General features: G+C 41.6%; 2 protein-coding genes across 7 annotated transcripts; both read right to left on the bottom strand.

Annotated features, from left to right (window-relative positions):
- Positions 1–5,226: 5,226 nt before the first annotated feature.
- On the bottom strand, positions 5,227–99,745 carry LOC115131585 (collagen alpha-1(XIV) chain-like). Of its 6 annotated transcripts, none has more exons than XR_003863974.2 (48): positions 99,627–99,745; positions 96,811–96,936; positions 93,114–93,230; positions 89,257–89,397; positions 88,991–89,083; positions 73,925–74,077; positions 73,481–73,600; positions 73,039–73,203; positions 72,555–72,716; positions 71,669–71,956; positions 69,857–70,002; positions 67,827–67,956; positions 62,247–62,386; positions 61,803–61,929; positions 61,282–61,421; positions 60,659–60,791; positions 60,238–60,306; positions 58,433–58,575; positions 55,935–56,064; positions 54,419–54,541; positions 52,685–52,834; positions 50,029–50,145; positions 41,867–42,013; positions 38,030–38,104; positions 36,378–36,517; positions 35,780–35,903; positions 34,576–34,719; positions 34,247–34,411; positions 34,103–34,141; positions 33,562–33,700; positions 32,809–32,951; positions 32,394–32,503; positions 30,686–30,844; positions 29,876–29,953; positions 29,517–29,603; positions 29,213–29,266; positions 27,799–27,894; positions 26,751–26,804; positions 25,853–25,906; positions 24,121–24,174; positions 23,753–23,824; positions 22,717–22,752; positions 20,875–20,941; positions 20,473–20,661; positions 19,233–19,310; positions 17,871–18,026; positions 8,703–8,811; positions 6,442–6,530 (listed from the first exon to the last, which is right to left on the bottom strand). XR_003863974.2 is itself a non-coding variant. In XM_029663401.2 (47 exons), the coding sequence occupies exons 2-47, from the start codon at positions 96,899–96,901 to the stop codon at positions 6,265–6,267; spliced, it is 5,652 nt and encodes a 1,883-aa protein (XP_029519261.1). In that variant the 5' UTR covers positions 96,902–96,936; positions 99,627–99,742; the 3' UTR covers positions 5,227–6,264. The 6 variants fall into 6 exon arrangements, 4 of the variants coding, with proteins under 4 accessions (XP_029519261.1, XP_029519262.1, XP_029519264.1 ...); XR_003863975.2 differs by having other exon boundaries at positions 6,492–6,578; XM_029663401.2 differs by lacking the exon at positions 8,703–8,811 and having other exon boundaries at positions 5,227–6,578; positions 99,627–99,742.
- Positions 99,746–102,399: 2,654 nt separating this feature from the next.
- LOC115132739 (DEP domain-containing mTOR-interacting protein-like) lies at positions 102,400–105,545 on the bottom strand. Its single transcript, XM_029665467.2, has 5 exons — positions 105,358–105,545; positions 104,498–104,629; positions 104,301–104,371; positions 104,045–104,149; positions 102,400–103,864 (listed from the first exon to the last, which is right to left on the bottom strand). The coding sequence occupies exons 1-5, from the start codon at positions 105,374–105,376 to the stop codon at positions 103,736–103,738; spliced, it is 456 nt and encodes a 151-aa protein (XP_029521327.1). The 5' UTR covers positions 105,377–105,545; the 3' UTR covers positions 102,400–103,735.
- Between the last annotated feature and the right edge of the window lie 7,214 nt (positions 105,546–112,759).

Genomic DNA, 112,759 nt, shown 5'->3' with positions numbered 1-112,759 from the left:
ACGTTCTCTCACAGTGAAAGTAGAACAATAACATTTACATTTACAAGATACTTCTCTACAAACGGACAACACAAGTTAAAAATATTGGTGTAAAACATGGTAATTGTGGCATCTTTATGTAACGCTGTGACTCAATATGTCATCAGAATGTACCTGTAAATTACCTGGTTGTTTGCTTTGACAGCTCGCTCAGTAGAGAGCGAAACATCTGCCACTCTGTATTCTTCCCCCGGATGATACTTCTCTTCCTTCACTTGACCTAAATACTTAGTAACCTAGAGGTGATCGTGACATGACTTGTCTGAAATCAGATAAAACATTCCTTATAGGGTGTTTATGTTTTTTGCGTGTTTGAGTTTGTGAAAGTGAAAGAGGAAGAGGGGGAGAAGAGAAGGGGGAAAGACCAGGAGAAAGTGATTTGTAACTTTGCCTTTAGGGGATCCTTTTTTGAGTGTGGAGGCAGTTATGTAGGCAGGCTCCTCTTCACATTATCGCTGTTTCTATTACGTTTCAAACGCCCTTATATCCCACAAGTAACTGAATGAAGTCTAAGGTCAGACATTAGTCAGGCATTCTGTCTTGAGATGAAGTTCAAAGGTACACTTTGACAATGATGTTATTTTATGCCTTCATTATGCAATGATAGACCAACTTTGAGCTGTCTGAATTTCTATTTAAACTATTACAGCCTGTAAATAGCACATTGCAGTAGTCTACACTTGTATTCAAACTCCAAAACTGTAATTGCACTTACATCCACCAAAAGGAAGATGATTGATCTACCATCTACAGTTGAAGTCGGAAGTTAACATACACTTCAGTTGGAGTCATTAAATCTCGGTTTTCAACCACTCCGCAAATTTCTTGTTAACAAACTATTGTTTTGGCAAGTCGGTTAGGGCTTCTACTTTGTGCATGACACAAGTCATTTTTCCAACAATTGTTTACAGACAGACTTTTTTCACTTATAATTCACTGTAACACAATTCCAGTGGGTCAGAAGTTTACATACACTATGTTGACTGTGCCTTTAAACAGCTTGGGAAATTCCAGAAAATGATGTCATGGCTTTAGAAGCTTCTGATAGGCTAATTGACATAATTTGAGTCTATTGGAGGTGTACCTGTGGATGTATTTCAAGGCCTACCTTCAAACTCGGTGCCTATTTGCTTGACATCATGGGAAAATCAAAAGAAATCCGCCAAGACCTCAGAAAAAATAATCATATCACCTCCACCTTACCGGCCACCCTAGACCTACTTCAGTTTGCATACCGCCAGGTCCAGAGACGACGCAATTGCTATCACACTGCCCTATCCCATCTGGACCAAAAGAATACCTATGTAAGAATGCTGTTCATTGACCTCCGTTCAGCATTCAACACCATAGTACCCTCCAAGGTGATCATCAAGCAGGAGGCCCTGGGTCTCATCCCCGCCCTGTGCAATTGGGAAACAGCAGAGTGAGCACCCCCTATACACATTGAAGGGACAGCAGTGGAGAAGGTGGAAAGTTTTAAGTTCCTCAGCATACACATCACAGACCAACTGAAATGGTCCACCCACACAGACAGTGTAGTGAAGAAGGCTCAACAGCGCCTCTTCAACCTCAGGAGGCTGAAGAAATTTGGCTTGTCACCCAAAACCCTGACAACCTTTTACAGATGCACAATCGAGAGCATCCTGTCGGGCTGTATCACAGCCTGGTACGACAACTGCACAACCCTCAACCTCAAGGCTCTCCAGAGGGTGGTACGGTCTGCACAACGCATCACCGGGGGCAAACTACATGCCCTCCATGACACCTACAGCACCCGATGTCACAGGAATGCCAAAAAGATCATCAACGACATCAACCACCTGAGCCACTACCTGTTCACACCGCTACCATCCAGAAGGCGAGGTCAGTACAGGTGCATCAAAGCTGGGACCCTGAGACTGAAAAACAGCTTCTATCTCAAGGCCATCAGACTGCTAAACAGCAATCACTAACTCAGAGAGGCTGCTGTCTACATGGAGACCCAATCACTAGCCACTTTAATAAATGGATCGCTACTCACTTTATACAATGCCACTCTAAATAATGACACATTAATAATGTTTATATATTTTACATTACTCTTATCACATGTACAGTTGAAGCCGGAAGTGTACATGCACTTACGTTGTAGTCATTAAAACTTGTTTTTCAGACACTCCACAAATTTCTTGTTAACAAACTATAGTTTTGGCAAGTCGGTTAGGACATCTACTTTGTGCATGACACAAGTCATTTTTCCAACAATTGTTTACAAACAGATTATTTCACTTATAACTAACTGTATCACAATTCCAGTGGGTCAGAAGTTTACATACACTAAGTTGACTGTGCCTTTAAACAGCTTGGGAAATGATAGGCTAATTGACAACATTTGAAGGTGTACCTGTGGATGTATTTCAAGGCCTACCTTTAAACTCAGTGCCTCTTTGCTTGACATCATGGGAAAATCAAAAGAAATCAGCCAAAACCTTAGAAAAAAATTGTAGACCTCCACAAGTCTGGTTCATCCTTGGGAGCAATTTCCAAACGCCTGAAGGTACAATGTTTATCTGTACAAACAATTGTACGCAAATATAAACACCATGGCACTACGCAGCCGTCATACCACTCAGGAAGGAGTGGTGCGAAAAGTGCAAATCAATCCCAGAACAACAGCAAAGGACCTTGTGAAAATGTTGGAGGAAACGGGTACAAAAGTATCTATATCCACAGTAAAACGAGTCCTATATCGACATAACCTGAAAGGCCGCTCAGCAAGGAAGAAGCCACTGCTCCAAAACCGCCATAAAAAGTCAGACTACAGTTTGCAACTGCACATGGGGACAAAGATCGTACTTTTTCTAGAAATGTCCGCTGGTCTTTTGAAACAAAAATAGAACTGTTTGGCCATAATGACCATCGTTATGTTTGGAGGAAAAAGGGGGAGGCTTGCAAGCCGAAGAACACCAACCCAACCGTGAAGCACGGGGATGGTAGCATCATGTTGTGGGGGTGCTTTGCTGCAGGAGGGACTGGTGCACTTCACAAAATAGATGGCATCATGAGGTAGTAAAATGATGTGGATATATTGAAGCAACGTCTCAAGACATCAGTCAGGAAGTTAAAGCTTGGTCGCAAATGGGTCTTCCAAATGGACAATGACCCCAAGCATACTTCCAAATGGCTTAAGGACAACAAAGTCAAGGTATTGGAGTGGCCATCACAAAGCCCTGACCTCAATCCTACAGAAAATTTGTGGTCAGAACTGAAAAAGTGTGTGCGAGCAAGGAGGCCTACAAACCTGACTCAGTTACACCAGCTCTGTCAGGAGGAATGGGCCAAAATTCACCCAACTTATTGTGGGAAGGTTGTGAAAGGCTACCCAAAATGTTTGACCCAAGTTAAACAATTTCAAGCCAATGCTACCAAATACTAATTGAGTGTGTGTAAACTTCTGACCCACTGGGAATGTGATGAAAGAAATAAAAGCGGAAATAAATCATTCTCTCTACTATTATTCTTGACATTTCACATTCTTAAAATAAAGTGGTGATCCTAACTGACCTAAGACAGGGAATTTTTACTCTGATTAAATGTCAGGAATTGTGAAAAACTGAGTTTAAATGTATTTGGCTAAGGTGTATGTAAACTTCCGACTTCAACTGTACCTGCCACATGGTTTATAAGGGGGCTGTTTGCTTGTTACTGGGATGGTGGAGCCCTGTTTGTTATTGGGATGGTGGAGGCCTGTTTGTTATTGGGATGGCGGAGGCCTGTTTGTTATTGGTATAGTGGAGGCCTGTTTGTTATTGGGATGGTGGAGGCCTGTTTGTTATTGGGATGGTGGAGGCCTCTGTATGTTATTGGGATGGTGGAGGCCTGTTTGTTATTGGGATGGTGGAGGCCTCTGTTTGTTATTTGAATGGTGGAGGCCTGTATGTTATTGGGATGGTGGAGGCCTCTGTATGTTATTGGGATGATGGAGGCCTGTATGTTATTGGGATGGTGGAGGCCTCTGTTTGTTATTGGGATGATGTAGGCCTGTATGTTATTGGGATGGTGGAGGCCTCCAGAGAAGATAAGTACTTCCGCCTTTGTTTATGAAGCAGCCGCAGAGATTCTCACACCAAGGGACAACAGAACACCCATGAGCGTGACACCCGCTTCTTGATGCCATCTCTGTGATTGTGTTTTTCTTTTGATGGCCTCAAAGCTCCACTGTAAAGCCAAGTGTTATCACCTACTGTAGTTTTCCTTAAGGCATGGTAGTGGTTTCCCTATGGCTATGAAGCACTTGAATGGAGGTAAATGTAGTAAATGCCTGGGCTGGGCTAATCATCTGGAAATTAAGCTTTTCCCCAAGGTGGGTTTGAGGGCAAGTTGCTCAATCTGGGCTCTGGCTGGCTGTTGGGATTTTATCAGATACTACTTAACAAAAGCCTTGCACACTTAATTGCACATATTTCGGTGTGTATCTTTCATGACTGTGGCAATTACATTCAGTCCATGGTGTTCACAGCAACGATCTTGCATCACCTGGAGAAAAAAGGCAGACCAATGTACAGGGCTACCTGTCTGTCTGTCTGTCACTAGGCCCCACTTAGCAGGGTGATTCCAGGGGATCTAACATCTGGCCTGGAGACTTCCTGGGTGCAGATCATGTAATTACACCTCCCCTCGGGAGGCGGCAGAAATAATAGCGAGGCAGACTCTACTCTCACTCTGCAATTAGACAGAGGGAGAACGTTTCTGGTGTCACACCGTTTCGGTGTGTGTCAGTTCCATCAGTTAATTTGGTTGTAAGTCCTATGTAGAGTGCAAGATGCTGATGACGAAGGTAGAAAAGGGAAAAAGGCAATGTACTGAAAAGGCTGTGATAGTGTATAGCTTAGTGATTAAAAATAAGAAAGTATTGCCCACTGCTTGCTTGCAAAGTTTCAATGCATCCCTTTTCAAGTGCCGATTGCTAAGAAAACCACGACAAGTATTAAGGATTTCATCTAGAAGACTCTCAGCTATAGCAAGTACACATTGCTTTGGAGTTGCCATCTATGCGGGTCCTCTAGTAATGAAAAGTATTTTAACTGAAAATGTAATTTAAGTTCTACCATTGGTTCAATTGAAGTGCATGCTATTAGGCCTGCTAGTCGGAGAAAACAAACACATCCATATGAACAAAGAAGCAGTGTTGAGAGTACCCACTGTGACTAATGGTTATACTTCAATTTTATTGTTTGAAAAATCAATACCAAGTAAAAAATAAATTACTTTCTTGATAGAACCATATTCTGATGAGAGGGGCCACAGTGGCCTGTTCCACATAGTTTATCTCTTGAGCTCTGCAAGGCTAATAGACCACAGGCCTAACAACTCATCACAATACATTAGGGGTTCTGGAGACCATATTCCGAGACACTTGCAATAAAACAAACATTTATTAAAAAATAATTTAACTAATAATCTTGTTATATTACATGATATGGAATGATTAGATGATAAACAAACACACATGCAAATATTACAATATGGGACATTTCCTCAAAATAAATAATAATAATTGGAGAATAACTTGTCATATTGAGTCTGTTTATAATGTTAGTTGGGTAGTTATCAATATAGGTAGTTATATTCACTACTAATATGACCAAGTAGTAGATCGTTAATATTCCATTTTATTTTCAAAATGTTCAAATAGCACTTGCAATCCATTCTTGAGTAATATCCTAGCCAGAAAAGCTCCCATTGAACTACTATAGTATATTACTACTATACTATAACATACTAAACTATATCATATTATACTACACTACACTGTAGGCCTTCCAGTATTTACTAAGATCATAAACGAGCACTTGAAGTAAACCGCAACCAGGATATTGATGAATTGCATTAAATGAGAAAAGGTGGTACGCTGAAAACGAAAAGAAAACAATACAAATGTATCTCTTGATGTAACTAATTTACACACACAAAAATCTGACCACACTGGAACCAACAGTACATAACCCCTATCTACACCACCAACCACAACACTTCCAGAGAGAAGAAAAGGAGAAGATGGTCCCTCCCACTCTCTCCTCCAACCTCCACCACCCTTCCCCTCCTATATGTCCCTTTGACATTGACATCAGGCACTTTATGATAGTCCTTGGACCCCCCTTTGGATATTTCTCCCTCCAACTGAACAGTCCCACCTCCTGTCGTGTATCCCCGACTTCCGCAAGGCTCTCCTTAGCTTGTTCTCCCTCATGGGACAACCATCTTCCTCTCCCCCGGCCCCTCTTCTTCTTTCTTATCATTCTTGTCAGCCAGGCTCCTGTAGGAGCGGTGGATCCCAGGGGACCTCAGCACCTCGTCGCCCTGGGTGAGGCCTGGGTCCTCGGGCACGACCGGTCGAGGCGCCGGGTAGTTGGGCTGATAGTACTCGGAGGGGTAGCCCCCCTCGCCATACCTATAGGGGTCCTCCTCCTCCACCTCGTCATAGTTCTGGTAGGTGTTGGGGGGCAATTGGACTAAGGGAAGATTGTGGCGGTCAGATGTGTCACCACCGATGCCACCCTCTATAGCCACCGTGGCCACCCCCAAAGCGTGCATGTGTTTGTTTGTTTTTGATTGGGTTAGCGGGACAGGACAGGAAGGAGGCAGAGACACACAGGAAGAACAGTGTTAGCGTCGACATCAAAGCGGCCAGAAGAGTTAAAGAGGAGTAGGGAGGAGCAACACTGACAAGGTAAGGAGATCTAAGTGGTTCTCTTACTAAATATATGAGAAAGCTCAACTGAATAACGCATCAAATGACAATCAGTATTAGTCAACCACTGGCTCCTTTTGGAATATAAGAACTGTACACATTCACTGCAGAAGCATAGAGAAGCCTTGGATAAAATATATACTAAACTCAGCAAAAAAAGAAACATCCCTTTGTCATGACCCTGTCTTTCAAAGATAATTCGTAAAAATGACTTCTCAGATCTTCATTGTAAAGGGTTTAAACACAGTTTCCCATGCTTGTTCAATGAACCATAAACAATTAATGAACACGCACCTGTGGAACGGTCGTTAAAACACTAACAGCTTTCAGACGGTAGGCAATTAAGATCACAGTTATATAAACTACTGACTCTGAAAAACACCAAAAGAAAGATGCCAGGGTCCCTGCTCATCTGCGTGAACGTGCCTTAGGCATGCTGTAAGGAGGCATGAGGACCGCAGATGTGGCAAGGGCAAAAAATTGCAATGTCCGTACTGTGAGACGTCTAAGACAGTGCTACAGGGAGACTGGACAGACAGCTGACCATCCTCGCAGTGGCAGACCACGTGTAACAACACCTGCACAGGATCTGTACATCCAAACATCACACCTGCCGGACAAGTACAGGATGGCAACAACAACAGCCCGAGTTACACCATTAACGCACAATGCCTCCATCAGTGCTCAGACTGTCCACAATAGGCTGAGAGAGGCTGGACTGAGGGCTTGTAGGCCTGTTGTAAGGCAGGTCCTCACCAGACATCACCGGCAACAACGTCGCCTATGGGCACAAACCCACCGTCACTGGACCAGACAGGACTGGCAAAAAGTGCTCTTCACAGACGAGTCGCGGTTTTGTCTCACCAGGGGTGATGGTCGGATTCGCATTTACAGTCGAAGGAATGAGTGTTACACCGAGGCCTGTACTCTGGAGCGGGATCGATCTGGAGGTGGAGGGTCCATCATAGTCTGGGGCGGTGTGTCACAGCATCATCGGACTGAGCTTGTTGTCATTGCAGGCAATCTCAACGCTGTGCGTTACAGGGAAGACATCCTCCTCCTTCATGTGGTATCCTTCATGCAAGCTCATCCTGACATGACCCTCCAGCATGACAATGCCACCAGCCATACTGCTTGTTCTGTGCGTGATTTTCTGCAAGACAGGAGTGTCAGTGTTCTGCCATGGCCAGCGAAGAGCCCGGATCTCAATCCAATTGAGCACGCCTGGGACCTGTTGGATTGGAGGTTGAGGGCTAGGGCTATTCCCCCCAGAAATGTCCAGGTGCCTTGGTGGAAATAGTGGGGTAACATCTCACAGCAAGAACTGGCAAATCTGGTGCAGTCCATGAGGAGGAGATGCACTGCAGTACTTAATGCAGCTGGTGGCCACACCAGATACTGACCGTTACTTTTGATTTTGACCCCTCCTTTGTTCAGGGACACATTATTCAATTTCTGTGAGTCATATCTGTGGAACGTGTTCAGTTTATGTCTCAGTTGTTGAATCTTGTTATGTTCATACAAATATTTACACATGTTAAGTTTTCTGAAAATAAACACAGTTGACAGTTTCTTTTTTTGCTGAGTTTAGCTTGTATGCGCTGAAACATAAAAATGCATTTATGGCTAAATGAGTTATTGTCTCAGGCTCAGGTAGAATGTTTTTCTACAAAGAGAAGGACTTTGAACATCTTTATAGGAAACAAAGCAGTAGTTGTTGTTGACCGAAAAAAAACAGGGGATATTGGAAGGGGGTAGAATGAAGCGACAAGCCTGTCTAGCCTCACACCTCCACTACAACCCTTTTTGAATGCTGCTCGCTACCAATACTTTTGTTGGACTTCAGTAAGAGAAAGTAGAAGGAGAAAGAGGGAGACACACACATACCACAGGTCAGACAGACGAGACAAAATCACATGCTGGTATTACTCACACTGAGGAGTACATGGAGAACACCGCCGGCCTTTCTAGCCGTACAGTGTGCTCACCGTACCGTCTTTTCCTCAGAGAAAAGGGTGATAGAGACAGACATCATCGATGGTCTAGGTGTCCATGCACACATGCATTTACAGTTAGGGCGCTACAGATTGTATCCACACTCACAATATCCAGTATATTAGATGATGAACCATCTAAGAAATAAGGCTGAGGGGTTGTGGTATATGGCCAATACACCACAGCTAAGGGCTGTTCTTTTGTACGACAAACGCGGAGTGCCTGGATACAGCCCTTAGCCGTGGTATATTGGCCATATACCACAAACCCCCAAGGTGCCTTATTGCTATTATAAACGGGTTATCAACGTAATTAGAGCAGTAAAAATAAATGTTTTGTCATACCCGTGCTCTACGGTCTGATATACCACGGCTGTCAACCAATCAGCATTCAGGGCTCGAACCACCCAGTTTATAATGTTGAATTAATCATGATCACATGACTGTAAAGATGCAGAATTGTCTTTTTGAAACTTGGTAAAATATGGCCATACTTGACGCAATAGTGTGGTATGTACATGAACATACTGAAATATGACTTATCGTGATAAGGCTTTAAAAGTTTAGATATTTTGTCGGAATAACTATATTTGACATAAATACATGATGTCACAAGCATTCACAAATATCTATTAGGTCTATAGAACTTTAAACAAGCAAGATTGTTTGAATTCAATTCCACAACCTAAGATACTGGGATAAAGACATGGCGGCAAAACATTTTTTTTTCTCACATACCATTCATTGTATGAATTCAACACATTGTAAGTCATTGTTTCCAAGCTAAATTCTGGGTGCATTTTGTATTTCAAGGTGCTTAAATGACAACAGGAACTATTGGATTCATAAATAAACCATATGCTCAAAGACATCTTACTGTAAAACCATCAGATAATAGAATGGGCAAATATTTTTCCTGAGCTGTCAAAAACAGAGAATAAAGGACATCCACTCATTTATTTTAATGAGGTTCAGTCCTGAGGTTAATCAAGTGAGCCTCAATTGATTTGAATTCGAAGTCTATTAAGTATAAAGTAAATCAGAAAATAAATGGCAATTACTTAAATATATCTCAGTATAGGCATCCAAATTAAATTTGGGTAACTGGTAAGTTAGTACTACAATAGAGTAGATGATTCTGAGAACTTTCTTTTCAAGATAGGTCATGTTTAGGGTTTAATATTTTCCCGGTATTTTACAAATGTTCCATCGCGAGAATAAATCAATTTTCTCCTGGGTAAACCCGGAATTTCCCACCAAAACCTTAAGTGTCATTCTAAAGCATTATAAAGCATATACATATGTCTGAATTTGATTAGAGGGTTGATCAGCATGAACATTCAAGCCTGATGCTACCTGAGCCTGGTGGGCCAAACATTAAATACATGATATGGTACCCAAGCCCCAAAAAGTCCAAATGACAGTCCCATTATCAAATCAAATTGTATTTGTCACATAAGAATGGTTAGCAGATGTTAATGCGAGGGTAGCGAAATGCTTGTGCTTCTAGTTCCGACAGTGCAGTAATATCTAACAAGTAATCTAACAATTCCCACACAACTACCTAATATACACAAATCTAAAGGGGTGAATGAGAATATGTACATGTCAGTATATGGATGAGCGATGGCTGAGCGGCATAGGTGCAATAGATGGAAAAAAATACAGTATATACAGTTGAAGTCAGAAGTTTACATACACCTTAGCCAAATACATTTAAACTCAGCTTTTCACAATTCCTGACATTTCATCAGAGTAAAAAAAGTCCCTGTCTTAGGTCAGTTAGGATCACCACTTTATTTTAAGAATGTGAAATGTCAGACTAATATCAGAGAGAATTATTTATTTCAGCTTTTATTTCTTTCCTCACATTCCCAGTGGGTCAGAAGTTTACATACACTCAATTAGTATTTGGTAGCATTGCCTTGAAATTGTTTAACTTGGGTCAAACGTTTTGGGTAGCCTTCCACAACCTTCCCACAATAAGTTGGGGGAATTTTGGCCCATTCCTCCTGACAGTGCTGGTGTAACTGATTCAGGTTTGTAGGCCTCCTTGCTCGCACACTCTTTTTCAGTTCTGACCACAAATTGTCTGTGGGACTGAGGTCAGGGCTTTGTGATGGCCACTCCAATCCCTTGACTTTGTTGTCCTTTAGCCATTTTGCCACAACTTTGGAAGTATGCTTGGGGTCATTGTCCATTTGGAAGACCCATTTGCGACCAAGCTTTAACTTCCTGACTGATGTCTTGAGACGTTGCTTCAATATATCCACATCATTTTACTACCTCATGATGCCATCTATTTTGTGAAGTGCACCAGTCCCTCCTGCAGCAAAGCACCCCCACAACATGAGGCTACCATCCCCGTGCTTCACGGTTGGGTTGGTGTTCTTCGGCTTGCAAGCCTCCCCCTTTTTCCTCCAAACATAACGATGGTCATTATGGCCAAACAGTTCTATTTTTGTTTCAAAAGACCAGCGGACATTTCTAGAAAAAGTACGATCTTTGTCCCCATGTGCAGTTGCAAACTGTAGTCTGACTTTTTTATGGCGGTTTTGGAGCAGTGGCTTCTTCCTTGCTGAGCGGCCTTTCAGGTTATGTCGATATAGGACTCGTTTTACTGTGGATATAGATACTTTTGTACCCGTTTCCTCCAACATTTTCACAAGGTCCTTTGCTGTTGTTCTGGGATTGATTTGCACTTTTCGCACCACTCCTTCCTGAGTGGTATGACGGCTGCGTAGTGCCATGGTGTTTATATTTGCGTACAATTGTTTGTACAGATAAACATTGTACCTTCAGGCGTTTGGAAATTGCTCCCAAGGATGAACCAGACTTGTGGAGGTCTACAATTTTTTTCTAAGGTTTTGGCTGATTTCTTTTGATTTTCCCATGATGTCAAGCAAAGAGGCACTGAGTTTAAAGGTAGGCCTTGAAATACATCCACAGGTACACCTTCAAATGTTGTCAATTAGCCTATCATTTCCCAAGCTGTTTAAAGGCACAGTCAACTTAGTGTATGTAAACTTCTGACCCACTGGAATTGTGATACAGTTAGTTATAAGTGAAATAATCTGTTTGTAAACAATTGTTGGAAAAATGACTTGTGTCATGCACAAAGTAGATGTCCTAACCGACTTGCCAAAACTATAGTTTGTTAACAAGAAATTTGTGGAGTGTCTGAAAAACAAGTTTTAATGACTACAACGTAAGTGCATGTACACTTCCGGCTTCAACTGTACATGTGATAAGAGTAATGTAAAATATATAAACATTATTAATGTGTCATTATTTAGAGTGGCATTGTATAAAGTGAGTAGCGATCCATTTATTAAAGTGGCTAGTGATTGGGTCTCCATGTAGACAGCAGCCTCTCTGAGTTAGTGATTGCTGTTTAGCAGTCTGATGGCCTTGAGATAGAAGCTGTTTTTCAGTCTCAGGGTCCCAGCTTTGATGCACCTGTACTGACCTCGCCTTCTGGATGGTAGCGGTGTGAACAGGTAGTGGCTCAGGTGGTTGATGTCGTTGATGATCTTTTTGGCATTCCTGTGACATCGGGTGCTGTAGGTGTCATGGAGGGCAGGTAGTTTGCCCCCGGTGATGCGTTGTGCAGACCGTACCACCCTCTGGAGAGCCTTGAGGTTGAGGGTTGTGCAGTTGTCGTACCAGGCTGTGATACAGCCCGACAGGATGCTCTCGATTGTCCATCTGTAAAAGTTTGTCAGGGTTTTGGGTGACAAGCCAAATTTCTTCAGCCTCCTGAGGTTGAAGAGGCGCTGTTGAGCCTTCTTCACTACACTGTCTGTGTGGGTGGACCATTTCAGTTGGTCTGTGATGTGTATGCTGAGGAACTTAAACCTTTCCATCTTCTGCACTGCTGTCCCTTCAATGTGGATAGGGGGGTGCTCCCTCTGCTGTTTCCTGAAGTCCACGATCATCTCATTTGGTTTGTTGACGTTGAGTGAGATGTTGTTTTCCTGACACCGCACTCCGAATGCCCTCACCTCCTCCCTGTAGGCTGTCTTGTCGTTGTTGGCAATCAAGCCCACTACAGTTGTGTTGTCTGCAAATTTGATGATTGAGTTGGAGGCCTGAGGGCGGGCCGTCAGAAAGTCCAGGACCCAATTGCACAGGGCGAGGTTGAGACCCAGGGCCTCCAGCTTGATGATCACCTTGGAGGGCACTATGGTGTTGAATGCTGAGCTGAGGTCAATGAACAGCATTCTTACATAGGTATTCATTTGGTCCAGATGGGATAGGGCAGTGTGATGGCAATTGCGTCATCTCTGGACCTGGCGGTATGCAAACTGAAGTAGGTCTAGGATGGCCGGTAAGGTGGAGGTGATATGATCCTTGACTAGTCTCCCAAAGCAAATCAAATCAAATCAAATCAAATCATGCAGTTTTTTCATCACTTCATGATGACAGTAGTGAGTGCTACAGGGCAGTAGTCATTTAGTTCAGTTATCTTTGCCTTCTTGAGTACAGGAACAATGGTAGCCATCTTGAAGCATGTGGGGACAACAGACTGGGATAGGGAACGATTGAATATGTCTGTAAACACACCAGCAAGCTGGTCTGCCCATGCTCTGAGGACGCGGCTAGGGATGCCGTCTGGGCCAGCAGCCTTGCGAGTGTTAACACGTTTAAATATTTTACTCACATCAGCCACAGAGGAGAGGGGGAGGCGTAGTCCTTGGCACTGTATTATCCTAAAAATAATTATATTATAATATAACTCAAAATAAATGAGTTTGCATTTTGGCGCAGTCCAGGCAGTGCTGAGAGGGATATTTTGGCCTGCTCTTTGTTCGGGGAGACGCAACGGTGGCACTATATTATCCTTAAAGCAGGCAAAGAAGGTGTTTAGTTTGTCTGGAAGTGTGACGTCGGTGTTTGTGACGTGGCAGGTTTTCTTTTTGCAGTCCCTGATTTCCTGTAGACATATGCCATATATGTCTCGTGTCTGAGCCGTTGAATTGCGACTCTACCTTGTCCCTGTACTTGCATTTCGCTTGTTGATTGTCTTGCGGAGGGAATAACTACACTATTTATATTCAGTCATATTCCCATTATCCAATACATACAGTGCATTCGGAAAGTATTCAGACCCCTTCCCTATTTCCACATTTTGTTATGTTACAGCCTTTTTCCTCTTCAATCTACACACAATAACAGGTTTTTAGAAATCTTTGCAACAAGAAAAAAACGTATTTACATATGTATTCAGACCCTTTGCTATAAGACTAAGATTGAAGGGCCTTGGTCAGGGAGGTGACCAAGAACCCAATGGTCCCTCTGACAGAGCTCCAGAGTTCCTCTGTGGAGAACCTTCCAGAAGGACAACCATTTCTGCAGAACCCCATCAATCAGACCTTTATGGTAGTGGCCAGATGGAAGCCACTCCTCAGGAAAAGGCACATGACAGCTCACTTGAAGTTTGCCAAAAGGCATCTAAAGGTCTCTCAGACCATGAGAAGCAAGATTCTCTGGTCTGATGAAACCAAGATTGAACTTTTTGGCCTGAATGCCAAGCGTCATGTCTGGAGGAAACCTGGCACCATTCCTTCGGTGAAGCATGGTGGTGGCAGCATCATGCTGTGGGGATGTTTTTCAGCGGCAGGGGCTGGGAGACTAGTCAGGATCGAGAGAAAGCTGACCGGAGCAAAGTACAGAGAGATCATTGATGAAAACCTGCTCCAGAGTGCTCAGAACCTCAGACTGGAGCAAAGGTTCACCTTCCAACAGGACAACGAGCCTAAGCACACAGCCAAGTCCCAGCCAAAGCGCAGACTTGAACCCAATCAAACATCTCTGGAGAGACCTGAAAATAGATGCTCCCTATCCAACCTGAAAGAGCTTGAGAGGCTCTGCGAAGAAGAATGGAAGAAACTCCCCAAATAACACAACTGACTAGGTTTCCCAGTGCCAACCTTGTAGCGTCATACCCAAGAAGACTTGAGGCTGCCAAAGGTGCTTCAACAAAGTACTGAGTAAAGTGTCTGAATACTTATGTAAATGTGATACTTAATAATCTTTTTGCAAAAAAATAAAAATAAATGGTTTTTGCTTCGTCATATTGGGTTATTGTGTGTAGATTTATGAGGGGGGAAAAAACGATTTAATCCATTTTAGAATAAGACTGTAACGTAACAAAAAAAGTCAAGGGGTCTGAATCCTTTCCAAATGCACTGATATATTTTATTTAACCTTTATTTAACTAGGCAAGTCAATTAAGAACAAATTCTTATTTACAATGACAGCCTACCCCGGCCATATCCGGCTATGATATACAGTAGACTACTGCACATTATGCACGGCAGAAAAATATAAAAGCCCATAGTTGTACCTAGCTATAGGCTATGCTCTCTTGGGGAAATCAATTTAACTAGCTCCAGTAGGCTAATCGTTTTGAGTGTGTATTGTATTGCAATATACTGAATTACACAAATCGTTCAAACCATGGTAAAGCAGAAGAGAACATGCAATTCTGGTGGCTAAAAAGTTACAAGTATACGCTAGCAAATTTGATTTTAATTTTGAAATATAAAGTGCTTGTAAGTAAGCATTTCCGTGTAAGGTCTACTACGCCAAGTCTTGGACCTAAAGGTTCCTTAACAGCTTCTACCCCCAAGCCATAAGACTGATGAACAATTAATCAAATGGCCACCCAGACTATTTACATTGAACCCCCTTTGTTTTTACACTGCTGTTTATTACCTCTGCTGTTTATTACCTCTGCAGTCACTTTACCCTTACCTACATGTACAAATTACCTCGACTAACCTTTACCCCTGGCGCACATTGTCTCGGTACTGGTACCCCTTGTATATAGCCTTGTTATTGTTATTTTATTGTGTTACTTTTTATTTAATTAGTAATTTTATTTATTTAGTAAATATTATCTTAACTCTATTTCTTGAACTGCATTGTTGGTTAAGGGCTTGTAAGTAAGCATTTCACGATAAGGTCTACACTTGTTGTATGTGCATGTGACACATAACATTTGATTTGATATATCTTTCATAATATTTCCCCTAATGTTATTAGCCAACATACTCTTTCTCACTCTATTTTTGCTTTATTCCTTCCTCGCTTTCAACAGTTAAATGGAAAACGTTTCGTGGTCATAATCTTCCTCATTCTAATGTTATCCTTGAATAATATAGGACTAGAATTAGATAAATAACTGCTATAGCCTACCACCATCGCACATTCCCTATTCTTTCAAACTACCCGCGAGTTCTATCGGCTGGAGGTATTTATCAATCAGCAAAAAAGAGCTTGCGCCCCGCTTCGAATAGTCTATTGGTATAAGAAATGCAAAAAAAGTTATGTCCAGGAAGCTATTTAGTCTAGCTTTTCCTGCATGGGACTCCAAGAGCTAAGGAGCGTTTATTAAGGAGAGGTCTGCGGAGCACAGGTGCTTGCATACTGCGCAAGAGACAGAGGCATTAAGTTAGAAGATTATTATACATAACCCATCACTAATTAGCTAAATATAAGGCTAATACTGCATTGAATTTATTACCTGAAAGAGGTAGGCTAGAACATATACTGTATATAGGGCTTTATATCAAATATAGAAGAGGATTATCTATTTTTTTAATCTATTTTTTTTTTATTTGACCCCTTTTTCTCCCCAATTTCATGGTATCCAATTGTTGTAGTAGCTACTATCTTGTCTCATCGCTACAACTCCCGTACGGGCTCGGGACAAAGGTTGAAAGTCATGCATCCTCCGATACACAACCCAACCAAGCCGCACTGCTTCTTAACACAGTGCGCATCCAACCCGGAAGCCAGCCGCACCAATGCCCCGGAGGAAACACCATCCACCTGGCCACCTTGGTTAGCGCACACTGCGCCCAGCCCGCCACAGGAGTCGCTGGTGCACGATGAGACAAGGACACCCCTACCGACCAAGCCCTCCCTAACCCGGGCGACGCTAGGCCAATTGTGCGTCGCCCCACGGACCTCCCGGTCGCGGCCGGTTACAACAGGGCCTGGGCGCAAACCCAGGCACTCTGATGGCACAGCTGGCGCTGCAGTACAGCACCCTTAACCACTGCGCCACCCAGGAGGCCCTGAGGATTATCTATTTTGTATGCAATTTGAATGGAATTGATGGAGAGAGAGAAAGACTGCGAGAGACTGCTTGCACGTGTTCTGATTTAAAGCAAAGATATTCGAGTGATATGCTTTTTTCCCCTGCAGCTGCAAATAATAAATAAAAATCTTTAGAATTATAAAACAAGGTGACACCCGAAAGTCAGATGGATATGAGTAAATTAGAGGCGCATTCGGTCTTTATATTACTGTAGCATAGGCTATGCTGCAGCAAATGTAGGCCTACCTGTCTCACGAAAAAAAGTGACCATGATGAGATGATACAGTAGGTCTACATGCACTGTGAATTGCGCTCCATACAGACATGGGATGTCTGTCCCCACCCTGAGCGTTAATTCATCATGCAGATGCTGAAGAGAGGCCAGATTTAGACATCGCATACCCTTTAACAGTTCCATTTCACGCCATGCTGTTCAGACAAATAATTTATAATAATTGACAGTTCTCACAGTTATTTATCCCGGGAAAAGGGAGTGATTTTGGGAGGTAACCGGGTTACCGCCATTCAACCCTAGTCATGTTGTCTTAGCTTCACCTTGAAATACAGTGAGTGTGGATAAAGGTGTGATTCGGGTCAACCCTCTGGCGGATTTAACCCAATGAGAGCTCTTTGCTCAGGTCTCCCTGTCAAAGAGCTTCTGATGGATTAAATTTGTTAGTGATTGATTGACAGGGTATGATACAATACATCAGATATAAAGACATTAAAAAAAGGCCAGATTCAGTCCGAACCCTTTGACATATTCTCTGATTACAAACCCTCAGCCTTACTCAAGAATTTAGGGTTTTTAAAGCATTCTCAGAGAGTGTATCCCCAGGTAAGTGTTATCTACCCAACAACATGATGGGAATGACAATGGAATTCTCTATACATGGCAAAAACAATTAGATCTAATGTATTGGACTTTGTATTTTATATCATTTTATGTTGCCTTGTTGTGTTTACAGTGGTAAGGGATGACGATTGTCATAATTACCTCCTACGTTGTAGCCCACACAGGAGTTCTGGTCACAGTATCCAGGAGGTCCAGCCGACCCCACTGGTCCAGGGATACCCGGCCGCCCAGGGGTTCCAGGGTTCCCCGGCCGACCAGATGGACCCTGGCTACCTGTCCGGCCCTGACCCGTTGGTCCTGGAGGAGAGGTAAGGAATGGTAAGGAAAAGACGGAGAAAGGGAGGAAGTGTGTTTTAATACAACAAATACATTTTCAATTAACAATGAAGGTTTTAACTTTGAGCTACATTCCGAAGTGAAATCATCATGTGAAATGTTAAGACAAACCTTTGAAACATGAAGGCATTATTATTGTCTTCATTTTGACTAAGAACACTGCATATAGAGGTAGAATTCACCAAGTTAAAGGGGTAGTTCACCCAAATTACACATTGGTTTCCTTACCCATTTGTGGCGCAAATCCCAAACAAGTTACGGGACCGATATTAGCATCATGTCCAAATAATACGAAAGTATCTAAAATGTATTATAAAGCTCAACAAAGTCATTTATAGATGTTTTGAAGATAATGTGTGAATAATGCTAATATCAGTCCCATGACTTGAATGCGATTTGTGCCGCAAATGATAAAACATTAGCATGTGGAAGCAGTGGCAGAGAAATTAAACCAAAGTATGGATTGCTGTCATATCTTATCCATAGACTGCTTACAGGGTTAGGGAACCAATAAATAATTGTATAATTTGGGTGAACTATCCCTTTAAATCTAGTAGTGTGCTTTGAAACAGAATCCATGATTAGGCCACACTTCCGCACATTTACCATTACCCAGCGGTCAGTACCAATAAGCATAAGCTTTTGTGTCTTTTCATCAGACCCAAAATGCTATTATTACTGAGCTGTCTCCATCAGGAAATGCTATGAATATCCTTTTTCAAATATCCTTGGGGGTACTCATCTCCCGCATGCCAGATTCCTGAAGTGTTCTCTCCTGTGGCCCAACCTGGCAACTGCTTCAGGATTTCAATCAACACACTGTATCAGCTAGACCACAATCAATACAGGAGTCAATAGCTATGCCCTCTAATAAGGTTTCATTAAACCAGTAAGGGCAGCTTAATGAATAACAACCAAAGTAAATTAAATCAAACTCAAGCTACCCTCTCCATTTCATATTTTACCCTTGAATCAAGACGGAGTGCTTAATCAAAAACAGATCGGATGACTTCCTATTTTCTAATCCACCTGCTCAACAGATGTTGATTTCCTCTGCAGAGGCTCGGTAGCAAAGGAAGTCCCTGGAGGAAAATTGAAGTTGGAACTGTGCAGTTTTTTTTTTTGGGGGGGGGGGGGGTGGGTTTCAGCGGGCATTGTTTTGGTTACCTGGGGGCCCGACAGGGCCTCTGGGACCCTGGACTCCTGCGCCTGGGCTTCCCTTGTCACCCTTCTCTCCAGACAAACCTGGACCAGACAGAGACCAACGGGACACACACTTTGACAAAATGCAGAGAAGTGGGCATGCTTATCTCCTTTCCGTATTATATCACCATCAGCACTAAAAGTGGCATGAACAATATTGTAGATCTACCTGTGTAATCATTTTATTCTGATTATATTAGTGTGTCACACCCTTATCTGTTTCACCTGTCTTTGTGCTTGTCTCTACCCCCTCCAGGTGTCACCCATCTTCCCCATTATCCCCAGTGTATTTATACCTGTGTTATCTGTTTGTTTGTTGCCAGTTAATTTTGTTTCATGAAACCTACCAGCGTTTGTTCCCCTGCTCCTGTCTGTGCTTGCTCCTGTTTTCTAGTCCTTCACAGTTTTGACCGTTCTGCCTGCCCTGACCCTGCCTGCCATTCTATACCTTGCCCCACCTCACTGGATAAATGTTTTTTGTTATTTAAAAAAATATGTTCTCTTTTTCGTGGTTTCTAATTGGCAGTTACAGTCTTGTCCCATTGCTGCAACTCCCATATGGACTCAGGAGAGGTGAAAGCCGAGAGCCGTGCGTCCTCCCAAACACAACCCAATTGAGCCGCACTGCTTCTTGACACAATTCCTGCTTAACCCGTGAGCCAGCCGCACCAATGTGACAACTGTATCAGTGTGCATTGCGCCTGGCCCGCCACAGGAGTCGCTAGAGCTGCGACAGAGCCTGTCCTTGAACCAGGATCTCTAGTGTCACAGCTAGCACTGTGGTGCAGTGCCTTAGACCAATGTGCCACTCGGGAGGCCCTGCCTCACTGGATTATTGACCCCTGCCTGCCCTGACCCTGCCTGCCGTTCTATACCTTGGCCCAATTCACTGGATTATTGACCCCTGCATGCCCTGACCCTGAGACTGCCTGCCGTTCTGGACCTTTTGTACCTTCTTTGGATTACTGACATCTGCCTGCCTTTGACCTTTCATTTGCCTGCCCCTGTACTAGAAATACATTTTTGTTTCTTCGACACTGTCTGCATCTGGGTCATACCTGAAACCTGATAAATGATGTTTTAATACGTTACCTGGCAGTATCATTTACTGTAATATCGTATCCCACAAGCTTATGGCATAGGTTACATGACTATATCTTCACTTGAAAGCTTAAGTTAAATCGGAGCCTTCTCTATACAGTACCTCTGGCTCCTGCTTGTCCATTTTCTCCGTTGGACCCGGGGAACCCTGGTCTGCCCGGGGGCCCCTGCTCTCCCTGTGGTCCTGGGCCGCCCTGCCGCCCAGGCTCTCCTGGGGGACCTGGAACGGTGCGGACGGAGACGGGTGCGCTGGGGATGTGGTTAAGGATGGAGCTGTAACGAGCCATGTGACCTGTGGGACAGACGTCAGGCAGAGGTCAGTGGCGCATGAACGGATGACAATGGCAAAATACCCTTACACTTCCATAGACAACACTCACATTTTCATGTACTGTATACCCCTTCCACAGAATACACTTACACTCAAAGACACAAGACCTATGCAATCACACATCCACACACACACAGGAAGAGAGCCAGATGGAGGATACAAAAAATGACTCACTCTGTATCAGTTGCTCACAGACCTGCCGGGCGATTGCTTGGACCGATGCCTGGGATTGCAGGTCACCCTGGAGAGGAAAAAACACATGGTGACACCAGTCCACGGCTACACTCCAACCTGTTTTATCGTCCCCACAGGTAAAATATCCTCCACCATTACTTAGGTAGAAAGCCTGCCAGCCATGAATTTGACATCAACTCTTTTAATTGGAAAACATAGCTGTTGTGGCCAAGCCTAGATGTTGCCTTTTGAGCCTTGTCTAAAAACCTTATTAGCCATTCAATGCTGTTACGGGCGACACCAATCCGTAAAGTACTTAAAACAAACCGCCCTTGCTGTCTCTGCCTGGCCGGTTCCCCTCTCAACACTGGGATTCTCTGCCTCTAACCCTATTACAGGGGCTGAGTCACTGGCTTACTGGTGCTCTTTCATGCCGTCCCTAGGAGAGGTGCGTCACTTGAGTGGGTTGAGTCAATGACGTGATCTTCCTGTCTGGGTTGGCGCCCCCCTTTGGTTGTTCCATGGCGGAGATCTTTGTGGGCCATACTCGGCCTTGTCTCAGGATGGTAAGTTGGTGGTTGAAGATATCCCTCTAGTGGTGTGGGGGCTGTGCTTTGGCAAAGTGGGTGGGGTTATATACTTCCTGTTTGGCCCTGTCCGGGGGTATCATCGGATGGGGCCACAGTGTCTCCTGACCCCTCCTGTCTCAGCCTCCAGTATTTATGCTGCAGTAGTTTATGTGTCGGGGGGCTAGGTTCAGTTTGTTATATCTGGAGTACTTCTCCGGTCTTATCTGGTGTCCTGTGTGAATATAAGTATGCTCTCTCTAATTCTCTCTTTCTCTCTCGGAGGACCTGAGCCCTAGAACCATGCCTCAGGACTACCTGGCATGATGACTCCTTGTTGTCCCCAGTCCACCTGGCCGTGCTGCTGCTCCAGTTTCAACTGTTCTGCCTGCGGCTATGGAACACTGACCTGTTCACCGGACGTGCTACCTGTCCCAGACCTGCTGTTTTCAACTCTCTAGAGACAGCAGGAGCGGTAAAGATACTCCTAATGATTGGCTATGAAAAGCCAACTGACATTTACTCCTGAGGTGCTGACTTGCTGCATAGACAACACTCACATTTTCAACTACTGTGATTATTATTATTTGACCATGCTGGTCATTTATGAATATTTGAACATCTTGGCCATGTTCTGTTATAATCTCCACCCGGCACAGCCAGAAGAGGACTGGCCACCCCTCATAGCCTGGTTCCTCTCTAGGTTTCTTCCTAGGTTTTGGCCTTTCTAGGGAGTTTTTCCTAGCCACCGTGCTTCTACACCTGCACTGCTTGCTGTTTGGGGTTTTAGGCTGGGTTTCTGTACAGAACTTTGAGATATCAACTGATGTAAGGGCTATGTAAATAAATTTGATTTGAACACTAGAACAATAGCTCTTTAAAATATAACTGCTGTGAAGTAGAAACCCTTTTTCTACAGCTGAGTAACACGGCTCTAAAGCTTTACCTTATAAGGTATGCAAAATGGGTTCTGGTTGCAGGACAACGTGTGATATTTCTCTTCAGAAAACTTGTTGTAATGGTAATTGTTTACTGTCAGACTGTCAGAGAACCCCTATAACCCCAAGCTGAGGAGCAGCAATTACTTGAAAGGAGGGCATTACTTGTTTTGAAAATTTATGTTAAGAGCAGTACTTACGCCACATAATTATATTATACAGAACAAGGTAAGTATCATAAGATACAGTATCTCAATTAAATTGAATAAATGCTGTTTTGGCATGAATGGGTGGTTGCCACTGCTGCCAAAGCAATATGTTTGTTATCTATGACTTACTCTTTCTCCCTTCTCTCCTTTGTTTCCGGCGGGACCCTGCAACAGAACAAGAGGTAGAATGACAATGGACAGAAAATAATGAAGTAAAACTGTACAAATTGTTTGAGTTGTCAATTGCTGTTGTCATCTTTTTCCTTTTTTGCTAAGGTCATTACTTGAACCCTGGCATAACCATTTCTCTGCAAAGGTCATATAATAACTATGCAGTACCAGTTATTACATAGAGGCACTACTATGTAATAACTGCTAACCTTCTCTGGCTCTTGGTCTTTGGTTGGATGATAAGATGTCCTAAAAAATTCATGTAGATAATCTTGTGAGGAAGTTTAACTGAAATTGTGATTCTATTCTCGTAACAAGGCTTGCTTCCTATTTGAGGCTAGAAAGATGCTTGTTCAAACCACTTTTCTTTCTGAAATTGATTATGGTGACTTAATATACAGTGCATTTGGAAAGTATTCAGACCCCTTGACTTTTTCCACCAATTTTTTTAATGTTACAGCCTTATTCTAAAATGGATTAAATTGTGTTTTCCTCCTCAATCTACACATCTACACACAATACCCCATTATGACAAAGGGAAGACAGGTTTTAACTTCACTGTGTAGTTCCTTAAATAATTTCCCCTGTCTCTGAACTGTTACCCTCTCTCCCAGATCCTTACACATACACATAGAAATATGGTATATTCCTGACCATGTGACCTGCCCTAGAATAATGCCTTGTGTTCGTTAGTGTGTAACTTTCGTTGGTCAAGTCATGCAGTCAGGAAAAACTCTGGGTCTAATTATGATAGATACACTGTACTGTAGGACTAGGTACAATATATTTACATACTATATGGCTTTGCTGTCTCCCAAGACCTCCCTCCCTAATCCTACACAAAGCGAACAAAGCTGATTGAAATGACATCATACTGACGTATCTTGTTGTAATGATGCAATTTCAATCAGTTCCGCTTGCTGGGTATTTCCTCAGCTAGTGGGTCAGCTCTGCTTCAGTAGTAGTAATGGACATAGAGGTTCAGATAACTCACAGGAGGTCCCTGGTTTCCCAGTGAACCTGGAGGTCCACTTGACCCTGGTGACCCAGGAGCTCCTGGAGTGCCCTGTGGGTGAAACACAAACAAACAAATTGTCATCTCACTGATTGAGCAATCACTCAAACGTACAATGTGTAACTTTAGTTTTTCCAGTGGTAACTTGAGGTACTACAAAACATTTGGCCAAGAAGCAAAGAAGAAAACAGTCACATTCGCCAAGGAGCACAAACAATTAACCTACAGGGACAGTACCTTTGACAAGAAAGTATTGTAAATTGCAGATAAAATTTTACAATTCATTGACATTAAATCAAATTAATTCATCAGTTCCTGATGCTAAATCCACAAACAATCATACTCACTATAGTCCCTGGAGGTCCTGTTCGCCCCTGGGGTCCATCTTTACCAGGAAGTCCCTGTGGAAAGGTGTTACAAGTACATATTAATGCCTATGAGACTGTGCTATTATGGCAGCTCATATACCACAACTTCATATTCACATAAATCTATTCCTTTTGATTACAATGCTTTCAGAAAGTATTCAAACCCCTCGACTTTATCCACATTTTGTTACATTACAGTCTTATTCTAAAATGGATTCAAGTTTTTTTCCCTTCGTCAATCTTCACACAATACCCTATCATGACAAAGCAAAAACAGTTTTTTATACATTTTTGCAAATTTATGAAAAATATGAAACTGAAATATCACAAGTATTCAGACCCTTTACTCAGTACTTTGTTGAAGCCCTTTTGCCAGTTTTGCCTTGAGTCTTCTTGGGTATGACGCTACAAGCTTGACACCTGTATTTGATGAGTTTCTCCCATTCTTCTCTATAGATCCTCTCAAGCTCTGTCAGGTTGGATGGGGAGCGTCGCTGCACAGCTATTTTCAGGTCTTTCTAGAGATGTTAGATCGGGTTCAAGTCCGGGCTATGGCTGAACCACTCAAGGGTATTCAGAGACTTGTCCCAAAGCCAAGCATGGACATGGCTGTGTGCTTAGGCTTGTTGTCCTCTTGGAAGGTAAACCTTTGCCCCAGTCTGGGGTCCTGAATTTGTATTTTTTATTTTATTTTACTAGGCAAGTCAGTTAAGAACAAATTCTTATTTTCAATGACGGCCTAGGAACTGTGGGTTAACTGCCTTTTCAGGGGCAGAACGACAGATTTGTACCTTGTCAGCTCGGGGATTTGAACTTGCAACCTTCCGGTTACTAGTCCAACGCTCTAACCACTAGGCTACCCTGCCCTGGAGCAGGTTATCGAGGATCTCTCTGTACTTTGCCCGTTTATCTTTCCCTCGATCCTGACTAGTCTCTCAGTCTCTGCCGCTGAAAAACATCCCCACAGAATGATGCTACCAGAATGATGCTTGGCATTCAGGCCAAAGAGTTCAACCTTGGTTTCATCAAACTAGAGATTTAGGTGGCTTTTGGCAAACTCCAAGCGGGCTGTCATGAGCCTTTTACTGAGGAGTGGCTTCCGTCTGGCCACTTTACCATAAAGGCCTGATTAGTGGAGTGCTGTAGAGATGGTTGTCCTTCTGAAAGGTTCTCTCACCTCTACAGAGGAACTCTAGAGCTCTGTCAGAGTGACCATTGGGTTCTTGGTCACCTCCCTGACCAAGGCCCTTCTCTCCGATTGCTCAGTTTGGCCGGACGGCCAGCTATAGGAATAGTCTTGGTGGTTCCAAACTTATTCTCTTTAAGAATGATGGAGGCCACTGTGTTCTTGGGGACCTTCAATGCTGCAGATATTTTTTTTATACCTTTCCCCAGATCTGTGCCTCAACACAAGCCTGTCTCAGAGCTCTACGGACAATTCCTTTGACTCATGACTTGGTTTTTGCTCTGACATGCACCGTCAACTGTTGAACCTTATATGTCCAATCAATTAAATCTACCACAGGTGGACTCCAATCAAGTTGTAGAAACATCTCAAGAATGATCAATGGAAACAGGATGCACCTGAGCTCAATTTCGAGTCTCATAACAAAGGGTCTGAAAATGTATGTAAATAATAACAAAATGTGGAAAAAAGGGAAGAGGTCTGAAGAGGTCCGAATGCACTGTAAACAGACCGACAAGACCTTACCCTTGTTCCTGTTTGTCCCACTCGACCTGATGACCCAGGAGATCCAGGAATGCCCTGCAGCCATAGAGAGAGAAAACAAAATGGTGACAACAAAAAGGCCAGTTAAGGGTGTCAGCATGAATACATTTGTATTGACAGGCTCGGATGGTTGGACCACTATCCTAACTCATTACAGATAATTAATGTTGTGAAGCTGGAGCTGTTTGTAATACAGTCTCTTGTATGACCTTCACAGCCGTCAAAGTCAAATTCCCTCACTCAGACACAACGAGTACTGAATGCCAATGGCATGGCTCAAATCCTATTACAAACAAAAGTATACATCTCCCAACCTCTACAGTTATTGACAGGATCCATCTTAATTTGCTCAGAGATTGATTATAATGAAAGTGTATTGCATCTTAGGCATGAGTCATTACAACAGAGGGGAAATAGCTATTGTTTTGTAAAAACTGCCGTGATGTCTTGTTACGGTCCAGGCAGGCGCTGCCCATAACCACAGATCTAGGATCAGATTACCCAACCGCCAATGCTCAAATTTACCATTAGGAGGATGGAAAATATCTGACCCTGTATCAGTGGTTAAGACCAACTTCTTCCTTCTCCTCTTATTTATTACCTGTGTAAATCCTTTAATGCATTGAAATAAAACTGACATCACATCAACCAAACGGTAGCAGAAGCTCTTTCACTCAAATTATGCAGCAACTCTCTTGCCAGAATTCAGAATGACATGTTCCCATTACAGTTACCTTACAGAGATAGATATCCAATATGCCATTCAAAAGATCTCCCTTTGGTGCAATGGTGTCATTTGAATGTCATTTGAAGACTGAATGCCATTTTGTGATGAGGGAAAGTGTGTCTGAAAGGGCAGGAAGTAAATGGTGGTCTTTACCTGTATTCCTGGAGCGCCAGCTGCACCCTTCTCACCTCTTTCTCCTGGACCACCCTGAAGTTGGAAAAAACAACAATAAATATCAACAGCAAATATCAAGCTTATTTGGAGGCTATTTCATAAGTTGGGGTCGTCACTATCTGGTCACAGTGTGCTTTCTAACTACAAATGCCATTTGTTCCCAAACTCTTCCAGTAGCTGTACCTTTACTTATCCCCTACCTGTCACCATAATTGTCATGCCCTGACCGTAGAGAGCCCTTGGTTCTCTAAGGAGTTGTAGGTCAGGGTGTGACTAGGAGGTGTTCTAGTTCATTATTTTTATGTTGGTGTTTTGTATGGTTCCCAATTAGAGGCAGCTGGTAATCGTTGCCTCTAATTGGGGATCATATTTAGGTAGCCATTTTTCCCACCTGTCTTTGTGGGATATTGTTTTGTGTATGTACATGTGGCACCACTACTTTCACATTTCGTTGTTGGTTTATTGTTTTTGTTTGTAGTTTCGCCGTAATAAAGATATGGAACTCAACACACGCTGTGCCTTGGTCCGTCTCTTATCACAATCATGACAATAATGACAATCATGACAATAATCCTGAATTAACAACAAATAGATAATGTCTTCAATATAGCACTTCTGTATGTTATACCATCAAATACCTTACCATAGGCTGGCTTCAACATGGCCTTAGTAAAGTTAAGACATCTGGGCGTATCCTTTAATGTTTTACCTGTCATTCATTAGTCATTGATCTGTTAATACCAATGCAGGTGTAACCCAGTACTTCATATTTGACTGTTCTGTTTACAGTCTATTAGGTTACGATACATCCTCCCTCCTTTACGGCTTACGTTTAACAACATCCCTTGGGCAAGAAAGAATCAACATCTGAGTATTACAACACCTTTTAAAAGGCAGTCTTTATAGCATGCCTAGGTAAATCGGGTACTGTAGCTACTATATGTTATGTGTGTTGGGATACTAGACTCCTCTAATATGTGCAGTATTAGATGGTGTGTGTCTCAATTAATGTGTCTGTGTGGCTTACCGGAGGGCCCATGATGGTACGTCCGCTGGGCCCCTGGGGTCCAGGAGGCCCCTGCAGCCCAGGAGAACCAGCGTCCCCAACTGGACCTATCGGTCCCTGTCACAGAGACAGAAGAACACATTGATAAAGTAGATTAGAATATAGTTAACATTTTACTATAGTTCTAGTTAAATTCCCTGCTTTCTACAGTTATTACAACAATATAGTATCACTGGAACAAACAGAGGAAATACACACCAAATTACAAAGTAAAATCTAACTGAACACTAGTACTGTAAAAAAAAAATATTTACATATAGGCCAATAATAAGATAAGATCGTCACCAGACAACATTTTAATCAACCATCTCCCTGACCACCTTCCTCTGATCAAGCCATAAACTGTCCCTCTCCAGCTTTGGAGAACGCATGTACTCACATGATCTGGCCACTATTGGCAAACCTAACCAGGGGTGTAAAAAGTACCCAATTATCATACTTGAGGAAAAGTAAAGATACCTTAATAGAAAATGACTCAAGTAAAAGTGAAAGTCACCCAGTAAAATACTACTTGAGTAAAAGTCTAAAAGTATTTGGTTTTAAATATACTTAAGTATCAAAAGTAAATGTAATTACTAAAATATACTTAAGTATCAGTAAAAGTATAAATCATTTCAAATTGCTTATATTAAGCAAACTAGACGGCATTATTATTATTATTTATGGATAGCCAGGGGTACACTCCAACACTCAGACATAATTTTATACACCTGTCAGCAACGGATGTGGCTGAAATAGCCGAATCCACTAAATTGTATATATTTTATTCTATACAACTGTCTTCATCCTTTATACATTACCTGACCTAGGTCTGGGTGTCTGAGAGGGGGCTTTAGGCTAACTCAGTGATTTAACTGCAAATCAGAGACCCGCGAGGCTGCTCTCTGTCTGTCTTGTCATGAGCCTACCAGTCGCAGGTCATTGACTTTCATGGGGGCACGTTGCATCTCCAATGAATATGAAATTCATGAGAGTAGAAAGACAGCATGGGTGCACTGCGAGGACGGCGGCATTACAAGGACCTTTACATGCTATAATAACACCCCATTCAAACACCAGTACAATTTTCTGGGACTTTCAAGACCCGTGCAATCCAAGTCTAATAGCATGAGAGAGTGAGAAATGAATAAAAGATTAGAACTTTGCAAATGGCATTTATAGAAAGAGTGGGTTTTCAGCTTAGCAGTACACAAGGGATATTTTATGGAAGAGGTATCCAAGAGGGTATGTGTCTGGTATCCATCAATGAGGGTATGTGTCTGTCCCCCACCCACCCACCCACCCACTGAGTGCTTGTGGAATTGTTACAAGCTGCATTGACTTTCATTGTGTTTTTATTTACATGAGTGTGTGTGTGTGTGTGTATACACTGTACCACAGCTCCTGGTTCTCCACGGTCCCCTCTCCCTCCTCTGATCCCAGGTCCTCCCTGTTGATAACACAAACACCCACACACCCTCTGTCACACTCCATCAAGATAAGGACCACAGACCTTAAAGACACACACTATCAACACATCCTAAACACACTATCACACACCGGGTGTATGTACTCTCCATCCCCATATGTCACACTGTGTTATGTTCAGCCACTGAATGCAATGAATGAATGAAATCCTAGCTCAACAACAGCTGTAAGTAACACATGATGCTGATTAAGGAGAGAAGGAGGGTCCTCACAGGGGGTCCAGTGGGGCCAGGGGGACCTTTGCTTTCCTGGCTGCAGGTGCAGGCCCTCGGCATGGCACTACAGTCCTCCTCCTTCCTCTTAGAGATGAGACAAATACCACCATAACATTACTGTATGACAATACATGCAACACAAGAGTACAATGACCTAATGATTATGATAATGACCAAAGCATAATGATAATGACGATAATGCTAAAACAAATAATAGGATAATGACCTTATGATAACACAAACACAATATGACATCTATGACACTATCCTACAACATCCTACGACACATTACAACAAAGGTTAAGGTCATCCCACGTCAGTCAGTAGATGAGATCAGTAGCGAGGCATGAACTCACCAAACCAGGAAGCTCACAGCACTTGTCTCGGCTGGCCCAGGACGTGCTGCAGACGATGTCAAACGACTGCAGTTGGAACTGAGGACAAAAAGAGCAACAAACACACACACATCTTTTCTTACATTCACTACAAACATGTTGTTACTTGACTAATTGTCTCTTGATAGAACTAGCAGCAAGCTGTGAATCTCCTAAATAAGACCTGAGAGAAAGTATGATAATTATTCAGTATTACGTGAGGAGGAAGAATCTATCAATAATTGGTCTCTCCAAACAGATTGCTCTGTTTTCTCCTGTCCTGAAAGGGGTCAATTTGAAAGAGAAGTGTGAAGAGTTTTTGTCAAATAAAGAAAATGATCAAGCCTATCAGAGAGTACATCTCACTGCTATTCCTGTATGAGGATATCTGGGCAATTTATGGAACTGGGAGATTGGATATGAAAAGTACAGTTGTTTCTATGACTTGTTTATATTTAGTGGAAAATAGATCTTGACGTGCTGATGTGATTATACTTTATTCAAACTCTCTGTCTTAATGATGTTATAAGAATTCATAACCTAGGTAGTTTATCACCACTCTATTGAATTCTCCATGACACTAAACACCATAGTGTATGTTAGAATTCAGCCCGACTGCACATAAAATAAGAAGAATCATGGGGTTAAAAATGCATAGAAATCTAATTACGGAATATTGACATAGATATTGAATGGGGGATGTCCTTAGAACTACAGTATATTCTAGTAATTCTACATCGATGTCAAAACGTCTTCTTGTATACCCTCTCTGATCTATCTGTCACAGCTTACCGGTGCAGAGCTGTCCTTCTTCCCCCTGGAGCGCACCAATCGTCCCAGCACCTCCAGGCCATCCGTGGTGATGTTGCCCGCCGCGTTGATGGCCTTCTCCCCTACTAGCTTACAGTCAATGACAGCCTTGGCACTGGTCTTGCTAATAGCCATGTGCAGCTACAGGGAAAATGAAGAACCAGACCTGGGTACAAATACTATTTTAAATCTTTCAAATACTTTGAGCATTTGCCAAAGCCTGCCTGGAGTGCCAGTTTGGCAGGGTTTACACTTTTGCGGCTATTCTATTGGTTCCATGGCGCCAGGCAAGCTCAATTCTAAACACAGATAAATTATCCTAAATGATTTGAAATAGTATTTGAACCCAGGTCTGTTTGGAACACAGACGCAGTGCGATTGAAACATCTTATATGCGCGTCTCAATAAATCACTGGGGAGCATTAAAGAGTTACGGTTTCAGAAAACAGAAAGAGGTTCAAAGAGACACAGGCTGTAAAAGAAGGACAGATGTCTGCGCAAGCATTCCACTAGTCACCCGAAACAAGAGTCGGTTTTGAAGTCGGTGGATTTCAGACGTTTTTCTCCCTTTGACACGTCAAGTTTCTCCTGTATGCTTGGTTGGAAATGGGATGTTCTCGTGGGGAAATATATGGGGGAATTTCAAGACATTACTCGAGCAAATAGCACTTTCAGCTTTGTTTGACATTGGTGCATTACTATGTTAAAGCGCTGATGAGGATGGAACTGTAGCATTTCCTTTGTATTTACCTCTTTTTTGTGTGACAAAAACAGATTCCCGATGAATCATTTGAATTAGGCGTCTTAAAAAAACACCTACTGCAATGCAAGGAGTCAGAGAAGTATCTGATTCTAGCCGTTAGTCAAGTCTTCTTGAGAGGTCATCTAATATGTTACCACATTATCACCAAGCCTGATGGGCGAAGTGCTGACAAGATGACACATGAGAATACTTATGGATTGGCAGGGGAAAGAATTGCAGTAATCACTGGTGATAATTTGCTGAGGAAAAAGGCAACAGTGGTTTACATGAATCCAGGCCATAGTCACTTTCAGTCACATCAATTTCCTCCTCCCTGCATAGTTTAGTTTGTTTAGCTTGTTTGAAAGTGGCTATGATTCAAATTTGCATACGTGCAAACATGCAAACATAAGTGATTTAAGAACTGCATCAAAAAAGGTAGGTGTTTGTTTCAGGTGCTACATCTCACTCATGGATGATAATGTAAGTTGCCAAGTAAAGTTTTGGCATCAATAGAAAGAGGATGATTATGACATTGGCAAGTGGGTGACTTGAATACACTATCAGATAACTGTGCCAGTGAAGAGAAAAAGCATATCATCATTCACTTAAGCAGCAGGCCATGGATCTGGGCAAAGGTATTGTTAGAACATAGGAGTCTACAGGCAGGTCTCAGGCCTAAGGTATTGTTAGCCCTGATAACATAGGAGTCTACAGGCATGTCTCAGGCCTAAGGTATTGTTAGCCCTGATAACATAGGAGTCTACAGACATGTCTCAGGGCAAAGGTATTGTAAGCCCCACTGAAAGCCAGACAAGAGTGACTTAACATCACTCAACAAGCTGGCTTATAGCCAGGAAGCAGGACATTCCCTGAGGTGTTAGGGTGATGTTGCAGCAGCGTTGCACTAAGGAAGTGAGATAACAAAGAGTGTTTTTGAACATTGACCTTGTGGAAACTGCCGTAGAAAAGCTTCTTGATCTCAGGTCCCTCGAAGGTCACAGTCTGAAACTGTCCTTTGTAGTCATGGTTGAAGAAGGTGAGGGTCTTGCCACCGTCTAACGTTGGAAAGAGAATGTTTGCCTAACTTTCTGCAGTTTCATAACATATTCAGTACAAACTCGAAAATAGTGAGGAATGTTCTTGTTTCAAATAGAGGAGGCATAGATGGTTTACTAGACCTGTAGCCTACTATACATTGAGAAAATGTTTCAACATACGAATGATTTACACACAAATCATTGTGCTGCTCACAATTGATATATGAGCAAAGACACCTGGCAAAATGACAGCAACCAAACAATGGGAACTTGACACACGGTCCCAGCTAAGACCCAGTCCCGTCCCCAGGCATCCTACTCACTGTCCAGGATGACGCCCACCAGGGGCTCGTTGTCCTTGTTGAGGATCTCCCACAATGCAAAGGGCTCCTTGGGCGTTTCAGGCAGCAGGCGGAACAGCATAGTGATGGTGTAATCAGAGGGCAAACCCTCGGGGTGGATAAACCTGGGGTGGAAAGTTCCCAGAACAATAGGCTCTAGTCTGAACATACAGTGGCTTTTGTTGTAGCACCTTTACAGAGCTCAACTGCTATCAAACACCATTTCAAAAGCTGTTTCAACTTGCCAATTCAATTCCTTCAATAGTGTCATTCAATTCTTAAAAGAGGCTAAGAGCAGGAAGCTATTGTTTCTTCATACTGTATATGTACCACATTTGCTGCATTATAATTTGAGAATGAGACACAAAATGACTATGTTTTCTGTGATGTGGGATTGTTGCAGATGAAGGAGATGAAATACACCAGGTGAGGCCAGCTGTCTGTCATTATCACCACCTCTTCATTGTAATAACAGCATTTTCAGGCCAAGTGTCAGGAAAAGAGGATTCAATTCAGGGGAGTAGAGTAAGTTGTATGTTGTAAGGTGTTGTTTATGTTATCATTGGGTAAGTGGTGCCAATACTTACCGCTGTCATAGAGTAGCTTTACCTGTATCATGCTCATTGTACTCACTGACGTTTTGTCGCTTTGGACAAGAGTGTCTACTAAATTCTACATGATTGATAGAAGGCAATGTACTGTTATGCCTTTTAGTTAAGATGCTAGTGTCCATACTTGGTGGGCTGGGCAAGGAGGGAGTTGTTGTGCAGGCGGAAGCAGGAGAAGCTGTTGAAGGTGCCAGGCTCCATGGACACTCCTGATACATGTCCATACAGACCCTCCACCAGACCAAACATCTCCATCATCCTGAAACCTGCAGCCACAACATAAACAACCATGAGTTGGTTTAAAAGCAGACATGTCCATGCACAGTACTACTGACAAGTAAAAATAATATTTTTTTTAAATTGTGACTGGCTCTGTTTTCATCATGATTTCTCAATTCTGAGCTTCTACTTCTTATCGTTAAGACATTCTGACTTACATGTGCACTCGGAAAGAGGCCATTTTACGTAGTCTTAAGTCCAGAGTTTTCACTTATCTGATGTGCACTTAGCAGAAGTCAACTGTACTGTACCTGTCCAGTTTACAGTGATTTTGTGCATAACAGTTATACTGGGGTCATAACTAGTCAACGGGTATGAGAATAGAGAGGTCTTGACTGTGCGCTGTGTGCCAGGACACATGAATAAGTAAGTATGCTTCAGTCTCTAACCTGGCAAGGTACTGCCACTCATCGCCACCGAAGGACAAGCTGAAAGACAAAACATTTATGTCATTGCATGGATAAAATGCACACAATAATATGCCCCCTGTGCTTTTATATGACAGATTTAGATTGTGCTCCTGTAGGACTCACTGGCAGTGGCAGCCTCACAAACAAAAGTGACCAGCTTTTCCTCAATTTTCTTGAAGGCGTCTAAATCATCCACAAAGAAAACGTGTCTCTCGCTAGGCTTGCTGGCGATGCTCACCAGCTCCCCGTAGTCCGCATCCGCAAAACCAATGGCAAAAACAATGTACCCTGTGAAGAAGGTAAGCATACAGTATTGCCAATAGTGTGTTATGTACATACCTAACTAAAAAAAATTGTTGGATTAACATATACAGATACTTTTTTTCTGTTGTAGAATGTTCTTTTCATGTACCACAATCTATTCAATGAAATTATTGCATCATGTGCCTCACCTTCCATCTGCATCTCTTTGGAGACCTTGTTGACATCATCCTGAGAGCGCCCGTCAGTCAACACCACCAGTACTTTGGGGATGCCCCTCCGGATACCTCCTCCCACTGTGAAGATGGTGTCTTTCACATGCCGGATGGCTAGCCCTACAGTAAGAGAATTAGAGGGAGGGATGGAGGGAGAGAAAGAGAGAGGGAGGATAGGAGGGGAAGATAAAGAAAGGAGTTACACTCAAAGCGATATCGACAGCAGGATATAGCCAGGCTCCTTGGTAGAGGATCGTGGTGTTGGGTTATCAGTATCACTGCAAAAATATTCAGCAACAACACATTTTCTTTGTTATTATTCCCACCCCACCTGCAGCAATACACATTACACACAAATACAGCATATTCAAAGGAGAACACAATGCAACAATTAGCATTACCAAGTGGACTTCTTCGTTGCACCCGTTTGAAAAACAAAAAACATTGTTAGATGAATGCATTATCGCTTCCCTTGGGGATCCACTGATTAATGACAGCATCTCACTGTTCTTCGGAAGCTGGGCTTGATTACTCAGGCCTGCTTGATTACAATGACTGATTATTTTTCAGCAGGTTACAAAAGGAAAGTCAATAAAGGGTATTTCTGTTCATCTGGCATCTACAGCTGTCTCAATGGGATTCAGTCATCCTGTTAATTTACTGTTATGGTAGTCCATTTAGACATTAAAAAAAGGAACTTAAAGGGAAACTCCAAAATATTTCTACTTCATATTCATCATTTCCAGCACCACCCCAACATCAACATATGTCAAAATGGTGCGTTTCTATGTTTTGTCGTAAACAGGAAGATAAGTGTTTCCAATGACTTCATCGGTGTGCATCGTGTGATTTTGACCAATTGTGAGTAAGTATGTACTACTAATTACCTACTAATTGTCTACTAATTGGTTGATGATGTCATTGGAAACACTTATCTTCCTCTATTTTTTTTACTACAAAACATAGAAACGTGCCATTTTCACATATGTTGATGTTGGGGTGGTGCTGGAGATGTTGAATATGAAGTCGATTTTTTTTTTAAATTTCCCGTTAAAGTATGCGTCAGAGTAATAGTATGAAACTCTACATTGGTAGAGAGTGAATAAGGTTTGACAAAGGTTTGCCTTGATGGTCAAAACATTGTTTTTAATATAGTGAATAAGGCCCGATGTTCACTTGCCTGTCTTGGTGTTCCCTCCCTTATAGGAGATGTGGTTAATGGCCTCTAGCAGCCTCTCCTTATTGTCGTACGAGTTAAGTTTGAACTCTGTTCTGGCATCGTCACTGAACTGGACAATGGCCACCTGATGGGAGAAAGATATTTGGGGGGTAGTAAATGAGTGGACTAATAATGGACAGCATAAATGTATTGTTCATAAAAGCACACGTGACACATAGTCAAACATAGGTGTTCCAAGACCATTTATGACAATTTATTTGAGCATATCACTTCCAAGATGAAGTAAAATACTGTACAGATGTAGGATCGTAATTTGAGCTAGTTTGGTACAGCAGGAAAATAATCCTGCAGCAACAGGAAATAGGAAGTATTATGCGGACTATAATTAATGGACATTTTTGTAGAGATTGATACAATTTACAAGGGAAAATAAAATCTGAAATGTCAAACTTCAGAAGCCTTTTTAAACCTCAAATAGACCATAAGTTTTATATTTCCTGGATTGCAGGAAAGTTCTCCTGCAACAGGGTGATCCAATTAAGATCCTACATCTGTAAGTGCTAGCTGGCCACAGGATCATTGGTTAGTCAATATTTACCTGAGTACCATCTGGTCCAATGATGTCGAGGGCTCCTGTGGTGCTGTACAGGAAGCGGATGATTTTCAGGAAGTTGTCATCCCCGATGCTCCAGGAGCCGTCCACTAGAAATGCCAGGTCTGCCTTGGCCGCCTTGCAAACTGTCAGGTGAGAAAAAGGGAGAGGAGAGAGAAAGAGCTCTTATCAAGAGCAATTTAAATTCAGTGCATACAAAAAGAGTTCTGACAGACAGCATATATAGAGGTAATACAAAAGGATACTAGCCTCAGCAAGCAGCAGTGGAAGAATCCCAATGGAGAGTGAAGAGAGCGTTCTCTTTCTCCACAGTTTACGAGAGGAGCTGTGATGATTGGCAATTATCTCAACAACTTCCCTCTCTAATACCAGGGCCAGCCAGGGTCAGATTGACCAGTATAACACCTAAGTTCCTGTTGTTTGCTTTCGTTTTTTGTTCTGTTCTGCTCTGTGATTTTCAAAGGAAACAAAGATAATAACCAAGTTGCTAGTATGTGGGATGCAAAGTAAACTAAAAGTTGCATTTGTTGATATTTCCTATGCCAACAATAACAATAATAAAAAAATGATTTACAGGCTTTAAAATGGACTTGGTCTGAGTTCCAACAGAGAGGGGAGTGAGTTTTCAATTAACTTTTACAAAACTCATCCCAGAAAACTGCTAAAATGATTGTTCTCAAAAACGGCAAATAAAGGTAAACATTTACTTATTTTCTACACGTTATATCTTCAGATAATATTATGTTGCATGTGTTTGTTGGAGAATTGTAAACTCTGAAATATTCTAACTTGATACAAGACTGTAACACAAGTTCCGGCTTACAGTATTATCTCAGACTCAAAAGCTCATAATGGGACCATTTTTGGGAGTCTGAAAAGATTTCTGATTATTCCAAAAGCACATTAAACAGCTTTACTATCGTTTAAGATGTCTGTAGTCATGACTGTAATAGACACTGCGTATATGAACTTATATTAGATTCACAAATTTGTGTCAGGAGTCATTTGACGTTTGAATGTCAGTCAGGGACCGGTTGAAAATTGACCCAGCAACTTGACAGAGTGATTTCCATGGTAACTGCCTGTTCTGAGGCCTCTCTGATTTACCTTCAATATCTTTAGTCCTGACTGCGCTAGTGCTAGTTATTCCATTGGGGGCATTGCCTGGAAGCCAAAGCCCTTTGAATTTCCTTGAGCACCAGACACAATTATGTTAAGGTTAATGCCACTCAAAGTGAGTTGCACACAAATACATGTGTAGATCATCTACCATAGGGGATATCTCTACAGTATATGTTCGCCAATGCCTGGTGACTTGTGAGCATTCGGGTGCAAAATGGCTACGATACACCACCCAGGTAGATGTTTACAGTGGTGGTGGACAGTATGAGTTCCCTTTACCCCATTTAGGTACATGAAGTGCTTTGAGACCAAGCCAAAAGCACCATAGCTTACTAAATAAAATACAGACCTAAAGTATTTCTCTCCAGCAGCCCACCCAAGATATTACTAAGGAAAACACTGATGACATAAGTGCTGGTCACCATATAGGAATGGAGTGGAAATACCCTCTTATTAGAAGAGTGCACCACAATAGGGCCCACAGGTATTTGTTAACAACAGGCCTTTTGTCTTACCTTCCTTGACTGAGGGTATACTGGGAGGAGCGGTCGTGGTGGGTGGTCTGGTGGGTGCCGGGGTGGGAACAGGGACTGCATGAAAGCAATGACATAAGACACACACAAATCATTATAACATCCTTATTACATGTCTATGTCACCTCACCTGACAAACATGCTTGGTGAGGCTTTCATTTACAGTAAAAAAGAAAATCCTCACAGAAGATCCCTCATTGATACTACCATCAAACATAATATATATAATCAGTCGGATGGTAGAAGAATCAGAAGGAATTAAGAGAGTAAATCTGAGATGGTAGCTTATGCTTAGAAGCATGCTGAGTTTATGATTAAGTTACCCATGTAATTTTCTAGCTTGATCACTACCAGCAGCGGTAGTCAAATTGAAATGAATTGTACTGTTTTTTTCTAGCTCAGAAACCCTGCTGAAAACCACATAGACTTTATCGCCATAGTAATTCAGCTACCTCAAACTGGGAATTACTTTTGATGGCAGCCTGGGGAAACACAGGGCAATTTAAAAAGGCCTTTAAGCTGTAATCTGTATCAAAACAAAGCTATAAAATGGTGTCTAAACTCAACGTAAATCAACTCAATGCAAACAAATGCCTGGTCGGTTGGACAGAGTGCCTTGATTACTGTTGTGAGTTGGCCACAGACCCAATCACAATTCACTCCTAATCAAATCAAATATTATTGGTCATATACACATGGTTAGCAGATGTTAATGCGAGTGTAGCGAAATGCTTGTGCTTCTAGTTCCGACAGTGCAGGGAGGAATTAAAGTGCCTCACAGGAGACTAATAATGTTGTGAAAATGTTGTGATTGTCTGTAAATCATGCAGCTGTATGTTTGGTTTGGAAAATCTTCTAAGAATGTTGCTACAGTCTAGAGGGAATCATTTTTAGTACAAGTATGTTCTCAGTGTTTTGTCCATGTTGAGGAATGTGTCAATTGTTCTTAGGCTTCTTATCAGCTTCCTGTGGACTGATGTTGTAACTAATGTTGTCACAACATTGTGACAATGTTGTAACTATGCTGTGAGAATAGTATGTAGCAAGTTGGTTGTAGTAGTACTGTATGTCGCATGTAGAGTAAAGAATACTAAGCATCTATACCAGGGGTAGGCAACTAGATTCAGACACTGGTCGTTCTTTGTCGGAAAGAATGGTCGGAGGGCCGGAACATAATTCTAATAATTTGTACACTGCAAATTGACCACAACTAAGCCCAAAAAGAGATTGTATTTCAAAATAACTATTATTTCATACCGAGATTACATTGAGACACAATCATATACGTCTATTTTTTGATAGGAGCTGCACCAAATGATTGATATATTATAATAAATGACTATGCTTATGTTGTATTAATAGAAGGGGAAGGGCTATAAGACCCCCTCCCCCCCACTACATTTATAGGGTCCGTGACCACATATTAGCAATACAGTGGGGCAAAAAAGTATTTAGTCAGCCAGCCAATTGTGCAAGTTCTCCCACTTAAAAAGATGAGAGAGGCCTGTAATTTTCATCATAGGTACACTTCAACTATGACAGACAAAATGAGGGAAAAAAATCCAGAAAATCACATTGTAGGATTTTTAATAAATTTATTTGCAAATTATGGTGGAAAATAAGTATTTGGTCAATACTTTGTTATATACCCTTTGTTGGCAATGACAGAGGTCAAACGTTTTCTGTAAGTCTTCACAAGGTTTTCACACACTGTTGCTGGTATTTTGGCCCATTCCTCCATGCAGATCTCCTCTAGAGCAGTGATGTTTTGGGGCTGTTGCTGGGCAACACGGACTTTCAACTCCCTCCAAAGATTTTCTATGGGGTTGAGATCTGGAGACTGGCTAGGCCACTCCAGGACCTTGAAATGCTTCTTACGAAGCCACTCCTTCGTTGCCCAGGCGGTGTGTTTGGGATCATTGTCATGCTGAAAGACCCAGCCACATTTCATCTTCAATGCCCTTGCTGATGGAAGGAGGTTTTCACTCAAAATCTCACGATACATGGCCCCATTCATTCATTCCTTTACACGGATCAGTCGTCCTGGTCCCTTTGCAGAAAAACAGCCCCAAAGCATGATGTTTCCACCCCCATGCTTCACAGTAGGTATGGTGTTCTTTGGATGCAACTCCAAACACGACGAGTTGAGTTTTTACCAAAAAGTTCTATTTTGGTTTCATCTGACCATGGCATTCTCCCAATCTTCTTCTGGATCATCCAAATGCTCTCTAGTAAACTTCAGACGGGCCTGGACATGTACTGGCCTGGCACTGCAAGATTTTTGTCCCTGGTGGCGTAGTGTGTTACTGATGGTAGGCTTTGTTACTTTGGTCCCAGCTCTCTGCAGGTCATTCACTAGGTCCCCCCGTGTGGTTCTGGGATTTTTGCTCACCGTTCTTGTGATCATTTTGACCCCACGAGGTGAGATCTTGCGTGGTCTTGTATGTCTTCCATTTCCTAATAATTGCTCCCACAGTTGATTTCTTCAAACCAAGCTGCTTACCTATTGCAGATTCAGTCTTCCCAGCCTGGTGCAGGTCTACAATTTTGTTTCTGGTGTCCTTTGACAGCTATTTGGTCTTGGCCATAGTGGAGTTTGGAGTGTAACTGTTTGAGGTTGTGGACAGGTGTCTTTTATACTGATAACAAGTTCAAACAGGTGCCATTAATACAGGTAACGAGTGGAGGACAGAGGAGCCTCTTAAAGAAGAAGTTACAGGTCTGTGAGAGCCAGAAATCTTGCTTGTTTGTTGGTGACCAAATACTTATTTTCCACCATAATTTGCAAATAAATTCATAAAAAATCCTACAATGTGATTTTCTGGATTTTTTTCTCATTTTGTCTGTCATAGTTGAAGTGTACCTATGATGACAATTACAGGCCTCTCTCATCTTTTTAAGTGGGAGAACTTGCACAATTGGTGGCTGACTAAATACTTTTTTGCCCCACTGTATATCCATTATAAGGTTTAATACTGTTCCACAGTTCTTTTCTAGTCTCTGCCTCTTATAGAAACGGTCTGAGCAGATGTGTGAGCCATTGCGGTCAAAACTGGGTGTCTGTGAGAAAGCGCATCAAGTCTAAAAGAGATAGACACAGACCCCTGCAGGGGAGTAAATAGATAAGAGACTAGTCAGACATACCACTGTAAGCCATACGTGAATCGAAAATTACTGCCGAGCCCTTAGAAAACACTGGACTATTGTTTTCCCCTGCAAGTTTGTATAACTGTATATGCATGGGCTTGGTCTCATGAGTAGAAGGTGTTGATGTAGGCAGTTACATCACTAGGGGTTGACTGCAAGTATATTAAAGCAACTTTGACATGTTTTATTTTGCAGAACTTACTCTGAAACATACGTGCTGTGTGTCCGTTGTCAACTTCTGTCTGCAATTGCATTAATAAAGGTTTGATTGATTTACTTAAAGAAGATATTGTCTGGCTGCTGATTTCACCAATAAGCCAATGATGGACAAGAAACAAGGAACCTACCCAGACAGCGGGGATACTTAGGAATAGATTTCGTAAATTAAACAAATTTTTAGCTGGTGATTTTACAGTCTTACATTTTTTTTACTAAACACTTTGGGGGGCCAAAATACATTTTGAGTGCCAGTTACGAGCTGCCTGTTGCCAACCCCTAAGCTAGAATGTTGAGGCCGGGCGATAGCGACAGGTCTTTACAGTGGTGATGTTGGAACATATGTTGTCACAATATTGTCACAATATCGTAAGAAACCTTTCTGAGCATAGTAGCAAGTCGGTTGTAGGGCTATCGTAGAGTGTACACTAAGCAGCTGTTGAAGAGAACACCTACAGGTCTTCTCTGTGGTGGAGACTGCAGGTCCCTCTGTATCCTGGAGTTGGGCGTACACACTGATCTTGTACTGCGTGTTAGCTGTCAGGTCATTGAAGCAGTGCCGGGTGGTTCCTCCTCCCAGTCTTGCCTCCTGCTTATATCCATCTAAAATGAAGACAGAATTACCATCACATACTGTACATAGTTTACCACTAGTTACCATCACAGTCAATGCTGTTGTCATTAGCAGGAGCATGTTCACCATAGAAATGTATGTAATGAATTCCAATTCTTAGAATTCCAATTCAAAGATGTCCACATTCTATTGTACAACCTCTCTTCCAGGGTTTGGGTCTACCATATTTCTTTAAAGGGATACGCCGTGATTTTGGCAGAGGCCCTTTATCTATTTCCCCAGAGTCAGATGAACTTGTGGATAAAAAATGTATGTCTCTGTGTCCAGTATGAAGGAAGTTAGACATAGTTTCGCGAGCCAATGCTAACTAGCGTTAACAAAATTAGTGGAAGTCTATGGGTCTCTAGCAAAGCAAGCTGGTAGATACACATAGACATTTCAGTTATTGAACTAACGCTAGCTAGCATTGGCTTGGAAAACTACCTCTAACTTCCTTCATACTGGACACAGAGACATAACATCTGACAGTGCATTCGGAAAGTAGTCAGACCCCTTGACCTTTTTCAAAATTTTGTTACATTACAGCCTTATTCTAAAACGGATTAAATTGTAGTTTTTTTTCTCATCGATCTACACACATTACCCCATAATGACAAAGCAAATAAAGGTTTTTAGAATAGTTTGCAAATTAAAAATTTGGCAGCGATTACAGCCTCGAGTCTTCTTGGGTATCTAAGATGGCACCGACAGAGAGGGCTGCCTCGCTTCTTGCTCTTAGGAAACTGTTAGTTGAGAATTATCTGTCAATTGAATGATTAGAATATTCCGCCCTGAAACATATAATTGTATGGAAATAATTAGAACGTATAAAATCATAGTCAATAAATGTGTAGTCCTAGTCAGAATTAGGGTAAAACAATATGTCTTTATGGTATTTTAAAACACAGACTGTCTGAGCTCGGTGCTGACCTGACTAGAGATTTGGGAGAGAACGGGGAGTACGTCTCAAGGACAAGGTCACTAATCTCTGTCGGCTGGGTAGTGAGACAGACAGTGTGTGCGTAGCAGGACAGTGTGTGCGTAGCAGGACATTGTGTGCGTCTGTTTGTGTGTATGTGTGTGCGTCTGTTTGTGTGTATGTGTGTGCGTGCGTATGAAGTCAGTATAAAATGAATTGCTTTGTACTGTGCACGCCAGAACGTTCCCGTGAATAAACCTTTTTGACTATTTTAGCTGGGCCTCCGTCTGTTTCATTCGACCAGGATCTTACAAATTCTGGTTTGCAGACTGAGAGTAATATAATTAAATTGGGTTATGTACCTGGAGAACATAATTATCTTATCAGAAACTTTACAGTATTTAGTTTTTTTATGTATTATTTCTTACATTTTTAGCCAGGAAAATATTTTGTGTTATTTCATACAGCCGGGAAGAACTATTGGATATCAGAGCGGTGGTAACTCACCAGCACTACCAGCATTACGACCAGGAATATGACTTTCCCAAAGCAGATCCTTTGTTCGCACCCCCCAGGGCAATTTAACTGATTCCAGAAACTGACCAAAAACGATGCCGGCGGAGGAGAGGTACTCGAAGTGGTCTTCTAGTCCGATTTAGGAGGCGCACACACCACCCATCGCTTCCGAGTATATTACTCGCTAATGTTTAGTCTCTGGATAATAAAGTTGACGGGCTCAGGGCGAGGGTCTCTTTCATTACATTTACATTTAAGTCTTTTAGCAGACGCTCTTATCCAGAGCGACTTACAAATTGGTGCTTTCACCTTATGACATCCAGTGGAACAGCCACTGGGGGGGGGGGTGAGAAGGATTACTTTATCCTATCCTAGGTATTCCTTAAAGAGGTGGGGTTTCAGGTGTCTCCGGAAGGTGGTGATTGACTCCGCTGTCCTGGCGTCGTGAGGGAGTTTGTTCCACCATTGGGGGGCCAGAGCAGCGAACAGTTTTGACTGGGCTGAGCGGGAACTGTACTTCCTCAGTGGTAGGGAGGCGAGCAGGCCAGAGGTGGATGAACGCAGTGCCCTTGTTTGGGTGTAGGGCCTGATCAGAGTCTTTCCAGAGAGACATCAGGGATTGTAACATACTCTGTTTCATGGAAACATGGCTCTTTCGGGATATACTGTATGAAGGGCGGGGGTGTATGTTTCATGATTAACAATGGTGTAATTGTGATTACATACCTCTCAAGCAAATGCGGACCGTATTATCACCGTATTATCTTTGGTTATAGTCACGGCCGTGTATATCACCCCTCAAGCTGATACCATGACGGCCCTCAAAGAACTCCACTGGACTTTATGCAAACTGGAAACCACATAACCTGAGGCTGCATTTATTGTAGCTGGGGATTTTAACAAAGCAAATTTGAGAAAAAGGCTGCGGAAGTTCTATCAACATATCGACTGTAGTACTCGCGCTGCTGCAACACTCGACCACTGTTACTCCAACTTCTGACATGCCTACAAGGCCCCCCCCGAACTCCTTTCGGCAAATCAGTTTTACCCACTGTGACTATTAAAACCTACCCTAACCAGAAACCGTGGATAGATGGAAGCATTCGTGCAAAACTAAAAGTGCGAACCACCGCATTTAACCTCTCTGACCAAGGTCCTTCTCCCCTGATCGCTCAGTTTGGCCAGGCGGTCAGCTCTAGGAAGAGTCTTGGTGGTTCCAAACTTCTTCCATTTAAGAATGATCCAATCAAGTTGTATAAACATCTCAATGATGGAAACAGGATGCACCTGAGCTCAATTTCGAGTCTCATAGCAAATGGTCTGAATAAATATGTAAATAATTTCAGTAAACATTTTTTAAAATATATTTACATAAAAAAATTAAAGCCTGTTTGCCCTTTGTTTATTATGGGATAATGTGTGTAGATTGATGAGATTTTGTATTTTATTTAATCCAGTTTAGAATAAGACTGCAATGTAAACAACATTTGGAAAAAAGTGAAGGGGTGTCACGCCCTGACCTGAGATGTCTCTGTTTTCCTTATATTTTGTTTAGGTCAGGGTGTGACTAGGGTGGGTACGTTAGTTTTGTATTGTCTAGGGTTTTTGTATTGTCTAGGGTTTTTGTATGTCTAGGGTTTTGTAATTCTATGTTGGCCTGATATGGTTCCCAATCAGAGTTGTCTCTGATTGGGGATCATATTTAGGTAGCCATTTCCCTTTGGTGTTTGTGGGATCTTGTCTATGTGTAGTTGCCTGTCAGCACTCGTTTGTATAGCTTCACGTTTCGTTTTGTTATTTTGTTAGTTTGTTCAGTGTTTCATTCTTTAAATAATAAGAATGTACGCATACCACGCTGCGCCTTGGTCCGATCCTTATAACGAATGTGACAAGGGGTCTGAATACTTTCAGAATGCACTGTAGATAAAGGGCCTCATTGCAAAAATCCCGAAGTATCCCTTTAAGCAGCAAGTAAATATCAATATCTGAGCGTGACACAAGTGAAGCATCTTCTGAATTAGAGGACTAGTATTATTACAGCCATAATGACAGATGATACCAGGGTACAGTTGGCATATTTTGTCATCACTGACAATGTAGACGAGTAATACATAGAATTTAAAGGTGGGGAGATTCTGACAAAGTAACAGCCTCATTACAAACACATCCTATTCAGTAATTTCCAATGACTACTGTGTCTAACACTGTTCTAAGTCATCAAAAAGCACAGAGCTGAATATGCACACAGTATTAGCACCTATTGAACATACTAAAGCTGTGTCTTAAACATGTATCAAGACCTGTGCCTCTTACACAAACTGTGGGGGTTATTCAAAAATCTGGCAACCCAAGCGGTGGCCTTAATCTGAATAGAATCTCATTATTAGGTCTCCTGTATAGGTGGCGGGCTCATTTCTCACCCCATAATCTTTTATTTCGGAACGTTCCCCTTAAGGCCTCAATTCAAGCCATTTTCCAACATACACCGAGGTGGTATTTTCTCTGGGTAATTATATATTTATCTAGCCATCATAAATCCTAATTTGGGCCTAATGCCGGCTGATAGATGTAATATTTCAGGAGCTCCCAAAGGTAATGCTGCAAAATTGCAATGTGTGAAACGCTACATGATAATAATGAAGTTTTGGTCTCAGTGTTAAACTTGATGAATTGCTTGCATTATTTCCCTATCTGACAGATTATACTCATATTTGGATCGACACAGCATTGATGTGACATAGACATTTTAAATGTTCTATAACTGAAATACTGTCACTCCCTGACCTGAGTATTCTTTGTTTTCTTTATATATTTTGGTTAGGTCAGGTTGTGACGAGGGTGGTATGTGTGTTTTTGTCTCATCTAGGGTTTTCACTGTCTAGGGGTTTTGTAGATTTATGGGGTTGTGTCCATCTAGGTGTTTATGTAGTTCTATGGTTGCCTAGATTGGTTCTCAATTAGAGGTAGGTGTTTATCGTTGTCTCTGATTGGGAACCATATTTAGGCAGCCATCTTCTTTGGGTATTTTGTGGGTTATTGTCTATGTTATGTTGCATGTTAGCACATTGTTCATTAGCAGTCACGGCCGGTTGTTGTTTTGTTCAGTGTACTTCGTGTTTTTTTGTCATCCATTAAACTATGCATTCACACCACGCTGCGCTTTGGTCTACTCCATACAACGATCGTGACATATTCCACCTGTTGCATAAGTCCCACTAAATGTTAACTGTATATTAGGAGAAATTGTTAATTGGATGTCATTAATTGGCTAGAATTAGATGAATGCCAGGTTATCTCATTAATTCAGGACTTATTTCGCATAATCCTATGGAAGGGCATACAATATGGAATTTAGACCAATTTGAGGGCATTAAAACTTCTCATAAACTTTAAATATCTATATAGGACTATGGCACTGACTGAGTAGCAAACTCTCACTTTGACATCAGGTTTAATTTCACTTCCAGACACCCACCCACACTGACAGTTGGTTGGAAGTCTCACGTCTGTGAAGTGATAATTATTACTTAGAAGGTAAAAGGCTCCTAGAATCTTTTCCTGAATATAATTGTTTTGCCTAATAATGTGCTGCTTCGATGCAAATTCAGAATCTAGTTAACTACAATCTGGAACAAAAGTGTCTGGAACTCCCTGTCAGAGCACGTTGAACAAGAAACCCAATTGTTTTTCTTTCTCATCCTAACATTTTCAAAAATGAGGTGCAATTACGGTCACCCGCATAACAAGTACAGTGCCTTGGGAAAGTATTCAGACCCCTTGACATTTTCCACACTTGTTACATAACAGCCTTATTTTAAAATTGATTACATTTAAACAAATCCTCAGCAATCTACACACAACACCCTATAATGACAAAGTGAAAACAGGTTTTAGACATTTTTGGCATATGTATTAAACCTAAAAAACAAAAATACCGTATTTACATACGTATTCAGACCCTTTGCTATGAGACTCGAAATTGAGCTCAGGTGCATCCTGTTTCCATTGATCATCCTTGAGATGTTTCTACAACATGATTGAAGTCCACCTGTGGTAAATTCAATTAATGGGACATGATTTAGAAAGGCACATACCTGTCTATATAAGGTCCCACAGTTAACAGTGCATGTCAGAGCAAAAACAAAGTCATGAGTCAAAGGAATTGTCCGTAGAGCTCTGAGACAGGATTGTGTCGAGGCACAGATCTGGGGAAGGGTACAAAAAAATGTTTGCAGCATTGAAGGTCCTCAAGAACACAGTGGCCTCCATCATTCTTAAATGGAAGAAGTTTAGAACCATCAAGACTCTTCCTAGAGCTTGCCACCCGGCTAAACTGAGCAATCGGGGGAGAAGGGCCTTGGTCAGGAAGGTGACCAAGAACCCGATGGTCACTCTGACAGAGCTCTAGAGTTCCTCTGTGGAGAAGGGAGAACCTTCCAGAAGGACAACCATCTCTCCAGCACTCCACCAATCAGACCTTTATCGTAGAGTGGCCAGACAAAAGCCACTCCTCAGTAAAAGGCACATGACAGCCCGCTTGGAGCTTGCCAAAAGCCACCTAAAGACTCTCAGACCATGAGAAACAAGAATCTCTGGTCTGATGAAACCAAGATTGAACTCTTTGGCCTGAATGCCAAGCGTCATGTCTGGAGGAAACCTGGCACCTTCCCTACGGTGAAGCATGGTGGTGGTAGCATCATGCTGTGGGGATGTAAGCACACTGCCAAGACAACGCAATCTCTGAATGTCCTTGAGTGGCCCAGATAAAAAAGCCTGTACTTGAACCCGATCTAACATCTCTCGAGAGACCTGAAAATAGCTGTGCAGCAATGCTCAGCATCCAATCTGACAGAGCTTGAGAGGATCTACAGAGAAGAATGGGAAAAACTCCCCAAATAGAGGTGTGCCAAGCTTGTAGTGTCATACCCAAGAAGACTCGAGGCTGTAACCACTGCCAAAGGTGCTTCAACAAAGTACTGTGTAAAGAGTCTGAATACTTATGTAAATGTGATTGCAGTTTTTTATGTTTTTGCTTCGTCATTATGGGGTATCGTGTGTAGATTAATGAGGTAAACAAACTATTTAAACTATTTTCGAAATAGGCTTTAACCATACAAAAAATCAAAGGGTATGAATAGTTTTGAATGTACTGTATATCTTGTCCCCACTCACACTTGGCTAGCCATCGTTCACTTTTTTAACTATAGGATATGTAAATGTCAAATCAGCTCACCTTTTTAAAAGCCTTGTAGGCCTACTGTACTATATATGACTCTAAACCAAAACTCTAACCCCAAATACTAGCCCCTGTACCAAACCTGTACAGTCTGTCCTACTGATGTTATGCTTTATACTGTATATAATATAGCATAATATAACTGTCACACTCTGACCTTAGTGTTCTTTGTTTTCCTTGTTATTTTGGTTAGGTCAGGGTGTGACATGGGTGCTGTATGTGTTTTTTCTTGTCTAGGGGTTTTGTTTGTTTATGGGGCTGTTTCCTTTCTAGGTGTTGATTAAGTCTATGGCTGTTTCCTTTCTAGGTGTTTATTAAGTCTATGATTGCCTAGATTGGTTCTCAATTAGAGGCAGGTGCTTATCGTTGTCTCTGATTGGGAACCATATTTAGGCAGCCATGTTCTTTGGGTATTTTGGTGGGTGATTGTTTCCTGTGTCAGTGTTTGTGCCACACGGGACTGTTTCGTTGCCAGTTCACTTTGTTGTTTTGTATTTGTGTTCATGTTGAGTTTTCTTATTAAATACCATGGACACTTACCACGCCGCATATTGGTCCGATCCTTGTTTCACCTCTTCAGAGGAAGAGAAGGAAATCTGCCGTGACAATAACATGGTATATCACAGCATTTGAATAATGTTACAAATGACTATCCCCCAGTTCCTTATTCAGTTATGTTGGGATGTGTGAAATCTCTGTCAGGATTACAAGTGAATCCTCCTCCTGGCAGTCTTCCGTGTCCCGACTGTGATTCCCTGCCAGGAGTATAATTCCTGACCGGGATCACATGTGGATTTTAGGGGTGAGCTGACAGCCTTATCCACATGGAGACGTGTGGCCGCATGGTAATCACCTCCTTCCACTAGAGTGGCTGTGTCAGTGTGTGGGAATACCAATATGGATTTGGTTGCATATACTCTACTGTACAGTGTAAGTCTGCACACAGCATCGTTAATGCTAAATTATAATTATTTAGCCTATTTGGCCTATTTATTGCCTTGCCTCCCTACTCCACTGTACATAGATTTTTCTATTGTATTATTGACTGTACGTTTGTTTATGTGTAACTCTATGTTGTTGTTTGTGTCGCACTGCTTTGCTTTATCTTGGCCAGGTCGCAGTTGTAAATGAGAACTTGTTCTCAACTAGCCTACCTGGTTAAATAAAGGTGAAATAAAAAAATAAAAATACTGTAAGGAGAGGGTGTGGATATTTTCCTGCCACGACAAATTACTTGCTTTTAGTAAGCTCAATACCGTAAACAAACTGTTGTTGGTTCAAAAGGCACAGGGAAGTTGATAATAGTGTATGTTTGTGTGGTGCTCGGTACTCACTGAGCAGCGACTCGATGACCACACGGTACAGAGTGGCGTGGCGGTGGGCACCCCACTGGGCACACACGCTGGTCATCCTCACCTGGTAGGTGTTCAGATTGGTCACTCCAAGGTACACTGTGACAGAGAGAGACAGGCACATTATTACTGTAATAGATCCACCACATCACACTGGAAACCATAGCACTCCTCTGAAGGAGATACATAGTGTGCGCATGGATGCCAGATCTGCCTCTGCTTGAGCCAACTCCTTTGTTGTTGTCCTGCATGTGGCAGATCCACCATATCATACTGGAACCCATTTCACAACGGGCCTAATACTGAAAAGCATGTCTATGGATCAGTATCCAGTAGACTGTAATGCTATACTGCAACATATTGAATTGTAATCTTGTCATCGTGACTTGACTTTAACCAGAGCAGTGACGGTAAAAACACCAGTGATAAAATGATACAGCACAAGACCTGCATATCCTTAACGATACCGAGCAGACATTTACCGTCAGGCAGTACATCTATCGCCACACAGTATATGTCTCCATTTGAATTGGACTCTAAATATATGGAGCCTTGGCTTCCGTAACCCACGCATGCATTTTTCATTGCGTAAAAGTTATTTTGAGAGTTGAAATATGGTGCCGGTATGTTACTCCTAACGATCAACAGTACAAACCATTTATGCAAATATATGCATGCATTTCTTAATCTCATTATTGCGTGCTGCTATGGGTTTGAATATTTCAGTGGGACATACAGTACAGTTTCATTCCAAAATGCTACATATCCATTTTCAGAAATGTTAATAAATGAGGTTTTATTGTTTAAAGAAAATATGAAAAAGATTGGTATGTTTTTTCACTATTTAATCATGGCATGTTGTTCAATGACAGACATGTATTCGTTTAAAATCTATCACTTGATGGTTTCATTTCAGAGAGACAAATAATTATGTTTTTTTTGCTAAATGCTATATATCCGCCTCACTCTCAGAGAAATAAGTAGTACAGCTATGTTTTACAGAGTCAAATGTAACAAATAACTACATTTTTAACAAAGAAATGTACAAATGATACATTTGTGACATCAATATTTAAATTTTAAACTAATAATAATAACTCAATACAGTAATATGAGATTTGTATGTATAACATTTGCATTTGACATTGTTGTCATTTAACAGAAGCTCTTATCGAGATCGACTTACAGTAAGTGCATTTATTTTACAATAGCTAAGGGAGACAACTACATATCACAGTTAAATATATAGGATGCGAACATTGCATCCAGCTAAACAATGGATATATAGCGTTCTGCAAAAAAACAAACATTTTACTACACATTTAAAATATATGCATCAAAATCTGAGAACAGTTATATTTTACACACACATGAAAGTACCCATAAGCAATCATTTCTGAGGAAAAAACACAAATGTGAAAAATTGGTGGATATAGTGTTTTGGGGAGTAAATTTTGTCCATGTTTTGTACTGAGAGTCACAAAAACAAATTTACCCACAACTGTTTGGTAAATAATCTCATCTGCATACCTTGGAACATGCAAATTTCACAATGCATATGACTAAATTCACAATGTTTAAGGTAGACTGCGTTACATACTACATAACATAAAATATAGCCATTCATTAACTTTCACAACACAACTATATTTAAAAATAACAGTAAGACAAGGAGATCTTGAACATGACATTGAGCCATCCCCATTTTCTCTTATTATAGTGCTGTGTTCATTAACATGCTCACTGTATGTCAGTCAGGCATCAAACTCCACCCAAGAGACACCCCTATCCTGATGGCTATATTGCTATCTATGCCCTTCAAAATCGCGCGCTACCCAAGCGTGCTTTGCTTAATTATTATGCACAAGGTGATAGCGTAGTCTTAACGCAAACGAATGCGAGTCTCTAGTCTCCACTCCTCCCTACAATCTGATTATCTGGGAGCTGCCAGCTCTAATAAGACAATGATCTCTGTTACAGTGCTGAGTTGCTGACACTGGTACTACATTAGGCACGCATGCCTGGCCACTTGATATCATTGTGGCGTCTTCATTCTCTGATGGAGTGAAGCTATGCTACTCAATAATTCACACTGACTCAGACAGTTCCAGTCAACCTACAGGGGCGGCAGGTGGTCTAGAGGTTAGGAGCTTTGGCCCAGTAACTGAAAGGTTTCTGGTTCGAATCCCTGAGCCAAATAGGTGAAAAATGTGTTGACGTGCCCTTGAGCAAGGCACTGAACCCTAATCACTCTGGGTAAATGTAGAGAGGGGTCTAACTCAATCTTACATTGGATTGGAAAGAAGATGATGACTAACGAAAGTGGTATAATATCTAAAAATGTCATTATTTGTTGTAAATTGTCTTGTTTCTGATGAGCGATCAATGTGACCAAAAATCTTGTAGTAAGTATTAAACTGTTTAGTGTAAAGGTTTGTTATGTTCTGTAGGCATGAAGAGGATAAGTAAGTAAGTAATTACGCAGTTACAGTATACACAGTGTCCATTCTGGAGTCCCGTTCTACCTGGAGGCGCTGAGTTAAATAAGTTAAATAAGTTGAATTATCGATTCATTAACTGTTTATTATGCAAAGTATCAATTCTCAAGTCCCATTCTACCTGGGGCTAGTCTACTCACATGTCCTGGCCTTGCCGGTGAGGGTCTCGCTGGAGCCGGTAGTGTAGGAGGCGATGACCCTGACGCCGTACTCAGTACCGCTCATCAGGTTCAGGATCAGCATGGTGTTCACGTCCTCGCCCACAAAGGTCTCCAAAGCAGGTCCCGGAGCTGTGGAGAAGAGAGGTATGTGTGTGTGTGTGTGTGTGTGTGTGTGTGTGTGTGTGTGTGTGTGTGTGCGTGAGAGAGAGAGACAGCTCACATTCACTACCACACATACTACAGCACACTGCTTGCAGAACTCGTAGGCTACTCTCGCCTAAGGAGCATTTAAAACATTATAGATTTTTTTTCAGCTGTCCGTGATTGCATGAATTTCATGAATACTGCATCGTATTAAGGGTGAAGTGGAGTTGAGTGTAGTGGCTTGTCAGTCAGAAAACAGCTTTAGACATAATTGTGTGGAAAGTTTTAAATATGTTTTGTGTCAATGCGGTTTTGCCCTCTACCAGAGGGCATCCTATCAATAGCATGATAGGTATTTCTCTGTTAATAAGCATTTTGTGGAGTAGTAGTAATAGTAATAGTTGTAGTAAAAGTGGTAGTAGCAATAGTAGTAGTAGTAGTAGTAGTAATAGTAGTAATAGCAGTAGTACTAGTATTAGTAGTGATAGTAGTAATAATAGTAGTAGTAGTAGTAATATACTAATGGTAGTAGTTGTAATAAGAGTAGTAATAATAGCAATACTGTAGCAGTAGTAGTAAAATTAGTAGCAGTAATAGTAATAGTAGTATTAATAGTAGTAGTAGTAGGAGTACCGATAGTAGTAGTAATAGTAGTTGCAGTACTAGTAGTAGTAGTAGTAGTAATATTAGTAATATTAGTATTAGTAATAGTAGTGGTAGTAATAGTAGTAGTAGTAGTAGTAGTAGTACTAGTACTAGTAGTGGTAGTAATAGTAGTAGTAGGAGTACTGATAGTAGTAGTAATAGTAGTAGGAGTACTGATAGTAGTAGTAATAGTAGTAGGAGTACTGATAGTAGTAGTAATAGTAGTATTATTACTAGTAATAGTAGTGACATTAGTAGTAATATTAATAGTAGTAGTAGTAATGGTAGTAGTAGTAGTAGTAATAGTAGTAGTAGTACTAGTAGTGATAGTAGTAGTAGTAAAATACTACTAGTAGTAATAGTAATAGTAGGAGTACTGATAGTAGTAGTAACAGCAGTAGTGGTACTAGTAGTAGTAGTAGTGATAGTAGTAATAATAGTAGTAGTAGTAATAGACCAATGGTAGTAGCAGCAATAATAGTAGTAATAACAGCAATAGCAATAGTAGTAATAGTAATAGTAGTACTAATAGTAGTAATAGTATTAGTAGTAGTAGTAATAGCAGTAGTAGCAGTAATAGTAATTGTGGTAGTAGTAACAATAGTAATAGTAGCAGTAATAGTAGCAGTAGTAGTAATAGTAATAGTTGTAGTAAAAGTGGTAGTAGCAATAGTAGTAGTAGTAGTAGTAGTAATAGTAGTAATAGCAGTAGTAGTAGTAAAATGAGTAGTAATAGTAGTAGTAATAATAGTAGTAGTAATAGTAGTAGTAGTAAAAGGAAGAGAAGGACCGTATAATATATGCTTTTAATAAGCAGTATAGATAATGTAGGGTTTATGTGGGTAAGATGGGCTGTCTTTAGAAATAATCAGTACTGTGTGTGTGTGTGGGGGGGGGGGGGGGCATGAATGTGTGTGTACATACCAGAGATGGGTTTGTAGACGACTCTATAGCCCATAGTGGGGGATGGGGGTGTGTCCCAGGTGATACGGAAGCGGTTGTACCATTCCTCCGACACTCTCAGGTTCCTAGGAGCAGACAGTGGCACTGCAGGATGAATGAAAGAAGAGATGGATAGGTGGGAAATAAGTATTGAGACATGAGACAGATAGATATAGGGAGAGTTAAATGGAAAAAGAACAAAAGAGACAGACAGAAAGTTAGAGAGAGAGAGAGATAGAGGTATAGAGTGAGTGAGCGATGGACAGAGAGAGAGAGAGAGAGAGAGAACAGAACTCACTCAGTAATAAGGTACATTTTCATCAAGTACAGTTATGAATTGTAGATGAGAAACTCTGCGTACATATGAGTCACTCCATCCTCCTGTCCTAAAAGGAGAAGCACACTGGGGAGTTCTTAAATTAAACACGATACATGTCTGATGGGCTTTAAGATTACTAACTTTTTGAGCCAGACTCACAGCATTGGACTGAATTACAACTGGATTCAGTAGAGTTAGCATGACTTCTCCAGACCTGTTCCATACAGTACAAATCATTCACACCCACACATACATATACACACACACACACATTCAATGTGACATTGTTGTTTGAGGGATTGCCTCATTTTTCATTCTTAAAGTGGACAATACATTTCAAATTGGTGTCCAGGGACTGTTCTTTTCAGAGCAGGGAAAATAATCAGTAACTACTCATGTAAGCTTTTTAAAGAATGAGAATGAAAATGTGAATTCCATTCAAAAATGTTTGTTAATGATGTGAGTGCTTTCAGCTTCTGACAACCACCGGGGGCGGGCTGCTGGCCATGTTGACTCCAATGCTTCCCACTGTTGTATCAAGTTGGCTGGATGTCCTTTGGGTGGTGGACCATTCTTGATACACACGGGAGACTGTTAAGCGTAAGAACCCAGCAGCATTAAAGTTCTTGACACACTCAAACCGGAGTGCCTGGCACCTACTACCATACCCCGTTCAAAGACACTTACATATTTTGTCTTGCACATTCACGCTATGAATGGCACACATACACAACCCATGTCTCAATTGTCTCAAGGCTTAAAAATCCTTCCTTAACCTGTCTCCTCCCCTTCATCTACATTGATTGAAGTGGATTTAACAGGTTACATCAATAAGGGGATCATAGCTTTCACCTGGATTAATTTAGTCAGTCTATGTCATGGAAATAGCAGGTGTTCTTAATGTTTTGTACACTCAGTGTGCAAAGAGCGTGCAGAGCTGTCATCAAAACAAAGCGTGGCTATTTTGAAGAATGATTTGTTTAACACTTATTTGGTTACTACATTATTCCATATGTGTTATTTCATAGTTATGATGTCTTCACTATTATTCTACAATGTAGAAAATCGTAAAAATAAAAAAAAACCCTGGAATGAGTAGATGTATCCAAACTTTTGATTGGTACTGTATATCTCAGAGTCCGTGTCACCATGGAGAGAAGGTCATGCAGACAGACTTACAGGTACGTCCCATGCGGCTAACACCGGGGCCGTCTCCGTCGGCGTAGACCGGGGTGACCGTCACCTTGTACTCCATGTCAGACAGCAGTGGCTGCAGCAGGAGGCTGTTCTGACCACCTGGGACCATTTTCTAGAACACACACACACACATTTGCCAATCACAATATGAGGACGACAAGGTTCTGGTATTGTTTGGAGTGGAGGGACATGCTGGGTCAATGTGACTGGTGATTAAATGTACTGGAGTTGTAGCCTTGTAGCAGACCTGTCTGACTATAGGAGTTGGCAAGACAGCCAAAAATATCTGGTATCAGGCTAGCTAATAGGAGCTCTGTGATGTCTTTGTTTTTAGTGATAACAAAGAAATTGATCTGACTTCCGTTTTCACGTCTTTTACATTACATAATTTAGCAGCCGCTCTTTTCCAGAGCAACTAATAGCAGCAATTGGGTTTGTGCCTTGCTCAAATAGGCTCTGAACCAGTGATCTTTTGGTTACTGGCCCAACGCTCTTAACAGCTAGGATACCTGCCGCCAAGCAAATCTTCATCTCCTTACGTTATGTGTAATAACGTGTGATAGTGCATGAATGAACATGCTACACTGAAGAAAACCATTCAGCAAATGACTGAGTAAACTGAATGATTACAAGACACAGATGAAGGAAGTTGATACTGTATTCAGGAGAATCTCTAGTCTAGGGCATGAAGGGGAATCAGTGAATGACAAAGAAGAATTCCTCTCCCAAAAATAGCTAAGAACATGTCAGGAATGCACTTGAGCAAAAAAAAAAGATCTGAATCATACTGGCTCTGGTTGCGTATGAATCTCTGTATGTACTGTGGCAGACAGCAGGGAGAGCTGAGGGGAGTGGTAATTGAGGAGAGATATCTTGCAGGTACCTGGCTCCACCCCCAAGCCTTATATGGACTTCCTGCCACAATGAGGAAAGGCTGTGGGTCGTTAAGCCAGGGAGTGCTTGGGGATAAAGGAGGATAGCAGCCTGCACAAAGGGGCAGAGGTGAGAGACAAAAGTGGGAGAAACGAGACCTGGACTGTCGGACTACAAAAGTAAACAATTAAAAGTATGTTTTTTTGTACTTTGCCCCCAATTTATGAACAAATGTAATTAATAATAGTCTATACCTCCATTTCAAATTCAATGTCTATCTAAACACTGATATCAGTACATTTAATTGGAAAAATAGTCAAACAAGATACTTAAACCTTCAGGAGTTAGGCTATAGAAGTTAATTGACTAATGTACGGCACAACGCATAACTCAACATGTGAACACTGTGAATTCGTAATGTAGGCTGTCTCATTTCAGAATCACCTAGAATGTCTGTCATTTCTGGACTGCAGCCACGTCTCCTCTTCTTCCCTCTCTCTCCGTCTCTGTTTCTCCCTCATCCACTCTCCATTCCTCCTCTCATTCCTGTTTGCATTCCGAGCGTGTGCGGTCTAGCCTCGCCTCCATCCCAAAAAGTTCCACAGCCGTGACAAGTGGCGAGTTTGACAAATCAATTTCAGGCCAACTTGATGAAAATAGCAGCTATCTTTTTCGAAGGGGGGGACCGCAGGACGGAGTGTGACCCAAGTAGCCAAGTCCCAGTGCTACCGTCGTTGCCTAAAAAAAATATAACTTGGTCGCTCCCTCAAACTATTTATAATTTATCCGGTTCAAACTAGTTGGGAATGAAGTATCTGTGAAGAATGCAAACTCTCAATCCCCTTGAGTTTACTACAAAGTATGGCTGTGGGTTCCACTCTACTGCTCTTATTCCCTGGCTGGCCTTCAATAACCTGTGTTTGGATGGGAGCTGTTCAGGCTGTGGTGCTGAAAGTTGCCAGTGAATTCAGAAACAAAATGCGAGGCGTTAGTGGCTTTTCCCGGTTTTCCTGTACTATAGCAGTGGACTAGGAATGAATTGGTGTTTTGTCATTGAAAGTCATGATTGCATTGTACAGTTATCTTTCAATGAGGCTGTAACATTGGTTTGGGATGCCGCATTACAAAACCAGCAAGGTTTATACAAGAGATAAGTACTACTTATCGACAACATTCCCACCACCAGTTTTCAAATACAAAGCGGACTACAACATTCTGATATCAATAGATAAGGAATCTGATTAAACACTATATCACTATGCATCTGCCACAAACTACCATACAACCCCAATTTCTCCCATACATACATATCTAATCATTGGAAGGTCACCAAGAGCAGTGCGTTCTCAAGAGACACTGGCTGAATGAATGACATCAACACTAATCCATTCAGACAATGTAAGCTTATCGCTAATGGGAGAGCGAGGGGCTGCTTTTATTGTAGTGGCCATTAAAGAGGGTCATACTAGGAAGCGTGGTGGGGGTCATACTTTGTTTATCTTAAATATGAATTAGAGGAAGGGCTGACATTGAAAAGAGCTAGGCTGTGGAGATCTTGGGAATCATACTAACGGAGAAGAAAGGAATTCTTCTTGTTTGCGTCTTACCGTCTCCTCGGCACGATCGCCCCTGGCGGTGACATAGGCGACGCGGTACTGACGCACGTTGCGGTCCTGCAGCTCCCAGGACACCTCCATGCTGAAGGTGGTGTGATCGCTGAGCAGGAGGTTCCTCACACCCAGACGCACAACTGGGTGAAGGAGGAAGGGAGGGAGGGAGAGAGGGTACAGGAGGTTGGAGGAAGGTAGAAAAAGAGGGTAGTGAGGGAGAGTAAGGGTGGAGGGAGGGGGAGGTTGGAAAAGGATGAGTTGAGAAAGGGAGGTGGAAAATGGGGCGAGGAGAGAGACACCAGGTGGCTTTACTATGCAGACGGTGTGGGTGGATGCATACATTTGAATAAACACAATAACATTAGACTAATGACGCAACAGTGCAGAAAGAAACAGCAAACAAAAACACAGAGATCCTGGTGAGATCATAGCTACATATTATTGATGAGGTGAGTTGCAATTTAAAACCAAGTGAAAAGCACTATTTAAATGCAATCCATTATCATTACCATCACTATTATAATCAACAGGACAAGTTGGGGAAAATACTATTAAAAGCTCCCGAAAAAATCCCTTTATAAAAATCTTTACAGTATGTCATGACGTTGGCCTGGGGGTAGGTTTATGACAGTCATAAATACCTCTTCCCCCCCTTTTCCTCTCTCTACCCTACTGATGTGACATTTGAAAATCCCTTGGTTAACATAGAGATTCTGGGAACATCAGAAGGTGGGGGGAAATGAACTATATTCTGGTAATCCGACCAATTGAACATATGCGGTGGTACTTAATGAATATGATGTCAGTTCGGTTGTCATCTGAGACATTCTCATCAATGATATGATGACATAAACTCTACAGTGGAAAGTCTGCACATTGTAGTTATCGGATTCACATGGAATTGTTGTTCAATTTAAATGTTTGAATATAAAATTATTGGTGAAGAGATGAAATGTAATTGTAGCTTCCAAATGAGAGATTTGGGGTTTCATAAGGTTAGGGCTCTGCTCAATCAGTGGCCCGCCCCTGTGAAGAGACATGGGTTATAAAACTTTTCAAACACATCCTCCTCGCTCCACTATATAAAGACTTAACGAAAATATAACCTCCTGTTCCGAGGATGTGAGGACGACGGTCTATACGTTAAAAGGACTAACATGTCAACTACAGAACTAAGCCAACCTCAGCGTGAGCTTTGGTTGCGAATGGTATGAACTTTGAACTCTTATTCACTAATGCATAAGATAATGTATTTACGATAGAGACATCGCTTCTCCCATTGTTCCTCAGTCTTCCCGCTCTTTCACTCAAACCCAGCCCCTTTTCTTTGTGTAACCAGCTGTCAAATCTGTTCCCTCCGCTAGGGACGTTTTCCTTCATGATATAATTTGTAATCAAGGTATCATTCATTCTGTGTATATGTAATTCTGTGTGATTAGTTAGGTATTTCGTAAATAAATGATTAAACCCAATTTTGTATTGCTGATTCAACTTGTTTACAAGGGTTCGTGAAGATAACCAAGAATTTACAACTTTCAGATGAGACTGAAATAAGGTGATGATTAATATTGACTGCTATTGATGTAAAATATTACTAGGTCTTTAAGAGTTTATTCGGAAGATAAAAGCTCTATAAATATTATTTCGTGGTGCCCCAACTTTCTAGTTAATTACAGTTGCATGATTAGCTCAATCAGGTAATATTATTCCAGAGAAAGGATCTTATAGAATAGCATGTCATATCACTTAATCCGGCATAGCCAAAGACACGACAAGTACAAGACCGAAAAAATCTAATTTACCTGCTGTGGTGGTAGCTTGTGTGGTAGTTGTGGTAGTAGTAGCTTTTGTGGTAGTCGTTGTTCTTGCCACTGACAAACAGACAAAATGGTCAGATCAATTAAGTAAATGTGTACATTGAGTCTTCAAAAGAAAAATAAGAGGGGAGTCTATAGTTTAGACTGTTTAATGACAATGTTTCAGCACCAAGGTCTTTCTCAAGACCAGTCTCACTGTAGCAAACATACAAGACATGGGTATGTATCTAAGCTGTGTGTGGTGGACATGCACGATTCTAACAAATGCATTGAATGTCACAAAGTGCTTACTCGTAACCCGCCTCAAAGCCCCTAAAGAGCAAGCAGTAGCACAGTGGCAACACTAAATCAATACAATCCCCAATGTTCAATTAACCCTGATTGGAGTGGAGTTTTCTTTAATTACCTGTTGACTCTGTGAGGGTCACAGCGTTGCTTTCTTCCTCGTTTCTGAAGACAGCAATCAGAGAGACCTCGTACTCAGTAATGGGCCTCAGTCCAGTCAGCAGGTGGCTATTCATTTTACCGTTCACTAGCATCTTCACCATAGAGGGAAGGAGGGAGGAGAATGTAGTGAGAAGTTGAGTCAACGTCGGATATTTCTGCTGCTACCAAATGCACTTACGGACTGGAATTCTACAGTCACCAAAAGGGCTTCAAAATAACCCTTCAAACACATACTGTAGAAGGTAAGTAAGCAATCCATATTTGTATCTAGCATGACTGGCTTTGTGTCAACATTCAATGAATGCCTGATAGATGGTCAATCTTAAACTGCTCAGGGATGTGATAGAAAGTATGCCAAGCATTGGGAGGTGAGTCATACAACTTCCAATACAGCATGCATAACCTGAGAGAAATCACGTAGCTGAAAACCTTCTAGCAGAGACAATTCAATTGCAGTCATAGATGTAGCTGATGTGAGACACCAGAATGAAACATAATTGCAGTAACAGACAGAAAGAGAACTGTGCATCCATTCAGCCAGCCAGTCAGTCAGTCAGCTGGATAAGACAGCCAGACACAGACCTCTTTAGTGTCTCCTCCTCTGATGGGGGTCCATGTGAGTCTGTAAAGAACCACATCTTGGGCTGAGTGTTCCCAGGTGACCCTGAAGCTTTCTGTGGAGACTTCACTGCTCCTCAGGTTCAGAGGCTCTGGGACCGTCTCTGGTTTAGACACAAAGGGTAAAGAAGCCTCAAAATAATGGAAGGAGTTCCACATCATTTTGGCATCCCACATATGAGTGGTCATATTCAGTCAGCACTCTCTTTTAGATACACTTTATCACATGTAAGAAAGTGTTCATGACTTACATCAGTGTTTCCTCTTCAAATGCAGCTAGATAATTTGGTAGCACTTTCCAGAGAAATAGAATGCCCATCCATCACGGAACGTTGAATTGAATGGGAACGTCCGTTTTAATAATTATATTTCTATGGCACATTCTAGAAGCCACAACATTTATGGTCTTTTTTGTATTATAATGGCTGTTGTTGAAAGCCAAGAACTGCCAATAACATTGCTTATACAGGTAGAGGCAGTCTTACTAGTAGTGAAGCTGTCAGTCAAGGGCTCTGCCTGGCCCTCGTCATAGATAGCAAAGATGGCCACCGTGTACTCGGTCAATGACGTCAGGTTCCTTAGCAACAGGGTGGTGATACGGCCAACGTCCATCTACGGCCACCGAAGAGAGAGGTCAGGGTTAACGGTCAAGGTGAGTCCCTCTATGTGACAATAAAACATATATACTGTATATAAATATATTTATTTATTTTATTTATCCTTCCAGTGATGCCTACTTTTCTATACATCAGGCAGAATCATGTATCAGATTATATATCACATTCTATAAGGTTTATATGTTAGCAAAATGCTAACTGTTTTTTGAAAGGTTTTCTTTAGGGGGAAAGTCTGTGACATTAACATTAACACAATCTATTCATGGGCTTAAAGTCCAGCTACATTATTGGCCAAGTGCTGTGAGCACTCACCTCATTGGTCTGCACTCCATTGGTCTTGACGTACATGATGCGGTAACCGCTGGCCTTCTTGGACGTCGCCTCCCAGGTGAGTCTGGCAGAGCTGTGGTCGACGTTGGAGAAGCGCAGGTTCCGCGCCGGGGTCAGGGGTACTGGGAGAAGAGTGGGGCAGAGAACAGGAACACGGCTCACAGGTCAACCCTAATATTGTTGTAATTAAACACAAGAACCTGAGTCACCCTCCCACCGGTGCATGACGTGACTCTTTTTGTTTGAGAGTTCTTTTCCGAGGAACAAAAGGGCAGAAGAATGGCCTTTTGCGCACAAAACACATTCTCTGGCAAAGTTAAAATTTAACAAGGAGCTTCACTTTAGGTAGGGATAGAAGTCCTGCTTAGAATTACTCCCTGGATTTTCTTGATGCGCTTCATTCACCTCAATTTAAATCAGGGTCAGCATTTAGTTATAGACGCAGGGAGCATGAAAAGGATGCAGTGAAGGTGAACTGGGTTCATGAGGGAATTGGAAATAAAGTTGGAGAAAAAGGTTTTAAAGTTTGGCAAGGATCTACACTATCATTCAAAAGTTTGGGGTCACTTAAATATGTCCTTATTTTTTAAAGAAAAACACATTTTTTGTCCATTAAAATAACATCCTAGAAGGCCAGCATCCCGGAGTCACCTCTTCACTGTTGATGTTGAGACTTGTGTTTTGCGGGTACTTTTTAATGAAGCTGCCAGTTGAGGACTTGTGAGGCGTCTGTTTCTCAAACTAGACACTCTAATGTACTTGCCTTCTTGCTCAGTTGTGCACCGGGGCCTCCCACTCCTCTTTCTATTCTGGTTAGAGCCACTTTGCGCTGTTCTGTGAAGGGAGTAGTACACAGCATTGTACAGGATCTTCAGTTTCTTGGCAATTTCTCGCATGGAATAGCCTTAATTTCTCAGAACAAGAATAGACTGACGAGTTTCAAAAGAAAGTTATTTGTTTCTGGCCATTTTGACCCTGTAATTGAACCCACAAATGCTGATGCTCCAGATACTCAACTAGTCTAAAGAAGGCCAGTTTTATTGCTTCTTTAATCAGGACAACAGTTTTCAGCTGTGCTAACATAATTGCAAAAGGGTTTTGTAATGATCAATTAGCCTTTTAAAATGATAATTTTGGATTAGCTAACACAACGTGCCATTGGAACACAGGAGTGATGGTTGCTGATAATGGACCTCTGCACGCCTATGTAGATATTCCATAAAAAATCTGCCGTTTCCAGCTACACCTACATATGTAGGTGACAGCGCCGTTGTCGACCTCTCAGATGACTGCATTTCCCAACAGAAGTGAACAGGATTCATTACTGGTGCAATAACAACTACCTCACACTCACACTCAACATCAACAAAACAAAATAACTGCTCATTGATTTCAGGAGAAAGGCAGACCCAGTGAGCCACCTAGTCCTGGGTGGTAAACAGGTAGAGAGAGTGGGGAGTTTACCTGGTCACTGGGCACAGACGTCAGCTCAGCGTCTAGTTTTGATGTACATTTGGTTGAATTGTCAACTAGTGTGAATTCAACGTCAAATCAATAACAAATTTCACCATGTCATTGGAATTAGGTTAAAAGTAGTGTGAAGAAAATATGAAATTCCCTTACGTTGATGACATTTTTCAAATCCAATCAGTTTTCCACGTTGATTCAACGTCATCACATTGAATTTTTGGGTTGAAATGACGTGGAAACAACATTGATTCAACCAGTTTTTCCCCAGTGGCTGGCAATCATCATGGACAGCACACTCTCGTTTAATGCCAACACCCAGAACATCAATAAAAAGTGGCAACAACTCCTGCGCAGACTGAGACAACTGAAATGTCAACACATGGATACTCTCCAACTACTACACTTGTCATATAGAGTGTGCTGACTTTCTGTTCCTGGTCTGGTACAGAGGGCTGTCAGTGGCTCATAAAGGTGTCCCCAGGAAGTCTATGAACCTGGATTCCAAGCTCTGTGGGCTGCAGTGCAAGGGGCTTCAGGGCCTCTACGATAAATGGGCAAGGGCCAATGCCAAGCGCATCAGAGAGGACCCACACCAACAATCTTGCCCAATGTTTCGAGTTGTTGCCCTCTGGAAGGAGATTAAGGGTCCCCACTGTTCAGTAAGAATAGGAGCAGGGCAAGTTTCATTCCATCAGTCTGCTGAACAGTGGGACATAGGACAGATGTTGAAATGAGTTGAGAATACACAATATGTTATTTAGATCATGTTACGTACCTCAATTCTAACAGTATTTAAGACCGTGTTTATCTTTCCCATTCTATTAGGGTTGAGACATATAGGCTGGATCTACACCACATCCAACAAAGTTTTATTTTGAGTGAACTATCCCTTTAAGGCACTATCCTGTAGCCTTAAAACAGACAAAACGTGTAAGGACAACTACTTTCTAAACTGTTTTTAAGTCTCTGTAAGGGTCGTTCCACCCATTCCGTGCCTTTTGAGAAGTATAACTTGGTCCTCAAAAAACTTTTGATTTTACTATATTTTAACATTCTGTCATAAAGGGCACATGTTCAACTTAATAAAAAACATGTTTTCCCATCTCAAGAGGTTACATACAAAAAATGACTATAATAAGTGCCTATTAAGTGCCAAATAATGTAACTGGGTTGACCGTAACAAGGTTGACAATTTCATCTTAACTCAGCCATAAATCCTATTGTGACAGGTGGAATGGAAACTTGATGTGTGAAACAGGGAGTGGCAATTGAATGTAAGTTTTACAAAACAAATGAAATTGTTCAAACATTTCTTGCCAGTCTATCTAGGGTTGATGTGTTATGCTCGACCGGCTGTTTTCCACTACAAGGGTTGATGTGTTATGCTCGACCGGCTGTTTTCCACTACAAAACACTAGAAAATTGACAAAAACAATATATCCAGCTCACCTCCTTTAACACAATGATTATTGACTATTAGATGTTCAATGTTTCTTCAAAAAAATTAAGGAATAGTTTCACAATATTAAAACGAGACTTCAGTTCACGTAACAGGGTTGAAATCAAGGACACATGTAAATTAATCACTAATCACATCAAATAAATAATAATCTTCAGAAATGACTTTGTTAAATCAACAAAATATCTAGGGCTTTACAATGACGGTGAAAACGTGGAGTAATTCTGGTGTTAAGGGGGTTTATATCTTCCTAGAAGTGACAGAGGGTGCATGGAGGGACATGTCAGAATGCTGAATTTTGGCACTTTAGCCAGTCTTTATTCATATAAAAAATCTGATTGATTGAATTCTCCATGTGGTCTATATTAAAGGACACTTCATTCAATATAGCAGTTTTGTCAAATGTAATATGGGTGCACAATATCTACTTAAAATATCAAAGGGATGCAAAAGGCACTCATTTCGTGGAACAACACATACAGTTGAAGTTGGAAGTTTACATACACCTTAACAAATACATTTAAACTCAGTTTTTCACAATTCCTGATATTTAATCCTAATAAAAAGTCCCTGTCTTAGGTCAATTAGGATCACCACTTTATTTTAAGAATGTGAAATGCCAGAATAATAGTAGAGAGAACGATTTATTTCAGCTTTTATTTATTTCCTCACATTCCCAGTGGTTCAGAAGTTTACATACACTCAATTAGTATTTGGTAGCTTTGCCTTTAAATTGTTTAACTTGGGTCAAATGTTTTGGGTAGCCTTCATCAACCTTCCCACAATAAGTTGGGTGAATTTTGGCCCATTCCTCCTAACAGAGCTGGTGTAACTGAATCAGGTTTGTAGGCCTCCTTGCTCGCACACGCTTTTTCAGTTCAGCCCACAAATGTTCTATGGGATTGAGGTCAGGGCTTTGTGATGGCCACTCCAATACCTTGACTTTGTTGTCCTGAAGCCATTTTGCCACAACTTTGGAAGTATGCTTGTCCATTTGGACCAAGCTTTAGACCCATTTGCGACCAAGCTTTAACTTCCTGACTGATGTCTTGAGATGTTGCTTCAATATATCCACATAATTTTCCTGCCTCATGAAGCCATCTATTTTGTCCCCCCTGCAGCAAAGAACCCCCACGACATGATGCTGCCACCCCTGTGCTTCACGGTTGGAATGGTGTTCTTTGGCTTGCAAGCCTCCCCCTTTTTCTTCCAAACATAACGATGGTCATTATAGCCAAACCATTCTATTTTTGCTTCATCAGACCAGAGGACATTTCTCCAAAAAGTACGATCTTTGTCCCCATGTGCAGTTGCAAACCGTAGTCTGGCTTTTTTATGGCGGTTTTGGAGCAGTGGCTTCTTCCTTGCTGAGCGGCCTTTCAGGTTATGTCGATATAGGACTTGTTTTACTGTGGATATAGATACTTTTGTACCTGTTTCCTCCAGCATCTTCACAAGGTCCTTCGCTGTTGTTCTGGGATTGATTTGCACTTTTCGCACCAAAGTACGTTAATCTCTAGGAGACAGAACGCATCTCCTTCCTGAGCGATATGACGGCTGCGTGGTCCCATGGTGATTATACTTGCGTACTATTGTTTGTACAGATGAACGTGGTACCTTCAGGCGTTTGGAATTGCTCCCAAGGATGAACCAGACCTGTGGAGGTCTACCATTTTTTCTCTGAGGTCTTGGCTGATTTCTTAAGATTTTCCCATGATGTCAAACAAAGAGGCACTGAGTTTGATGGTAGGCCTTGAAATACATCCACAGGTACACCTCCAATTGACTCAAATGATGTCAATTAGCCTATCAAAAGCTTCTAAAGCCATGACATAATTTTCTGGAATTTTCCAAGCTGTTTAAAGGCACAGTCAACTTAGTGTATGTAAACTTCTGACCCACTGGAATTGTGATACAATGAATTATAAGTGAAATAATCTGTCTATAAACAATTGTTGGAAAAATTACTTGTGTCATGCACAAAGTAGATGTCCTAACCGACTTGCCAAAACTATAGTTTGTTAACAAGAAATTTGTGGATTGGTTGAAAAACAAGTTTTATGACTCCAACCAAAGTGTATGTTAACTTCCGACTACAACTGTATATCTACAGTACATGTCGTGACATCTCCCTTACGAACGTTCAAAGAAAGATAATAACACATTAATTAGCAAAGTGGTGACTGACAGATTGTCAATTTCAACCCTAACATGATGCCCCCAAATAGCTCTGAAATGTCAAATCAGCACAAACACCATTGTTTTGGCAGCCTGTTCGTTCGGTCTTGTTCTAAAGCTTGCCAGGGCTTGATATCGCTCATTCAAGATACAGGCAGAAGTATGTAAATTCACTAGGCCTGATGGCTAACCAAACATCTAAACACCTACAGTAAATATCTCATGCTCAGCCGGTAGATATCCATCTCATGTTCTGATAGAGATTTACATTTATTACGACAGCTTCATCTACTCATGTTGTTACAAGCGACACACCTGTTTTCTTACGGGTAGCTCAAGCTCAGTGTTTCTGGAATTGTCATGTGTGGGTATGTGTGTGTGTGCCTGCTTATGCATGCGTGTGTGAATCTGTGCATGCACGTGCATGAGTACGAGTGTATGAGGCAGTTACTCACGCGTGGTCTCCTGACTGGTCATAGGGTCACTGGCCTCCTCTCCGTACATGGCGTACACCGTCACTGTGTACTCTGTGTCTGGGGTCAGGTTCTCCAGTTCCACTTCGTTCACCGTCTCAGCCACTTTCACCTGTACAAACAGTCATCAGAGACCTTAGACAAGGTGACAGACAGGTAAACAGAGAAGTTGGAAAACGAGCAAGATATATACAGGGGGTTGATGAAGACAGAATCAAGCATCAAACAGACGAGGGCAAGATGGTCAGACAGCCAGATAAAGTGGCAGCGAGCCAGCCAGCCAGCCAGACGTGATACATAAGAATGTGAAATAACTGCTTTTTAGAGAATGGAGCATTCTGCCCTAGAATTCCTTTTGTTTTATGCTAATCTAGCTAGAGGCTGCAGCATTTAACTATACAACCGAGATATGCACTTAAAACCTGTCTGAATTGATCGACAACAGCCAGTATAACTTTATTTGAAAAAGGATTCAAGTGTTGTGCCCCAACAGGCTGAGCAAGTGAAACTGTGAACCCGAACTGATGACTGTGCCTAGAGAGTGTTATTTTTTAATGAGCACTAACAGGATGGGTGGAATTTGTTGGGTGGAGGAACTTCTCTCTCCCTCTCCATCTCACCTCCCCCCTTTCCATTGCACTAGTTAGAGCAGTGGTCACCAACTGGTCGATCTCCAAGCCATTCCTAGTCGATCACCAAACATTTCTGTAAGAAAAACAACGATAAAGCCCTGCGTTCCTATATTTTTCTTAGTTTTGTGCTGTTGGTAATAGGTGCACTTGATTCAGCAGCCCTAGCAATAGAAAAAGGTTATGAACCATTTCATGTGTCTGAAGGTAGAACCTACCTGGCAGGCCCAGAGAGTAAATCAAGTGCACCTATAGGTCTACACCTGGCCAATCAGATAGCTCAGATCACTGTGTCTGCACAGTTTCCTCGCACCATAGCACCATAGCATCGAACGCAAAGCAAAGTTGATCATGTGAGATTTCTAAAATGTTAAAATCATGACTAGAGACTTGCTGTTCATGATTAAGTTGTTATTCAGCACTGTCAACACTTTGTTCAATAGTTTTATAAGCCATAAAATGCACGCTCGCTACTTCCACTCACGCTACAACCAGCACTGCAGCTGCAATCAATAAGTACAGCAAGGTGTTTCCATAAACTTGCGTTGTTATTATTAGCGGCTTGTGTATTTTTTCATATCAAGGAATATTTCACTTCTCTGGTCATAGGAGAAACACCATGAATTGGTGCACGAGGCAGAAATAATGCAGTGCGACTTAAGTTTGGCCATCAGGAAGACTGTGTCCTCTTTTTTATCAGCAGAGTGAGGGAGTGAGGAGGGATGGTGAGTCGAGTGATAGACAGCCTCACCGCTGCTCCCTCCCCTCAGACTGACCATCAGATGCAGGCCATCAGTCCAGTAAATAAAAAAACACATTATTATGCTCACTAAGCTGTGCCTCAAGTAATACAACACATTATCTATTACCAGTGTGATCATATACCTACAATTTCTTTTAGATAATTTCAAAATGTCTAAGAAGAACAACATTGGCAGGGCAATTCAAGTGTAGCCAATATGCAGTGATAATGTATTGGGCCTATAGTCTACTGAACAAACCTCATTCCATTTTTAGTTGGTTAATGTTGCATAGGGTTAATTTTTTTAAGTCAAGTAAAAAAAAAAAATTGGAGCGGTAAATCTAGGCTTGCATTTTGACTCAGAAAAGGTTAGCGACCACTGAGTTAGAGTGTCTTCTAAATATTTCCCTGCTTTGAGTCTAAATTCCCTCTCTTACTACTTCTTTACTTTCCTCTGTATTTAAATGTAACCACTCCATATCTTACATCCTCTTCTCTCTCCCTCTCCATCTGTCTTCTTTCCTTTTCTTTCTGACAGTCTTTTGTCCTCCGCTCTGTCTTTATTTTACCATCTCATTCCTCTTCTCTCTCATTTTCTCATCCTCCTTTCTCTATCCTCCCTTCTGTCTCCTTTTTATCACCTCCTTCTCATCGGCGTCGTCTCCCTCGGTCAGCGGGGCATAGAGGATCATGAAGCCAGAAGCCCCCTCTGCGACCCTCCAGCGGGCCCTCATGGTGTTGTGGGTGATGTCAAACAGCTCCAGGTTGTTCACCGTGGGCAGGGCCACTGTAACACACAAGGGTCACATAGGTCATATATGGGTGACAACATAGAATTACTAGAACATGCAACAACATTCAAGTCAACGTTTAGGATTACAATTCCATATCAATCAAATCGAGTGTACCCATGAGGGTGCAGTCAAGTTGCTGAGGTCAGAGGGGCTTCAGCCTGTTCTAGTAATTTTATTTCTATGGGTCACACAGAGGTCACACACAGTTCCCGCAGGGTTAAGACTAGGACATGACTTAGACCAGTAGACCAGAGTTAGCAAAACCCTCTTCATGGAGAGCTCAGATAAAATCACATTTTATTCATCACATGCTTTGTAAACAACAGGTGCAGACTAACAATGAAATATTTACCTACTGCATATGCAGGTTTTTGCTCCAGCCCTGTTCTGTCTAATCAGGGGTTAGAGGTAGGGAGGAGGTTAGGACATAGTTAGCAGTCCATTTTCCCTCTTTATATCCCAGCAGCAGCCGGACCAGGTGCTTGGAGTGCCGGTAGGGAGTGATTGCTCACAGGTAGGAGTGATTATCTAGCTGAGACGCTGATTGGGAGTAGCCTCCTGACCAGGCAGGGTTTTACCATTTGTGTCTGAATACTTTTCCTTTGTTTGGCATGTCTTTTTTAATTTTTAAAAATAATTTTTTATACTATTATCTTTGTCACCATTTGAACCTAATAACCTGGTTGGGCTGGCCGACTACAGAGTCCCGACTGAGCTCTCCCTGGACCCTGGTGAGTAGGCTATGCTGTCTCCACTAGGTACAAAGACATACAACACCCTGTTCGCTTACCTCGACTCAAAGGTTACAGACTTGTTAGTATGTCCTAGCTTCCCTTGATTGGCCAGAGTTTATATGCATGCTATCAAGAACTTAAAATGGTTCTTCAGCTCTCCCCATAGGATAACCCTTTGAAAACCCTTTTTGGTTCCAGGTATAACCCTTTTGGTTCCAGGTATTACCCTTTTGGTTTCATGCATAACCCTTTTGGTTCCAGGTATAACCCTTTTGGTTATAGGTATTATCCTTTTGGTTCCAGGCATAACCCTTCTGGTTCCAGGTAGAACCCTTTTGGGTTCGATAAAGAACCCTTTCACAGAACTTTCTACATAGGGGCCCAAAAGGGTTCTATCTGAAACCAAAAAGGGTTTTTCAAAAGGTTCTCCTATGGGTACAGCTGAATAACCCTTTTGGAACCCTTTTTTCTAAGAGAGTAGGTTTGCTAACCAGTTTTGTAACATGGTAAATGGAGAAACAAAAGTCAAATTGTAAACAATTAAATCAACAGGCATAACTCACAATTCACACAGCAAAGTAATCTCCATTCCCGTTAACCTGTTTGGCCGAGAGTGGCCACATCCCCTCCCTTAAATTACCGGTCTATAGAAATACATAAATATAGGCCTAAATGCAATACGGGATACTTAAGCGCTCCAAAAGTGAGAGCATTTACAGCATTACTGGATGGCGTAAATTGTCTTTCTTCCTCCTCCATCTGTATGTCAGTCTGACAGTGGTAGGTTACTCACCACCCCTTTTAACCCCTTTAAGGTAATTTGTGTACTTAGTATTCACAGATATCCAAGGGGGATTTCTTTGTCCGTCATCAACTTCTAGCCCTCACTAAATCAGATGAGATTCAGTTTTGTAACTAGACTTACATGTGGTAGCGCTGCCTCGGAGGGCCTCGCTAGCTGAGCTGGCGTAGATGGCGAACACGGCCACCTGGTACTCAGTCAGGGAGAGGAGGTAGTTGAGCACCACTGTGTCCACTGTGCCCTGCACTACCTTCTCCTCGGGCTGGCCCCCGCTGGCAGGGTAGTACACCACCCGGTACTTCTCCACCGTCCCTGGGGCGTGGGTCCACGACACCCGGAAACTCCTGGCTGTCACCTCTGAGGTCACCAGGCCTCTGGGAGAGGTCATGGTGACTTCTGGGCCTCTGTCGCCTGAGAGGATGTAGGGTGGGTGAAGAAAGAGAAAGGGTGAGAGGATGGATTTGTTTGCTTTCATGTGGATTTTTCCAAAATGGCTGAAGTGACACATTTCAAACACTGTTTGTTTGTAAAAAGGGATACTATATGACTAAATGTCTATAATGCTCACCTGTGATGTAACCAGACCTGGGTTCAAATACTGTTTCAAATATCTCAATTACTTTCACATACATTTGAAGTAGGTATTCAGATAGATTTTTGTTGAAAAGACAAGTATATTTTAATGTATTTGGAAATAAACTTGAAAAGTATTTGAAAATACTCAAATATACTGCCATGCATTTAACCCAGGTATTTGAAAATAGTATTTGAAATAAGTATTTGAAAATACTGTCAAATGTATTTTGGTAGACTATTTGGTTTTTACAAATAACCATTCAATTAATGACTCAAATAGAAGTACTTGTTTTGGGTTGTGCATTTGAAAATACTCATAACCACAGATTTTAAATAGCAGATACTGAAATACACATGTACTTGAACCCAGGTCTGGATTTAACCTTCTCAATTCTCTTTTCTGAATCTACTACTCTTCTTGAATCGGACTCACCTTTGATGACCTTGTCGAGCTGTTCGACCCGGTCACAGACGGTCCTGGTCAGACGCTCCACGATAGAGCTCATGACGCTGAAGTCGGCCACGTTGTAGACATGCGTCTCCTCTGGAGGTGAGCCGATGGCCTTCAGCTCTTTCTCATCGGCGTTCTTCACACCTTTGCAGAGAAAGAGGTAGAGAGCGTGAAGGAGGAAAAGGGGGAGAGAGAGAGAGCGCGTGAGAGAGAGATACCGACATTAAGAGAGGGAAAGATGATCAGGATGAGTAGAATGAGACATCTCTAGATTACATATCATTACACTGAGCAGGTGTCAGAACACGTGGCTTCACACTCAAACCAGTTTTCATAAATATAAATGTTAAAGATGAAAGATTGTCCTCCATCCATCAAGAAAAGTGCATCTGCATTCAAGCTATCCCTTTAACTACAGAAATATATGAGCATTTAGAGAGAACTAAGATGAGGCTTTGTCTCATACCAATGGCAAACAGCTCTATTCCCGCCTCTCTCAGACTCTGAGCCGGGGGTCTGACATCGTCTTGAGACTTCCCATCTGTGATCAGGATTCCAATTTTGGGAACGCCGGCCCTGGATCCGGACTCAGGTTTATAACTGTTCTCCAGGATGTATGTCAATGCAAGACCTAGATAGAAGAATATCAGCATACTGTCTAACTCTCTGCATACACAGCGGTTCTTGAGGAGTGTCACATACAGTATTAGCATCTTTGTTAGATTATTGGGTTACCTGTCTAAATCTCAAAATGTCATGGAAAACAGATTAATCATGTTATCGGGACATCTAATACAATGTGGTAGAATAAAATAATGAACGTAATTTGTGCCAGGTGGGTAATGTGTATTATGTGGAGTTCAGTAGTATTACAGAGTACAGAGGACGAAAGGATTATTTTCTAGTACCCGTCAATGTGTTCCCTCCTTTGTAGGGCAGGTTCTTCACAGCGTCGATGACTGCTTCTTTGGTGGTGAAAGTGTTCAGGTGCCACTCCATCCTGGGGTCACCACTGTACTGGGCCAGACCTGTGAACAGGGTAACACTATGAGCTTCTCTCAACACACATTCACACTCCATTATTGTACTGACGATAATCATTTATTACCCAGATGAAACACAGCAACACAACAACACAGAAACTACAGTACCTGTGACTCCAGTGGGTGGAATAGACAGGATATGGCCATGGCCATATGGCTAATTGGCTATCACCATCTAATCATGAGCACTTTAGCAATACTGCTTTCTCATAATTATAATGATGATGACAATGATAGGGAAAAAACATCACCGATGATGATGATGATGATAAAGAAACCAGTAGAATAGATGACAGATTGTTTCCTCACCTATCCGTGTCTTGTCAAACTCCACATGGAAGGCGCTAACCAGATTCTCCAGGAACATGCGGACCAGACGGAAGTTTATCCGTCCGATACTCCATGATCCGTCCACCAGGATCACAATATCTGCAATGGCCGGGGTCTTACACATGAACTGCTCTGTAAAGGAAAGAAATACAGACCAAATCTGTTAATACCAACATACTAATGACAAAGCATTAAAACATTAGCCTAGATAAAACACAAGAATGCACAACACACCACTACTGTAGCATAAAGGGGGAAGTAAGGTCACTGAAGAGAGTAACTTATCAAATACAGGTAAACTGAATCAAATAATTTAAATGTTATCATGATTTTTCTAAATTCATTTTTCATTATTTGAAGTGCAGCTTAGGTCCAAAGCATTTGTTTATTCAGTTCAAACCATCTTTCCACAAAATTCCCTGAAGGACAATTTAGAGTATAATTAATGCTAAATTATTCTGGTGCTTACGAATACACCCAGTCAATGAAAGAAAATATGCCTTAATTAGGTGACATTTTATTTCAACACTTTGCTACATAGCCTTTCACATAATAATATATCTCATTATGCCTCCTCTCACAATCTGTGCCAATCCATTTAAGTAGAGACAGGCCTGTCATTAGAGCACAAACAGACATGACAGCAATGCGCTATTATCCTGATCCAACACACTCAGTGTGAGGGAAAAGCATTGACCCAGAACTCTCTGTGTGGATTCAGAAGGTTTCTGCAGGATATGCACAAACCTGCATTGAATATGCTTATGTATCTTAAGTTCAGGAAAAAACTCTTGACTTTCACAGTTCAGAAAACTGTCAGGCTTTCAGTCTTACGCAATAAATAATATACCCGGAATCAAGATTATTATTTTTGTTGTACAGTATATTTCTCCTATACCAACTGATGTGTGTGTGTGAAAATTGTGAAATTGTGTGACCAGCAAAGACACAAATAAGAAAAGGGCAGCAGTTTATTGATTAAAAGCAAAATACTGTAAAAGTGATCCAACATTCCATAACCCTTTATGGTGGATTACAATGATTGATTTCAGATTCTGAATGGTATAGTGCCTTCAGAATGTATTCACACCCCTTGACTTTTTCCACATTGTTACAGCCTGAATTTGAAAATGTATTTAAATTTTGATTTATTTTGTCACTGGCCTACAAACAACACCCCATCATTTCAAAGTGTATTTATGTTTTTCACTTTTTTTTTATTACAGATTTGATTAGAAACGAAAAGCTTGAATGTCTTGAGTCAATAAGTATTCAACCCCTTTGTTATATCAAGCCTAAACAAGGTCAGGAGTAAATACGTGCTTAACAAGTCACATAATAAGTTCCACGGACTCACTCTGTGTGCAATAATAGTGTTTAACATGATTTCTTTAATGACTACCTCATCTCTGTACCCCACACATACAATTATCTGTAAGGTCCCTCAGTCGAGCAGTGGATTTGAACCACAAAGACCAGGGAGGTTTCCAATGCCTCGCAAAGAAAGGCACCTATTGGTAGATGGGTAAAACATTTACAAAAGCAAACATTGAATATCTCTTTGAGCATGGTGAAGTTATTATTTACACATTGGATGGTGTATCATAACACCCAGTCACTACAAAGATACAGGCGTCATTACTAACTAAGTTACCGGAAATGAAGGAAACAGCTCATTGATTTCACCATGAGGCCAATGGTGACTTTAAAATAGTTAGTTTAGGATGGATCAACAACAGAATAGTTACTCTACAAAACTAACCTAATTGACAGTGAAAAGAAAGAAGCCTTATACGGAATAAAAATATTCCAAAACATGCATCCTGTTTGTAACAAGGGACTAATGTAATACTGAAAAGAATGTGTCAAGGCAATTCACTTTTTGTCCTGAATATAAAGTGTTATGGGGTAAATCCAATACAGCACATTACTGAGTACCACTCTGCATATTTCAAGTATAGTGAAGGCTGCGTCATGTTATGGGTATGCTTGTAATCGTTAAGGACTGGGGAGTTTTTCAGGATAAAAAATAAACGTAATGGAGCTAAGCACCGGCAAAATCATAGAGGAAAACCTGTTTCGGTCTACTTTCCACCAGATACTGGGAGATTAATGTACCTTTCAGCAGGTCCATAACCTAAAACACATGGCCAAATATACACTAGAGTTTTTACCAAGAAGACAATGAATGTGGCCGAGTTACTGTTTTGACTTAAATCTACTTGAAAATCTATGGCAAGACCTAAATGTGGTTGTCTAGCAATGATTAACAACCAATTTGACAGAGCTTGACAATTTGGGTAAATAATAATGGGCAAATGCTACACAATCCAGGTGTGGAAAGCTCTAATGCCGTGTTCACATTGGGAGTTTGAAGTGACTCAAATCCTATTTATTTGCATATCTAATTAGAATATGTTACTTTTCCTGCAGTCTGAATAGCCAGAAAGCACATGGAATCTGATATATCAGGCCACATTTCAAACCACCCATGAAGCTCAGGTACAAATCTGATTCCTGGCCATCTGATTATTTGCCATCAAGTGGTTTTTAGACTGTTATTTGGCATATCTTGTTGCTTACTAGCTAGGTTACTCTGTTGACAGTTAGACAAGAACATGTGGTAGCTACCTAGCTTGTTAATTTTTACAAACAAATCAGTGAATGTGCTAGAAAGCTAAATAGTTAACTAGCTAGGACTCGTTTTGAAAGTTGGATCCTCTTATCCTTTTGAGGCTTTAAAAGTGGCCTTTTCTCCCCAATTTTCCATCTTGTCTCATCGCTGCAACTCCCCAACGGGCTCGGCGAAGTCATGCATCCTCCAAAACATGACCCACCTAACTGCGCTCCTTAACACCCGCCAGCACCAATGTGTCGGAGGAAACCGTTCAACTGGCGACAGGAGTCAGCCCGCCACAAGGAGTCACTAGAGCGAGATGAGCCAAGTAAAGCCCCACTAGCCTAACCCGGACCACGCTGGGCCAATTGTGCGCCGTCCTATGGGACTGCCGGCCACGGCCCGGTTGTGGCACAGCCCGAGAATGAACCCAGGTCTGTAGTAATGCCTCTAGCAGTGTGATGCAGTGTCTTAGACCGCTGCGCCACTCAGGAAGCCCCGCTGCATAACTTCTGAGCGACAGGAAGCCTGAGCACCACCAGCAATCAACCTACACCACTGTACACCCCCCCGTTACTATGACAACTAGCATAGCCTTGTCAGCAAATGACTGCTGTCTGAACACACACAAATCCAATTTGGTCACTTGTAACTTGCTGTTTGGACAGCCAGTAGTCCAAAACAGATTTGAAAAACAAAACTGATTTGAGCATTAAGGCTTGAACAAGGCTTTAAAGACTCACTGCTGTAAACGCTGCCAAAGGTGATCCTACAAAGTTTTGACTCAGGGGTGTGAATATTTATGTAAGTGAGACCTTTCTGTATTTAATTTTCAATAAATGTGCAAAAATAAAATCACTTTGTCATTATGGGGTATTGTTAGTAGATGGGTGAGAAAAATATATTTAATCAATTTTGAATTCAGGCTGTAACACATCAAAATGTGGAATAAGTCAAGTGGTATGAATACTTTCTGAAGGCACTGTATATGCCACTTTTCCCATAGAGCATTCCATGCACACAGCTGCAGTGGTACACAGATTCAGTCTCAGAGTTCGGTGAACAGACATCTTCTGGAAGTTTTGCTCATTTTCTCTGGGGAGAGAGAACGTACAGAACATCAAGGCAATGTAGAGATCATCATTTAAACATGGTTACAATCAAAAAGGCGTTTCAGTTATCAAATCCATGCAAAACATACACAAATGAAACAGTTGTACATACTTTTTTCATTGGAAAAGAGAGAATATAATATAATATAAAAATATTATCCCCCAGATAAAAAGACTGCTTACCAGGCTGGAACATGTTACGAAACCAAGAATGGTCTACCTACCACTGAGTGGTCTACCTACAAGTCTGAGTGGTCTACCTACAAGTCTGCACAATCCTGGAGTTTCAGTTTCCAGATTATACCAGAAAACCAATCAATATCTCATCATAATAGACCTTAGTAAAGGAAGTAAAACGTCAAATAACTTTACAGTATAAAGTGCTTTGTGTGTCAACCTCATAAAATAACCTCCCAAAATTGAATTCTGTTTTCTGAACATTCAATTGGAGGGAACAATTTTGGACTGAGTGAAAGAGCATTGTCTGAGTGCCTTTAATAGCAGGGCAACAAACATAGCCAGGTGGATAGATAGGGGGGAGAGCGAGAGAGAAGGATACTGAAAAGTAGAGAGTTGGATAGTAAGAATGGAGAAAGGGGCGAGGGAGAGATTATTTTAGAACATAGCTATTAGTGGAGAACCTCAGGCACTTGTGGCTCTGACGGGTCACAGTGTCAACAGTCAAGGCCAAGGCGGGGTCAGGGTTAAGGCGACTGCGGTAACGCCTAGGGGAAGAGGGAGCCAAGAGTTCCCATTTCTCCATGTCAAAGCTGGTCCATGCACCTTTCTCTCATCCCATCCAGATGTATAATGTGTGTAATTTACACACACAGAGGAGAGAAGACACCATAATCTCAAGCTAAGGGCCTAACATTCCTCTTCAAAGACATGAAAGGGCAAAATAGTTGTGTGCAGAAGCCAGTTGCAGATTCCAAACGTGTGTGTCCACTAGGCAGGTATCCCCAAAGGTCTACTCATTCATCTACAGCATGAACAAATTGCAGCGTTAAAGTGATGGATTAGTGAAAGCTACTTATGACAAAAGTGACACGTGCACACATACGCACACACACATTTATTCCTATAAATAATCAAGTGAGAAGAATATAAAATCCTGTCACATATACCATGAATGTATGCAACTACAACTACTGCAACAACTCCAAACGAACTACTGTAGCTCCCTCTGACAATAATAGATGTGATCAGCCAGTGGAGCTCAACGCCAACCCTCCCCCATACCCCAGTAGCAAATCAAACCCTAATCATCTCATAGGGTTGACATTATTCACAGGAGATGTCTTCGAGGAGCTCCACCATACAGGAGAATAATTCAATCATGCAGACCATACCATCATGAGGAATCTCCATGCTTCCCTCCCACAGGCATCTCACAGACAAGAGGCAATAAATACAAGCCTCAAAATAGCCAAGCTAGTTGTCTCTTAATTCTATACTAGTATATGGAATATTGGAATATGTGGCTGAAATATGTAAGGGTTTAGATATGGGCAGTGCCTTATTAATAGTGATGGGATGGTGTATGCATTCATTATTCCCTAGGGGGTCGAGGTGGATTTTCCCTCACGCATTTCTATAAACAATGCAGGTATAGGCTAATGTCTTTCGATGGGTAATTTAAAAAAGAATCAACTTAAAATCTACTTCAGCCTCTGCCTGATAAAGGTTGTTGTGACAGAAAAATCGCCTTTTGTCCAATAAAATCCAAAATGTGTCTACAGAATGTATGGCCTTCTGTCTGCATATTTCCACCATACCTCATCATACCATAAGCCTATTTGTGAAGATGTTAAGCTGAGAGGCCATACGGCCACACTCCCAGTGAGTGATGGGACTACAGCGACTGGGGCAGAGTGGAACAGGTAAAACCTCACCTCTGGGTATTGGCTTTGTGATTGTGAGGCGATGCAACATATGGAGAAAGGGCCACGCTGTCGATCGAGCGAAGATTAACAAGTAACATCTGTCAGCATCATCTGGCAGAGAACAAACAATAAACAGACAATGTGACATCGTTCAGACGTTGTCGTGGGAACCCGGGGGAAATTACTGTAAGCCAGATGCATCCTGCGAATATTCAAATGCACTTCTGTCGCTAGAAACAGTTAACAACAAACGGGAAGTGTTGGGTGATGTGACAGGACCTGTGTGCGTGTGTGAGTGAGAATGTGTGTGTGCGTGTGTGAGTGAGAATGTGTGTGTGTGTGTGTGTCTGTGTGTGTGTCTGTGTGTGTGTGTGTGTGTGTGTGTGTGTGTGTGTGTGTGAGAGAGACCTCTCAGAAAGTGTAATGAATGATGAATGATGCTGGTCAACAGAGGCCAATTCCTCCAGACCATATGGACGTAATCACATGGGATCTTCTCTCTGGCGGGGGTTAACTAGGTGCCTTTAAACTGGTGCCTGCCTACCAGCCTGAAAGCATCTGTCACCTGTCACTTTCCTATCCCCTCCAAATGACTCTGTTTCAATGTCAAGTTACATTGATGGAGCTTTTGCTCCATGCTTCATAACTCAGTAAAGCCTGCACTTATATTAATGGAATCCCAGACTCTCTCTGGCTAGGCTACAGCCCTCTTTTGCTCACTTTCAATTTGGCTATATGAACAGTGCATCCGTCTGCGATGAGGCATGCTTTGTTGATTCATCATGGTTTTGTAGCATGGGGAAATTAAATTGCGTTGAGTTGTTTATTTATTGCTGATTTTGTACATAATAAATGCTGTAAGTTTGCAGTGGTATGCAATGTATCCATCAGCTAGAGCGGGGATGGGCAACTGGAGGCCCGCGGCTCCCCTTTTGTAAGTCCGCGGATCAATAGTAGAATACACAAGGTGCAATTTTGAAAATTGGTTGTGCATCAGCAGTTTTTCTCTTGTTATGTCAGTCACTGACAGTCACTCACATAGCCCAACAAAATTTAGCTTAGAGCCCCCAAAAGGCTACGGCTAACTCTGACTGCATGTGTGGGTATGGATGTGGGTACGCAGCCCAGCGATCCACTGCGGCCCCTCAAGATGAGTTCAGAATTTTTTGTGGCCTCCAACCCCATCAATGTTGGCCGTCCCTGATCTAGAGCCATATAGAGTAAACGGGTTCCTTTCACAACAAGCTGACTGACCGAGCCAGCCAGGTATTTTTTTTGTGCCATGAAACTGTTATAAAACCTATCATAACACCATCCTATGAATGACACAATGCCTGTCCTAATAGGAAGTAGTATACCTAGTATCCCTATCTCACTCATCATTTTTTGACTGATCGCTGTCATTTCCGGTCACAACTTGCAGACTTGTTTACGTGCTGCTGTGTGTTTTGTTGTTAACCTTACTTTGCTACCAGACAACTTTACGGTTTTACTTTTTAATTACCATTTATATTTTTTGTTTTTCCCTCACTCAACTTTTTATCATTCAACTTTTTCACTCCGGACGCTTTATCTGGACATGGTTCGTCAGGACCTCCAACAGCCGAAGCTAAGTAGTAACATTAACATGATGCCTTCTAATTGCAATCGCTGTACTCATAATATACAGGAGAACGGTCGCCTTATGGCTAGGATAGCTGAGCTGCAAGCCCAGCTTCAGACACAATCGTTAGGCAAGGGTAATTTCAGTGTAGGAAAGGATGAAACAGTGTCTGTGCCACGAGTAAGTACAGATAGTAACGTTCGTATAAATCCCCTCGCACGGTCCCCGCAGCCGGACAACTTTCTCATGTCTTCTGGAGGGAAATGCTTTAGGAATGCTCAACCGGTGTCGCTCATTCAGCTGACAGAAACTTTCAACCGGTTCTCCTCATTAAGCAGCGAGTCGGAGTCAGAGGCTGAGCCTTCTCTGGTCTTTACTCCTCCTGTTACGGTGTCTGAGACGCCGAAGCCTCCCACCATTGACCCTAGTCATTGGCGACTCCATTACCCGCAGCATTAGACTTAAAACGAATCATCCAGTGATCATACACAGGGGGCAGGGCTACTGACGTTAAGGTTCATCTGAAAATGGTGCTGGCTAAAGCTAAAACTGGCGAGTGTAGAGAGTATAGGGATATTGTTATCCACGTCGGAAAAAATGATGTTAGGATGAAACAGTCAGAGGTCACCAAGCGCAACATAGCTTCAGCGTGTAAATCAGCTAGAAAGATGTGTCGGCATCGAGTAATTGTCTCTGGCCCCCTCCCAGTTAGGGGGAGTGATGAGCTCTCACAACTCAATCGCTGGTTGAAAACTATTTTATTTTCAAAACTAAACATGGCAGTGTTCGCCTTAGCAATCTCACTAGAATAAAGACCTCCTCCATTCCTGACATTATTGAAAGAGATTGTGATACCTCACATCACAATTTAGGGCTACTTAATGTTAGATCCCTCACTTCCAAGGCAGTTATATTCAATGAACTAATCACTGATCATAATCTTGATGTGATTGGCCTGACTGAAACATGGCTTAAGCCTGATGAATCTACTGTGTTAAATGAGGCCTCTCCTCCTGGTTACACTAGTGACCATATCCCCTGCGCATCCCACAAATGTCGTAACATTTATGATAGCAAATTTCAATTTACAAAAAAACAACAACGTTTTCATCTTTTGAGCTTCTTGTCATGAAATCTATGCAGCCTACTCAATCACTTTTTATAGCTACTGTTTAAAGGCCTCCTGGGCCATATACAGCATTCCTCACTGAGTTCCCTGAATTCCTATCGGACCTTGTAGTCATAGCAGATAATATTCACATTTTTGGTGACTTTAATATTCACATGGAAAATTCCACAGACCCACTCCAAAAGGCTTTCGGAGCGATCATCGACTCAGTGGGTTTTGTCCAACATGTCTCCGGACCGACTCACTGCCACAGTCATACTCTGGACCTAGTTTTGTCCCATGGAATAAATGTTGTGGATCTTAATGTTTTTCCTCATAATCCTGGACTATCGGACAACCATTTTATTACATTTGCAATCGCAACAAATAATCTGCTCAGACCCCAACCAAGGAGCATCAAAAGTCCTGCTATGAATTCTCAGACAACCGAAAGATTCCTTGATGCCCTTCCAGACTCCCTCGGCCTACCCAAGGACGTCAGAGGACAAACATCAGTTAACCACCTAACTGAGGAACTCAATTTAACCTTGCGCAATACCCTAGATGCAGTTGCACCCCTAAAAACATTTGTCATAAGAAACTAGCTCCTGGTATAGAGAAAATACCCGAGCTCTGAAGCAAGCTTCCAGAAAATTGGAACGGAAATGGCGCCACACCATACTGGAAGTCTTCCGACTAGCTTGGAAAGACAGTACCGTGCAGTATCGAAGAGCCCTCACTGCTGCTCGATCATCCTATTTTTCCAACCTAATTGAGGAAAATAAGAACAATCCAAAATTTATTTTTGATACTGTCGCAAAGTTAACTAAAAAGCAGCATTCCCCAAGAGAGGATGGCTTTCACTTCAGCTGTAATAAATTCATGAACTTCTTTGAAGAAAAGATCATGATCATTAGAAAGCAAATTACGGACTCCTCTTTAAAGCTGCGTATTCCTCAAAAGCTCAGTTGTCCTGAGTCTGCACAACTCAGCCAGGACTTAGGATCAAGGGAGACACTCAAGTGTTTTAGTACTATATCTCTTGACACAATGATGAAAATAATCATGGCCTCTAAACCTTCAAGCTGCATACTGGACCCTATTCCAACTAATCTACTGAAAAGAGCTGCTTCCTGTGCTTGGCCCTATGTTGAAAATAATAAACTGCTCTCTATCCACCGGATGTGTACCAAACTCACTAAAAGTGGCAGTAATAAAGCCTCTCTTGAAAAAGCCCAACCTTGACCAGAAAATATAAAAAACTATCAGCCTATATCGAATCTCCCATTCCTCTCAAAATTTTTAGAAAAAGCTGTTGCGCAGCAACTCACTGCCATCCTGAAGACAAACAATGTATACGAAATGCTTCAGTCTGGTTTTAGACCCCATCATAGCACTGAGACTGCACTTGCGAAGGTGGTAAATTACCTTTTAATGGCGTCAGACCGAGGCTCTGCATCTGTCCTCTTTCTCCTAGACCTTAGTGCTGCTTTTGATACCATCGATCACCACATTCTTTTGAAGAGATTGGAAACCCAAATTGATCTACACGTTCAAGTTCTGGCCTGGTTTAGATCTTATCTGTCGGAAAGATATCAGTTTGTCTCTGTGAATAGTTTGTCCTCTGACAAATCAACTGTAAATTTCAGTGTTCCTCAAGGGTCCGTTTTAGGACCACTATTGTTTTCACTGTATATTTGACCTCTTGGGGATGTCATTCGAAAATAAAATGTTAACTTTCACAGCTATGCGGATGACACACGGCTGTACATTTCAATGAAACATGGTGAAGCCCCAAAATTTCCCTCGCTGGAAGCCTGTGTTTCAGACATAAGGAAGTGGATGGCTGCAAATGTTCTACTTTTAAACTCGGACAAAACAGAGATGCTTGTTCCAGATCCCAAGAAACAATGAGATCTTCTGTTAAATCTGACAATTAATCTTGATGGTTGTACAGTCGTCTCAAATAAAACTGTGAAGGACCTCGGCGTTACTCTGGTCCCTGATCTCTCTTTTGACGAACATATCAAGACTGTTTCAAGGACAGCTTTTTTCCATTTACGTAACATTGAAATAATCAGAAATTGTCTGTCCAAAAAAATGCAGAAAAATTATTCCATGCTTTTGTTACTTCTAGGTTAGATTACTGCAATTTCCGGCAACCCGGATAAAGCACTAAATAAACCGCAGTTAGTGCTAAATACGGCTGATAGAATCTTGACTAGAACCAAAAAATGTGATCATATTACTCCAGTGCTAGCCTCCCAACACTGGCTTCCTGTTAAGGCAAGAGCTGATTTCAAAGTTTTACTGCTAACCTACAAAGCAGTACATGGGCTTGCTCCTAACTATCTTTCCGATTTGGTCCTGCCGTACATACCTACACGCACGCTACGGTCACAAGACACAGGCCTCCTAATTGTCCCTAGAATTTCTAAACAAACAGCTGGAGGCAGGGCTTTCTCCTATAGAGCTCCATTTTTATGGAATGGTCTGCCTATCCATGTGAGAGACGCAGACTCGGTCTCAACCTTTAAGTCTTCATTGAAGACTCATCTCTTCTTATGATTGAGTGTAGACTGGCCCAGGAGTGTGAAGGTGAATGGAAAGTCACTGGAGCAACGAACCGCCCTTGCTGTCTCTGCCTGGCCGGTTCCCCTCTGTCCACTGGGATTCTCTGCCTCTAACCCTATTACAGGGGCTGAGTCACTGGCTTACTGGTTCTCTTCCATGCCGTCCCTAGGAGGGGTGTGTCACTTGAGTGGGTTGAGTCACTGACGTGGTCTTCCTGTCTGGGTTGGCGCCCCCCCTTGGGTTGTGCTGTGGCTGAGATCTTTGTGGGCTATACTCGGCCTTGTCTCAGCGTAGTAAGTTGGTGGTTGAAGATATCCCTCTAGTGGTGTGGGGGCTGTGCTTTGGCAAAGTAGGTGGGGTTATATCCTGCTTGTTTGGCCCTGTCCGGGGGTATCATTGGATGGGGCCACAGTGTCACCTGACCCCTCCTGTCTCAGCCTCCAGTAGTAGTAGGGCTAGGGTCAGTCTGTTATATCTGGAGTATTTCTCCTGTCTTGTCCGGTGTCCTGTGTGAATTTAAGTATGCTCTCTCTAATTCTCTCTTTATCTCTTTCTTTCTCTCTCTCGGAGGACCTGAGCCCTAGGACCATGCCTCAGGACTACCTGGCATGATGACTCCTTGTTGTCCCCAGTCCACCTGGCCGTGCTGCTGCTCCAGTTTCAACTGTTCTGCCTGCGGCTATGGAACCCTGACCTGTTCACTGTGATTACTATTATTTGACCATGCTGGTCATTTATGAACATTTGAACATCTTGGCCATGTTCTGTTATAATCTCCACTCGGCACAGCCAGAAGAGGACTGGCCACCCCTCATATCCTGGTTTCCCCTCATATCCTGGTTTCTTCCTAGGTTTTGGCCTTTCTAGGGAGTTTTTCCTAGCCACCGTGCTTCTACACCTGCATTGCTTGCTGTTTGGGGTTTTAGGCTGGGTTTCTGTACAGCACTTTGATATATCAGCTGATGTAAGAAGGGCTACATAAATACATTTGATTTTATTTAATTTAGTGTCCAGCATAAAAGTTCCAATGCTCCATTTGTCCATCAAATTATTTTCACTTAACAGTTTTCCTGCAAGTCTTAAATGGACAGCATAAAGGCTGAATATCAAAGGTACTATACAGCCTGTTACCAAACAAATTAATTAGAAGGAATTATAAATGAACATTGATGGAATCCTGTGCCTTTGACACCGAACAGAGAAGTCCAACAGTTTGTACTAGTTCAGCCTTCAAAACCATGTCTGTGACTGTGCCCATGGTTACAGAGATACTGTAGCTATATTATTTTACCTTGGGTTGTTCTTATGTCTTATGAAAACACTGTGTTTTCCAAACAACCAAGAGAATTAGGAAAGTAATCCATGCCTGTTAGTACTGAATTAGTGCAAACTGTCACATTTTTATCCACTACTGCACAGATATTCAATCACATCTTAACCAACAGAAAGGCAAGATAACGATCTCCTCCTTCACTAAACATGGCCTCAAACGATACCACTACCATTACATCTTCTGTCCACATCTCTTAGCTGTTATTCATGAGACTAGAGAGAACCTCTCTGTCCTCTAAGCAGCCCTGTCTGTAGGCTACTGGAGACCACTAAAAGTCTTTCATGCTTAAAATATAACCTGTGGTTCCTGGGGGCGACACTACAGCTCGTTAGGGTCCCCTGATGAGTGGGGGACATCAGGAGCAAGCTGTGATCTCATTATCTCGCCGGCCTCTCCGGATACGGTCCAATTGCCTCCGTGTGAACAAATGACCGTGTAATTAAAGTTAAACAAATGGGACATGTCATCGCAGCGTAATACTGTCTGGTTGTACCACTTCCCCAACCACCTGCTAGTTAAGGGACATTGAGGAGGCGTAATATTTCCCTTGACCCCAACGCGACAGGGCAGATAAGGTAATGCTAACTTGAGCAGGTAGCAGGAACTAAAAGCAGTCTAGCTAAAAGGTAAAGGATATGGTCTGGTACTGGTTGCGGTTATCGGTTCAGATATACTGGTAACTGCTTATGCTGCTGCATATAGAATATACCTAAAAGCTGGCATTGGAAGCACAAACTGGAATGAAATTAAGAGGTTAAGTAATGCCTATGATAATGTTACGGTACTGTAATATACCACACAGCACACGCAGATAACCGTCTATTTCTCTTGAGCCAAAAGGGTCTGAAAATAAATTTGTCATACATAAACTACGCCATTTTATGCTTTAACTGACTGACACCAATCATTTTTCTGCTCAATAATGTGTCAATGAACCCCGAGCCCCTGCACAACATAAGCGCTGCCATGGTGACGCATGAGTCATCTGGCCTTAATCACTTGTATATGTCCCTTATGACACCACCGCCACGCCGGAAGTGGCCCCAGATGTTTGGCCCCAGAATATTCAATTAGGGCATCAATATCAGAGTCTAGTATCCTTCCTGGGACCAGTTCAGAGAGTATATACATGGAGCTAAGTGGTAGGTTGTGTGGGACTGAGGCGTCTGCCAGGCCTTGGGCACACCTGTATGCCCTCTGGCATCCCTGCACACCCAGACAGGCAGGCAAGCAGGCAGGGAGCTACAGGGGGTTTACTTACCAAGGCTGGAGACATCCTTGAACGGGCCCCACGATAACATAGCAACGGTATTCTGCAAGTGTGGGCAAGGAGATAGCTGCCTGTGTCAATTGTCTACATGCAATGGATAGAGCGAGGGAGAGTGCAGAGGGAGGGAGAAAGAGAAAAAGGAGAGAAACAGCGAGGAGGAATAAATGAGAGCTTGAGAGGAAAAGAAAGAGGAGGAAAAGAGAGAAAGAAGATGGAGTGAGGGAGAAACCAAAGCAGCATCATTATATCTTGAGTTAGTTTCCCCCTTCTGTCTTTTACCCATAGGCATTTTAAGAGACGGCAGGTGATCCATCGCAGATCTCAAAGCACCACAGGGATCCTTACACCACATTCCATAATTGCAAAGCCTTCCCTCAACTACTTTTTGACACCTCGGCCAAATCATAGCTTTTTATGCCAGAAACACAGACGAGGTCCAGGTCGCCATGAGACACACACACCACAGGAGTTTTATAAACACTGTTACGCTCTTTGTCTGAAAACAAACTCCTAAATCTCCCACTAATAGCCTGTTTCAGCCCACCAACAGCTCTTACAAAATCCCTGTTTCTTTTTAAATAACGCTGAATACAGGCAAGTTGCAATAATGTGGCAGAAAATTGTTTTCTTGCAGACAACTCTGTTCAGACACTTTGAGATCAATCCGTTGCAAAGAATCAATACTTAGTCCCTTACATCTCTTTTATCTGTTTGAACGAGTGTTAAAACACCTCTGCAACTATTGCATACATAACATCTGTAAGGGTAAAGGTTATTTCATTTGGGGCTGAATCCTCCTATTCAGTATTAGCCCTGAGACATAGCTGTAGACTCCTATGACACTACAGCTTTCTATCAGGGTTAATGCACTATTTATTTGATGTAATGTATGTGTATATTCTACTGTTGTTTCTTCTCTGAAAATTGTATAGACATCTACAACCATGTTTGGTGGTTCATGATGACTGTTGGTAAACTTAGTCATTCCTGTTTTTAGATCCTGGGCGATCATTTGTCATGACAGATTTATAACAACGTCATGCTCCTTTTAAAAGGAAAATAGTTAAGGTTTACCTTGGTTTTGTGCAACACAGCAATCACAAATAGATCATTGCTCCAAAATGCTTTGAAATGTACTGTGCTTATTTTTAATTGACCATTTTCCAACCCTGAACTTTCCTTCAAAGTCTACTTGAATTGAAGCACATTGCAGTTGTTTCTCCAAAGAGCGAGTGGGAATGAGGATCACATTCAAGGCCTTTCTTCTTCAGAAAAGTTCAAACAAAAATATCACAAGGGCAATGTTTTCTAATTGTCGCATCCACTCCCAATGACAAATGTACAGCAGTCCACTCCACCGCCAGGGATAGCCTCAGCACCAACCAAGAGGCCTCTGGAGCTCAAACTTACCTGTGTGTCGTCAAGTGAATCTTCTCTATGCTGAGATCCTGGTTGAAATCCAGGTTTTGAATTGCGATTTGAAGACTGAGCCACGGCAATTTCCAGATTTCAGAGGTTGGTCACTCATACCTTCCACCTTACCTTCAGATATCTCATTGTTCTCCTCAGTGACACTGGTGTCTTTCTGGTTTTTGGGTCGTACATTCTGGGGCTGTACGTTCTCATTGTCAGGCTCTGAAAGTTGGGGAGAAACAAACCAAACACATTTCCATTGACACATTATACTGTAGAATACATTTTGTCAAAGATGTTAGAACAATGGCAATCACACAGATCAACTATTTACTTTGATAAACAACCTCATGAAATCATAGAATAAGCTGTAAAAGTTAAAAGGCTCTTCTCACTCTTAAATGTTCCTTGAAGTGGCTTGCTCTCCTGAGCACCTTTCACAGCAGTGACCTTGACTGTGTACAACTTTCTGGGGTCAAAGTCTATGATCACTTTGGCTTCCTTTTTTGTCATCTCTAGTTCAGTCTCCTCTGCATCTGTAATTGGAAGAAAGTAACAAACAAGACCAAACTTAGAAATTGGTTTCACTTGTGTTCTGATTTGTTTATTAAATGCATTCTATTGAAAATGAGTTTATCATAATAAAAAGAGTTAAAAAAACAAAAACATTTTCAATTAGACTTTTTTGAAATCTCCTTTTCAGGTTAAATGTCAGGAATGACAATGATGTTGAGTTGACGTGCTGGTCGCAATGAAGGATACTACTGCTACGGGGGTATATTGGCAGTAAACAAACTAGTCAGCGGCTAAACGGCTGCTGCAGGACAAGTAAAGAGAGGCCTCCGCGCTCCAACACACCTGAATTATTTTAAGCAGTACCCACAGTACATGAAGAACCTCAGTTGGACTCACTCAACTGTCTCTCTCTTCAAAAACAACTTAACAGGGCTGTTTGTAAAAAAAACAAACAGGAGAATGCACTCACAGTGTCGCCTACTGATTCAAAATCCATTTAGATCAATTGACACTGGCAGAGCATTGAAGCACTTAAGGTAATGTAGCTAAGTAGCTAAAATGTACTATTTATGCATTGACCTTAGGTTTCGTCATTCTTGTTCTGCATATCAGAACAGAACTACAGAATTACAATTATCATGACATTTAACACTCATATTTCACGTATTCACTGACACGTACAGTTCCTCCTTTATTACAATTATGGTACATCTGCTTTGCATGACCTGAAGGCAACACGTTGCAAATGGAAGTGAGTGGGCATGTTGTAGAAATGGGGGTGTCATACCTTGCCAGATCTTGTTTAAAGATGATTCAAAAAACTATGTAATGGGGGGGTGTGTCCATCATAGGTCATTCATAGGCATTATTGACCAATACTTCCGAACGTACCACAGCATACTTGAAAACCACTGATTGTTTTATATTTTTCAGCAAAATGTCTGTGTTGATACAGCAAACTCCGTATACATGATACATAATGCATCAGAAATGCACAGTGGTCACACTGAATCTTATAACGGTCAAGTCTATGTGCATTTTTAAACCTGACGAAGATGGGAGTGTAAGGGCTCTATTTTCGGCTGGTGTTAAGCCAGTGCAATGTCAAAATCACGCTCATTGGCAATTTAGACCGGCGCTCGGCTACTTTCAAACACATGCACCAGGATTGGTCATTTACCTTTCTTTATATGAGCTCTCTTGCGCTGAGGTGGGAGGGGTGGCAAAGTGTGTCCTTAAAAACGTACACCAAAGTGCCAATTTCAGGCAGCGCTGGTGGGGATATTTAAGACCAACCAAAAGCTGGTCTTAGCAGTAACGACATGGATTTTGACAGCAGAAACGCAGCCTATCCTTCCGTGATGTACAGAGCCCATATGCGCAAATATGCACATGGAACAAGAGAGGTGTTCTTTTTGTGTCCCTAAACCTCAACCTTATTTCCTTTCATTTGATTAAAATCCAAGCATTGCTTCCCCTCCTCTCAATGAAGGCTGTTTTTATTTGTCCTGCCCAATGCATTCAGTAAGTACCCAAGACTATTGATTAAGGGTTTGGCCCGTGAGACTGCTTTGAAATACATCTTAATCACCAAAGCTGTATTAAAAGATCATATTTGGGAGCAGTAAAAATGTGAGCGGATATCCCCTTTTTATTTATATTTCTTATCCTGGCCATGCATTAGCCAAGGAGACTATCGATAAAGGGTTTCTAAAATAATGGTCTACTTGTGAAGCTTTTGCCATCATGCTTTTGCATTATTCACAATTCACATAGGCCTAACTGCAGTGAGACTCCATTCAGCTTGTATTCATCCCCATTTCCAAAGAGCGCCTCTTGTCTGGCTACCAAAGACGTGCTCCGTCAAAACATATTCAAATTATTCAGTCAGTCCTATAACACCATATCAAGGGTAGGCCTAGGCTATATCTTGCTTATTGAGAACATGCCTCACACATACAAAACAATTTATGGGATGCATAAATACATTTAGGCCTATGCTCGTTGAAGCCAATTTCAACAATGTTGACTGTCAATTACACTCATTAATGTAGCATATGCTATTTAATAAATGTAATATCAATCCACAATGGACTAGGATGAGAATATTTCGTGCCCCCTGCCAAATTGACAACAATGCAAAGACTGTCAATAACCTAAAGAACTTGTCACTGCATGCAGTATTAAGCCATGAAGCGTATTGATTGGCCAGTGAGTGGCCAAGCCCTCATCACACCTCCAATGTATGTATTAATCAAACCCTAACCCTTTCGTGCCACTACCAGCTACTACGGCTATAATTCTGGTTGTGAAAATAGCAAAAATATTTCTGACACACCCCTAAACCTATAGAGCTACTGCCAAGTGCTAAGATTTACCATTACATTGGGTTTGTTAAAATAGAGCCCTAAGTGTTGGAGAAGGGAGTAAGAGTTATTACCCACAATCCAGTGCTGCATTCAATTCCACCCCAATCATGATGATTTGTGTATGTCTGCGGGTGTCACCCTCTGTCAAAGCAAGTCTTCTTCAACGAACAAAGGCTCACTGACTAGCCTCTCTCAGGAGCTCCCATTTCAACCCACACGTAATATAAAAACTCTGACTGACTCCGCAATTGGAATGCCATTCTGAGCAATGACAAACACTGAACTGCAGGGGTGGAGAGAAAGAGAGAAGATGGAAATCAGACCTGGTTTCAAATAGCATTAGTTTTCTTTAAAATACTAAAATACTTCAGCTGCGCTAGATTGAGCTTGCCTGGTGCAAAGGAACCAACGGAATAGCCCCAAAAGGGCAAGACTCGCCACCCGTACTCCAGGTAGGCTCGATCAAAAGCTCATAGCATTTGAAAAGACAAACAAATACTATTTGAACCCAGGTCTGGAAGAAAAGGTTGAAATATCCTCCATTCTGCAGCTGGCATGAAGAGAAGTTCACCAGAGGAAGCCAGCTTGGTGGGGAAATGTGCTCGTTCAGCAGGGTGCCAGGGGTGGGATGAGATTGTGTCCCATGCCCCGGCTGGCCTCAGGCAGTTTAGATACAGCTGCTTCTGCTCTGCTCACTGAGTCTTATCTGACGCTTACTCCATTATCTTGATCAACACCAACTCAAGGCCAGGCAAGCCACTGAAGCTACAGCTTCAAGTAAGGACAAAGTAAAAGCCATGGTAGAATGTCATGGAGTCTATCTATATATTGAGAATGGGCCATTTATTCATATGTTTCCTTAAGAACAACTTGAGAAGTGAAATGGTAGGCTGTACTACACAGTGAGTCACCTAATAGGTGTATCAATCATAGTGATTATTATAGATTACAAAATCGATGTTTGGGGTTAATTTCTCATCGTGACTATAAAATACAGGAAAATCACACACTCTGAAGTACTCCTATTTCTTTACTGCAAGTGCACGCCAAAAACATTGGCTCTCTCACTGCAATAAGAAAATGGGTGTACAAAAGTGTGTGCCACTCTCCTCTTTTCTTCATGATTATTACCCATCAGTCTGTGTGTTCTTCAACTCCTACTCCAACTATCATGACTATAGTCAAACCTCCAGAAGACATTCATGTCATAGGAGATGAGTAATAACCCATCTGATGTTTAGTTGATATGTAATTATGTTTTCTACACTGCAAGTATAAAGCTGTTGTGAAACACACAATATAAGTTAGACAGCCTCCTTCAGGGCCGAATCGTAACTTGATCGTTCGTTCTCATTGCTGGACCTTACCTGACTGTGTGCTATAAATAAATCTGTAGCTTTCAAATTCTCCTTTCGGTTCTTTCCATGACACATGCAGCTGGGTTGCGCTCAGGACTTTGAAACAAAGTCTTCGTGGGGTGGCAACTAGACAAAAAAAGACAGAAAACACAGTTTTACAATAACTGACTAACTCAAGAAGCATTTGTATATAGTATTCAAAAGTAATATTGAATGCATGGTTAATGACACCAAGACAGTGGTTGGAGTTCAATGAGGCGTAAAAACCAATGTTTTTTATTTTTTTATTCTCCAAATTCAGTAACTAGCAGAGTGTGAAGGGTTTGGGGATTTTTTTGCCAATGGAAATGCATGAAACTCGAGATTCCCCAGTTAAATGTGATTATGAAACAGTTAGATTGAACTCCAGCCAGTGTTTGGCGAGGTAACAGGCACTCTCCATCTGTGTTTGAACAGTCCTAAAAGATTGAATCTTGGCCAATTAAAAAGATACAGATTCAAAGAGTACCACAGATGTCACAAAAAAAAGTCACATTCTCTCCCTTCCTTTGCCATTGATAGCTCTCATATCTCTTTTGGCGGGGGGTCTTTTGTGAAGCACTTATCTCAGCACCAAAGTACCATCCCCGATCTCATCATGATTGCATTTCACCGGAGCAGTCGAATTGAGATTGTATTACAAAGAGTGTGCTCTTTACTTTGAGGCCTTTTCAGAGTAGAATGTGCCTTTTTTTCAATTGCAGCAGCGACAAATTGAAAGGCACTGGAATAGCATTTATTCCTGTCTTCAAGAAGATATCTATCTGCAAGTAGAGCGATATACCACTTTCACCACTTCCTCTTGGGTCAACATCCCATCAGCTCTGCACATCAGGCAGTAATAGGCATTACCAAATCCCAAAGAAAAACAAACAAACCACCCCAAAAAAACATTCCCCATCCAATTTGGTAACAACAGAAAAGACTGCAAACAGTCACACAAACTTGTCTTGTTTGTGTCCTCATTAAGAGCAGGCAAGATATATTTTCAGACATTAATGTAGGTATGGAAACAATACAATCAAGTGCATAGAAAGGGGTAACTCATCAGAAGGTAAAGAGCCCGAAGATGGTGCATGCAAATGATAATACTGTACCGAGCTCACCAACCTGAAAATGGGGGGTGGGTATTCAGCAGGGCTTAACTCTCTCTGGAAAAAGATACCTCTTCTCTGAAGAATGTCGCTTCCCCGAGTGAGAGAATTAGAAATTGTGTTGTTTGTGTGTGTGTGTTTTTTTTAAACCTTCAGAGACTTGTTGCATTCATTTGCAAATTTCCAAAACAAACTAGTAGCACAACATCTCCAAGACAAAAGACTTGCCTGTGTGAAGATAGGGTTAAGTTCTTATATATATTTTTCATAGCTGTCTTTTGCAAACAGCCAGAAGGCTGGTGAGGGTTTATGAGGCCTCAAGCACCCATGGGAAGTTTGGAACAAGTCAGACATGGAAAGTGTAATCCATTTTAAATAATCTGTGAAAATGTGTTACTCCAGTGCCAGCCTCTCTACACTGGCTTCCTGTTAATGCTAGGGCTGATTTTAAGGTTTTACTGCTAACCCACAAAGCATTACATGGGCTTGCTCCTACCTATCTTTCCGATTTGGTCCTGCCGTACATACCTACACGTACTCTACGGTCACAAGACACAGGCCTCCTTATTGACCCTAGAATTTCTAAGCAAACAGCTGGAGGCAGGGCTTTCTACTATAGAGCTCCATTTTTATAGAATGGTCTGCCTATCCATGTGAGAGACGCACACCTGGTCTCGACCTTTAAGTCTTTATTGAAGACTCATCTCTTCAGTAGGTCCTATGATTGAGTGTAGTCTGGCCCAAGGGTGTGAAGGTAAATGGAAAGGCACTGGAGAGACGAACAGCCCTTGCTGTCTCTGCCTGACCGGTTCCCCTCTCTCCACTGGGATTCTCTGCCTCTAACCCTACTACGGGGGCTGAGTCACTGGCTTACTGGTGCTCTTCCGTGCCGTCCCTAGGAGGGGTGTGTCACTTGAGTGGGTTGAGTCACTGACGTGATCTTCCTGTCCGGGTTGCCGCCCCCCCTCGGGTTCGGGCCGTGGGGAGATCTTTGTGGGCTATACTCTGCCTTGTCTCAGCGTGGTTTGAAGATATCCCTCTAGTGGTGTGGGGGCTGTGCTTTGGCAAAGTGGGTGGGGTTATATCCTGCCTGGTTGGCCCTGTCTAGGGGTATCGTCGGACGGGGCCACAGTGTTTCCCGACTCCTCCTGTCTCAGCCTCCAGTAATTATGCTGCAATAGTTTGTTGCGGGGGGCTAGGGTTAGTCTGTTATATCTGGAGTATTTCTCCTGTCTTATCCGGTGTTCTGTGTGAATTTAAGTATGCTCCCTCTAATTCTCTCTCTTCTCATGCAGGACCTGGGCCCTAGGACCATGACTCAGGACTACCTGAACTGATGACTCCTTGCTGTCCCCAGTCCACCTGGTCGTGCTGCTGCTCCAGTTTCAGCTGTTCTGCCTGCGGCTATGGAACCCTGCCCTGTTCACCAGACGGGCTACCTTGTCCCGGACCTGCTGTTTTCGACTCTCTCTCTCTCTCTACCGCACCTGCTGTCTCGAACTCTGAATGATCAACTATGAAAAGCCATCTGACATTTACTCCTGAGGTGCTGACCTGTTGCACCCTCTACAACCACTGTGCGTATTATTATTTGAACCTGCTGGCCATCTATGAACATTTGAACATCTTGGCCATGTACTGTTATAATCTCCACCTGGCACAACCAGAAGAGGACTGGCCACCCCTCAGGGCCTGGTTCCTCTCTAGATTGTTTCCTAGGTTCCAGCTTTTCTAGGGAGTTTTTCCTAGCCATCGTGCTTTTACATCTGCATTGAATTCTGTTTGAGGTTTTAAGCTGGGTTTCTCTATAGCAGTTTGTGACATCGGCTGATGTAAAAAGGGCTTTATAAATACATTTGATTGATTGATTATAAGGAGGGGCATATTGGGTGATGGGCATGTGGCCACATGCCGTTGGGTGACAGTGGCCTGTGTTACCAGACCTCCTTCCCTTGTTGATCGCCTTAAGGTCTGGATGCTTTCAGTTAAACCTCTCTGGTGTACTGTACTTTGAAGGAAACTTCTATTGAAGACAACTGACAGGCCACCCAGACCTGTAAAAGGGACAGGTTGTTTATCTTAAACCAGAGGGCAGCTCTTCAGAACAGAAGGCTTCTGCCGACAACTAATGGATGCTGTCCAAGGTGTAATGCTACAATACAACTCAAAGCGGCACTATACTGTGGAATGCTGTGGTTTGTTTCACTTGAGGACGGCAACGGTGTCAAGACAAGCCCAGATAAACAAACTGCAGCTGTTTGAGGATGCAGTTCTTGTTCTTCTTCGCATCAACAAGGTTAAGGTCAAAGGCAGATATATACAGTAAGGGTAGGTAGTTCATGTCAAAGCACATTCTGAAAGCACTTGAGTCGACTGCAAATGGAATGTTAATGAGGTGATATTATACACAAAAATGTGCCAATATACCAGAAGATAGTGACTTTTCCCTTTGAAGTAAAATAATCACAAAGTGACAGCAACACAGAGACAAATGCTTCGACAAAAGCTGCACATCAAAAAGACACACACCATGATGACAGAGGATAAGGAGCAGCCTATACGATTGTGTTTACCTTGACCCTGAGCTTGCACAGGTAAGAGAGAGATAAGAACCAGACAGAGTAGAGGACTCCATACCCACATCTTCAGTCCTATAGCTTGCATCCTTCACACTGGTAAAGGAGAGGAGCTCAGAAAACCTGAGGAGACATTAAAGGGAATGACAATGCTTGATGTTATAGAAAAAAATTACTTCCATTATTAAAGGGATAATTTGGGGTTTTCACAATTATCTATACCTTCCCAGAGTCAGATGAACTTGTGGATACCATTTTTATGTGTCTGCGTCCAGTACGAAGTAAGTTAGAGGTAGTTTCACGAGCCAATGCTAAATAGCGTCAGCGCAATAACTGGAAGTCTAGAACTGGAACAGCTTGACTGAAAATCTCAAACTATCCCTTTAATGCATTTTCAAAATAAGGGATGGAATTAGAAAAGTTCTTATGGATGTAACAATTCACAGATATGCATAGGTCCCCGATTAAGTGCGTAGGTTTGTGGACCCCAAACAGGTCCAAATGTAACAACATTACAAATCGTCTGTTCACAATTTTTTTTTCTCATATTACATTCTTTCTACCTTCCAAAAACCTAATATTTTGTGACAACTGATGCGTCCTCTCCTTCACTGTCGAACTAGATGTAACTGTGTTGACAGTCATTGATCTAAATGTCATTTTGCATGCCGAACAACCCCAGGCAATATCAGTAGTCTAGTCAAACAGCACATTGTGCCCAGATTCGCATGCTGACCAACGCGAGGTATGCGGCATGTTCCTGATCTTGCACATCTGCGTGGCACCTTCAGAATTCAAACATTAAAATGGCTTGCGTGTGTGATATTAGGCATTATTAGTTGAGTGACAACCTATGTAATTTGCTAGGTTATTGTTATCTATGTGCTTTTGAAAATTGTGTTTTACCGGTATAAAATTAAGCTACCTGAGACACAACCCAGTGTTGTTTCCTCATAATTTCAACCCCAAAAAAGCAATGTGATGACGTTGAATCAACGTGGAAAACTGTTTGGATTTGCTAAAAGTCATTAATAACGTAAGGGCATTTTGTATTTTTTTAACCCATCTTTTAAACGTAATCCAATGATGTTGAATTCACGGTAGTTAAAAACTCAACCAAATGTAAATCAAAACTAGACGTTGAACTGAGGTCTGTACCCAGTGGAAACTCTCATCTGGCTATACCTGCTGAACAGGGCTTACTACAATAGATTGTATTTGTATTGTTCAGGTTCACTATCAGCAATAGTTTTGGTAGTTTTACTTTAAACAATCAGTGTATATAATTATTTGTAGATACACAAGGTAAAGTTGATCATTTCATAATGAGGACAGTAATCACATGAGGCACACTGCATGGCCAAAGAAAGAGGTGAAGAGAAGATCCCTCAGTAAAAACTTCCAAATGGTCAAAACAATTCCATTTTGAGATGGGGTGGAATCCAAAGTTGTGCAATATATTCATTGGCTATGTCATAACTAATTTGTAAACAACTAATATTGATACATTAGTAGCTCAAACACATAATATGCCAAACTGACAAATTAATTAGTGGGTGACAATTTCAGAACCAAAGTGGGGGGGTGGACAAAAAACGTAGGCTACATTGTCCCTCAATCTAATGGTGGTATTGGGATGGTAGATGCCTTGTCTCCCTTATGGCTCAGCTAAGGTGCCTAGATAGTACATACACCATATACATACATAATTTACACACACACACCACACACACACACAAATCCAGCACAGAGGCCCATTTCATGAGCTCCATCAAGCAGCAGATTTGAATTTAGTACGTGTTTACGCAACAAATGTTAGTGCATCGTATCGTATTACATCAAACCAAATCGCTTCGACTCGTTCTCTAATCAAACCAATTCGCATGGAATCATTTCAAACTAAAACGTATTGTTCCTGTATCGTATTGGAGCTCATGTATCTAGCACGGGAGGAGGTTGGTGGCACTTTTTGGGGGGGAGGTCGGGCTCGTGGTAATGGCTGGAGCGGAGTAGGTGGAATGGTATCAAATACATCAAACACATGGATGAATCATCTTGAAAGGGAAAGATGCACATCCCTATAAGTTATAGAGCAATACAATAAATATGATTAATGTAGATACAAAAGTGAATTCCCATTTAAATGTCAAATAATTTTGGAAACAACGAACTCATCAAAGCATTTAAACTTTGACATAACCATACTGAAACCCATAAACCATTCAAAGGATCTTTGAAACGTGGCATGATCCTGCAGTGTACCGTGGCAGGAATAAAATGCATGCAATTATGCAAAATGAATTAGTATTTGTTTTTAAAAAATGAGGGTGTAAAAAAAAAGATGATGTCACACCTTTACCTTTATCTCAAACTTATGCAAACATTTCAACAGGAATACTTCATCATTAGGCTAGTTGACATTTCAAAGAGCACTTCAATTCGACATGCCTAATCATTCTCCTCGGCTAATAAATATAATTATAATCGTTGCATTTTGAGAAATTGCAGGAGTAACCTACAGGCAAAGCACAGTAGAAGTCAACTATCCTCGATGATGGTTCGTGTAGGCCTACAGATTGAGGAAAATATTGAAAACGACTGTACGTTATATTTTAATTATAAATGAGATAAACAAACAGTATCGACAAAATACAACAGATAAAGTAAATTGACAAAACCAAATTTGCATAAATTGTCAAAAGCGCCCCCACGACCACCACTGACAGGTGACGTTCCACTTCCTACCACTTCTACTTTGAATGTGTAGACATAAAACACTGACTTTATCCCAAACTAAAGAAAATATATCATACCTTTTTCAAAACATTTGTTTACAGGTAGTATTGCTCCAAATGGACCCCTCATGCGTGTCTTCCTTCGCCGGCTGTTGGCAAACTATCTTCAGCTCGCTCTTCTTCAGTGTCAGATTTGCGAAAGTGGGTGTATCCCGCGTTGCTATTCGTTCAGCCATCCCTTGAGCTATTCATTCACCCACCCCTTGAGCTATTCATTCACCCTTCCCTTGAGCTATTCATTCACCCACCCCTTGAGCTATTCATTCCTTCACCTCGTTCAATCTCGATAGAGGCAGATAAATGTCTGACCGCCCGCGGGGCAGACTACCTGTTTTTAACATTCGTCTGCGAGCTTTTTTTTTCAGGTATGTATTTTTCGCGCGCTTCTGGTCAGCACGAGCGTGTGCAATTGTTCGTTCCTCTTAGGGGAGAATGTACTGATTTGGCTGAAACATTTAGGTAGCTTAATCAGCCAGCCATATGGCATCTTGGCATAATGCACATTATTATTATTATTATTATATTACATACACACACACATACATTCGTGTTGTTACGTAGGCCTATAACAACAATATTTACCTGTGAACCTGCTACATGAGTGGTTTCCGAGTAGCCTAGTCCTCTCAAAATCTGATTATGTCAACAATTTTAGGTTTCAATTGATAATATCTATTATTTGTTTGGCTGTCATATCATCAGGGTGCAGCAAGTTGTTCTTGGCTAAATATGAAATGGGACATGTATGAAAGTGTCTATCAATCTTATACTTATGTAACCAAAATATGTACCATCAGGGTACGTTTTATTTGATTGGTTGGGTAAGGGCTAAAATTATTTCTGGAAAGTAACTTTGTTCAAAATACCTTTCTTGACCACATCAAATGTGTTAATGCCTGTGGAAGTAAGCCCAGTGGAATCCAGGATCCTTGGGACATCCCTACCTGAAAACCCTAACCTTAACCCCTGCCTTAATCTTAACCTTAACAATAACCCTTACCTAGCCCTAACCTTAACCTTTTTAAATGTCAACTTCAATGGGGTAGGGGCGTCCCAAGGATCCATATAGCACGCACCCAAGTTAAGATACTATTAACTTAGAACATATAGCAGCAACCTTAGTACAACCTAGCAACTGCTTCAAGAGGTTTGGACCTATTGGACTAATGGTTAAGGTGTTGAACTGATGGTCAGAGTCCCTGGCAGGTTACCCCTGAATTTGCCACATTGGTGTTATGAGTAGGATGGCACTCCAGTTCAGCCTAAACATTTTTTTATGAATATCCAATCAAGTTTAATGTTTCACACAATTCCATTGATGAATGAGCAGTAGTTTGATGTGAGATGGTCTAATCAAAACAGCTATCCCGAAGTTAAGTAAAAAAATAAAATAAAAACTATATTTTTCAACAGCAAGGGCTGTTTTTGCTGTTGAAATTATTATTATTATGTTTACTTATTTGAGTAACTTCAGGATAGCTGTTTTGATTAGACCATCTCACATCAAACTACTGCTCATTCATCAATGGACAGTTAACACATCATTGACTTAAGGATGACTGAATGCAGTACAGTTAGAATGGGTAACCCCATGCAGTCTTAGGCTACGGACCTTTCCCAGTTGGCCCAATGTCAAATGTTTCTCTATTTTTTTTACCTTTATTTAACCTTTATTTAACTAGGCAAGTCAGTTAAGAACAAATTCTTATTTTCAATGACGGCCTAGGAACAGTGGGTTAACTGCCTGTTCAGGGGCAGAATGACAGATTTGTACCTTGTGAGGGGGTCCAACGCTCTAACCATTAGGCTACGCTGCCGCTGTTTCTCTACAAGCACAGAGGGGTAGTTAGGAACGCCATGTTTTAGGTATAGTGACAGCATGGTCATGACAGAGGTGATAAAGAATAATATTTATAATAATCCCCTCACTAGATGGAGTTTGAAATAGCTCACTATTTCTGCCCTTGACACATGCCCTGACCCATCTAAAGAGCATGCTATGCTACTGCACTTAAACCCTTGAGCCCTTAGCCCCTGTAATGCCCTCAAGAGAGATATCTTAACCTACATTTCCTACACTAACTGGCGCAAAGATGGATATGTTTGTATCCCTCTATTACTCTGTAGTGATAGCAGCCCTAATTATAATGCGGGAAAACAATCTATAATGCAGGGAAATAGCTTGTAGTTTGTTTATTGGCCATGTACTCTTATAATCTCCACTGGGCACAGCCAGAAGAGGACTGGCCACCCCTCACCCCTCAGAAGCTGGTTCCCCTCTAGATTTCTTCCTAGGTTCCTGCCTTTCTAGAGAGTTTTTTTTCTAGCCACCTTGCTTCTACATCTGCATTGTTTGCTCTTTTGGGTTTTAGCCTGGGCTTCTGTATAAGCTATCTGTGACATAAGCTGATGTAAAAAGGGCTTTATAAATAAATGTGATCGATTGATTGTAATATTATTGTGGCAGATGGGACATCAAACAAACATGATGACAAAACAAAAAAACATATTAAAGTACTGAAAAAGCCTGTTAAAGAGATTTGGATGTTCATTCAATGAGATTCAATTTGCGAATATGAGATGTATATGTGGTACATACTGCCACCTGGTGGTCAGAGTCATGTATAATCTATGGCTCTGTTTACGTTGTTGAATGTTGTTCCTTATACTATAGTTCATTATGTAATCTACGATATTATAGCACCATGCTCTCCTTGACCAGATATTATGTCCACTTAATTTATGAATGCCAATGTGATCCTGTCGATCTTGAACTTCAAGGTAATTTCTTATTTTATTGCAGTTTAAAGTACCTGTCATGGTTCAATACATGCTGTTACTTTATTGCCATTAGATTGAAGCAGAGTAAAAATTCTAGCCATAATCTTGATGTTGCTAAAATAATTTGCTTCATTTGATGTGATTCCTTCTTTTTTTAAAAGATTCATATCATAAACATTGATACATTGAAATACACATTTGCTTATATTTTGAATTGAATTACTTTATTTTATTAATTCATTGGCTAATTGAAATATTTACACACTGATCAAACACTAACACAAATGTAGATACTCCTTGCTGGCCTGCCTGCACTAATACCCTCTAAAGATCAGTTGATCATAGCAAATGTATAGGGTCAGGTTACAGTGTATGGCTATATACAAGTACACATCCTTTAGTGCTTTTGGTCCTTCATACCTTATGTTGGACCATGTGATCATGCATTACACTTGAAGTATTCTACAAAATGCACAATATCACTGCTATAACCTATCTATTTCACTTTGACATAATACATTCATTTGTTGTTTAAAAAATAAAAAAGGATTAACATATTGATAGGCTACTACTGACTGATTATTTGAACTTTTGTCAGTATTGTGGGTTTCCAAAAACATTGCAATGGAATCAGATTTGTTTTAATTTGATTTGAGAACCCGAGATGACATTCAAGCCTTTTTATGCAGCTAGGCAGTATGTGGTCTGCAGTTTGACAGTATTGTGCCATTTCCAGGCCAATATAAGTAGAATGTTTCAATTGCTCCTGTTACCAAACTTAAGAATTCAATGCCAAACATATTCAAAGCAAAATGCCAAGCTAATTCAACAAAACAACTTATATTTAAAAACACCTCTGCCATGTCAGAAAGTATGGAGTTGTTTACAATATGTGCCACCTCACTTATCAACAACTACCTAAATACTACTTTCTAGGAAGGAACCCTCTATTGGAGCATAGGAGGGAGTGGATGGAAAAGCAAACAGCAGGGGGATGGCAATGAGTAGGCGAACAGGTCAAAAGTCTAAACCGCCTCAAGAGAACAAAAGCACAAGCTGGAACCATGTTAACCACGGAACACTGGTCAGTCTTGGACTGATGATGTAAACACACGTCTTCACAGTGGGGCCCATCAGGTTTCTGTGGGGTCGCTGTTTCTGTGACCCTCGTCTCAGGTCGATGATGTAGCTAAGTCCATATGGCTCCATATCAAGGTCATAAGGTTTCTATGGATTTATTTGGGCCAATACAGTCCACATTCTTACTCTACGCTTTCCGCCTCCAAGAGCCAATGGGTGACTGAGACCTTAAGTTGACTGTAACCGAATACAATACAACCTCATCCTCAACAATCAGACTCCTCCATAATCTCCATGACCACGGTTCGTTTTCCAGTGAGGATGAGGTTTCTGACCATCTTGTAGTCCAGAGACAGGACGTTCAGACCATGGACAGAGACCACAAACTGGCGCACCTGGAAAACAGACTTTGGTCAAATATTGTACGTACGGAATATAATTTATGAGAGCTGCATATAGCAGAGGAAGACGTTTATTGCGTACCCATCTAACAATATTGATTTGACAAAGCTATCAACCTGGAGGCACTGGAGCTGCTCTTTACACTACATGTCCCACAATGCCATGGTACTCACCTTCACTCCTACTGCTGCTGCAGGCCCACTGGGGTCCACTGCCTGGATGTGACATGGCCTACTCCCCCTGACCACAAATCCCCAGCCCACCGCATCACCCACAATCTGGAGGTAGATTGATCAGATTACTTAAAAAGAAAATAGTCAGTAAAATCACAAATATAATGTACTCATGAAAAAGGTTATGGATTTGAATGATATTTGGTTGAGTTTCATGCTTTTGGTATGAATAAGAGATAACACTGTGGTAACGTACTGTAAATGTCCTCTTTATATATGGGCCTCCTGGTCTCTGCAGCTCCTCTGGACTCACTTGTCTCTTCAGCACTGTCAATGGAACAAACACTTAATTAGCAGGTTCTCAGTGTAATCATGAACAGTGGTGTTTATATTGAATATGTACAGTAGATAGGACGTGATAGAGCTTTAGATGAAGACCAAAGAGACTCTTACCTGATTTGGGGTTTGACAGCACAGGTGAGGTAGGGGTAAGCGTGGGGCCTCTGTTATAATACCCACTGTTGCCACTACTAAGAATGTTATCATGCGCCCCAGACACCATCTTTCTTTCCTTGGATGGAGTGACTGAGAGGAGAAGAAGAATATAGAGAGATATCGCACAGAGAGAACATATACATGTTGTATAATTGAGAGTGATTGACAAAGTGTACTGAGAGGAAAAAGCACTAATAACGAAAGGAAGCCATGTTATTCATTCTGAAATTTCATACACACATTCAGAACTGTTTACTGTGCTGTAGTATCTCTAGTAGAACACATCAAACACACACCACACACACCCCCCTGCCTCCCATTTCATATCTGAGTGTTTTGAAAGAACTAAGCGTCTGCTGTTAATCAAATATAGCCACACAATGTGCTGTATCAACACTCCCTGACCTGATTGATATCACAATAACACTTCCTGACAAGCTAATATTTATGTACCAGCCTATCCATGTAGCTATGGATACTGCACTTAGCTACATAACAATCACCAGCATACCATTATGAATGCACATACAATAAAGGTAGAATTCACCCCCCATCAAACTCAATGCGATAATGCTTTCATCTATGTTCTGTAGCTCTTCTAATTTATAGTTTAATATAATTGGACTGATCTATCATTTGTCATCAATACAATTGTTCTCAATCACTCCAAAATAACAAATAAATGTGATCATTTAAAAATACTTAGTTGAGCCCAAGTACAAGTGAAAACAGTTCCACATTTACTTGTGGACAATTTCAATATACCTAAACTCAACACTTTTCACATATTTGCCTCACATAATAAAAGTAGCCCTTACCAGCTGTCCGAGGTCCCATAATACAATTAAATTCACTTCAAAGGTTTGCCAGCCAAAGTGCCAAGTAACTTGGGAAGTTGCTGTCTAATATTTCTGATGCTGCAGTCAGCTATGGTGCTCCGGTGTAAATGTTAAATGTTAACCCCCAGAAAGAGTAAACAGTCTAGGCTTGCTGGGAGGGAGGGAGAGGGAGGAGTTGAGGGATGCCTTGTTGCCAGGCTATCCCAGGGTAGGAGATAAGAGCTGAGAAAGGCATTGGGATCACTAATGCTCTAATGGAGGTAGGGACAGACACAGTGGAGTTTTCCACTGGTCACTGTGGTCAGGCAAGATGGAGTGGAATGACTGGACATTCTCTGTTACACATACGCACACATAAACACACACATACACACACATTCTCTGACATGGTATATGGATGAGAGACATGGACAGCAGGAAGGTTCAACATTATCAACAACAACAACATCCACAATGACATATAGACAAACAAACTGCTGATAATGGCCTAGTGATAATGGCATTCTGTGAGATAAATCAAGAACATTCCTAGCTGTTGTCAGCATGAGGTATTTGCTTCTACAAATACAATATTCAACGTATTTACCCAATTATATAACAGGCCTAAATATTAGCATTGGTCATTTGAAAACAAATAAGCTATCAGAAATTTAAGAGCAGTAGCAAATAGAACATAATAGGATCAAACATACTTGTTTCTAGAAACAAAAGTGTCCATGAGTTTGCTGGGTGTCATTGAGGTCAATGAACCTGTTCAACCCCTTCTAAAACAATATGATACAGTGATTTTGCTGTATAGTTTACTATCACTGTCCTAGATTATGTGAACTATATCCAAGAGAAAGTTTATTGTATAATTCAATGACAAACCAAGATGATCATCAAACCAAGATGATCATTGACCACACACCAACACTGAGTGCACCATAATCCGTAGTATAACATTAATGACCTCTATTCTGCAATAGCAATGTCTCTTTACCTTTTAGCAATGTGAGAGGAGAGACATACATCAAATCAAATGTCATTTCTCACATGCGCCGAATACAACATGATTACTTACTAGCCCTTAACCAACAATGCAGTTCAAGAAATAGAGTTAAGAAAATATTTATTAAATTAACAAAAAAAATGTTTTTTAAATATCAAATCAAAAAGTAACACAATAAAATGACATCAAAATAACGAGGCTATATACCAAGTAAATGTGTGTGGGTACAGGTTAATCTGTAAAGTGACTATGCATAGATAATAAACACTGAGTAACAACAGTGTAAAAACAAAGGGGGGGGGGGTCATTTGATTAATTGTTCAGCAGTCTTATAGTTTGGGGGTAGAAGCTGTTAAGGAGCCTTTTTGGTCTTAGACTTGGCGCTCCGGTACCGCTTCCCGTGCGGTAGCAGAGAGAACAGTCTATGACTTGGGTGACTGGAGTCTTTGACAATTTTTTGGACCTTCCTCTGACATCGCCTAGTATATAGGTCCTGGATGTCAGGAAGCTTGGCCCCAGTGATGTACTGGGTCGTACGCACTACCCTCTGTAGCGCTTTACGGTCAGATGCCGAGCAGTTGCCATACCAGGCGGTGATGCAACCGGTCAGGATGCTCTTGATCAGGCCTGGGCAACTCCAATCCTCGGGGGCCTGATTGGTGTCACACTTTTGCCCCAGCCCCAGCTAACACACCTGATTCCAATAATCAACTAACCATGATCGTCAGTTAATAAAAATTATATTAGTTTAAAGCAGGTGTGTTTGCTAGGGATGGGGGAAAAGTATGACACCAATCAAGCCCCCAATGACTCGAATTGCCCAGGCCTGCTCTTGATGGTGCAGCTGTAGAACCTTTTGAGGATCTGGGGACACATACCAAATATTTTCAGTCTCCTGAAGGGGAAAAGGTGTTGTCGTGCCCTCTTCACAACTGTCTTGGTGTGTTTGGACCATGATAGTTCGTTGGTGATGTGGACACCAAGGAACTTGAAACTCTCAATCAGCTCCACTTCAGCCCCGTCAATGTTAATGGGGGCCTGTTCGGCCCTCCTTTCCTATAGAACACAATCAGCTCCGTTGTCTTGCTCACATTGAGGGAGAGGTTGTTGTCCTGGCACCCCACTGTATAGAGGTGAGTCATGATCAATAGGCCGATAAAGTCTGATATGGATGACACACTGCCTCTGGTATTTAGAAAACATACAGCTCAATAACTTTATATAGGCCTTATCTTACATACAGATGTACGATTTTCATTTTATCACTATTCTGTTGCCTCAGCAGGAAATGCAAACTTGTAGGCTATTCAAGGTTTCAAAAAGCTTCTAAAGTTTGCCATTTCCATTTTAAAATGTCAGACTTGATTTGTCCTAATGAAAAATGCATCAACCCCTACAAAAACCTGTCCATGAATTATATGATTGACATTTCTTGTTGCTGCAGGATTATTTTCCTTCTGTAACAAACTAGCACAAATTAAGCTCCTACATCTGTAGACTTAGGGCTCAATTCAATAAAACCCACATGTAGTGCAAAGCTCTTTCCCATATGTCTCCAAATAAAATAACAGAATGTTCCTGGATATTATACTACTAATACTAACAGTTAGGCTCTGCTCAAAGATAGATGCCTCCGGAATTCCAGAAAAGGTAGTGTGTGAGTCACATAAGGCCACTGTTTTATAAAGTGCAGTAAGCTGTAAAGTATGTACTATGCTGTATGTGGACTAACGTCCTTCAAGGTATGTCACCGCATGTCAAGATGACCATAAAAGCCTGCACTGAACAGTGACAAAAATATAGACGATAAGCTAAGTTTAGAGAATTGCAAGATGACAGTACAGTCAACATGATAGTATTACCACGACTTACTGTTTATCAGCACATGTAATACATTTGAACCACAAATGTAGTTTAATTTGTCCTTGCTTTGTATCATGTGTAACAGAGTCCACCCTTGCTATAGGCCCACATGATAGCAATAGCAGGCACACAGTGTCATTTCAGTCCTTTTTTTACATTTGCCATTTAAAGTCAGTTGACAGATGGTTGAAGGAATGAGACACTTTCCAAGAGACAATGGTTGGTCAGCTGGATGTAGTGTTGCAGTGCAGGGCTTGAGCAAGTGTTAACAATACCAGGGTTGGTGACCACTGTTACGGTGCTTTTTGTATTAGCCCCATGTGGCTCACTTGGTAGAGCATGGTACTTGCAATGCTAGGATTGTGGGTTTGATTCCCATGGGACCAGTAGAAAAATGTATGCACACACTACTGTAAGTTTCTGTGGATAAGTGTCTACTAAATTACTAAAATGGACATGTATTATAGATAACATTGCCATCTACTGGCCATAGACGGACTAACAGTGACTACCAAACCAATCAATCAATCAATCAAATTAATTTATAAAGCCCTTCTTACATCAGCTGATGTCACAAAGTGCTGTACAGAAACCCAGCCTAAAACCCCAAACAGCAAGCAATGCAGATGTAGAAGCACGGTGGCTAAGAAAAACTCCCTAAAAAGGCCAGAACTAGGAAGAAACCTAGAGAGGAACCAGGCTGAGGGGTGGCCAGTCCTCTTCTGGCTGTGCTGAGTGGAGATTATAACAGAACATGGCCAAGATGTTCAAATGTTCATAAATGACCAGTAGGGTCAAATAATAATAATCACAGTGGTTGTAGAGGGTGCCGGTCAGCACCTCAGGAGTAAATGTCAGTTGGCTTTTCATAGCCGATCATTCAGAGTATCTCTACCGCTCTTGGGGTCTCTAGAGAGTTGAAAACAGCAGGTCTGGGACGGGTAACACGTCCGGTGAACAGGTCAGGGTTCCATAGCCACAGGCCACAACCATTTTGTTGATCATGATTATTGAGGACATCTAAATTTGTTTCTAACAATGGACAAGTTAAATAACAAGCAGTCCTGATCCAGCCAGATTATATTTGTAGTCGTACAGCAACAGTGCTGTAACAAAGAGCATATGACCGTAGGTTACACAGAAGTAGAAATTACGACAGTACCACTATTCACCAGCAGAGACAGTATGTTTCAGCATGAGGAGTTCAAGAATCCCAATGCAGATGGTAGTAGATCATACTGTATTTTTCTTTAAATTCAAATCAATGTCAGATTTAGACTTGGTAAATTATTTTCTAAAATACCTATTTTTAATCAAGCTGTCGACGCTACAGCACCAAAGTGCAAATTTGTTTAAAATGGCAATTTGCAGTTCCTAAAATGTTTTACTTAAAAATTGATGATACAGTTGAAGTCAGAAGTTTACATACACCTTAGCCAAATACATTTAAACTCACAATTCCTGACATTTAATCCTAGTAAAAATTCCCTGTTTTAGGTCAATTAGGATCACCACTTTATCTTAAGAATGTGAAATGTCAAAATAATAGTACAGAGAATGATTTAATTCAGCTTTTATTTCTTTCATCACATTCCCAGTGGGTCAGAAGTTTACATACACTTAATTAGAATTTTGTAGCATTGCCTTTAAATTGTTTAACTTGGGTCAAACGTTTCGGGTAGCCTTCCACAAGCTTCCCACAATACGTTGGGTGTCACGCCCTGACCATAGTTTGCTTTGTATGTTTCTATGTTTTGTTTGGTCAGGGTGTGATCTGAGTGGGCATTCTATGTTGTATGTCTAGCTTGTCTGTTTCTGTGTTTGGCCTGATATGGTTCTCAATCAGAGGCAGGTGTTAGTAGTTGTCTCTGATAGGGAACCATATTTAGGTAGCCTGTTTTGTCATTGTGGGTGATTGTCTATGTTAGTACATTTTGGTATATAGCAGCACGGTCGGTTTTCGTTTATTGGTTTGTGTTCAGTGCTTTCTTTAATTAAAATATCATAATGAACACATACCACGCTGCATTTTGGTCTGCTTCTTAAGACGTTTGTGACATTGGGTGAATTTTGGCCCATTCCTCATGACAGAGCTGGTGTAACTGAGTCAGGTTTGTAGGCCTCCTTGATTGCACACACTTTCAGTTCTGCCCACAAATTTTCTATGGGATTGAGGCAGGGCTTTGTGATGGCCACTCCAATACTTTGACTTTGTTGTCTTTAAGCCATTTTGCCACCTTTGGAAGTATGCTTGGGGTCATTGTCCATTTGATGGCATAGCAGTCAGATGTCTTTTGTCCTTGTTTCCCATATATATATATATATAAATATATATATATAACTTTCTTCCCATACCTTTTTATATATATTTTTTATTTTCCATAAACTCATCTTCAAAACACTCTCCTGCAACCCGCCTCACCAATTTATATAAAAAAGAAAAAGTATTATTTACCTCAAATCTGTAATCCTCCAGCCAGAAGCTAGTTAGCTTCTTTACTGGCTAATCGTTACTATTCCGCTAACCACTGTTTGTTGTCATCAGCTATCCTTTAGCTTAAATCTATCGCCAGTTTTGTACGGCTCGGACCAGAACTTACCGGACCTATTTTTCTCTCCATGTCCCCGGATTTCAACCGCAAGCTCTGGACATTTATACCTGGATCTCGCAGCTAGCTGCTGCTATCCGTGTGACTATCGGCTTACGTCGATTCCGGAGCAAACATCAATTATTCAGCTAGCCAGCTGAAGTGTTCCATCAGTCACTCCTGGGCTACAATCACCTATCCGGACCCGTTTTACTGCCAACACGGAGCCCCACCGGGCCTTCACAACTGGACTACCGATGTTATTATTCAGCTGGCTCCTCCGTCACGACGTTACCTGAACGCCCATCTGCGGTCCGCTAATCGTTGTCTTATCGGCTGCTATCTGAATACACCTATCAGACAATTATTTTATTTTTTTCTTCTTGGGCCTCTATAACTGTCTATTTTTTTGCGAATTGGATTAATCCCCTGTACCACACGGAACCACAGACTTGTGGAGGTCTACAATTTTTTTCTGAGGTCTCAGCTGATTTCTTTTGATTTTCCCATGATGTCAAGCAAAGAAAGAGGCACAGAATTTGAAGATATGCCTTGAAATACATCCACAGCTACACCTCCAATTGACTCAAATGATGTCAATTAGCCTATCAAAAGCTTCTGACGCCATGACAATTTTCGGGAATTCTCCAAGCTGTTTAAAGGCACAATCAACTTAGTGTATGTAAACCTCTGACCCACTGGAATTGTGATACAGTGAATTATAAGTAAAATAATCTGTCTGTAAACAATTGTTGGAAAAATTACTTGTGTCATGCACAAAGTAGATGGCCTAACCGACTTGCCAAAACTATAGTTTGTTAACAAGAAATTTGTGGAGTGTCTGAAAAACAAGTTTTAATGACTCCAACCTAAGTGTATGCAAACTTCCGGCTTCAACTGTATGTTCTGAATGATTCATGAAGAATATAACTTAAATGCCTCATGAGCTTATGGTGCACCCCATCAGAACCCAAAATATACGCTTTTTTTACTCCAATGTTTGTAAATAAAGTAAATGTAAACAAACACTATTGCTTCAAACTATGGTTGTTTATACTTTTATATCATGGATCGTCAGTCCTTGCATCCATAGCTAAGTCTATACATTTGAGTGGCTACATTTCTCTAGCTCCATCCCTTACCCTTTTACTGAAACAGTGACAGGGATCACGCTTTGTTATTGTTTCAACTGCTGATTGCCCCTTTATGTCTTGCAGCACCTTACACCAGTATCTAGCAAAAATTGTGTCTCCCAAAAATATGCCCCCAAATTCACAAATCTTTTGAACGTGCATGTCAGATCATTCAATCAAATCAAATCAAATCAAATTTATTTATATAGCCCTTCGTACATCAGCTGATATCTCAAAGTGCTGTACAGAAACCCAGCCTAAAACCCCAAACAGCAAACAATGCAGGTGTAAAAGCACGGTGGCTAGGAAAAACTCCCTAGAAAGGCCAAAACCTAGGAAGAAACCTAGAGAGGAACCAGGCTATGTGGGGTGGCCAGTCCTCTTCTGGCTGTGCCGGGTAGAGATTATAACAGAACATGACCAAGATGTTCAAATGTTCATAAATGACCAGCATGGTCGAATAATAATAAGGCAGAACAGTTGAAACTGGAGCAGCAGCACAGTCAGGTGGACTGGGGACAGCAAGGAGTCATCATGTCAGGTAGTCCTGGGGCACGGTCCTAGGGCTCAGGTCCTCCGAGAGAGAGAGAAAGAAAGAGAGAATTAGAGAGAGCATATGTGGGGTGGCCAGTCCTCTTCTGGCTGTGCCGGGTGGAGATTATAACAGAACGTGGCCAAGATGTTCAAATGTTCATAAATGACCAGCATGGTTGAATAATAGTAAGGCAGAACAGTTGAAACTGGAGCAGCAGCATGGCCAGGTGGACTGGGGACAGCAAGGAGTCATCATGTCAGGTAGTCCTGGG

The sequence above is a fragment of the Oncorhynchus nerka genome, linkage group LG7 (genome assembly GCF_034236695.1).
Source record: "Oncorhynchus nerka isolate Pitt River linkage group LG7, Oner_Uvic_2.0, whole genome shotgun sequence".
Lineage (NCBI taxonomy): Eukaryota > Metazoa > Chordata > Actinopteri > Salmoniformes > Salmonidae > Oncorhynchus > Oncorhynchus nerka.
This window is presented reverse-complemented; position numbering and strand designations above follow the sequence as displayed.

What these genes read in the sequence shown, in the direction of transcription:
- LOC115131585 (XM_029663401.2), bottom strand. Translation starts at nt 96,901, where the DNA reads ATGCAAGCTATAGGACTGAAGATGTGGGTATGGAGTCCTCTACTCTGT. An exon ending in ACAAGCTACCACCACAGCAG is followed by an intron (nt 58,576 to 60,237) that starts GTAAATTAGATT and finishes TCCTTCACCCAG; the next exon opens with TTGTGCGTCTGGGTGTGAGG. An exon ending in TGTGGGCTACAACGTAGGAG is followed by an intron (nt 6,579 to 17,870) that starts GTAATTATGACA and finishes CGGTGGCTATAG; the next exon opens with AGGGTGGCATCGGTGGTGAC.
- LOC115132739 (XM_029665467.2), bottom strand. An exon ending in GCTGTCAAACCCCAAATCAG is followed by an intron (nt 104,372 to 104,497) that starts GTAAGAGTCTCT and finishes TTCCATTGACAG; the next exon opens with TGCTGAAGAGACAAGTGAGT. An exon ending in CAGCAGCAGTAGGAGTGAAG is followed by an intron (nt 103,865 to 104,044) that starts GTGAGTACCATG and finishes TCTGTTTTCCAG; the next exon opens with GTGCGCCAGTTTGTGGTCTC.